This window comes from Leptodactylus fuscus, chromosome 6 (genome assembly GCF_031893055.1).
Source record: "Leptodactylus fuscus isolate aLepFus1 chromosome 6, aLepFus1.hap2, whole genome shotgun sequence".
NCBI lineage: Eukaryota > Metazoa > Chordata > Amphibia > Anura > Leptodactylidae > Leptodactylus > Leptodactylus fuscus.
Window position 1 is genome coordinate 183,545,487 of NC_134270.1, and position 144,179 is coordinate 183,689,665.

At 47.2% G+C, this 144,179-nt stretch overlaps 3 protein-coding genes and 1 long non-coding RNA gene across 5 annotated transcripts in view; all 4 read right to left on the minus strand.

Moving 5' to 3' along the window:
* Positions 1-41,118, minus strand: part of LOC142209053 (guanylate-binding protein 3-like) — a 174,968-nt gene extending 133,850 nt beyond the window's left edge. Inside the window, exons 1-9 of one of the 2 annotated variants that reach the window (XM_075277996.1) lie at positions 41,078-41,118; positions 37,765-37,963; positions 37,366-37,493; positions 30,884-30,993; positions 30,136-30,323; positions 28,586-28,822; positions 27,676-27,959; positions 26,789-27,001; positions 25,824-25,926 (exon numbers count right to left, since the gene is read on the minus strand). In XM_075277996.1, the coding sequence (XP_075134097.1) occupies positions 25,824-25,926; positions 26,789-27,001; positions 27,676-27,959; positions 28,586-28,822; positions 30,136-30,323; positions 30,884-30,993; positions 37,366-37,493; positions 37,765-37,963; positions 41,078-41,104 (1,489 nt within the window). In that variant the 5' untranslated portion in view covers positions 41,105-41,118. Of the gene's footprint in view, positions 1-25,823; positions 25,927-26,788; positions 27,002-27,675; positions 27,960-28,585; positions 28,823-30,135; positions 30,324-30,883; positions 30,994-37,365; positions 37,494-37,764; positions 37,964-41,077 lie in introns of those variants that run through there. The other variant, XM_075277997.1, reaches the window with a different exon arrangement.
* Positions 41,119-50,691: 9,573 nt separating this feature from the next.
* LOC142209060 (uncharacterized) lies at positions 50,692-63,382 on the minus strand. Its single transcript, XR_012716929.1, has 4 exons — positions 63,313-63,382; positions 59,835-59,881; positions 51,585-51,709; positions 50,692-51,010 (listed from the first exon to the last, which is right to left on the minus strand). It is a non-coding gene; the product is annotated as an uncharacterized LOC142209060 (long non-coding RNA).
* Positions 63,383-63,595: 213 nt separating this feature from the next.
* LOC142209058 (guanylate-binding protein 2-like) lies at positions 63,596-86,297 on the minus strand. Its single transcript, XM_075278001.1, has 11 exons — positions 85,812-86,297; positions 80,839-81,043; positions 76,984-77,111; positions 69,022-69,131; positions 67,574-67,764; positions 67,080-67,322; positions 66,086-66,369; positions 65,528-65,740; positions 64,914-65,016; positions 64,052-64,245; positions 63,596-63,712 (listed from the first exon to the last, which is right to left on the minus strand). The coding sequence occupies exons 2-11, from the start codon at positions 81,023-81,025 to the stop codon at positions 63,596-63,598; spliced, it is 1,770 nt and encodes a 589-aa protein (XP_075134102.1). The 5' UTR covers positions 81,026-81,043; positions 85,812-86,297.
* Positions 86,298-93,853: 7,556 nt separating this feature from the next.
* Positions 93,854-115,371, minus strand: LOC142209055 (guanylate-binding protein 3-like). Its single transcript, XM_075277999.1, has 11 exons — positions 115,323-115,371; positions 113,074-113,259; positions 112,673-112,800; positions 111,414-111,523; positions 110,477-110,676; positions 109,614-109,856; positions 108,196-108,479; positions 106,637-106,849; positions 105,747-105,849; positions 104,394-104,587; positions 93,854-94,061 (listed from the first exon to the last, which is right to left on the minus strand). The coding sequence occupies exons 2-11, from the start codon at positions 113,246-113,248 to the stop codon at positions 93,891-93,893; spliced, it is 1,821 nt and encodes a 606-aa protein (XP_075134100.1). The 5' UTR covers positions 113,249-113,259; positions 115,323-115,371; the 3' UTR covers positions 93,854-93,890.
* Positions 115,372-144,179: the final 28,808 nt, after the last annotated feature.

The following is a 144,179-nucleotide window of genomic DNA, read 5'->3' on the forward strand; positions in this document are numbered from 1 at the left end:
TGCAGCACACAAGACAGTATACAGCAGTAAGGAGCAGCACACAGGACGATATACAGCAGTAAGGAGCAGCACACAGGACATTATACAGCAGTAATGAGTAGCACATAGGACAGTATATAGTAGTAGGGAGCAGCACACAAGACAGTATACAGCAGTAAGGAGCAGCACACAGGACGATATACAGCAGTAAGGAGCAGCACACAGAACAGTATACAGCAGTAATGAGCAGCACACAGGACATTATACAGCAGTAATGAGCTGCACACAGGACATTATACGGCAGTAATGAGAAGCACACAGGACAGTATATTGTAGAAGGGAGCAGCACACAAGACAGTATACAGCAGTAAGGAGCAGCACACAGGACGATATACAGCAGTAATGAGCAGCACAAAGGACATTATACAGCAGTAATGAGTAGCACACGGGACAGTATATAGTAGTAGGGAGCAGCACACAAGATAGTATACAGCAGTAAGGAGCAGCACACAGGACGATATACAGCAGTAAGGAGCAGCACACAGAACAGTATACAGCATTAATGAGCAGAACACAGGACAGTATACAGCAGTAATGAGCAGCACACAGGACATTATACAGCAGTAATGAGCAGCACACAGGACATTATACAGCAGTAATGAGCAGCACACAGGACAGTATACAGCAGTAATGAGCAGTATACAGGACATTATACAGCAGTAATGAGCAGCACACAGGACAGTATACAGCAGTAATGAGCAGCACATAGGACATTATACAGCAGTAATGAGCAGCACACAGGACATTATACAGCAGTATTGAGCAGCACACAGGACAGTATACAGCAGTAATGAGCAGCACACAGGACAGTATACAACAGCAATGAGCAGCACACAGGACAGTATACAGCAGTAATGAGCAGCACACAGGATGGTATATAGTAGTAGGGAGCAGCACACAGGGCAGTATACAGCAGTAGGGAGCAGCACACAGGACAGTATACAGTAGTAATGAGCAGCACACAGAACATTGTAAAGCAGTAATGAGCAGCACACAGAACAATATACAGTACTATTTAGCAGCACACAGGACAGTATACAGCAGTAATGAGCAGTATACAGGACAATATACAGCAGTAATGAGCAGCACACAGGACAGTATACAGCAGTAATGAGCAGCACACAGGACAGTATACAGCAGTAAGGAGCAGCACACAGGACAGCATACAGCAGTAAGGAGCAGCACACAGGACAGTATACAGCAGTAAGGAGCAGTATATAGGACATTATACAGCAGTAATGAGCAGCACATAGGACATTATACAGCAGTAATGAGCAGCACACAAAACAGTATATAGCAGTAGGGAGCAGCACACAACGCATTATACAGCAGTAAGGAGCAGCACACAGGACAATATACAACAGTAAGGAGCAGCACACAGGGCAGTATATAGCAGTAATGAGCAGTATACAGGACAGTATACAGCAGTAATGAGCAGCACACAGGACATTATACAGCAGTAATGAGCAGCACACAGGACAGTATACAGCAGTAATGAGCAGCACATAGGACATTATACAGCAGTAATGAGCAGCACACAGGACATTATACAGCAGTATTGAGCAGCACACAGGACAGTATACAGCAGTAATGAGCAGCACACAGGACAGTATATAGTAGTAGGGAGCAGCACACAGGATAGTATACAGCAGTAATGAGCAGCACACAGGACATTATACAGCAGCAATGAGCAGCACACAGGACAGTATACAGCAGTAATGAGCAGCACACAGGACAGTATACAACAGCAATGAGCAGCACACAGGACAGTATACAGCAGTAATGAGCAGCACATAGGACATTATACAGCAGTAATGAGCAGCACACAGGACATTATACAGCAGTATTGAGCAGCACACAGGACAGTATACAGCAGTAATGAGCAGCACACAGGACAGTATATAGTAGTAGGGAGCAGCACACAGGATAGTATACAGCAGTAATGAGCAGCACACTGGACATTATACAGCAGCAATGAGCAGCACACAGGACAGTATACAGCAGTAATGAGCAGCACACAGGACAGTATACAACAGCAATGAGCAGCACACAGGGCAGTATACAGCAGTAGGGAGCAGCACACAGGACAGTATACAGTAGTAATGAGCAGCACACAGAACATTGTAAAGCAGTAATGAGCAGCACACAGAACAATATACAGTACTATTGAGCAGCACACAGGACAGTATACAGCAGTAATGAGCAGTATACAGGACAATATACAGCAGTAATGAGCAGCACACAGGACAGTATACAGCAGTAATGAGCAGCACACAGGACAGTATACAGCAGTAATGAGCAACACAGAAGATATTATACAGCAGTAATTAGCAGCACACAGGACAGTATACATCAAAAATTAGCAGTATATAGGACATTATACAGCAGTAATGAGCAGCACACAGGACAGTATACAGCAGTAATGAGCAGCACATAGGACATTATACAGCAGTAATGAGCAGCACACAAAACAGTATATAGCAGTAGGGAGCAGCACACAATGCATTATACAGCAGTAAGGAGCAGCACACAGGACAATATAAAACAGTAAGGAGCAGCACACAGGGCAGTATACAGCAGTAATGAGCAGAACACAGGACATTATACAGCAGTAATGAGCAGCACACAGGACAGTATACAGCAGTAATGAGCAGAACACAGGACGATATACAGCAGTAAGGAGCAGCACACAGGACATTATACAGCAGTAATGAGTAGCACATAGGACAGTATATAGTAGTAGGGAGCAGCACACAAGACAGTATACAGCAGTAAGGAGCAGCACACAGGACGATATACAGCAGTAAGGAGCAGCACACAGAACAGTATACAGCAGTAATGAGCAGCACACAGGACATTATACAGCAGTAATGAGCTGCACACAGGACATTATACGGCAGTAATGAGAAGCACACAGGACAGTATATAGTAGAAGGGAGCAGCACACAAGACAGTATACAGCAGTAAGGAGCAGCACACAGGACGATATACAGCAGTAATGAGCAGCACAAAGGACATTATACAGCAGTAATGAGTAGCACACAGGACAGTATATAGTAGTAGGGAGCAGCACACAAGATAGTATACAGCAGTAAGGAGCAGCACACAGGACGATATACAGCAGTAAGGAGCAGCACACAGAACAGTATACAGCATTAATGAGCAGCACACAGGACAGTATACAGCAGTAATGAGCAGCACACAGGACATTATACAGCAGTAATGAGCAGCACACAGGACATTATACAGCAGTAATGAGCAGCACACAGGACAGTATACAGCAGTAATGAGCAGTATACAGGACATTATACAGCAGAAATGAGCAGCAAACAGGACAGTATACAGCAGTAATGAGCAGCACATAGGACATTATACAGCAGTAATGAGCAGCACACAAAACAGTATATAGCAGTAGGGAGCAGCACACAATGCATTATACAGCAGTAAGGAGCAGCAGACAGGACAATATACAACAGTAAGGAGCAGCACACAGGGCAGTATACAGCAGTAATGAGCAGAACACAGGACATTATACAGCAGTAATGAGCAGCACACAGGACAGTATATAGTAGTAGGGAGCAGCATACAAGACAGTATACCGCAGTAAGGAGCAGCACACAGGACGATATACAGCAGTAAGGAGCAGCACACAGGACATTATACAGCAGTAATGAGTAGCACATAGGACAGTATATAGTAGTAGGGAGCAGCACACAAGACAGTATACAGCAGTAAGGAGCAGCACACAGGACGATATACAGCAGTAAGGAGCAGCACACAGAACAGTATACAGCAGTAATGAGCAGCACACAGGACATTATACAGCAGTAATGAGCTGCACACAGGACATTATACGGCAGTAATGAGCAGCACACAGGGCAGTATATAGTAGAAGGGAGCAGCACACAAGACAGTATACAGCAGTAAGGAGCAGCACACAGGACAGTATACAGCAGTAATGAGCAGCACACAGGACATTATACAGCAGTAATGAGCAGCACACAGGACAGTTTACAGCAGTAATGAGCAGCACACAGGACATTATACAGCAGTAATGAGCAGCAGACAGGACAGTATATAATAGTAGGGAGCAGCACACAAGACAGTATACAGCAGTAAGCAGCAGCACACAGGACGATATACAGCAGAAAGGAGCAGCACACAGAATAGTATACAGCAGTAATGAGCAGTATACAGGACATTATACAGCAGTAATGAGCAGCACACAGGACAGTATATAGTAGTAGGGAGCAGCACACAAGACAGTATACAGCAGTAAGCAGCAGCACACAGGACATTATACATCAGTATTGAGCAGCACACAGGACAGTATACAGCAGTAATGAGCAGCACACAGGACATTATACAGCAGTATTGAGCAGCACACAGGACAGTATACAGCAGTAATGAGCAGTATACAGGACACTATACAGCAGTAATGAGCAGCACACAGGAAAGTATACAGCAGTAATGAGCAGCACATACGACATTATACAGCAGTAATGAGCAGCACACAAAACAGTATATAGCAGTAGGGAGCAGCACACAATACATTATACTGCAGTAAGGAGCAGCACACAGGACAATATACAGCAGTAATGAGCAGAACACAGGACATTATACAGCAGTAATGAGCAGCACACAGGACAGTATATAGTAGTAGGGATCAGCACACAAGACAGTATACAGCGGTAAGGAGCAGCACACAGGACATTATACAGCAGTAATGAGTAGCACACAGGACAGTATATAGTAGTAGGGAGCAGCACACAAGACAGTATACAGCAGTAAGGAGCAGCACACAGGACAATATACAGCAGTAAGGAGCAGCACACAGAACAGTATACAGCAGTAATGAGCAGCACACAGGACATTATACAGCAGTAATGAGCAGCACACAGGACAGTATATAGTAGAAGGGAGCAGCACACAAGACAGCATACAGCAGTAAGGAGCAGCACACAGGACATTATACAACAGTAAGGAGCAGCACACAGGACGATATACAGCAGTAAGGAGCAGCACACAGAACAGTATACAGCAGTAATGAGCAGCACACAGGACATTATACAGCAGTAATGAGCTGCACACAGGACGTTATACGGCAGTAATGAGCAGCACACAGGACAGTATATAGTAGAAGGGAGCAGCACATAAGACAGTATACAGCAGTAAGGAGCAGCACACAGGACGATATACAGCAGTAAGGAGCAGCACACAGGACATTATACAGCAGTAATGAGTAGCACAAAGGACAGTATATAGTAGTAGGGAGCAGCACACAAGATAGTATACAGCAGTAAGGAGCAGCACACAGGACGATATACAGCAGTAAGGAGCAGCACACAGAACAGTATACAGCAGTAATGAGCAGCACACAGGACATTATACAGCAGTAATGAGCTGCACACAGGACATTATACGGCAGTAATGAGCAGCACACAGGACAGTATATAGTAGAAGGGAGCAGCACACAAGACAGTATACAGCAGTAAGGAGCAGCACACAGGACGATATACAGCAGTAATGAGCAGCACAAAGGACATTATACAGCAGTAATGAGTAGCACACAGGACAGTATATAGTAGTAGGGAGCAGCACACAAGATAGTATACAGCAGTAAGGAGCAGCACACAGGACGATATACAGCAGTAAGGAGTAGCACACAGAACAGTATACAGCATTAATGAGCAGCACACAGGACAGTATACAGCAGTAATGAGCAGCACACAGGACAGTATACAGCAGTAATGAGCAGCACACAGGACAGTATACAGCAGTAATGAGCAGCACACAGGACAGTTTACAGCAGTAATGAGCAGCACACAGGACATTATACAGTAGTAATGAGCAGCAGACAGGACAGTATATAATAGTAGGGAGCAGCACACAAGACAGTATACAGCAGTAAGGAGCAGCACACAGGACGATATACAGCAGTAATGAGCAGCACACAGGACAGTATATAGTAGTAGGGAGCAGCACACAAGACAGTATACAGCAGTAAGGAGCAGCACACAGGACATTATACAGCAGTAATGAGCAGCACACAGGACAGTATATAGTAGTAGGGAGCAGCACACAAGACAGTATACAGCAGTAAGCAGCACACAGGAAGCAGCAGTAAGCAGCAGTAAGGAGCAGTATATAGTAGGGACAGTATATAGTAGTATACAGTATATAGTACACAGTATATAGTAGTATACAGACAGTATACAGCAGTAAGCAGCAGCACACAGGAAGCAGCAGTAAGCAGCAATAAGGAGCAGTATATAGTAAGGACAGTATATAGTAGAAGGGAGCAGCACACAAGACAGTATACAGCAGTAAGGAGCAGCACACAGGACGATATACAGCAGTAAGTAGCAGCACACAGGACATTATACAGCAGTAATGAGTAGCACACAGGACAGTATATAGTAGTAGGGAGCAGCACACAAGATAGTATACAGCAGTAATGAGTAGCACACAAGACAGTATACAGCAGTAAGGAGCAGCACACAGGACGATATACAGCAGTAAGGAGCAGCACACAGAACAGTATACAGCAGTAATGAGCATCACACAGGACAGTATACAGCAGTAATGAGCAGCACACAGGACAGTTTACAGCAGTAATGAGCAGCAGACAGGACAGTATACAGCAGTAATGAGCAGCACACAGGACAGTATATAGTAGTAGGGAGCAGCACACAAGACAGTATACAGCAGTAAGGAGCAGCACACAGGACGATATACAGCAGTAATGAGCAGCACACAGGACATTATACAGCAGTAATGAGCAGCACACAGGACAGTATATAGTAGTAGGGAGCAGCACACAAGACAGTATACAGCAGTAAGCAGCAGCACACAGGACGATATACAGCAGAATGGAGCAGCACACAGAATAGTATACAGCAGTAATGAGCAGCACACAGGACAGTATACAGCAGTAATGAGCAGGACACAGGATAGTGTCCCGCTCCTATAGGGTTATATCCAGGTAACATTATAGCGCTGCTCACTTATTGGGGTTTTCAGTGTAACAGTTTTCAGGTGTGAGATGAGACATAAATGTGCAGGTCACGGCCTTATCTGCAGAGGTGATGGGGGGCCCCGGGGTATTTGGGGTCCAATAATTTAGCTGTTCCTTATCTTAGACCTTCTTATTCTGTCTCTGTCCATAACTCTCAATAACAACACTTAGCAATGAAAGTGAAGGTAGAGAATGGGATTTCCCGCACCGGCTCAGATATCAGGATTTCCTAAGAAATACTCGGGCGACGGCCAAGCCTTGTTACACCATAAGGGATTATATACCTGAAGCCACAAGCCTATGTGTCATGGACGCTGCTGACTGTTTTCTCTCCTTCTTTGTTCTTCCCATCAAACCCCCTTCATTTGTGTCCCGGGGATGTAGGATTGTAACCTCGTTCATTTATGTAGTAACATTCCTGTAAATCTTACTAAAAATAACAAAAACAAGTGATAACTATACTAAATAGAGATGTCAGTCACCAGACCTTGTGTGCCTTTATTCAGTGGGCAAAGCATCTGTAGGACCTGACCTTCCAATCTCAGCTGTAACCCTTTATGTAACTTATCTCTGGGGGAAGTCGCCTTCTTATTGCCCCTACATTACGGATCGTCACTCGCTGTAATGAGAACGTTGCATCTCCTTGTGCGTTATTAGTTTAATACAATTGTGTTTGTCTATAATTATGACCGATCACCAACTGACCATATCACAGGTCTCAGCAGTCCGGGCAGGGGGACAGAAGAGGTCTGAAGTGGATGTGCCGGAGCCCAGGGGAGATGAGTATGACTGCTTGCTATGTTTTCTCACTACCCCTGGCCCTCCACTTATTATACTTTGGGGTCTGAGGAGACCAAACCCAAAATGTTTGGAAACTTTGTATTGGGAACCAGTTTGGTCAACCCTATGTATGTGCCACTATGAAAAAATATACCATGTAGTGGCCACTATGGGACATAATACTGTGTGCAGGGGACACTATGGGACATAATACTGTGTGCAGGGACCACTATGGGACATAATACTGTGTGCAGGGGACATTATGGGGCATAATACTGTGTGCAGGAGCCACTATGGGACATAATACTGTGTGCAGGGGCCACTATGGGGTATAATACTGTGTGCAGGAGCCACTATGGGACATAATACTGTGTGCAGGGGCCACTATGGGGTATAATACTGTGTGCAGGAGCCACTATGGGACATAATACTGTGTGCAGGGGCCACTATGGGACATAATACTGTGTGCAGGGGACACTATGGGACATAATACTGTGTGCAGGGGACACTATGGGACATAATACTGTGTGCAGGGGACACTATGGGACATAATACTGTGTGCAGGGACCACTATGGGGGATAATACTGTGTGCAGGGGCCACTATGAAAAAATATACCATGTAGTGGCCGCTATGGGACATAATACTGTGTGCAGGGGACACTATGGGACATAATACTGTGTGCAGGGGACACTATGGGACATAATACTGTGTGCAGGAGCCACTATGGGACATAATACTGTGTGCAGGAGCCACTATGGGACATAATACTGTGTGCAGGGGACACTATGGGACATAATACTGTGTGCAGGAGCCACTATGGGACATAATACTGTGTGCAGGAGCCACTATGGGGTATAATACTGTGTGCAGGGGACACTATGGGACATAATACTGTGTGCAGGGGCCACTATGGGACATAATACTGTGTGCAGGAGCCACTATGGGGTATAATACTGTGTGCAGGGGACACTATGGGACATAATACTGTGTGCAGGGGACACTATGGGACATAATACTGTGTGCAGGGGCCACTATGGGACATAATACTGTGTGTAGGGGCCACTATGGGACATAATACTGTGTGCAGGGGCCACTATGGGGTATAATACTGTGTGCAGGAGCCACTATAGGACATAATACTGTGTGTAGGGGCCACTATGGGACATAATACTGTGTGCAGGGGCCACTATGGGACATAATACTGTGTGCAGGAGCCACTATGGGACATAATACTGTGTGCAGGGGCCACTATGGGACATAATACTGTGTGCAGGGGCCACTATGGGGGATAATACTGTGTGCAGGGGCCACTATGGGACATAATACTGTGTGCAGGGGCCACTATGGGACATAATACTGTGTACAGGGGCCACTATGTGACATAATACTGTGTGCAGGGGCCATTATGTGACATAATACTGTGTGCATGGGCCACTATGGGGGATAATACTGCGTGCAGGGGCCACTATGTGACATAATACTGTGTGCAGGGGCCACTATGGGACATAATACTGTGTGCAGGGACCACTATGGGACATAATACTGTGTGCAGGGGCCACTATGGGACATAATACTGTGTACAGGGGCCACTATGGGGGATAATACTGTGTGCAGGGGCCACTATGGGACATAATACTGTGTGCAGGGGCCACTATGGGGGATAATACTGTGTGCAGGGGCCACTATGGGGGATAATACTGTGTGCAGGGGCCACTATGGGACACAATACTGTGTGCGGGGACACTATGGGGGATGATACTGTGTGCAGGGGCCACTATGGGACATAATACTGTGTGCAGGGGCCACTATGGGGCATAATACTGTGTGCAGGGGTCACTATGGGACATAATACTGTGTGCAGGGGCCACTATGGGGGATAATACTGTGTGCAGGGGCCACTATGGGACATAATACTGTGTGCAGGGGCCACTATGGGGTATAATACTGTGTGCAGGGGCCACTATGGGACATAATACTGTGTGCAGGGGCCACTATGGGACATAATACTGTGTGCAGGGGCCACTATGGGGCATAATACTGTGTGCAGGGGTCACTATGGGACATAATACTGTGTGCAGGGGCCACTATGGGGCATAATACTGTGTGCAGGGGTCACTATGGGACATAATACTGTGTGCAGGGGCCACTATGGGGGATAATACTGTGTGCAGGGGCCACTATGGGACACAATACTGTGTGCGGGGCCACTATGGGGGATGATACTGTGTGGAGCAGACCCTAGTGGACAATCTGTTGAACACAATGGGTCATAAGGCCCCAAAGTAGTGGCTCAAAAAGAAGCCCATTCCGGTGATGGAGTGGCCTATTGAGTCTCCAGACCTTAATCTCAGACCTTGAACCTTATGGAGGAGCTGAAGCTCTGAGATACCGAGCGATGGCCTCAACATCCTAATGATGGTATTTTTATCCCTAACAACACAACCCTGATGGAAGCAGCACAAGAGCACGGGAAGGTCTCACATCATTATCTGAAGAACTTCCAGAAATCTCTGACAAGCGTTTCTGTGGCTGTCGTAGCAGCAATACTTGTTACTAGAGATGAGCGAACAGTGTTCTATCGAACTCATGTTCGATCGGATATTAGGCTGTTCGGCATGTTCGAATCGAATCGAACACCGCGTGGTAAAGTGCGCCATTACTCGATTCCCCTCCCACCTTCCCTGGCGCCTTTTTTGCTCCAATAACAGCGCAGGGTAGGTGGGACAGGAACTACGACACCGGTGACGTTGAAAAAAGTAGGCAAAACCCATTGGCTGCCGAAAACATGTGACCTCTAATTTAAAAGAACAGCGCCGCCCAGGTTCGCGTCATTCTGAGCTTGCAATTCACCGAGGACGGAGGTTTCCGTCCAGCTAGCTAGGGCTTAGATTCTGGGTAGGCAGGGACAGGCTAGGATAGGAAGGAGAAGACAACCAACAGCTCTTGTAAGAGCTAAATTCCAGGGAGAAGCTTGTCAGTGTAACGTGGCACTGACGGGCTCAATCGCCGCAACCCAGCTTTCCCAGGATCCTGAATGGAATACACTGTCAGTGTATTCCCGTATACCCGATATATACCCCGATACCCGTTCCAACGGTGTGCCCCCCCACCTTCACCCCAGAAATACCCTGCAAGTCCCCTAGCAATAGAATTGGGGCTATATACACCCACAATTTTTACTACTGGTATACAGTGCCATTGTCTGACTGGGAATTCAAAGAGTATATTGGGAATACAAATACCCTCATTTCTTGCTACTGCCATATAGTGCCAGTTTCTGACTGGTAATTCAAAGAATATATTGGGGTTACGTGCACCCACAATTTTTACTACTGGTATACAGTGCCATTGTCTGACTGGGAATTCAAAGAGTATATTGGGAATACAAATACCCTCATTTCTTGCTACTGCCATATAGTGCCAGTGTCTGACTGGGAATTCAAAGAATATATTGGGGTTACGTGCACCCACAATTTTTACTACTGGTATACAGTGCCAATTTCTAACTAGGAATTCAAAATGCGCAAGGCTCCCGGAAAGGGACGTGGACGAGGCCGTGGGCGAGGTCGGGGGAATGGTTCTGGGGAGCAAGGTAGCAGTGAAGCCACAGGGCGTCCCGTGCCTACTCCTGTGGGGCAGCAAGCATTGCGCCACTCCACAGTGCCAGGGTTGCTTGCCACATTAACTAAACTGCAGGGTACAAACCTTAGTAGGCCCGAGAACCAGGAACAGGTCTTGCAATGGCTGTCAGAGAACGCTTACAGCACATTGTCCAGCAGCCAGTCAGACTCTGCCTCCTCTCCTCCTATTACCCAACAGTCTTGTCTTCCTTCCTCCCAAAATTCCGAAGCTTTACAGAACAATAACCCAAACTGTCCCTGCTCCCCAGAGCTGTTCTCCGCTCCTTTCATTGTCCCTCAACCTGCCTCTCCACGTCACGATTCCACGAACCTAACAGAGGAGCATCTGTGTCCAGATGCTCAAACACTAGAGTCTCCTCCATCTCCGTTCGATTTGGTGGTGGATGACCAGCAACCCACCCTCATCGACGATGATGTGACGCAGTTGCCGTCAGGGCATCCAGTTGACCGGCGCATTGTGCGGGAGGAGGAGATGAGACAGGAGTTGGAAGAGGAAGTGGTGGATGATGAGGACACTGACCCGACCTGGACAGGGGGGATGTCAAGCGGGGAAAGTAGTGTGGATGTTGAGGCAGGTGCAGCACCAAAAAGGGTAGCTAGAGGCAGAGGCAGAGGTCAGCAGCTTAGGCGAAGCCAGGCCACACCCGGAATCTCCCAAGATGTTCCAGTTCGTACCCAGCCCCGAAAAACTCCCACCTCGAGGGCACGTTTCTCGAAGGTGTGGAGTTTTTTCAAGGAATGCGCCGAGGACAGATATAGTGTTGTCTGCACAATTTGCCTCTCGAAATTGATTAGGGGCTCTGAGAAGAGCAACCTGTCCACCACTTCAATGCGCCGTCATTTGGAATCCAAGCACTGGAATCAGTGGCAGGCAGCAACGGCAGGACAAAGGCCGCCTGCCGTTCACGCCACTGCCTCTGCCTCTGCCTCTGCCACTGCCACTGCTGACTGTGCTGGCGATGCACTCCAGAGGACGAGCCAGGACACCACTTCATCTGCCTCCGCCACTTTGTTGACTTCTACCTCATCCTCCCCTGGTCCTGTCTTATCTCCTTCTCCTGCACCATCAAAGGCACCATCAGGCGTTTCTTTACAACAACCCACCATCTCTCAGACATTGGAGCGGCGGCAGAAATACACTGCTAACCACCCACACGCGCAAGCCTTGAACGCCAACATCGCTAAACTGCTGGCCCAGGAGATGTTGGCGTTCCGGCTTGTTGAAACTCCCGCCTTCCTGGACCTGATGGCAACTGCGGCACCTCGCTATGCCGTCCCTAGCCGTCACTACTTCTCCCGGTGTGCCGTCCCCGCCTTGCACCAGCACGTGTCACTCAACATCAGGCGGGCCCTTAGTTCCGCGCTTTGCACAAAGGTCCACTTGACCACCGACGCGTGGACAAGTGCATGCGGACAGGGACGCTACATTTCACTGACGGCACACTGGGTGAATGTAGTTGAGGCTGGGACTGCTTCCCAAACTGGCCCGGTGTACCTCGTCTCCCCGCCTAACATTCCTGGCAGGGACACGAGAAGAACACCCCCCTCCTCCTCCTCCTCTACCGCCTCCTCCTCCGCCACCGCCTCCTCCTCCGCCACCGCCTCCTCCTCCGCTGTTAGATTGACCCCAGCTACGAGTTGGAAACGTTGCAGCACTGGCGTTGGTAGACGTCAGCAGGCTGTGCTGAAGCTGATCAGCTTGGGGGACAGACAGCACACTGCCTCCGAGGTGAGGGATGCCCTCCTCGATGAGACGGCAATATGGTTTGAGCCGCTGCACCTGGGCCCAGGCATGGTCGTTTGTGATAACGGCCGGAACCTGGTAGCAGCTCTGGAGCTTGCCGGACTCCAACATGTTCCATGCCTGGCCCACGTCTTCAACCTAGTGGTGCAACGTTTCCTAAAGAGCTACCCCAATGTTCCAGAGCTACTGGTGAAAGTGCGGCGCATGTGCGCCCACTTTCGCAAGTCGACAGTAGCCGCTGCTAGCTTAAAATCTCTCCAGCAACGCCTGCATGTGCCACAACACCGGCTTTTGTGCGACGTCCCCACACGCTGGAACTCAACGTTTCAGATGTTGAATAGAGTGGTTGAGCAGCAGAGACCTTTGAAGGAATACCAGCTACAAAACCCTAGGGTGCCACAAAGTCAGCTGCCTCAGTTTCACATCCATGAGTGGCCATGGATGAGAGACCTTTGTGACATCCTACGGGTCTTTGAGGAGTCCACAAGGAGGGTGAGCTCTGAGGATGCGATGGTGAGCCTTACAATCCCGCTCTTGTGTGTTCTGAGAGAATCCCTGATTGACATCAGGGATAACTCAGATCACACAGAGGAGTTAGGGATAGCATCCGATCCGTCACAGCTGGAGAGTAGGTCCACACATCTGTCCGCTTCACTGCGTTTAATGGAGGAGGAGGAGGAGGAGGAGGAGGAAGAAGAGTTGTCCGATGATGTGATGGTGATACAGGAGGCTTCCGGGCAACTTCGAATCGTCCCATTGTTGCAGCGCGGATGGGTAGACATGGAGGATGAGGAGGAAATGGAGATTGAACTTTCCGGTGGGGCCAGAGGAGTCATGCCAACTAACACTGTGGCAGACATGGCTGAGTTCATGTTGGGGTGCTTTACAACCGACAAGCGTATTGTCAAAATCATGGAGGACAACCAGTACTGGATCTTTGCTATCCTTGACCCCCGGTATAAAAACAACATCTCGTCTTTTATTCCGGTAGAGGGGAGGGCCAATCGCATCAATGCTTGCCACAGGCAATTGGTGCAGAATATGATGGAGATGTTTCCAGCATGTGACGTTGGCGGCAGGGAGGGCAGTTCCTCCAGTAGGCAACCAAGTTCTCACCGGTCCACACAAACGAGGGGCACACTGTCTAAGGTCTGGGACACCTTGATGGCACCCCCTCGCCAAAGTGCCGCCACGGAGGGTCCTAGTGTCACCAGGCGTGAGAAGTATAGGCGCATGTTGCGGGAATACCTTTCCGACCACAGCCCTGTCCTCTCCGACCCCTCTGCGCCCTACACGTATTGGGTGTCGAAGTTGGACCTGTGGCTTGAACTTGCCCTATATGCCTTGGAGGTGCTGTCCTGTCCTGCCGCCAGCGTCCTATCTGAGAGGGTGTTCAGTGCAGCCGGTGGCATCATCACTGACAAGCGCACCCGTCTGTCAGCTGAGAGTGCCGACCGGCTCAATTTGATAAAAATGAACCACCACTGGATAGAGCCTTCATTTTTGTGCCCACCTGTGTAAAGCACCCCAACATGAAACTCCATGTCTGTACTCAACCTCTCCAATTCCTCCGCATCCTCATACTCATCCACCATAAGCGTTGCACAATTCTGCTAATACTAGGCTCCCTCCACCCTGATTTCCCCCAACTCTGCTGGTTAGAGGCTCCCTCCACCCTGATTTCCACCAACTCTGCTGGTTAGAGGCTCCCTCCACCATGAATTTGCCCAAACTGGGCTGGTTAGAGGCTCCCTCCACCATGAATTTGCCCAAACTGGGCTGTTTAGAGGCTCCCTCCACCATGAATTGGTCCAAACTGGGCTGGTTAGAGGCTCCCTCCACCATTAATTGGTCCAAACTGGGCTGGTTAGAGGCTCCCTCCACCATGAATTTGCCCAAACTGGGCTGTTTAGAGGCTCCCTCCACCATGAATTTGCCCAAACTGGGCTGTTTAGAGGCTCCCTCCACCATGAATTGGTCCAAACTGGGCTGGTTAGAGGCTCCCTCCACCATGAATTTGCCCAAACTGGGCTGTTTAGAGGCTCCCTCCACCATTAATTGGTCCAAACTGGGCTGGTTAGAGGCTTCCTCCACCATGAATTTGCCCAAACTGGGCTGTTTAGAGGCTCCCTCCACCATGAATTGGTCCAAACTGGGTTTTTTAGAGGCTCCCTCCACCATGAATTGGTCCAAACTGGGTTTTTTAGAGGCTCCCTCCACCATGAATTGGTCCAAACTGGGCTGGTTAGAGGCTCCCTCCACCATGAATTTCCCAAAACTTGGCTGTTTAGAGGCTCCCTCCACCATGAATTGGTCCAAACTGGGCTGGTTAGAGGCTCCCTCCACCATGAATTTGCCCAAACTGGGCTGTTTAGAGGCTCCCTCCACCATGAATTGGTCCAAACTGGGCTGGTTAGAGGCTCCCTCCACCATGAATTTGCCCAAACTGGGCTGGTTAGAGGCTCCCTCCACCATGAATTGGTCCAAACTGGGTTTTTTAGAGGCTCCCTCCACCATTAATTGGTCCAAACTGGGCTGGTTAGAGGCTCCCTCCACCATGAATTGGTCCAAACTGGGCTGGTTAGAGGCTCCCTCCACCATGAATTTGCCCAAACTGGGCTGTTTAGAGGCTCCCTCCACCATTAATTGGTCCAAACTGGGCTGGTTAGAGGCTCCCTCCACCATGAATTGGTCCAAACTGGGTTTTTTAGAGGCTCCCTCCACCATGAATTTGCCCAAACTGGGCTGTTTAGAGGCTCCCTCCACCATGAATTGGTCCAAACTGGGCTGGTTAGAGGCTCCCTCCACCATTAATTGGTCCAAACTGGGCTGGTTAGAGGCTCCCTCCACCATGAATTGGTCCAAACTGGGCTGGTTAGAGGCTCCCTCCACCATGAATTTGCCCAAACTGGGCTGTTTAGAGGCTCCCTCCACCATGAATTGGTCCAAACTGGGCTGGTTAGAGGCTCCCTCCACCATGAATTTGCCCAAACTGGGCTGGTTAGAGGCTCCCTCCACCATGAATTGGTCCAAACTGGGTTTTTTAGAGGCTCCCTCCACCATTAATTGGTCCAAACTGGGCTGGTTAGAGGCTCCCTCCACCATGAATTGGTCCAAACTGGGCTGGTTAGAGGCTCCCTCCACCATGAATTTGCCCAAACTGGGCTGTTTAGAGGCTCCCTCCACCATGAATTGGTCCAAACTGGGCTGGTTAGAGGCTCCCTCCACCATGAATTTGCCCAAACTGGGCTGTTTAGAGGCTCCCTCCACCATGAATTGGTCCAAACTGGGTTTTTTAGAGGCTCCCTCCACCATGAATTGGTCCAAACTGGGCTGGTTAGAGGCTCCCTCCACCATGAATTTCCCAAAACTTGGCTGTTTAGAGGCTCCCTCCACCATGAATTGGTCCAAACTGGGCTGGTTAGAGGCTCCCTCCACCATGAATTTCCCAAAACTTGGCTGTTTAGAGGCTCCCTCCACCATGAATTGGTCCAAACTGGGCTGGTTAGAGGCTCCCTCCACCATTAATTGGTCCAAACTGGGCTGGTTAGAGGCTCCCTCCACCATGAATTGGTCCAAACTGGGTTTTTTAGAGGCTCCCTCCACCATGAATTTGCCCAAACTGGGCTGTTTAGAGGCTCCCTCCACCATGAATTGGTCCAAACTGGGCTGGTTAGAGGCTCCCTCCACCATTAATTGGTCCAAACTGGGGTTTTTAGAGGCTCCCTCCACCATGAATTGGTCCAAACTTGGCTGTTTAGAGGCTCCCTCCACCATGAATTTGCCCAAACTGGGCTGGTTAGAGGCTCCCTCCACCATGAATTGGTCCAAACTGGGTTTTTTAGAGGCTCCCTCCACCATGAATTTGCCCAAACTGGGCTGGTTAGAGGCTCCCTCCACCATGAATTGGTCCAAACTGGGGTTTTTAGAGGCTCCCTCCACCATGAATTTGCCCAAACTGGGGTGTTTAGAGGCTCCCTCCACCATGAATTTGCCCAAACTGGGGTTTTTAGAGGGTCCCTCCACCATGAATTTGCCCAAACTCTGCTGGTTAGAGGCTCAATCCACCCTGATTTTCAAAACAAATGTTGGTGCCAACCTCAACTTACTACAAGGGCCAAATTCACTGCTGGTGACAAGCTCTCCTCACTGCAAGTGCCAAATACACATGTTTCAAGGTGTTTTCCTACTGTCAGAGAGGTGGTATTGAGTGTGTAAAGTGTGTAGTTGTTAGGCTGTGATGTTGGGGTAATAGAGGGTCTTTGGTGTGTTAGATGCCCCCAGACATGCTTCCCCTGCTGTCCCAGTGTCATTCCAGGGTGTTGGTATCATTTCCTGGGGTGTCATAGTGGACTTGGTGACCCTCCAGACACGGATTTGGGTTTCCCCCTTAACGAGTATCTGTTCCCCATAGACTATAATGGGGTTCGAAACCCGTTCGAACACACGAACATTGAGCGGCTGTTCGAATCGAATTTCGAACCTCGAACATTTTAGTGTTCGCTCATCTCTACTTGTTACCTGTGGATGCGGCTGTATCTCTTTTATCCGAGGACTCCTCCAAAGATTGACACAAATATTAATAAAACTGTGTAACCCTACAATGATAAGTATTGTGAAATGCTGTAATCGAGAAGAAGATAAAATCCTCCCCATACTAATTATTATATATATAGAATCTCACGTGTGTGTGTATATATATAATGTCACATGTGTATGTGTGTGTGTGTGTGTATATATATATATATATATATATATATATATATACATATATATATTCCAGCTATACTTCTGCTCTTAGGATTGTGTCTGCTGATCTTGCCTTGTCATGATGACCTGCACTTACTTGCTAAATCCATCTCTGTAACACTAACTAACAAATAAATAAAAAGCCACCAAATAATCAAGAGAATGTCCCGGAACATCAGTCATTACTAGGACTTTGATTTGCCATGTAATAGATGTCTCTAGCTGTCCTGTGATGGGAAATTTACCTGATTAATACGTGTAAATTGAAAATGCTTATCAAACGTTTGTCCAGATCCAGCGCCCTGTGACAGTTTTCACCCCCTTGAACTTTTCCATCTTTTGCCACATTTCAGGCTTCAAACATAAAGATATCAAATTTTAATTTTTGGGGAAGAATCAACAACAAGCGGGAGACAATTGTGAAGTGGAAGGAAATGTATTGGATATTTTATATATAAACTGAGAAGTGGGGCGTGCAAAATTATTCGCCCCTTTCCTTTTCATCCGTTCCGTTCCGATCTCTGACTGATCCAATGTTCTCCTTAATGTTGATGATAAATAGAATCCCCAGATGTAACCAAGTCTCCGTATAATGCACCTGCTCTGTGATAGGTCAGGGTCTGTATAAAGTGCAGAGAGCATCATGAAGACCAAGGAACACACCAGGCCGCTCCCAGATACTGTTGTGGAGAAGGATAAAGCCATATCTGGATACAAAAAGATTTCCCAAACTTTAAGCATCCCAAGGAGCCTGTGCAAGCAATCCTATTGTAATGGAAGGAGGATCAGACCACTGCAAGTCTACCAAGACCCAGCCGTTCCTCTAAACAAGGAGAAGACTGATCAGAGATGGAGTCAAGAGGTCCAGGATCACTCTGGAGGACCTGCAGAGATCTACAGCTGAGGTGCAGGGAGAGTCTGTCCATAGGACAACAATCAGTCCCTGTACACTACACAAAGAGCGGCAAGAAGCCATTACTTACAGATATCCATAAAGAGTCTGGTGTAAAGTGTGCTACATGCCCCGTGGAGACCCCAAACATGTGGGAGAAGGGGCTCTGCTCAGAGGGAACCAAAACCCAACTGTATGGCCACAATGCAAAATGATATGTTTGGTGTAAAAGCTGCTCATCCCCCTGATCCCCACTGTCACACATGGTGGGGGCGGCCTCAGGGTTTGGGGCAGGGACAGGGAAGATGGGAAGATGGCTGGAGCCGAATCCAGGAGCATTCTGGAAGAAAACCTGCTGGAGTCTGCAAAAGACCTGAGACTGGGACGCAGATTTATCTTCCAACAAGACAATGATGCAAAACATAAAGCAAAATCTACAATGGAACGGTTCCCAAATAAACGTCTCCGGGTGTGAGAACGGCCAAGTCACAGTGCAGACCTGAATCCCATCGAGAATCTGTGGAGAGAGCTGAAAACTGCTGCACAAACGTCTCCATCCAACCTCACTGAGCGCCAGCTGTTCTGCAAGGAAGAAGGGGCGAGACTGATAGAGACAAAGCCCGAGCGCCTTGTCATCGCAGCAACAGGGGGCGCTACAAAGTATTAACACAAGCGGGACAAATAATTTTGCACGCCCCACTTTTCAGTTTTTTATTTGCTTAAAAAGTCTAAAATATCCAATAAATTTCCTTCCACTTCACAATTGTCTCCCACGTGTTGTTGATTCTCCCACCACCAAAATTAAAATTTGCTATCTTTATGTTTGAATCCTGAAATGTGGCAAAAGGTTGAAAAGTTCAAGCGGGTGAATACTTTTGCAAGGCACTGTATGTTCTGAGGGCAAACCAGTTCCCCTTGAAACTTTAAGAACCTCCCCCCCTCTCCCTTCTGTATTGACCCCCAGCTTTGTGATGATGGAAACTGATTGTATTTGAGTCTCTTTCAGCAGGATCTGACTCTCCTCTTCCCCATGGCACCCTGGAGCTCCTTAATCTCCAGGACTGGTAATCATACAGCAGACTATGGACCCTTCTCTATACTTCGAGCCAGGACTTACGTCACATGATATTTCTTCAGAATCCTTCTGGGGAATTCTCACCAATTTATATTGCTATCTTGATGTTGTTTTATTATAAAAACAGTTATGTCTTTCATCGCTTTGCAAATGTTTAACTTGTAAAATGTTGTAAAAACTCAAATAAAATAATAATAATAATAATAATAATAATAATAATGATAATAATAATTACGTGTAGGCGAAGGGCTAATATAAAAGATATTGTCATGGATAGGACTGAATACATCTCCATGTGCAATCGTATTCTAGAGGACGAAGACAACTACTTGGTCCTTCCCTCAGACCCCACCCCAGATTTTGCCAGAGATTTGATCCAGTTGTTGGACCAGGGTAGAAGCTTGGGTTTAATCTCACATCAGGAATATACCGTATTTTTCGGACTATAAGACGCACTTTTTTCCCCCAAAATTTCGGAGGAAAATGAGGGTGCGTCTTATAGTCTGAATGTGGGTTTGCAGTATGGCCGCGCTACTGCCACCGCTGGTTTTCTTCAGCGGCAGTAGCGCGGCAATCTGCAGGCCCCGGCAGCTAAAACAGTCCCCGGCATCTGCTGTAATAGACCGGCGGATGCCGGGGAGTGTCTTAGCTGCCGGGGCCTGCAGATTGCCGCGCTACTGCCACCTCTGGTTTTCTTCAGCGGCAGAAGTGTGACAATACTGCAGGCCCCGGCAGCTAAGACACTCCCCGGCATCCGCCGGTCTATTACAGCAGATGCCGGGGACTGTCTTAGCTGCCGGGGCCTGCAGATTGCCGCGCTACTGCCGCTGAAGAAACCAGCGGTGGCAGTAGCACGGCCATACTGCAAACCCACTGCTCCTCCGCAGGTCCCGACAGTCAGTTAGCCGCCGCCGCCCCCCCCCCCCCCCCCATACCTTTAGTGATGAAGTCTAAATTGTGTCCTGTTTAGAGAGAAGCGAACAGTAAAATATTCGATGTTCGTTATTCGTTCCGAATATCATCTCAATATGTGACTATTGGAAGGAATATCGAACCCCATTATAGTCTATGGGAGAAAATGCTTCGTGTCAGGGGATCCCACCATTCCCACCAAGTCCACTATGACACCCCAGGAAATGATGCCAACACCTCTGCAATGTAACTGGGACAGCAGGGGGCGCATGTCTGGGGGCATCTAACACCCCAAAGCCCCTCTATTACCCCAACATCACAGCCTAACAACTACACACTATACACACTCACTACAACCTCTATCCCAGTGGGGGGAAATACCTGGAAACCTTCTTTACTCCCCAAATGGAGGGACACAAACCCCAATGTAAGCTCCACAAACATTAACAAGCCCCCCTTTATATCACGTTCCCCATGACACCCACAGATGGAATAGACAATGGGAAATCCAACAGTTCCCCCCCCCTGACCTGTCCTGGTGGATGTGTGTGATGTGGTGAGACCTTCCAAAATTCACTTTTATGGCCCTTAACATGAGCCCGTACAAATGAAGTTCCAGGCCCTTAAGCTGAGCTCCAGCAGAGATTGGGGCCCTTCAGGTGACTTCAGCCTCTACCTGCAGAGATTTAGGCCCTTTCACTTAGTTCAACCTTGTACCGGCAGAGATATCTTGGTTCTTTGGGTGAGTTGAGCCTTTAAAAAGCAGTCGCCCTTGGGATGACTAGAGCCTTGTAGCAGCAGCTTTTCATTTTTTGGACCTTGGGGTGACCTCTAAAAAATTTGATTTCAGGCCCTTGGGGGGAGCTATAAAACATTAATTTTCAGGCCCTTGGGGGAGCCCTAAAAAATTGTTTTCTACACCCCTGTGGGGGGTATGCATGAAAAATGTTTTTTTTGTTTTTTTTTTAATGAAAACAAAAAACATTTTTTTCAAACATTCAGAAGTAGGGGCTGGGGTTGTAGGAAGAGAAGGAGGAGGAGAAGGGTGATGTGGAGTAAATTAGTTGCTGACTGAATCTCTCCAGTACCTGGGCCATGGAGTGGATACCCAGCTGTATATCCACGTCCTCACCCATGTCCCCTACTGCTGGCAGCCTCTCTCCAGTACCTGGACTGTGGAGTGGATACACAGCTGGATATCCACTTCCACATCCTCGCCCATGTCCCCTGCTCATACTGTTGAGGGGCACTGCTGGCAGCCTCTCTCCAGCACCTGGACTGTGGAGTGGACAGTAATGGCTGCCATATATGGGCCGCACCGGCTGTTGTAGGGGCAGTAATGGCTGCCATATATGGGCCGCACCAGCTGTTGTAATGGCTGCCATATATGGGCCGCTCCAGCTGTTGTAGGGGCAGTAATGGCTGCCATATATGGGCCATACCGGCTGTTGTAGGGGCAGTAATGGCTGCCATATATGGGCTATACCGGCTGTTGTAGGGGCAGTAATGGCTGCCATATATGGGCCGCACCGGCTGTTGTAGGGGCAGTAATGGCTGCCATATATGGGCCGCACCAATTGTTGCAGGGGCAGTAATGGCTGCCATATATGGGCCGCACCAATTGTTGTAGGGGCAGTAATGGCTGCCATATATGGGCCATACCGGCTGTTGTAGGGGCAGTAATGGCTGCCATATATGGGCCATACCAGCTGTTGTAGGGACAGTAATGGCTGCCATATATGGGCCGCACCGGCTGTTGTAGGGGCAGTAATGGCTGCCATATATGGGCCGCACCGGCTGTTGTAGGGGCAGTAATGGCTGCCATATATGGGCCGCACCAATTGTTGCAGGGGCAGTAATGGCTGCCATATATGGGCCGCACCAATTGTTGTAGGGGCAGTAATGGCTGCCATATATGGGCCATACCGGCTGTTGTAGGGGCAGTAATGGCTGCCATATATGGGCCATACCGGCTGTTGTAGGGGCAGTAATGGCTGCCATATATGGGCCCCAGCCGCTGTTATCCCTCACAACCAGAAGGAATTGCCGCTATAAGTAATCTTAGTAATGACACAGGAGACGCCAACCTTATTTCTGTAGCTAAAAATAATCCAAAAAAAACACTTCATATAGATAAAACAGACACATTTTACTGTAAGTTATGGCCCCCGTGATCAGTGTCAGGCACAGAGACTGTAACAGCAGCGGTTACCCCATAACAGTGCCAGTCCCCTCTTATTACCGGCTACAATATCTCTATAGGTATCTGTGACCCTATAACTGTAAGACATTATATAACCTGATGGTGTATATGGGGAGGTCACATGACGGCTATAGACGGGGGACAGGGTCGGCTTTGATCTGCTTTCTGATACAGTCAGAGCATTAGCCTGTGGCCACCACTAGGGAGCGCTCACCACGCCACCATAATACTAAATGGACAGGACATCGGAGCACCCCCTAGTTGTAGCTGCTGGAATTAATTATTATGACTGTGCAGGAACGCGTAGCAGTCACTATTACATGATGGTGGACATTACTATGACATTTGTTGGATGTCCTCAGTGTGGGCTTCTGAGCTTTACTCCAGGCCCAGTGATTTCTGTTTGCACCAAACTCTTCCCTCTCTGAGGATTGTCCAACGTTCATTGAAGTACATGATCCAGACGTAGCGTCGGCCTCAGCACAGAATACACCCCCCTCCTCCACCGCTCGAGGATCTCTGATGGTTGTTTCTTTCCAGCTCCTCGATGGTCCTCAGCAGATCATTCACCGTTTGTTGATGCGACGAGCTCAGTTGGGATTGATGAGCCTGAAAACAGGAACTGCAAAGATGAAGCATCGGAAGATGTCTGCAGATACCAAACAAATCCTTCTACACTGCACCGAAAACCTCTGCGGACTTATCTCATGTCCAGTCTGGGATCCTACTTAGAGGTCTGGACTCCTGATCTGGGGTCTGGATTTATTGTGGGGTCTGAAAATATTTCGTCCGGTCTGACATTTGTTGCTGCTATGGAGGATGGAAATGGGAGGCAGAAGTGAGGGCGTGAAGACGCCGAGGAAGAAAACCTTACAGTTGTCAGGAGAAGTCGTAATGGTCTGCTCTAGATGGAGAAGAAAAGGATAGAGAACATCTCTGACCAGAGAATACATCACTGCCTAGCCTCCTGACGTATAGGAAAGTTGTCGGAAGTGACAGTCTGAAGATGCCTGAGGAGCAAACCCTACAGTCAGGAGTAAGAAGTCCTAGTGGTCTGGGCTGGACGGAGAAGGAAAGGATAGAGAACATCTCCAACCAGAGAAGACGTCACTGCTGAGCCTCCTGACATATAGGAAAGTTGCTGCACATTGAAAGTTGTCGGAAGTGACGGGCTGAAGATGTTTGAGCAGCAAACCCTACAGTCAGAAGTAAGAAGTCCTAGTGGTCTGGGCTGGACGGAGGAGGAGAGATTAGATACAAGTTACAGTAAAGTTGCAGAACATTTCATTACATTGTAACAGTTTCCAGGAGTTCTGATTCTCACAGGGTGACCCACAGATTGCCAATGGGGCACGGTTTCTGCTAGATTATGTTGAGGTCTTCTTCTACGGAATGAGGAAGGGTTTAGAATACTTTGCAATAATTAAGCTGAAGATATTGAACCAACCCATGACCGGTGTCCTGACAGGCCAGGTCTGAGGCTTGTACCTGAAGTCTCTGGTTGATCTGAGACTCGTCCTGCATGATCGTCCTCCTGTTCTGCTCCATCACGTCGGTGAGGTCGTGGAGATGCTGCTGATGGCTGGCACCTTGCTGGTCCAAGACCTTCTGCAGAGCCCTGTTCTGCTGCTCCGCAAACTGCCTCTGACTGTCTGCCTGCGTGGCCCGGTCTTGGCTTTCTACATGATGTAATGAAACAAACGTCCCCCCCAAAAAAAGTGTAAGTGATGATAATCCTGCAGCACCGTGACCCGTTATCAGAAAGCAGTAATTTTTGAAAATTTTTTGCAGTAAATTGGCAATTTATACTGGTGTAGGCAAATAATAAATCTTTCAGGAGTCCAGTGGGCGGTCCTATGCCGTCACTGACAGCTATCACTCACAGTCATACAGACGAGCCGTCAGTCACTGACTAGGACCGGCCACTGGAGTCATAAGCTCAGAGAACTCGGCTCAAAATGAGGTTCATTACAAAATTTCCTAAAATTTTGGGTTCTGCTGAACCTGAAATTTTTGAGATTTGCCACTTACAAAATAGTTATTACACTCTGCGGTCTCTTGAGGTTGGCCTACCCCATGTGACCACTGAGTCCCAATCACAGGCCTCAGAAGTATCTATTGGGCACATCAGACCGTAGACCAGAAGAGGACCCATTGGGAGCACTGGACATCAGACGAGGTGTAGATGGAGTGTAAATTTTTTAAGCCTCCCCTGGGCCTCCACCAAAAGGTACCACAGAGTATAATAATTCAACCAATTCCCAGGTGACAAACTCCCATAGTCTTGGATTCGGGTCAAACCTAAAACTTTTGTAAAATTCAGGTTGAATCTTATTTGATCCAAACCGGTTCTCTCATGTCTGGTGATGGACCTCTAGGGATGGACTCCTGGTGATGGACCTCTGATGAGGGACTTCTAGGGATGGACCCCTAGTGATGGACTTCTAGGGATGGCCCCTAGTGATGGACCTCTGATGAGGGACCTCTAGGGATGGACTCCTAGTGATGGACTTCTAGGGATGGACCCCTAGTGATGGACCTCTGGTGAGGGACCTTTAGGGATGGACCCCTACTGACTGACCTCTAGAGAAGGTCCCCTAGGGATGGACCTCTAGTGAGCAACCTCTGGTGAGGGACCTTTAGGGATGGGCCTCTAGGGATGGACCTTCTTCTCTTCTATTACATTACTTGCCCGCAGGCACAGACTGTATGCAATGCCTTTCTAATGGTTCTGCTGTACATCTGGTTACGCTTTGTTCACACTGTACCTGCTTTCTGCTCCTCCACTTGAGCCATCCTCTCTGCAGTATGGAGAATGGCGGCTTCAATGCTCTCATTGTCACATATGAAGTTTTGCAGCATCTCCAGAGCCTGCAGATGGATAAAAGTCAGACATAAATAGCTGGAGGTGGTGAATCTCTTACCAGAGGGAGAAATACAGAAAGTCAGTTTTCCCTCCTTAATTCTCCGCAAATTTGGTTCAATTTCTTACAATACAAGTCATAGACATTTCCACCGATTAGGCCAATCCAAGGCCGGCTGTAATACCCATCACAACCACTGGGCGGCCACAGATACATATAGGATACACAGCTAGCAACAAAATGTTGCAAAATCATGTGTCCTGAAAAGCTGATCATCTTGTGACACCTCGAGGAAAGAAAGGAGCATAAGGGGGAACCTCAACCCTGGACATGTCATGAGTTTAATGATCCTACAAATAATGGGGATGGAGGAGCCATAAATTAAGGTGATTAAAGGGGTTGTGCCATTAAGGACACTTATTCCTTGCAGATTCTAACCCTAACCTTCACAATTCTGGTGAAGAACAATAAACTAATCGAACGAGGTCAACGTAGCAGTAAAGAGACAAGTCACTAAGATGGTGGAGAGACTGGGAGACTGGAAACATAGGGTGGGTAAGAGCTGATGGTTCCTTTGGTGGCACCTCAGACTTTCTGTAAGGTCCTCAGCCACTCAGAATTGGTCTTGACACTTTACTAAACCAACTCAACCTCAATGGTCTGACCAATCTATGGCAAAGCCAACCCATTTTGGAGCTGGAAGGGACCAGTCATGGTATCTCACTCCATTGCCATATGGCTTTATATACGGAAATCCCTGGACCTTCACTAGTCACAATCTGACATCTCAAAGTTCTCAGGAACAAAGTTGACCACAAAACACTAAAATCTGACCCTCTTGTCTGAGATCTGGACATTGTCGGAGTTACCTTCACTCCCTTTCCTGGCGTTCTGTCATACATCTCCAGGAATTGTTGTTTGTCCCTCAAGTAAAGCCTGTGTCCCCTGGGTCTGGTGTAACGTCCCTGGACGAGCCCCTCCTGCATGGACAAGCTCAGGTTCTTCAGGAGATTGGCACAGACGTCTCTTGATAGATCTTCATTCATTTTCATGAAGTCGGCCTTTTTCTTCTCAATCTGAGTCTGTGGATAAAACAAGGAATGAGTGACAGCCGGGTCAGGACCGTCGGAGACACTTCTATATCGGAGATTGACCATGGCAGCGGATAATTCTGTATCTGACGGAAGTGATGGTTGTGAAAATTAAAGTCCTCCTCACACATGATCGTCCATCTTCCTTGGCGTCCAGGTCCCTGCGGTCACATGGGGGGGTTTGGTATTACACTATGACGCTGTAGGGTGACATGACATGACCTGGAGGCCGAAGAAGATGGACGGCCTGAGGAGACAAAGGATACAGTCCAAGAGAGATGAGAACATTGTTGGATACATTGTAGCAACCAAATTTATCCTCCACTACAAATTATCTTGGTGAACCTCGTAAATATTTGTAAAGCAAATCTGGTGAGGGTCGACCATCGCTAGTGAAGGTAAGAGGTCACAAGACACCCCTGATCATCTCTTGGAGGAACCATAGCATTGCCTGCACCCCTCCATGACAGCGGCCTGTGGGTAGAGGTCTACTAGCCTACAGATTCTCAGTAGCTTAAATCGATGGGGCGCACATGCTCAACCAGCGACCCATCCAAGGTCCTCCTTATCACTACTGTGGACACTGGGTGGGCAGAGGACCACGTGCTTTATTATGGTGCTCAGATGTTGGGTGATAAAGGCCACAACAAGGCTGGATATCTGACCTTCAGCTCATGTAGATATCTCAGATCCGTATCAAGGAGTGAGCGTTCCAAGAAGACATCGGTGGCTTGTCTCTCACATGCCATGTGCATGCACACGAACTCCTCCTCCACCTCCGTAGGGAACAGATGGACAAACCCGCCCATATCACATTCATATCTGCTCAGGGCATCTTCCAAGGCTCTGATGTTCTCAGTCTCTGCTAGAGCCAGAACCGCATTCTCCATGCAGGGAACCGCTCCGCTCTGAATGATGTCCACATACAAGGACGTCAGATGGCCCAACACTGACGAGAGGAGACAAAGGGTTAATGTGGGAGACGAGGAGAAGACCCTCAGGTGAGACATCGCTCCGGCCAGCTAAGCCTTGATATAAGATCTGCATCAGGACCCCACTGGCCATTTCCACTGGTTATACTGGGGATACTGGGAATACTGGTTATACTGGGAATACTGATTATACTGGTAACACTGGTTATATTGGTAATACTGGTTATACCGGTAATACTGGTTATACTGGTTACACTGGTTATACTGATTATATTGGTAATACTGGTTACACTGGTTATACTGGGAATACTGATTGTACTGGTTATACTGGGGATACTGATTATACTGGGAATACTGGTTATACTAGTTATACCGGTAATACTGGTTATACTGGGAATACTGATTATACTGGTAACGCTGGTTATATTGGTTATACCTGTAATACTGATTATACTGGGAATACTGATTATACTGGTAACACTGGTTATACTGGGAATACTGGTGTATTCTTATCTGTATTTCACCTTGTAGGTTTCAAAACTATTTTTATACAGATACAATATACTGGTGTATAGAGCCCAGATCACACAGATTACAGTCATTACACATCATGTTGCTGCTTTTCTTATAGGGGGGCACTTACTTTTTCCAGTGACTTTAATCCCACCCGTCAGTGTTTTGGTGCGGCTGTTCTCCATGATATGGCGGTAGAATCTCGCCGCCTGTCCCACAAAGTCCTCGTCTAGTTCACTCTCCAGTATTTCGTCCAGACAATGCAGGTTCCTCTTTGAGGTTGGACGGTCAAATACGAAACATTTGTGAGACTGGAAGAAGTTCTGGAGGCAGCGACGAGGGAGATTGTAGTTCTCCATATTGTGTCCTGGGGTGTAAGATGGGAAGGTCATCGGTGAGAGCGGAAGAGCTTATTATAACACAACATTGTAAGCCTGGATGTCCCAGGATTCACATTTAAAGGGGCTGTCCTGGCTTATACCTGATCGGTAGGGGTCCGACACCTGGCCCCCAGACCAATCATCTGTCTGGAGCTTCTAGCACCCATCCTGTACCCGATATAGGGCCACAAGCGAAAAGCTCCATACACTGAAGAACTACACCTGAAGAACTACTACCACCACCAGCCAGGATACCACCACCAGCCAGGAGACCACCACCAGAGGAACTACTACCACCACCAGCCAGGAGACCCCACCAGAGGAACTACTATCACCACCAGCCAGGAGACCACCACCAGAGGCAGGAGACCACCACCAGCCAGGAGATCCCCTACAGAGAAACTACTACCACCACCAGCCAGGAAACCACCACCAGCGGAACTACTACCACCACCAGCCAGGAGACCACCACCAGCCAGGAGATCCCCACCAGAGAAACTACTACCACCACCAGCCAGGAGACCACCACCAACCAGGAGATCCCCACCAGAGGAACTACTACCACCACCAGCCAGGAGACCACCACAAGAGGAACTACTACCACCACCAGCCAGGAGACCACCACCAGCCAGGAGACCACCACAAGAGGAACTACTACCACCACCAGCCAGGAGACCACCAGAGGAACTACTACCACCACCAGCCAGGAGACCACCACCAGCCAGGAGACCACCACAAGAGGAACTACTACCACCACCAGCCAGGAGACCACCAGAGGAACTACTACCACCACCAGCCAGGAGACCACCACCAGCCAGGACACCACAAGAGGAACTACTACCACCACCAGAGGAACTACTACCATCACCAGCCAGGAGACCACCACCAGCCAGGACACCACAAGAGGAACTACTACCACCACCAGAGGAACTACTACCATCACCAGCCAGGAGACCACCACCAGCCAGGACACCACAAGAGGAACTACTACCACCACCAGAGGAACTACTACCATCACCAGCCAGGAGACCACCACCAGCCAGGACACCACCAGAGGAACTACTACCACCACCAGAGGAACTACTACCATCACCAGCCAGGAGACCCCCACCAGAGGAACTACTACCACCACCAGCCAGGAGACCCCCACCAGAGGAACTACTACCACCACCAGCCAGGAGACCCCCACCAGAGGAACTACTACCACTACCAGCCAGGAGACCACCACCAGCCAGGAGACCCCCACCAGGGTAACTACGACCACCACCATCTGCACATCCCCTTGTACCATAGCGATCACCTTCTTTCAGTTCCAGACCCATCATTAGATATTCATCTTCCGTTATCTCCTTCCCGTCTCTCTCCAGGATTAGGGTGAAGTCTCGGACACACCAGGTAAATGATGGTAAGAAGGTCTCGTTCTCCGCAGTCTCACCTTTGGCGTCTGAGGACTTCCCCTTTATCATTTTAGTTAGTTCAGTTACGTAGCTGTAAGATGATGTAGATAAGGATATGGGATGTCTCGTTCATATTGAGCAGACACTTAAAGGGCTCGTCTAGTTTCACACCCCAGTGGTAAAGTCTAGTTATTAGGGGTTCGGGGTTCTTGGCCAGAGCGGTTACCTAGATGGTCTCTCCCTGGAGGACCCGGCCTGTCCTACATTACACAGACAGATCATTGATGGGAATGGACATTGTGTAATGCTTCTTGTCTCCTGTGGTGGCGCTGCAGGTAACCTGATCCCTTACAGTAAGGTTTCTCCTTAGAGAAGAGCCGATCACTGGTGACCCCGATGGGAAGATTCTTTGTAATCTTCTTATTATCAAGAGATTATTCTAACACGTCGGGATTACCCGAGGCAAGACAGTATGGCCCCATCTCACCCACTATGTGTTATCTAATGTGCACTATATGGCAGTCCTCGTGTAGAAACGGACAAGTCAGGGGTCCCATTGTCCCCATCTATACAAAACCCCATCTTATGAAGTACTGGGGACCCCCCAGAAGTCTCCGGACCCCCATTCATCAGACCATTGGTAAAGGATACTGGAGCTGCTCCATGGCCTGTTGGTCGATGGTCCCCATACTGTTATAGACCAGAGCGCTGCTCAGTAGGACGGACAAGGAGAAGATCCAGCCGTCATTTTTGCTGTCTCCCTGCAGGACAGAAAGGATTGCAAGTGTCTATATAGAGAATATGGAATAGCATCCAGAGAGAGGAGACTCATGGGAAATGTGGAGAAGCATGGCGGCCATTCATTACACGACAATGGCCCACCAGGGCGAGATCCTCTAGGACCTGCTATTCTCTTACTATGTCCCAACACTTCCAGCAATTTCTCTGGAGAAAAGAGTCCTCGCCACCAAGGTGCAATAAAATTGGGACCCTCGGGGGCAGTCCATCCCCCAGCCAAGTCACCTCTATTATATGGAAGCCATATTGTTAGGTAAAGAAAGTCTACAGTGACCCCCAGTGTTCCCTCTAGGTATCAGGCAGTAGTGGGACAGATACAGCACTTCTACAGAGCGCAGACCTCAGCACTCAGCCCCCATATCTCAGCAAACAGACCCCGTATTTCAGCAAACAGCCTCCGTGTCTCAGCAAACAGCCTCCGTGTCTCAGCAAACAGCCCCCATATCTCAGCAAACAGACCCCGTATCTCAGCAAACAGCCTCCGTGTCTCAGCAAACAGCCCCCATATCTCAGCAAACAGACCCCGTATCTCAGCAAACAGCCTCCGTGTCTCAGCAAACAGCCTCTGTGTCTCAGCAAACAGCCTCCGTGTCTCAGCAAACAGCCTCCGTGTCTCAGCAAACAGCCTCCGTGTCTCAGCAAACAGCCTCCGTGTCTCAGCAAACAGCCTCCGTGTCTCAGCAAACAGCCCCCATATCTCAGCAAACAGACCCCGTATCTCAGCAAACAGCCCCCATATCTCAGCAAGCAGACCCCGTATCTCAGCAAACAGACCCCGTATCTCAGCAAACAGCCTCCGTGTCTCAGCAAACAGCCTCCGTATCTCAGCAAACAGCCTCCGTATCTCAGCAAACAGCCTCCGTATCTCAGCAAACAGCCTCCGTATCTCAGCAAACAGCCTCCGTATCTCAGCAAACAGCCTCCGTATCTCAGCAAACAGCCTCCGTATCTCAGCAAACAGCCTCCGTGTCTCAGCAAACAGCCTCCGTGTCTCAGCAAACAGCCTCCGTGTCTCAGCAAACAGCCTCCGTGTCTCAGAAAACAGACCCCGTATCTCAGCAAACAGCCTCCGTATCTCAGCAAACAGCCTCTGTATCTCAGCAAACAGCCTCCGTATCTCAGCAAACAGACCCATATCTCAGCAAACAGACTCCACATCTCAGCAAACAGACTCCACATTTTCAGCAAACAGACCCCATATCTCAGCAAACAGCCTCCGTGTCTCAGCAAACAGACCCCGTATCTCAGCAAACAGCCTCCGTATCTCAGCAAACAGCCTCCGTATCTCAGCAAACAGCCTCCGTATCTCAGCAAACAGCCTCCGTATCTCAGCAAACAGCCTCCGTGTCTCAGCAAACAGCCTCCGTATCTCAGCAAACAGCCTCCGTATCTCAGCAAACAGCCTCCGTATCTCAGCAAACAGCCTCCGTATCTCAGCAAACAGCCTCCGTATCTCAGCAAACAGACCCATATCTCAGCAAACAGACCCCATATCTCAGCAAAAAGACCCCATATCTCAGCAAACAGACCCCGTATCTCAGCAAACAGCCTCCGTATCTCAGCAAACAGCCTCTGTATCTCAGCAAACAGCCTCCGTATCTCAGCAAACAGACTCCATATCTCAGCAAACAGCCTCCGTATCTCAGCAAACAGACCCCGTATCTCAGCAAACAGACCCCATATCTCAGCAAACAGACCCCATATCTCAGCAAAAAGACCCCGTATCTCAGCAAACAGCCTCCGTATCTCAGCAAACAGACCCCGTATCTCAGCAAACAGACCCCATATCTCAGCAAACAGACCCCGTATCTCAGCAAACAGCCTCCGTATCTCAGCAAACAGCCTCCGTATCTCAGCAAACAGACCCCATATCTCAGCAAACAGACCCCATATCTCAGCAAACAGACCCCGTATCTCAGCAAACAGACCCCATATCTCAGCAAACAGACCCCATATCTCAGCAAACAGACTCCACATCTCAGCAAACAGACCCCATATCTCAGCAAACAGACCCCGTATCTCAGCAAACAGACCCCGTATCTCAGCAAACAGACCCCATATCTCAGCAAACAGACCCCATATCTCAGCAAAAAGACCCCATATCTCAGCAAACAGACTCCATATCTCAGCACTCAGCCCCCGTATCTCAGCAAACAGACCCCATATCTCAGCAAACAGACCCCATATCTCAGCAAACAGACCCCATATCTCAGCAAACAGACCCCATATCTCAGCAAACAGACCCCATATCTCAGCAAACAGACTCCATATCTCAGCAAACAGACTCCATATCTCAGCAAACAGACTCCATATCTCAGCAAACAGCCTCCATATCTCAGCAAACAGCCTCCGTATCTCAGCAAACAGACTCCATATCTCAGCAAACAGCCCCCATATTTCAGCAAACAGACCCCATATCTCAGCAAACAGCCTCCATATCTCAGCAAACAGACTCCATATTTCAGCAAACAGACCCCATATCTCAGCAAACAGACTCCACATCTCAGCAAACAGACCCCATATCTCAGCAAACAGACCCCGTATCTCAGCAAACAGACCCCGTATCTCAGCAAACAGACCCCATATCTCAGCAAACAGACCCCATATCTCAGCAAAAAGACCCCATATCTCAGCAAACAGACTCCATATCTCAGCACTCAGCCCCCGTATCTCAGCAAACAGACCCCATATCTCAGCAAACAGACCCCATATCTCAGCAAACAGACCCCATATCTCAGCAAACAGACCCCATATCTCAGCAAACAGACCCCATATCTCAGCAAACAGACTCCATATCTCAGCAAACAGACTCCATATCTCAGCAAACAGACTCCATATCTCAGCAAACAGCCTCCATATCTCAGCAAACAGCCTCCGTATCTCAGCAAACAGACTCCATATCTCAGCAAACAGCCCCCATATTTCAGCAAACAGACCCCATATCTCAGCAAACAGCCTCCGTATCTCAGCAAACAGACCCCATATCTCAGCAAACAGACCCCGTATCTCAGCAAACAGCCTCCGTATCTCAGCAAACAGCCTCCGTATCTCAGCAAACAGACCCCATATCTCAGCAAACAGACCCCGTATCTCAGCAAACAGACCCATATCTCAGCAAACAGACCCCATATCTCAGCAAACAGACCCCGTATCTCAGCAAACAGCCTCCGTATCTCAGCAAACAGCCTCCGTATCTCAGCAAACAGACCCCGTATCTCAGCAAACAGACCCATATCTCAGCAAACAGACCCCATATCTCAGCAAACAGCCTCCGTGTCTCAGCAAACAGACCCCGTATCTCAGCAAACAGCCTCCGTATCTCAGCAAACAGCCTCCGTATCTCAGCAAACAGCCTCCGTATCTCAGCAAACAGCCTCCGTATCTCAGCAAACAGCCTCCGTGTCTCAGCAAACAGCCTCCGTATCTCAGCAAACAGCCTCCGTATCTCAGCAAACAGCCTCCGTATCTCAGCAAACAGCCTCCGTATCTCAGCAAACAGCCTCCGTATCTCAGCAAACAGCCTCCGTATCTCAGCAAACAGACCCATATCTCAGCAAACAGACCCCATATCTCAGCAAAAAGACCCCATATCTCAGCAAACAGACCCCGTATCTCAGCAAACAGCCTCCGTATCTCAGCAAACAGCCTCTGTATCTCAGCAAACAGACCCCGTATCGCAGCAAACAGCCTCCGTATCTCAGCAAACAGACCCCGTATCTCAGCAAACAGCCTCCGTATCTCAGCAAACAGACCCATATCTCAGCAAACAGACCCCATATCTCAGCAAAAAGACCCCATATCTCAGCAAACAGACCCCGTATCTCAGCAAACAGCCTCCGTATCTCAGCAAACAGCCTCTGTATCTCAGCAAACAGACCCCGTATCGCAGCAAACAGCCTCTGTATCTCAGCAAACAGACCCCGTATCTCAGCAAACAGCCTCCGTATCTCAGCAAACAGCCTCCGTATCTCAGCAAACAGCCTCCGTGTCTCAGCAAACAGCCTCCGTATCTCAGCAAACAGACCCATATCTCAGCAAACAGACCCCGTATCTCAGCAAACAGACTCCATATCTCAGCAAACAGACCCCGTATCTCAGCAAACAGACTCCATATCTCAGCAAACAGCCTCCGTATCTCAGCAAACAGACCCCGTATCTCAGCAAACAGACCCCGTATCTCAGCAAACAGACTCCATATCTCAGCAAACAGCCTCTGTATCTCAGCAAACAGACCCCATATCTCAGCAAACAGACTCCATATCTCAGCAAACAGTCCCCGTATCTCAGCAAACAGACCCCGTATCTCAGCAAACAGACCCCATATCTCAGCAAACAGACCCCATATCTCAGCAAAAAGACCCCGTATCTCAGCAAACAGCCTCCGTATCTCAGCAAACAGACCCCGTATCTCAGCAAACAGACCCCATATCTCAGCAAACAGACCCCGTATCTCAGCAAACAGCCTCCGTATCTCAGCAAACAGCCTCCGTATCTCAGCAAACAGACCCCATATCTCAGCAAACAGACCCCATATCTCAGCAAACAGACCCCGTATCTCAGCAAACAGACCCCGTATCTCAGCAAACAGACCCCATATCTCAGCAAACAGACCCCATATCTCAGCAAACAGACTCCACATCTCAGCAAACAGACCCCATATCTCAGCAAACAGACCCCGTATCTCAGCAAACAGACCCCGTATCTCAGCAAACAGACCCCATATCTCAGCAAACAGACTCCATATCTCAGCAAACAGACTCCATATCTCAGCAAACAGCCTCCATATCTCAGCAAACAGCCTCCGTATCTCAGCAAACAGACTCCATATCTCAGCAAACAGCCCCCATATTTCAGCAAACAGACCCCATATCTCAGCAAACAGCCTCCATATCTCAGCAAACAGCCTCCGTATCTCAGCAAACAGACTCCATATTTCAGCAAACAGACCCCGTATCGCAGCAAACAGACCCCATATCTCAGCAAACAGCCTCCGTATCTCAGCAAACAGACCCCATATCTCAGCAAACAGACCCCGTATCTCAGCAAACAGCCTCCGTATCTCAGCAAACAGCCTCCGTATCTCAGCAAACAGACCCCATATCTCAGCAAACAGACCCCGTATCTCAGCAAACAGACCCCATATCTCAGCAAACAGACCCCGTATCTCAGCAAACAGCCTCCGTATCTCAGCAAACAGCCTCCGTATCTCAGCAAACAGACCCCGTTTCTCAGCAAACAGACCCCATATCTCAGCAAACATCCACTATACTTTGTGTACAGTGATCTGATACTTTGTATATAGTGATCTGATACATTGCATACAGTGATCTGATACGTTGCGCACAGTGATCCGATACGTTGTGTACAGTGATCTGATACGTTGCGCACAGTGATCTGATACGTTGCGCACAGTGATCTGATACGTTGCGCACAGTGATCTGATACTTTGTATATAGTGATCTGAAACATTGCATACAGTGATCTGATATGTTGCGTACAGTGATCTGATACATTGCATACAGTGATCTGATATGTTGCGTACAGTGATCCGATACATTGTGTACAGTGATCTGATACGTTGTGTACAGTGATCTGATACGTTGTGTACAGTGATCTGATACGTTGCGCACAGTGATGTGATACGTTGCGCCCAGTGAGCTGATACGTTGCGTACAGTGATCTGATACGTTGCGCACAGTGATCTGATATGTTGCGCACAGTGATCTGATACGTTGCGTACAGTGATCTGATACGTTGCGCACAGTGATCTGATATGTTGCGCACAGTGATCCGATACATTGCGTACAGTGATCCGATACATTGCGTACAGTGATCTGATACGTTGCGCACAGTGATCTGATACGTTGTGTACGGTGATCTGATACATTGCGTACAGTGATCTGATACGTTGCGTACAGTGATCCGATACGTTGCGCACAGTGATCCGATACATTGCGTACGGTGATCTGATACGTTGCGTACAGTGATCTGATACGTTGCGCACAGTGATCTGATACATTGCGTACAGTGATCTGATACGTTGCGTACAGTGATCCGATACGTTGCGCACAGTTATCTGATACGTTGCGCACAGTGATCTGATACATTGCGTACAGTGATCTGATACGTTGCGTACAGTGATCCGATACGTTGCGCACAGTGATCTGATACATTGCGTACAGTGATCTGATACATTGCGCACAGTGATCTGATACGTTGCGTACAGTGATCCGATACGTTGCGCACAGTTATCTGATACGTTGCGTACAGTGATCCGATACATTGCGCACAGTGATCTGATACGTTGCGTACAGTGAGCAGATTCTGGATCTCACCTTCTCCACATCTCCGAGTCCCTCCGTGTCCAGCAGAACCAGAACATGTCCAGGCCTCTGGGGGTGAGGAACGCACCACATCCAGATCCCTTTGGTCTTGGATTGGATACTGGATCCCAGAGGAAAACCTGAAGAGATTTAGAATTATTGTAATGTGTTCAGTGATTGTCTCCCACAATGCAGCTGGGCTCGGGGTTGCCTTTATGTCTATAGATCTGGTTGTCCTACGTCCTCCCCCTCCTGCAGGGGTCCAGTAATGTCTACAGGACAATCCTTGACCACACAGGACATACGAAGATTAAGAAGGAAAGCAAGGTGAGACTGACCTGACCAGCGCCACTCTTGTCCATAGGCCGTGTGTGGTACTGCAGCTCAGCCCCACTCCAGGGGGTTACTCACCGCTATTACATCCGGCCAACCGGTTCATCAGAAAGGATTTTCCTGTCCTATATTTTCCTACAATGGCCACGACAGTCACCGGCTCACAGATTTTGGAGAGGATTTTCTTGGCTTCTGTGTTGACCACCAGATTATTGCCCTCATTTTCTATTAGACACACCGGTCGCAGCATTGACAGCGCTGACGCCATTGTGAGGAGCTGAAAAAGAGAAAAAGTGGAGGCGCCATCCATCAGTAACTATAACCGCCATCAGTCACCAACAATAAACTACACCGTACACAGCGGACCCTGCAGATACAACCCCAGAGCGGCCGCAATCAGTCACCGACAATAAACTACACCGTACACAGCGGACTCTGCAGATACAACCCCAGAGTGACCGCCATCAGTCACCGACAACAATAAACTACATTGTACACAGCTGACACAACCCCAGAGCGGCCGCCATCAGTCACTGACAACCATAAACTACACCGTACACAGCGGACTCTGCAGATACAACCCCAGAGCAGCCGCCATCAGTCACCGACAACCATAAACTACACCGTACACAGCAGACTCTGCAGACACAACCCCAGAGCGGCCGCCATCAGTCACTGACAACCATAAACTACACCGTACACAGCGGACTCTGCAGATACAACCCCAGAGCGGCTGCATCAGTCACCGACAACCATAAACTACACCGTACACAGCAGACTCTGCAGACACAACCCCAGAGCGGCTGCATCAGTCACCGACAACCATAAACTACACCGTACACAGCAGACTCTGCAGACACAACCCCAGAGCGGCTGCATCAGTCACCGACAACCATAAACTACACCGTACACAGCGGACTCTGCAGATACAACCCCAGAGCGGCCGCCATCAGTCACTGACAACCATAAACTACACCGTACACAGCAGACTCCACAGAGACAACCCCAGACCGGCCGCCATCAGTCACTGACAACCATAAACTACACCGTACACAGCGGACTCTGCAGATACAACCCCAGAGCGGCCGCCATCAGTCACTGACAACCATAAACTACACCGTACACAGCGGACTCTGCAGATACAACCCCAGAGCGGCCGCAATCAGTCACCGACAATAAACTACACCGTACACAGCGGACTCTGCAGATACAACCCCAGAGTGACCGCCATCAGTCACCGACAACAATAAACTACATTGTACACAGCTGACACAACCCCAGAGCGGCCGCCATCAGTCACTGACAACCATAAACTACACCGTACACAGCGGACTCTGCAGATACAACCCCAGAGCAGCCGCCATCAGTCACTGACAACCATAAACTACACCGTACACAGCGGACTCTGCAGATACAACCCCGGAGTGACCGCCATCAGTCACCGAGAACCATAAACTACACCGTACACAGCGGACTCTGCAGAGACAACCCCAGAGCGGCCGCCATCAGTCACCGACAACCATAAACTACACCGTACACAGCAGACTCTGCAGACACAACCCCAGAGCGGCCGCCATCAATCACCGACAACCATAAACTACACCGTACACAGCAGACTCTGCAGATACAACCCCAGAGTGACCGCCATCAGTCACTGACAACCATAAACTACACCGTATACAGCGGACTCTGCAGATACAACCCCAGAGCGGCTGCATCAGTCACTGACAACCATAAACTACACCGTACACAGCAGACCCTGCAGATACAACGCCAGAGCGGCCGCAATCAGTCACCGACAATAAACTACACCATACACAGCGGACTCTGCAGATACAACCCCAGAGTGACCGCCATCAGTCACCGACAACCATAAACTACACCGTACACAGCGGACTCTGCAGATACAACCCCAGAGTGACCGCCATCAGTCACCGACAACCATAAACTACACCGTACACAGCGGACTCTGCAGATACAACCCCAGAGTGACCGCCATCAGTCACCGACAACTATAAACTACACTGTACACAGCGGACTCTGCAGATACAACCCCAGAGTGACCGCCATCAGTCACTGACAACCATAAACTACACCGTACACAGCGGACTCTGCAGATACAACCCCAGAGTGACCGCCATCAGTCACCGACAACTATAAACTACACCGTACACAGCGGACTCTGCAGATACAACCCCAGAGTGACCGCCATCAGTCACCGACAACAATAAACTACATTGTACACAGCTGACTCTGCAGATACAACCCCAGAGCGGCCGCCATCAGTCACTGACAACCATAAACTACACCGTACACAGCGGACTCCACAGATACAACCCCAGAGCAGCCGCCATCAGTCACTGACAACCATAAACTACACCGTACACAGCGGACTCTGCAGATACAACCCCAGAGCGGCCGCCATCAGTCACTGACAACCATAAACTACACCGTACACAGCGGACTCTGCAGATACAACCCCAGAGCAGCCACCATCAGTCACTGACAACCATAAACTACACCGTACACAGCGGACTCTGCAGATACAACCCCAGAGCGGCCGGCATCAGTCACTGACAACCATAAACTACACCGTACACAGCGGACTCTACAGATACAACCCCAGAGCAGCTGCCATCAGTCACCGACAACCATAAACTACACCGTACACAGCGGACTCTACAGATACAACCCCAGAGCGCCCGCCATCAGTCACTGACAACCATAAACTACACCGTACACAGCGGACTCTGCAGATACAACCCCAGAGTGACCGCCATCAGTCACTGACAACCATAAACTACACCGTACACAGCGGACTCTGCAGATACAACCCCAGAGCGGCCGCCATCAGTCACTGACAACCATAAACTACACCGTACACAGCGGACTCTGCAGATACAACCCCAGAGTGACCGCCATCAGTCACTGACAACCATAAACTACACCGTACACAGCGGACTCTACAGATACAACCCCAGAGCGGCCGCCATCAGTCACTGACAACCATAAACTACACCGTACACAGCGGACTCTGCAGAGACAACCCCAGAGCGGCCGCCATCAGTCACCGACAACTATAAACTACACCGTACACAGCGGACTCTGCAGAGACAACCCCAGAGCGGCCGCCATCAGTCACCGACAACTATAAACTACACCGTACACAGCGGACTCTACAGATACAACCCCAGAGTGACCGCCATCAGTCACTGACAACCATAAACTACACCGTACACAGCGGACTCTGCAGATACAACCCCAGAGCGGCCGCCATCAGTCACTCAATTCAGTACATACAAAAGTTTCAGGCTCACACCAAACCCCAAACTTTTGCAGTTCATCACAACTGAACCACTACTATGGGGTCTCTTCTGGCCTGACACCTCACCCCGGGGTCACTGCTGAGGCCGCACATGACGTGATGTCACCAGACCCGAGTGACCATCACATGACCAGGACAGACGGACATCCCCTGGAGTAATCCAAGCAAATATTCACTGTGCATGGAAACGGAAACTGAGAACTCGGCCTCACCCACTCAGTGCACCATCCCCTCCCCCACAGATACCTGTACTCCTCCCCCTCCTCATACCCCATCAGCCTAATATTAGACCCCGGTCAGTCGCTGACCTACCTGCTGCTGCTGCTTCTCTCTCGTCTCTCACGCTATAGTTTCCGCCCGGGGCTAATATTATTACTGAAAGTGAAAGTGAAAGGAGATTTCCAAAAAATGTAAAATCCACAATCGTCACCCAGAGCTATTAACTAGTTCCTGGCTGGTCAGTCTCTCTATAGAGACGTAGCAGAGCCGAGTGAGCCCAGACCGTGCAGCAGAGCTGATCTTGTCATATCACATCATTCACATTATGTATGTAGGATACAGAGACTTCTGTGAAACTTTCTTACGGGCTTCGGTTTTACGGCGTTCATGCTGCAGCTGCAATGACCTGTCCCCTGTATTCTGTTTCGGTACGATTCCGGGGATACCTAATTTATATGGTTTACATTTTAACCCCTTAACAAAATCTAAAAATTTGCAAAAAATTATTTGTTCTAAAAGTCGCCATCTTCTGAGACCTGTAAGTTTTTTATATTTCCGCTACATTGTGACTACGCAGCGGCTTACCTGGACGATGTGGTCACTCATAACCCAGACTGTGGACATCACCTCTGTAAGGTGCAGGCAGTACTGGGCTCCATAAGTGAGGCAGCCAAGTAACCGGGCTATGTCACTGGCAAAGGGGTAATAAAGTCCCAAATCAATAAGGTGGAGGCCAATACAGAACTGGCCAAGACCGCTGACCAAGAAGCAAGTCCGGGCATTGCGGGCTACTACCGGAGGTTTGTGCCACACTTTGCCTCTATTGCAGCTCCTCTCACTGAGCTGATGAAAGGCGGGAAGTCAGTGCTAATCCCCCAGACACCAGAGGCAGAGGAGGCGCTCCAGAGGTTACAGCAAGCTCTATGCCAGCAGCTAGTGCTGATAGCCCCGGACTTTAGGAAGGAGTTCCTGGTGCAGACAGAGGCAGAGGAGGCCGGTCTAGGAGCATTGCTGTCCCAGGTGGCCAATGGTGAGGAGCAGCCAGTGATGGACCTGGATTTTTAGGGAATGGCCGGTAGGTTAGTAGTAGGACTTGTCATTCCCATCTCCTCCAGTCCTCACCTTGAGGACGCTCCTGCAGGAACCCAGCTGTGTCATGTTGTCCTTGATAGTGAGGTATAAGAAGTCTGCACTTCTAGCAGACTGGGCCCGAGCTTGGCTGGAGCCACCCAGGAGGTTGTGGCTACCTGAGATGTTCCTGACTATGTGAACTGAGCTTGAAAAGTGCCAAACAGCTGTCGCTCTTCCTCTGAGTGTGCCTCCTCCCGTGTATGTATTTTTACTTGGACTTCAACAATAAAGTTTGGATTTTATGCACTGGGTGAGTGCGAAGTATTTTTTCTACTTTTTTATATGAACTGGTTACTATTCTAGGTGAGGTAACCAACTTATGTTTAGTTAGTGCCCGGACGGGCAGGGGTTTATTTTGTGTTTTTCTTTGATGCTGCCTGTACCGCTGTCTGTGGAGTGAAAAAAACTCTACGTTTTGTACTGAAATCTTTGTATAAAGTAATAAGGGCTGCGTCTTACCACATCCTAAGGCTGCATTGGAGGTGCATGACCTTACCTCCGGACTCTGATGCTATGAGTAAGGGGGACACCCCGAAACGCGTAAGCGTCTTTTTTAACGCACTATGTGTGGTTTCTGACGGACACTCTTTGTCAATTATCATTTTAATCGCTATGGAATAAAGTATTGGAAATTTTAAGGCTCGGGAGTGTTTGCAGACCATCTCTTCACTTCATCCTCTTCAACTGAAATCTTTGAGTCTGTGTCTGTGCCAATCACGTAGCAACCCCAGATCCTGACTGACTATCTATCTATCTATCTATCTATCTATCTATCTATCTATCTATCTATCTATCTACACAAAGTATATGTGTGTATGTGTGTTTGCATCACAAAGCAAGCCTGGCTCAAGTGACATCTCTTCCATCATTGAAGATGGCCGACCTCAGCCGGGAGTGCATCGGAGCCCAGGAGAGGTAAGTAATTATTCCAGAGTTCCCCCCAATTTTTTTCCCCCAATTTAAGCACTGTATATACAGTATGTGTGCGATGTAGATATATATTGTGGGGAGGGGGCTTGGTAGAAGCAGTGGTGCGGACCCAAACAGTCAGGGACAGGGACACAAAATGTGGAGCAAACTGGTTTATTTAGGAAAAACAGGAAAATAAATAAACCTTCACTTCAGGCACAAAATAAGCAAAATAAAATCCTGCTCGTCTGAGCAACTAACTAAACAGAACTGATTAACTACACATGTGGCTTACTACCCACAAGAATGGTAATGTCTGACCGGACTCAGGGTTACAGGACAGACCCGGCCGCCTCCTTGCACTCCCTGGATCTGCCCTGAAGTGCAGGATCTGCAGCCTTATTCTGACTCAGTAATGAGCCCAGGACTCGCACCTGGGACTGAGACCTACTCAAGGCCCGTATAGGAAAAAAAAACAAAAACAAAGGAATTTTCTGGGAAGGCATTTCCTTTAAAAGGGAGTCTGTCAATGCCAAAGTGCCTCCCATAGTAGTGACCTGTGGGGTCTGTAATAGGAGCAGAAACATCTGTATAGTCACAACCCGATGATACTATGAAGAAATAATCATATTGTGATGGATAGTGCACCGGGGGCGGATCTTAGTACACCTGGGGCAGTTCTTGGTGCACCGGGGGCTGATCTTAGAGCACTGGGTCAGATCTTAGTGCACTGGGGGAGGATCTTACTGCCCCAGGGTCAGATCTTGGTGCACCCGGGGTCAGATCTTAGTGCACTAGGGGCAGATCTTAGCGTCACCTATTGGAATGATCTCCCTGACAGCCCCTGGGATCTCCTCCAGTAGGTGGTTCTGGTGATAGAGTTCTCCTAGGACGGAGCTAGTTGCACACTTCTATACCTCATATGGATGAATTACATGGACCCTTAGACTGAGGCCCCACGTAGTGAGCTACAGCTAAAAAGTGCTACGGGAAAAACCGTGTCAGAAACGCATTGTGATTAATCCCCATCACTTTTCACAGGGGGACTAAAACACTACAGCAGAGGCAGCTGGATCCCAGGGGCCCCGGGGTTATATTCCTAGGTCCCCATGTACCCCGGGGTTATATTCCTAGGTCCCCATGTACCCCGGGGTTATATTCCTAGGTCCCCATGTACCCCGGGGTTATATTCCTAGGTCCCCATGTACCCCGGGGTTATATTCCTAGGTCCCCATGTACCCCGGGGTTATATTCCTAGGTCCCCATGTACCCCGGGGTTATATTCCTAGGTCCCCATGTACCCCAGGGTTGTATTCCTAGGTCCCCATGTACCCCAGGGTTGTATTCCTAGGTCCCCATGTACCCCGGGGTTATATTCCTAGGTCCCCATGTACCCCGGGGTTATATTCTTAGGTCCCCATGTACCCCAGGGTTATATTCCTAGGTCCCCATGTACCCCGGGTTTATATTCCTAGGTCCCCATGTACCCCGGGGTTATATTCCTAGGTCCCCATGTACCCCGGGGTTATATTCTTAGGTCCCCATGTACCCCAGGGTTATATTCCTAGGTCCCCATGTACCCCGGGTTTATATTCCTAGGTCCCCATGTACCCCGGGGTTATATTCCTAGGTCCCCATGTACCCCGGGGTTATATTCCTAGGTCCCCATGTACCCCGGGTTTATATTCCTAGGTCCCCATGTACCCCGGGGTTATATTCCTAGGTCCCCATGTACCCCGGGGTTATATTCCTAGGTCCCCATGTACCCCGGGGTTATATTCCTAGGTCCCCATGTACCCCGGGGTTATATTCCTAGGTCCCCATGTACCCCGGGGTTATATTCCTAGGTCCCCATGTACCCCGGGGTTATATTCTTAGGTCCCCATGTACCCCGGGGTTATATTCCTAGGTCCCCATGTACCCCGGGGTTATATTCTTAGGTCCCCATGTACCCCGGGGTTATATTCCTAGGTCCCCATGTACCCCGGGGTTGTATCCATAGGTCCCCTTGTACCCCGGGGTTATATTCCTAGGTCCCCATGTACCCCGGGGTTATATTCTTAGGTCCCCATGTACTCCAGGGTTGTATTCCTAGGTCCCCATGTACCCCGGGGTTATATTCCTAGGTCCCCATGTACCCCAGGGTTGTATTCCTAGGTCCCCATGTACCCCGGGGTTGTATTCCTAGGTCCCCATGTACCCCGGGGTTATATTCCTAGGTCCCCATGTACCCCGGGGTTATATTCTTAGGTCCCCATGTACCCCGGGGTTATATTCCTAGGTCCCCATGTACCCCGGGGTTATATTCCTAGGTCCCCATGTACCCCGGGTTTATATTCCTAGGTCCCCATGTACCCCGGGGTTGTATTCCTAGGTCCCCATGTACCCCGGGGTTATATTCCTAGGTCCCCATGTACCCCGGGGTTATATTCCTAGGTCCCCATGTACCCCGGGTTTATATTCCTAGGTCCCCATGTACCCCGGGGTTATATTCCTAGGTCCCCATGTACCCCGGGGTTGTATTCCTAGGTCCCCATGTACCCCGGGGTTGTATTCCTAGGTCCCCATGTACCCCGGGGTTATATTCCTAGGTCCCCATGTACCCCGGGGTTATATTCCTAGGTCCCCATGTACCCCGGGGTTATATTCCTAGGTCCCCTTGTACCCCGGGGTTATATTCCTAGGTCCCCTTGTACCCCGGGGTTATATTTCTAGGTCCCCATGTACCCCGGGGTTATATTCCTAGGTCCCCATGTACCCCGGGGTTATATTCTTAGGTCCCCATGTACCCCGGGGTTATATTTCTAGGTCCCCATGTACCCCGGGGTTATATTCCTAGGTCCCCATGTACCCCGGGGTTGTATTCATAGGTCCCCATGTACCCCGGGGTTGTATTCCTAGGTCCCCATGTACCCCGGGGTTATATTCCTAGGTCCCCATGTACCCCGAGATTATATTCCTAGGTCCCCATGTACCCCGGGGTTATATTCCTAGGTCCCCTTGTACCCCGGGGTTGTATTCCTAGGTCCCCATGTACCCCGGGGTTATATTCCTAGGTCCCCATGTACCCGGGGTTATACTCCTAGGTCCCCATGTACCCCGGGGTTATATTCCTAGGTCCCCATGTACCCCGGGGTTATATTCCTAGGTCCCCATGTACCCCGGGGTTATATTCCTAGGTCCCCATGTATCCCGGGGTTATACTCCTAGGTCCCCTTGTACCCCGGGGTTATATTCTTAGGTCCCCATGTACCCCGGGGTTATATTCCTAGGTCCCCATGTACCCGGGGTTATACTCCTAGGTCCCCATGTACCCCGGGGTTATATTCCTAGGTCCCCATGTACCCCGGGGTTATATTCCTAGGTCCCCATGTATCCCGGGGTTATACTCCTAGGTCCCCATGTACCCCGGGTTACTTCAGTGTTACTGCCCCTATAATGGACACTTTGTATAACCTCCTACAATAACCTTCTTCTTCTCTATTATGAGGTTCCTCTTGGTGACACAATGGAGGTCTCAGTTTGGCGGCGGCTTCTGCTGCGGTTATTTCCCGTAAATCCAGATTCCAGGAATCCATTTCCTACTTTCACTTTCCTTCTGACTCTTCTCCATCCTCAGACACACATCTTATTCAGCTGGAAATTCCTACAAGGATTAACCCCTGAATGACCGGAATACTTTTCCCTCCTCACATTCAAAGCTCTGGGAAGGCCGGGCATGATGTTACAGGGAGCGCCCTCTAGTGGGCTGCATGACTGAGGCACTGACTTCCTAATTACATCATGGAAGTCAGATTTGCATATTCTTCCCATGTCCCTTTGCACAAGTGGAGCGCAAAATGGCTTAATAAGACTCCACACACCTAAATGGTGGTCTCTCCTTAAGGACTGACGAGATCCCCCTAATCCTCACATTCAGTCAGTTATTAACAGAGCTATGTGACCATCATATAGGGGATGTATAGTGACTGGTCATATAGGGGATGTATAGTGACTGGTCATATAGGGGATGTATAGTGACTGGTCATATAGGGGATGTATAGTGACTGGTGATATAGGGGATGTATAGTGACTGGTCATATAGGGGATGTATAGTGACTGGTCATATAGGAGATGTATAGTGACTGGTCATATAGGGGATGTATAGTGACTGGTCATATAGGGGATGTATAGTGACTGGTCATATAGGGGATGTATAGTGACTGGTCATATAGGGGATGTGTAGTGACTGGTCATATAGGGGATGTATAGTGACTGGTCATATAGGGGATGTATAGTGACTGGTCATATAGGAGATGTATAGTGACTGGTCATATAGGGGATGTATAGTGACTGGTCATATAGGGGATGTATAGTGACTGGTGATATAGGGGATGTATAGTGACTGGTCATATAGGGGATGTATAGTGACTGATCGTATAGGGGATGTATAGTGACTGGTCATATAGGAGATGTATAGTGACTGGTCATATAGGGGATGTATAGTGACTGGTCATATAGGGGATGTATAGTGACTGGTCATATAGGAGATGTATAGTGACTGGTCATATAGGGGATGTATAGTGACTGGTCATATAGGAGATGTATAGTGACTGGTCATATAGGGGATGTATAGTGACTGGTCATATAGGGGATGTATAGTGACTGGTCATATAGGAGATGTATAGTGACTGGTCATATAGGGGATGTATAGTGACTGGTCATATTGGGGATGTATAGTGACTGGTCATATAGGGGATGTATAGTGACTGGTCATATTGGGGATGTATAGTGACTGGTCATATAGGGGATGTATAGTGACTGGTGATATAGGGGATGCATAGTGACTGGTCATATAGGGGATGTATAGTGACTGGTCATATAGGGGATGTATAGTGACTGGTCATATAGGGGATGTATAGTGACTGGTCATATAGGGGATGTATAGTGACTGGTCATATAGGGGATGTATAGTGACTGGTCATATAGGGGATGTATAGTGACTGGTCATATAGGGGATGTATAGTGACTGGTCATATAGGGGATGTATAGTGACTGGTCATATAGGGGATGTATAGTGACTGGTCATATAGGGGATGTATAGTGACTAGAGATGAGCGAACACTAAAATGTTCGAGGTTCGAAATTCGATTCGAACAGTTGCTCACTGTTCGAGTGTTCGAATGGGTTTCGAACCCCATTATAGTCTATGGGGAACATATACTCGTTAAGGGGGAAACCCAAATCCGTGTCTGGAGGGTCACCAAGTCCACTATGACGCCCCAGGAAATGATGCCAACACCTCTGGAATGACACTGGGACAGCAGGGGAAGCATGTCTGGGGGCATAAAAGTCACTTTATTTCATGGAAATCCCTGTCAGTTTGCGATTTTCGCAAGCTAACTTTTCCCCATAGAAATGCATTGGCCAGTGCTGATTGGCCAGAGTACGGAACTCGACCAATCAGCGCTGGCTCTGCTGGAGGAGGCGGAGTCTAAGATCGCTCCACACCAGTCTCCATTCAGGTCCGACCTTAGACTCCGCCTCCTCCGGCAGAGCCAGCGCTGATTGGCCGAAGGCTGGCCAATGCATTCCTATGCGAATGCAGAGACTTAGCAGTGCTGAGCCAGTTCTGCTCAACTACACATCTGATGCACACTCGGCACTGCTACATCAGATGTAGCAATCTGATGTAGCAGAGCCGAGGGTGCACTAGAACCCCTGTGCAAACTCAGTTCACGCTAATAGAATGCATTGGCCAGCACTGATTGGCCAGAGTACGGAACTCGACCAATCAGCGCTGGCTCTGCTGGAGGAGGCGGAGTCTAAGATCGCTCCACACTAGTCTCCATTCAGGTCCGACCTTAGACTCCGCCTCCTCCAGCAGAGCCAGTGCTGATTGGCCGAATTCCGTACTCTGGCCAATCAGTGCTGGCCAATGCATTCTATTGGCGTGATGAAGCAGTGCTGAATGTGTGTGCTTAGCTCAACTACACCGGTGGAGTAGTTGAGCTAAGCACACAAATTCAGCTCTGCTTCAATCAGCACTGGCCAATGCATTCTATTAGCTTGATGAAGCAGAGTGTGCACAAGGGTTCAAGCGCACCCTCGGCTCTGATGTAGAAGAGCCGAGGGTGCACAAGGGTTCAAGCGCACCCTCGGCTCTGATGTAGAAGAGCCGAGGGTGCACAAGGGTTCAAGCGCACCCTCGGCTCTGATGTAGCAGAGCCGAGGCTGCACAAGGGTTCAAGCGCACCCTCGGCTCTGATGTAGTAGAGCCGAGGGTGCGCTTGAACCCTTGTGCACCCTCGGCTCTGCTACATCAGAGCCGAGGGTGCGCTTGAACCCTTGTGCACCCTCGGCTCTTCTACATCAGAGCCGAGGGTGCGCTTGAACCCTTGTGCACACTCTGCTTCATCAAGCTAATAGAATGCATTGGCCTCTGCTACATCAGAGCCGAGGGTGCGCTTGAACCCTTGTGCACACTCTGCTTCATCAAGCTAATAGAATGCATTGGCCAGCGCTGATTGAAGCAGAGCTGAATCTGTGTGCTTAGCTCAACTACTCCACCGGTGTAGTTGAGCTAAACAAACACATTCAGCACTGCTTCATCACGCCAGTAGAATGCATTGGCCAGCACTGATTGGCCAGAGTACGGAATTCGGCCAATCAGCGCTGGCCAATGCATCCCTATGGGAAAAAGTTTATCTCACAAAAATCACAATTACACACCCGATAGAGCCCCAAAAAGTTATTTTTAATATCATTCCCCCCTAAATAAAGGTTATCCCTAGCTATCCCTGCCTGTACAGCTATCCCTGTCTCATAGTCACAAAGTTCACATTCTCATATGACCCGGATTTGAAATCCACTATTCGTCTAAAATGGAGGTCACCTGATTTCGGCAGCCAATGACTTTTTCCAATTTTTTTCAATGCCCCCGGTGTCGTAGTTCCTGTCCCACCTCCCCTGCGCTGTTATTGGTGCAAAAAAGGCGCCAGGGAAGGTGGGAGGGGAATCGAATTTTGGCGCACTTTACCACGCGGTGTTCGATTCGATTCGAACATGGCGAACACCCTGATATCCGATCGAACATGAGTTCCATAGAACACTGTTCGCTCATCTCTAATAGTGACTGCTCATATAGGAGATGTATAGTGACTGGTCATATAGGAGATGTATAGTGACTGGTCATATAGGGGATGTATAGTGACTGGTCATATAGGGGATGTATAGTGACCGGTCATACACTGTGTAAACTCAGCCTAAGCAAAGACAATACCCAGGGAACTTATGGGTTAAATCACTAGAGCACCTCAATAAATTAGAAAATCATCCAAAAGTTATTATTTTTGTTAGTAATTGCATTGATACAGTGACACCCCCCCCCCCCCCCTATTATATTCTATTCTATTATAAAGATACATTGGGCATTTCTGATTATAACTTTTATTATTTGCACATTTCTTATTTTTTGCATATCTTTGGATACTTCTGCAGATTGTTCGATGTTCACTATCCAGTGTCCTAAGTACAATAGGTCAGACTGAAGAAGACCGACATCGCTCGGCAAGGCAAGTCTCCAGCCGTGTCTGGGTGCGGAGATCCTCCAGCGTCTTCAGGACGGGCGGCCGATGTCAGGGCCGCTTAGGAGTCATCTGAGCCCTCACTTGCGTGGCTGGTTTCCTTGAGGAGAATAGCATGGAGGAGATACCACCTGACAGCCGGGTCTTGGATTCATTGAGGTATTTGGGGGTTGTTCTAAAAGCAAAAAGTTATACAAAATAATCATTAAAACAAAGAACAAGCGATGATAGTCTAGAGCTCAGCCCGGGCGGGACGTGTGCATGTGACTGACCCTGGGAAGGAACGGAGGAATTTGTGCCTAAATTCCTGAATTTGTCCAAAGTGTCATCTACAAGATATCCCCATTAATAATCCTTCTATCGGCCTCGTTCCTCTGGATTTGCTTATGGCGGCTCCAATACAAACAAATGCCACAACATCCGTATACCAAGGGGCTAGAATAAGGCCGAGACAACGAGGCTGTGGTAACCTGTCCTGTAAGAGTCAGAGATCAGGAGATCGGCCCCCGGGGGTAACTACTGGCCCTCTCATCAGGTGGTCCCAGTGGTTGGGGGTATAACCGTTACCCTCCCCGTACAGGCATAGAATAGCGGGATTATAGTCACTGTACAGGGTGTTATCACTGGGGCATTAAATAGTTAATATGTATCAATGATTCTTCCGTATACGGGATGTGTTGTCGCCTCATATACAGGTCGTGGGGTCGGGATTTCATTAGATTAGTAAGTTTTCGTGGTCTCGTACTCACGTGGGGGGGGACAGTTTGCACCCGCCCGGGCCGCTGCGTCAATGATGCTTGTTACTCCCTTAAAGATCTCTCCTAATATTTGGGGGGCGTTGTTGTCTTGTGAGGCCATCTTTCTTTCTTTGTTACTAAAGAAATACAATTGGATCAATGGTTAGAACTGGCAGAATATCCGAGTGCAGAACATTGTCGGGGCTCATTGTCTAGGTGTCTATCATTATATACAGTCCTATGAAAAAGTTTGGGCCCCCCTATTAATCTTAATCATTTTTAGTTCTAAATATTTTGGTGTTTGAAATGAGGTTTATTGTACTAACAGAAAATGTGCAATATGCATTAAACCAAAATTTGACCGGTGCAAAAGTCTGGGCACCTCAACAGAAAAGTGACATTAATATTTAGTAGATCCTCCTTTTGCAAAGATAACAGCCTCTAGTCGCTTCCTGTAGCCTTTAATCAGTTCCTGGATCCTGGATAAAGGTATTTTGGACAAACAATTCAAGTTCAGTTAAGTTAGATGGTCGCCGAGCATGGACAGCCCGCTTCCAATCATCCCACAGATGTTCAATGATATTCAGGTCTGGGGACTGGGATGGCCATTCCAGAACATTGTAATTGTTCCTCTGCATGAATGCCTGAGGATTTGGAGCGGTGTTTTGGATCATTGTCTTGCTGAAATATCCATCCCCGGCGTAACTTCAACTTCATCACTGATTCTTGAACATTATTCTCAAGAATCTGCTGATACTGAGTGGAATCCATGCGACCCTCAACTTTAACAAGATTCCCGGTGCCGGCATTGGCCACACAGCCCCAAAGCATGATGGAACCTCCACCAAATCTTACAGTGGGTAGCATGTGTTTTTCTTGGAATGCTGTTTCTTTTTGGACGCCATGCATAACGCCTTTTTTTATAACCAAACAACTCAATTTTTGTTTCCAAAATGAAGCTGCCTTGTCCAAATGTGCTTTTTCATACCTCAGGCAACTCTATTTGTGGCGTACGTGCAGAAACGGCTTCTTTCTCATCACTCTCCCATACAGCTTCTATTTGTGCAAAATGCGCTGTATAGTTGACCGATGCACAGTGACACCATCTGCAGCAAGATGATGCTGCAGCTCTTTGGAGGTGTCTGTGGATTGTCCTTGACTCTTCTCACCATTCTTCTTCTCTGCCTTTCTGATATTTTTCTTGGCCTGCCACTTCTGGGCTTAACAAGAACTGTCCCTGTGGTCTTCCATTTCCTTACTATGTTCCTCACAGTGGAAACTGACAGGTTAAATCTCTGAGACAGCTTTTTGTATCCTTCCCCTGAACAACTATGTTGAACAATCTTTGTTTTCAGATCATTTGAGAGCGGGCTGTCCATGCTCGGCGACCATCAAACTTAACTGAACTTGAATTGTTTTGTAGAAAGAAATGGTCCAAAATACCTTCATCCAGGATCCAGGAACTGATTAAAGGCTACAGGAAGCGACTAGAGGCTGTTATCTCTGCAAAAGGAGGATGTACTAAATATTAATGTCACTTTTCTGTTGAGGTGCCCATACTTTTGCACCGGTCAAATTTTGGTTTAATGCATATTGCACATTTTCTGTTAGTACAATAAACCTCATTTCAATCCTGAAATATTACTGTGTCCATCAGTTATTAGATATATCAAACTGAAATGGCTGTTGCAAACACCAAAATATTTAGAACTAAAAATGATTAAGATTAATAGGGGTGCCCAAACTTTTTCATAGGACTGTATTATTGTATATGGTCATTGCTGTTATATTTTGGTCTATATAACTTGCTCCGTGCTCTGATAAGTAATTGGGGCCGTATTAGACAGAGGGGCCCGATGCTTGTTTACCCCCCTCCCCCCCCTTCAATATCCTCGAGCCAACTTCTCGCCCCCTGGTTTGTTAACAATACGGTTTCTGCACAATTTTTCCTGGGAAGTAAAAGGGAGATGTGACCAACTAGGACTGGCCCCGTCTGAACAAGGGTCGTCTCTGGTCAGTAGGACAGTCTAGTGCAGGCGTGTCAAACTCATTTCATCAAATGCCACATTGGCCTTATGGTCGTCTACAAAGGGCCGATGTCATATAAGAAGCTCTGCCGGTTAGTAGTCACATTTATAGCCCAGTGACGGCAACTATAAGGCTGATGAGAACATATTGTTAGTATATATAGATAATAGTGTCCTAATTCTCTCCCCCCATAGGTTACAGCGTCCTATTTGTACCCCCAGATAGATAAGATAATGATGTGTCTTTAGAGGCCCCAACACATAATATCACCCCAGTATATAATTTCCACACAGTATATGACCCCAACATGCAGAGACGCAACCTACTGCAATAACACAATAAGGAGCAACCAACTAAAAAACACTGCAGCCCCAGTTCATGCCACACGACATCTCAGCTGGTCACAGGCCCTATACCAGTTTTTGAGCTGTGTGCACTATCCTGTATTATACTCCAGAGCTGCGCTCACTATTCTGCTGGTACAGTCACTGTGTACATACATTACATTACTTATCCTGTATTATACTCCAGAGCTGCGCTCACTATTCTGCTGGTACAGTCACTGTGTACATACATTACATTACTTATCCTGTATTATACTCCAGAGCTGCGCTCACTATTCTGCTGGTGCAGTCACTGTGTACATACATTACATTACTTATCCTGTATTATACTCCAGAGCTGCGCTCACTATTCTGCTGGTACAGTCACTGTGTACATACATTACATTACTTATCCTGTATTATACTCCAGAGCTGCGCTCACTATTCTGCTGGTGCAGTCACTGTGTACATACATTACATCACTTATCCTGTATTATACCCCAGAGCAGCGCTCACTATTCTGCTGGTGCAGTCACTGTGTACATACATTACATTACTTATCCTGTATTATACTCCAGAGCTGCGCTCACTATTCTGCTGGTACAGTCACTGTGTACATACATTACATTACTTATCCTGTATTATACTCCAGAGCTGCGCTCACTATTCTACTGGTGCAGTCACTGTGTACATACATTACATTACTTATCCTGTATTATACTCCAGAGCTGCGCTCACTATTCTGCTGGTGCAGTCACTGTGTACATACATTACTTATCCTGTATTATACCCCGGAGCTGCGCTCACTATTCTGCTGGTACAGTCACTGTGTACATACATTACATTACTTATCCTGTATTATACTCCAGAGCTGCGCTCACTATTCTGCTGGTGCAGTCACTGTGTACATACATTACATCACTTATCCTGTATTATACCCCAGAGCAGCGCTCACTATTCTGCTGGTGCAGTCACTGTGTACATACATTACATTACTTATCCTGTATTATACTCCAGAGCTGCGCTCACTATTCTGCTGGTACAGTCACTGTGTACATACATTACATTACTTATCCTGTATTATACTCCAGAGCTGCGCTCACTATTCTACTGGTGCAGTCACTGTGTACATACATTACATTACTTATCCTGTATTATACTCCAGAGCTGCGCTCACTATTCTGCTGGTGCAGTCACTGTGTACATACATTACTTATCCTGTATTATACCCCGGAGCTGCGCTCACTATTCTGCTGGTACAGTCACTGTGTACATACATTACATTACTTATCCTGTATTATACTCCAGAGCAGCGCTCACTATTCTGCTGGTGTAGTCACTGTGTACATACATTACATTACTTATCCTGTATTATACTCCAGAGCTGCGCTCACTATTCTGCTGGTACAGTCACTGTGTACATACATTACATTACTTATCCTGTATTATACTCCAGAGCTGCGCTCACTATTCTGCTGGTACAGTCACTGTGTACATACATTACATTACTTATCCTGTATTATACTCCAGAGCTCCGCTCACTATTCTGCTGGTGCAGTCACTGTGTACATACATTACATTACTTATCCTGTATTATCCTCCAGAGCTGCGCTCACTATTCTGCTGGTACAGTCACTGTGTACATACATTACATTACTTATCCTGTATTATACTCCAGAGCTGCGCTCACTATTCTGCTGGTGCAGTCACTGTGTACATACATTACATTACTTATCCTGTATTATACTCCAGAGCTGCGCTCACTATTCTGCTGGTACAGTCACTGTGTACATACATTACATTACTTATCCTGTATTATACTCCAGAGCTGCGCTCACTATTCTGCTGGTGCAGTCACTGTGTACATACATTACATTACTTATCCTGTATTATACTCCAGAGCTGCTCTCACTATTCTGCTGGTGCAGTCACTGTGTACATACATTACATTACTTATCCTGTATTATACTCCAGAGCTGCGCTCACTATTCTGCTGGTGCAGTCACTGTGTACATACATTACATTACTTATCCTGTATTATACTCCAGAGCAGCGCTCACTATTCTGCTGGTACAGTCACTGTGTACATACATTACATTACTTATCCTGTATTATACTCCAGAGCTGCGCTCACTATTCTGCTGGTGTAGTCACTGTGTACATACATTACATTACTTATCCTGTATTATACTCCAGAGCTGCGCTCACTATTCTGCTGGTGCAGTCACTGTGTACATACATTACATTACTTATCCTGTACTATACTCCAGAGCAGCGCTCACTATTCTGCTGGTGCAGTCACTGTGTACATACATTACATTACTTATCCTGTATTATACTCCAGAGCTGCGCTCACTATTCTGCTGGTGCAGTCACTGTGTACATACATTACATTACTTATCCTGTATTATACTCCAGAGCTGCGCTCACTATTCTGCTGGTGCAGTCACTGTGTACATACATTACATTACTTATCCTGTATTATACTCCAGAGCTGCGCTCACTATTCTGCTGGTGCAGTCACTGTGTACATACATTACATTACTTATCCTGTATTATACTCCAGAGCAGCGCTCACTATTCTGCTGGTGCAGTCACTGTGTACATACATTACATTACTTATCCTGTATTATCCTCCAGAGCTGCGCTCACTATTCTGCTGGTGTAGTCACTGTGTACATACATTACATTACTTATCCTGTATTATACTCCAGAGCTGCGCTCACTATTCTGCTGGTGCAGCCACTGTGTACATACATTACATTACTTATCCTGTATTATACTCCAGAGCTGCGCTCACTATTCTGCTGGTACAGTCACTGTGTACATACATTACATTACTTATCCTGTATTATACTCCAGAGCTGCGCTCACTATTCTGCTGGTACAGTCACTGTGTACATACATTACATTACTTATCCTGTATTATACTCCAGAGCTGCGCTCACTATTCTGCTGGTGCAGTCACTGTGTACATACATTACATTACTTATCCTGTATTATACTCCAGAGCTGCGCTCACTATTCTGCTGGTGCAGTCACTGTGTACATACACTACATTACTTATCCTGTATTATACTCCAGAGCTGCGCTCACTATTCTGCTGGTACAGTCACTGTGTACATACATTACATTACTTATCCTGTATTATACTCCAGAGCAGCGCTCACTATTCTGCTGGTGTAGTCACTGTGTACATACATTACATTACTTATCCTGTATTATATTCCAGAGCTGCGCTCACTATTCTGCTGGTACAGTCACTGTGTACATACATTACATTACTTATCCTGTATTATACTCCAGAGCAGCGCTCACTATTCTGCTGGTGTAGTCACTGTGTACATAAATTACATTACTTATCCTGTATTATATTCCAGAGCTGCGCTCACTATTCTGCTGGTACAGTCACTGTGTACATACATTACATTACTTATCCTGTATTATACTCCAGAGCTGCGCTCACTATTCTGCTGGTGCAGTCACTGTGTACATACATTACATTACTTATCCTGTATTATCCTCCAGAGCTGCGCTCACTATTCTGCTGGTACAGTCACTGTGTACATACATTACATTACTTATCCTGTATTATACTCCAGAGCTGCGCTCACTATTCTGCTGGTACAGTCACTGTGTACATACATTACATTACTTACCCTGTATTATACTCCAGAGCTGCGCTCACTATTCTGCTGGTACAGTCACTGTGTACATACATTACATTACTTATCCTGTATTATACTCCAGAGCTGCGCTCACTATTCTGCTGGTACAGTCACTGTGTACATACATTACATTACTTATCCGGTATTATACCCCAGAGCTGCGCTCACTATTCTGCTGGTGCAGTCACTGTGTACATACAATATATTACTTATCCTGTATTATACTCCAGAGCTGCGCTCACTATTCTGCTGGTGTAGTCACTGTGTACATACATTACATTACTTATCCTGTATTATACTCCAGAGCTGCGCTCACTATTCTGCTGGTGCAGTCACTGTGTACATACATTACATTACTTATCCTGTATTATACTCTAGAGCTGCGCTCACTATTCTGCTGGTGCAGTCACTGTGTACATACATTACATTACTTATCCTGTATTATACTCCAGAGCTGCGCTCACTATTCTGCTGGTACAGTCACTGTGTACATACATTACATTACTTATCCTGTATTATACTCCAGAGCTGCGCTCACTATTCTGCTGGTACAGTCACTGTGTACATACATTACATTACTTATCCTGTATTATACTCTAGAGCTGCGCTCACTATTCTGCTGGTGCAGTCACTGTGTACATACATTACATTACTTATCCTGTATTATACTCCAGAGCTGCGCTCACTATTCTGCTGGTACAGTCACTGTGTACATACATTACATTACTTATCCTGTATTATACCCCAGAGCTGCGCTCACTATTCTGCTGGTGCAGTCACTATGTACATACATTACATTACTTATCCTGTATTATACTCCAGAGCTGCGCTCACTATTCTGCTGGTGCAGTCACTGTGTACATACATTACATTACTTATCCTGTATTATACTCCAGAGCTGCACTCACTATTCTGCTGGTGCAGTCACTGTATACATACATTACATTACTTATCCGGTATTATACTCCAGAGCTGCGCTCACTATTCTGCTGGTGCAGTCACTATGTACATACATTACATTACTTATCCTGTATTATACTCCAGAGCTGCGCTCACTATTCTGCTGGTACAGTCACTGTGTACATACATTACATTACTTATCCTGTATTATACTCCAGAGCTGCGCTCACTATTCTGCTGGTGCAGTCACTGTGTACATACATTACATTACTTATCCTGTATTATACTCCAGAGCTGCGCTCACTATTCTGCTGGTGCAGTCACTGTGTACATACATTACATTACTTATCCTGTATTATACTCCAGAGCTGCGCTCACTATTCTGCTGGTACAGTCACTGTGTACATACATTACATTACTTATCCTGTATTATACTCCAGAGCTGCGCTCACTATTCTGCTGGTACAGTCACTGTGTACATACATTACATTACTTATCCGGTATTATACCCCAGAGCTGCGCTCACTATTCTGCTGGTGCAGTCACTATGTACATACATTACATTACTTATCCTGTATTATACTCCAGAGCTGCGCTCACTATTCTGCTGGTGCAGTCACTGTGTACATACATTACATTACTTATCCTGTATTATACTCCAGAGCTGCACTCACTATTCTGCTGGTGCAGTCACTGTATACATACATTACATTACTTATCCGGTATTATACTCCAGAGCTGCGCTCACTATTCTGCTGGTGCAGTCACTATGTACATACATTACATTACTTATCCTGTATTATACTCCAGAGCTGCGCTCACTATTCTGCTGGTACAGTCACTGTGTACATACATTACATTACTTATCCTGTATTATACTCCAGAGCTGCGCTCACTATTCTGCTGGTGCAGTCACTGTGTACATACATTACATTACTTATCCTGTATTATACTCCAGAGCTGCGCTCACTATTCTGCTGGTACAGTCACTGTGTACATACATTACATTACTTATCCTGTATTATACTCCAGAGCTGCACTCACTATTCTGCTGGTGCAGTCACTGTGTACATACATTACATTACCTATCCTGTATTATACCCCAGAGCTGCGCTCACTATTCTGCTGGTGCAGTCACTGTGTACATACATTACATTACTTATCCTGTATTATACTCCAGAGCTGCGCTCACTATTCTGCTGGTGCAGTCACTGTGTACATACATTACATTACTTATCCTGTATTATACCCCAGAGCTGCGCTCACTATTCTGCTGGTACTGTGGTTTCCTGATATTCCCATACTACAAACCAATGACAGAATGCAGTAAAATTGGTCTTTACCTGTCAGCTCTTCTCTGCTCTGTGTCCGGGATCTTGTGATTTCACATCTAGAGATTATTTATACGGTGATAAGTGAAAGTGAATCCATTGAAGAGACTTGACCTCTGTGACCTCTATCAGGTGATGTCTGGCTGTATGTGAGTAATACGTCTAATTCTGACCTCTGCATCATTTACAGTAATTCGCTAGTTTTCTGCCAGCTCCATCTCTTATTGTCATCTGTCACTGATCTGATAGTTAATTATACAGCAGTAATAAAGCACACACAGGACAGTATACAGCAGTAATGAGCAGCACTCAGGACATTATACAGCAGTAATGAGCAGCACACAGGACAATATACAGCAGTAATGAGCAGCACACAGGACAGTATACAGCAGTAATGAGCAGCACACAGGACAATATACAGCAGTAATGAGCAGCACACAGGACAATATACAGCAGTAATGAGCAGCACACAGGACAATATACAGCAGTAATGAGCAGCACACAGGACAATATACAGCAGTAATGAGCAGCACATAGGACAGTATACAGCAGTAATGAGCAGCACACAGGACAGTATACAGCAGTAATGAGCAGCACACAGGACAATATACAGCAGTAATGAGCAGCACACAGGACAATATACAGCAGTAATGAGCAGCACACTGGACAGTATACAGCAGTAATGAGCAGCACACAGGACAATATACAGCAGTAATGAGCAGCACACAGGACAATATACAGCAGTAATGAGCAGCACATAGGACAGTATACAGCAGTAATGAGCAGCACACAGGACATTATACAGCAGTACTGAGCAGCACACAGGACAGTATACAGCAGTAATGAGCAGCACACAGAACATTATACAGCAGTACTGAGCAGCACACAGGACATTATACAGCAGTAATGAGCAGCACACAGGACAGTATACAGCAGTAATGAGCAGCACACAGGACAATATACAGCAGTAATGAGCAGCACATAGGACAATATACAGCAGTAATGAGCAGCACATAGGACAGTATACAGCAGTAATGAGCAGCACACAGGACAGTATACAGCAGTAATGAGCAGCACACAGGACAATATACAGCAGTAATGAGCAGCACACAGGACAATATACAGCAGTAATGAGCAGCACACTGGACAGTATACAGCAGTAATGAGCAGCACACAGGACAATATACAGCAGTAATGAGCAGCACATAGGACAGTATACAGCAGTAATGAGCAGCACACAGGACATTATACAGCAGTAATGAGCAGCACACAGGACATTATACAGCAGTAATGAGCAGCACACAGGACATTATACAGCAGTACTGAGCAGCACACAGGACAATATACAGCAGTAATGAGCAGCACACAGGACAGTATACAGCAGTAATGAGCAGCACACAGGACAATATACAGCAGTAATGAGCAGCACACAGGACAATATACAGCAGTAATGAGCAGCACATAGGACAGTATACAGCAGTAATGAGCAGCACACTGGACAGTATACAGCAGTAATGAGCAGCACACAGGACAATATACAGCAGTAATGAGCAGCACATAGGACAGTATACAGCAGTAATGAGCAGCACACTGGACAGTATACAGCAGTAATGAGCAGCACACAGGACAGTATACAGCAGTAATGAGCAGCACACAGGACAGTATACAGCAGTAGGGAGCAGCACACAGGACAATATACAGCAGTAATGAGCAGCACACAGGACAGTATACAGCAGTAATGAGCAGCACACAGGACAGTATACAGCAGTAATGAGCAGCACACAGGACAGTATACAGCAGTAGTGAGCAGCACACAGGACAGTATACAGCAGTAATGAGCAGCACACAGGACAGTATACAGCAGTAATGAGCAGCACACAGGACAGTATACAGCAGTAATGAGCAGCACATAGGACAGTATACAGCAGTAATGAGCAGCACATAGGACAGTATACAGCAGTAATGAGCAGCACATAGGACAGTATACAGCAGTAATGAGCAGCACACAGGACAGTATACAGCAGTAATGAGCAGCACACAGGACAGTATACAGCAGTAATGAGCAGCACATAGGACAGTATACAGCAGTAATGAGCAGCACATAGGACAGTATACAGCAGTAATGAGCAGCACATAGGACAGTATACAGCAGTAATGAGCAGCACACAGGACAGTATACAGCAGTAATGAGCAGCACACAGGACAGTATACAGCAGTAATGAGCAGCACATAGGACAGTATACAGCAGTAATGAGCAGCACATAGGACAGTATACAGCAGTAATGAGCAGCACATAGGACAGTATACAGCAGTAATGAGCAGCACACAGGACAGTATACAGCAGTAATGAGCAGCACATAGGACAGTATACAGGATGATGAGCAGTTTTTCTTGCTGGCTCGGGCTCTGCTCTTGGGCACTATCACGGTTGGTGTCCGCTTATAGCGCGGTGCAGGAAGTTTCTCCGTAATGTTCCTTAAATGTTGAAGGTGCTGTGGAAATGGTTAAAGTCTTCGGACTGTTCTTGTTGTCAGCGCTTCATTGTCAGGTGGTTGCTATAGAACAGAGAGTGTGGTCCATGTCACCCTATGGAGGGTTTATGTGTGTACTATAAGTATTATACACAGTATACAGTATATCTCAGCAGCACTCTATGGCACTACCTTTAGTCATTGTAGGGCAGAAGACTCGGACCTGGGAATGTTCTTCAGCAGAGAATTTTGTATATTGTGAGTTGTATTCGTGGCAAACACAGGCGAGGCCATTACTGGTAAATATATTCAGACCCCATATAGTCACGCTGGACCCCATACAGTCACCCCATAGAACCCGGAGCCTCCCGGTACAGCTGGGTGACTGGTCCTGTCTGTTACTCTATCACCCGGTGATGTTTGCAGATTGTCATTCTCTATAGTGTCCCGCTCCTATAGGGTTGTATCCAGGTGACATTATAGCGCTGCTCACTTATTGGGGTTTTCCGTGTAACATTCAGGTGTGAGATGAGACATAAATGTGCAGGTCACGGCCTTATCTGCAGAGGTGATGGGGGGCCCCGGGGTATTTGGGGCCCAATAATTTAGCTGTTCCTTATCTTAGACCTTCTTATTCTGTCTCTGTCCATAACTCTCAATAACAAAACTTAGCAATGAAAGTGAAAGTAGGAAAAAGGATTTCTCGCACCCGACGCAGATATCGGGGTCAGCCAAGGAATTCCCGGGCGACTGCCGAGCCTTGTCACCTGCTAAGGGATTCTATTCCTGCAGCCACGAGGTTATGTGTCAGCTGTTGTACAATGTGTCATGGACGCTGCTGACTGTTTCCTTCCCATAAACTCCCCTTTGTGTGTCCCGGGGATGTAGGATTGTGACCTCGGTCATTTATGTAGTAACTTTCCTGTGACACTTACTAAATATAATAGAAACAAATGTGATAAATCCACTAAATAGAAGTGTCAGTAAGCAGAGCTTGTGCCTCTATTCAGTGACCTCACCTTCCAATCTCAGCTGTCACCTCTTATCTCTGTGGAAGTCGCCTTCTTACCCCCCTACATTATGGATAGTCACTCGCTGTGATCACAGGTCTCGCAGTCCCTGACATCATTCAGGGGTCAGGAGAGGAGCCCAGTTTTCGGTATAGGAGCAGTCACCTCACCCCCCTGATTCCCCCCCCAGCTAGTCTTCTCCAATACTAAATAACCAGGAACTCCAGACCATCAGACTCCAGATTAGCAGAACTTTACTGTATGGATCTTCCTCAATAAGGACAAGGTGACATTACAGTATAATACACCCCCCACTCGGCTGGGAATTCTCTTGTCGTAAACTATTAATTTGCTGCTGCAGGGCGTCGACTTTGTCTTTATAGCCGGCGTTCATCATCGTTTCCTGCTCCTAAAATAGACACAAAGCAAAGAATAATACACAATGGAGACAATGTATCCAGCTAAGTGTAAGCAGATGTACAGCCGTCTCTGCCGCTGATTGACAGAATTCTCATCATACACAGTATAGGGATAAATCTGTCAATCTGCAGCAGGTCAGGGGGAGGCGGCAGTGAGTCTATGGGAACTAATGGGGACATAACACACGGGGACACCGGTCACTACTGGGCTCAGGACAGAATACACCAGGTGACAGATTCTCCTACGTATTCTATATTCATGGGGTTCATATGAATCCCCCCCTCCATGGGCAGTGTAACCCCCAAGTCAGACCTGAGCCCTACATTACCTTAAGCTTCCGCGCTATCACCAGCTCGTTTTGCTCGATCATCATCTTCCTCTCTTGTTCCATCTTCTCCATCAGCATTTGTTTATGTTGCTCGAAGCTTCTCTCCTGATCTTCCATTCGTTGTTGGAGGTTTTTATTATTTTCTTCCATTATTTTCTTCTCTCTTTCGGCGTTTTCCACTTGAGCTCGTTCCTCTAAAGAACAAAGTGTCAATAGTGAATATGTATCAAGTGCAAAGAGTCAGCGCCGGCATTAAAAGGGGGGGGGGGGGGGTTTCCAGCACTAAACTGAGGTTTACTATAGACGACCTATGTCCAGGATAGGTCATCATTATCTATCCAACCCGTGGACCCCGCACAGATCAGCTGTTGCATTAGTTGTATGTTACCCCTGTGGTGTGAGACGTATTTGGGCGTCTGTATCACAAGAACACGGTAAAGTAAAGTTACTAATCTCGATCTTCCTTCCTATTCTTCTATAATTGTATCTCATTGTGTCCACGCTTTATATGAGTAGGGTTGAGCGATCGGGATTGGAAAAGATTGAATTCCAACTGGTGATCGAGTAAATTTCACGATCACGATTGGAATTCCGATCTGATCTCTTCCAGCGGGATCGAGGTCGGAGGTTATTTCAAGATTGGCTCAACCCTAAAAGTGACTTTTCCCATAGAGAAGCATTGACTAGGGTTGAGCGATCGGAAAAGATCGGATTCTGATCATCGATCGAGAAAATGATCGGAAATCGGATTTTAAAATCGATCCTGAAATCTTAAGATCGTCTCAACCCCATATATGATGTCTTCTCTTTATCATTGGCCAGGACATTGGTGTAAGTTATTTCGGTATGACCCATCCCTCACCGGCCAGCTGCCTCTCTCTCTCCGTCAGGGTCTCATCTGCTTGAATGATGGCGGCTTCGATGTCCTTCTTCTCACAGACATATTGCTGCATCACTTCTAGAGCCTGGGGTGGTAAAAAGAGGAAACTGGTGACACATTTTTGGTTACTCCTAGAAAGAACCTAAATGTGAGAATTAGTCCAGAGAGACAATCACACGTTCGTCATGTGGCCAATGATGGGATCACCTGTATGAAGGATCCATCAACACTGACAACTAAACCGGCCGATCAGGGGGACATTCAGTTCCTAAAAACAGTCCAGCGAGTCTGTGCAAGTCGGCTGATGATGGTCCAAAAAGGGATGACCATGACAAACAGCGGAACGGTTTGGGAACAATGTCCAGCATGGCCAATCTCTGCTTGGGAAACTGAAGTCTGATGTTGGTGGGATGAATGTTTGTGGCATCTACATGGCAGTCAATTGGCCAACATCAGACCATTTTGGCCCATGAAAATCCAATGTGTATGGTCAGCCCACCCATGCTAGACAGTCATCTACAAGACCAGATGAATGACCGTCAGTTTTCGGCCATGTGGTCGGTCACCCCTGTAATGTCCATCTTCCTGAGCCTCACCTTTATACCTTTCCCGGGTCTTCTGTTATAACCTTCCATAACATTCAGTTTCTCCATTAGATACAGCTTGTGTCCTCCAGGTACGGAATATTTGCCCTCCAATATGTTACTCTCCATAGTCGCACTCAGCTCTCGGAGAAGTTTCCTGCAGAAATCTCTTGAAGCCATTTCATTCTTTGTAGAATATTCGTTCATTGTATTATCTAATAATTCCTGAAAAATAAGTGATTCTGGAAACCATCAGTATGATGGGCCGGGCTGCAGAGGATTGGTGTACAGACGTAGGGTACTTAGGACAAGGGGTGTTACTAGGAAAGACTGGACCCCATAGCAAGCATTAGACTAGGCCCCCGGGCCTACACAGTATAACAATCCCATTACTGACAATATAATGGCCCCATGATATAATATACCATTACTAACACCCCACATGGTATATTGCCCCTTAATGGCCCCCCATATAATATATTGCACCCATTGTAGGCCCATAAGCAGTGAGGGCTCCGGATACAGGAGGGGACATATAACTAGTGGTGAGATGTTTCTCCAGTGACTGACCTTCAGCTTCTTCTGATATTTCTGATCCTTGTCGTTGAGTGACCGTCCCATGAAGACCTGAATGGCGTCTTTCTCACAATCCTGGTGCACGGTCAGGAATTCCTGTTGTGTCTCCGTGGGGAACTTCACGACGTGTTTGTCCATCTCACATCGATACTTGGTCAGGGCGTCCTGCAAAGCTCCAGTGTTTTCGATCTCTGCCATAGCCAGAACCGCATTCTCCATGCAGGGAACCGATCCGCTCTGGATGGCTTGTACATACGAGGTGGTGAGAACGGCCAACACTGAGACATAGAAAGACAATTCCATTATATCACACTGTATGGCTATGGCGTGAAAACAATAAGAAAAGTTCCTCCAGAGCCAAACATTGGGCGCTAAGCTAGGTTACCCTAGGGTGAGGTCATATGATTAGTCCCCATGGACATGACTGTAGTTTGTTGCCACAATGACGGGTCATTTCTATGGCTCTATACACAGATGTATGTCCAGGCCGTGGGAAGAGCCTACAAATATTGGGCAGGTCCATTCATTCAAGTATATGGGTGAGTGTAAGTCTGGGACGGTGCGCGGACACTAATCCATTTGCCATCTGTTCCATTTTCATTGAAAGAAGCCAAACCAAGAGCAAGATGGAAAACCAGAAAACACAAAACAGGGGCGATTCGCCCCCTGGTATCTTATCTTTGTGTGGTCTCGAACTAGGGTTGAGCCAATCTTGAGATTTCAGGATCATTTTTAAAATCCGTTTTTTTGATCATTTTCCAGCCGATCCCGATCGTGAAATTTGCTCAATCGCCAATCGGGATCCGATTTTTGCCGATCCAGATCGCTCAACCCTAATCTTAAGGAAATGGTGAAGGTGCAAGATAGTAAGTCCCATCCGCCATGACTCTACTTGTTCTATTAGTTTCACATCTAGATACCAAAATTCCAGAAACTAAATAATAATGGCGGGTGTGAATACTTATTCATCCCACCCCCTGTTACTCACTTCTCCCAGTGACTTCGATTCCCCCATCGAGTGTTTTCACCGGACTCTTCCTGATCATGTATCGATAGAATTTTGCCACCTGTTCCACAAATTCCTCTTCCAGTTCACTCTCTTCTAGTTTTTCCAGAATCTGAAGGTTTTTCTTTGACGCCGGCCGGTCAAAGACAAAACATTTGTGGGAGTGGAAATAATGTAGAATACACTCCCGGGGGAGATTGTAATCCTGGGTTTTCTTGCCAGTACCTTGAAGATATAAATGACCTGTGTCAGGAGACCATCAGCAGGACTGGGAAACTTTTTGAATGTGACTTTCTAGTGGTTGGACGGCCATTGACACTGCCAGGGGCGTAGCTATTGGGGTGGCAATTATCAGGTTCAAGAGGGCCCAAAGTCCTCTACAACATAGGGAGACGTCAGTATTATAGACAGTGCATGAGACATGGGGCCAATACTGACCAATAAGTAGCTAACACTACACGATGGAGAGATCTCACCTTTCTTCAGCTCCAGCGAGGACATCAGATACTCGTCTTCTGTTATAGGTTTACCGTCCTTCTCAAGTATCAGACAGAAGTCTCGGACACACCAGGTGAAGGACGGGAAGATCCTCTTATATTCCGCGGCCTCGTCTTTCTGCTCAGAAGATGATTTCAGCTTTATGAGCTTTGTCAGTTCAGATACATAACTGGGAGATGGTTCAGGAAAAGGTGACTGACCTGTACGACACTGGTCCTGAGAAACCCTAGAGGATACACTGACTGTCCTAGGAGAAACAAACGTATCCTCCACCCTATACTGAGGTCTACACCCGATTATATCTGGTGTCGATTGGGGATGGTCGGTCTGATCCAGACAATGATAGAGAAGGAAGGGGTGGACAGCTGACGTCTACGACCACCTACTGTATACTGAGAAGACCACAAGACACAATGAAACATAAAGTGTTACTTCTAAGAACCCGGGAACCAAACATAACCTAATATAGTTCTGAGGAAATTGGAGGATTCTTGGAAGTTCTTTGGGTCCCGTATATCTTGTATTGGATTCACAGCACGTGACATGGTCTAAGGGAATGATTGGATTGGAGAACAAAGATGGGACATTACATTTGAGATTGGTCAGTTTAGAGATAGACATCTTAAGGGTGACCTGGTCTGTTGTCTTGATGAATTCCAATGGATACAACTATGAATGCAAGAACTTTCCATGATTGAAACTTGTCAGAAACCCATCCTTGTTGTTATCCTTCATGTTCTCATACATACAGAAGGACATCATGGCTGGGTTTGAGACAAGTTTCTTCATTCATGGTCATATCCATTGACAACTGATCAAAGACAACCGACGGTCACCACTGAGATGGTGAGAGAAAATACTTAAAACTCTGCAACGTTTTTGATGTTTTATATTTTACCAAAGCTAGCTAAGAACCAGATCAGTGATGTCATCATTAAGGTTGAGCGATCGGGATCGGCTGGAAAATCATTGGAAATCGGATTTTAAAATCGATCCTGAAATCTCAAGTCGGTTCAACCCTAATATCAGACACAATACTGCCGGAGATATTGGTATGACCTGGATATTTGGGGGCCCCGTCCTCGCTCTTATGATTATTTTCTCTCCGTGCCTGCTGAGTAGGGCTCATCCTGAAGGTCATTACAGTTTCTTCTCCTCGCCCTCCCCTCTTACAAGCAGGGACAGATATTACCGCTCCTTCCCTTTCTTGTCTTCCCATTTACTGTTTCATAATGAAGTTTCTGAAACCTTACAAAGATCCTACAAGCAGGAAAGAGGAACTACGAGCCCTGACACGGCCGCCGCAATGGAAAAAGTTTAAGCTTCAAAATGTGGGAAGAAAAAAAATAATTATAGCCCTGAAGATGACAATACATAAGGAATTAAAGGAAATCAAATCTGTCCCTACAATGTACATGAAGGATACTGGAGCTGCTCCATAGACTGCTGGTCAATGGTCCCCAGGCTATTAAACACAAAGGCGCTGCTCAGCAGGACGGCCAAGGAGAAGATCCAGGCGTCATTCTTACAGTCTCCCTGCAGAGCAAGAAAAGAAAATCATTTTACACTTTTACTGAGTAAATAGCATAGGAGGTGAGCAGAAGACAGGAGAGGAAGGTAAGAAGGTGAGCAGAAGACAGGAGAGGAAGGTAAGAAGGTGAGCAGAAGACAGGAGAGGAAGGGAAGAAGGTGAGCAGAAGACAGGAGAGGAAGGTAAGAAGGTGAGCAGAAGACAGGAGAGGAAGGAAGGAAGGTGAGCAGAAGACAGGAGAGGAAGGGAAGAAGGTGAGCAGAAGACAGGAGAGGAAGAGAAGAAGTTGAGCAGAAGACAGGAGAGGAAGGTAAGAAGGTGAGCAGAAGACAGGAGAGGAAGAGAAGAAGTTGAGCAGAAGACAGGAGAGGAAGGTAAGAAGGTGAGCAGAAGACATGAGAGGAAGGTAAGAAGGTGAGCAGAAGACAGGAGAGGAAGGTAAGAAGGTGAGCAGAAGACAGGAGAGGAAGGTAAGAAGGTGAGCAGAAGACAGGAGAGGAAGGGAAGAAGGTGAGCAGAAGACAGGAGAGGAAGGAAGGTAAGAAGGTGAGCAGAAGACAGGAGAGGAAGAGAAGAAGTTGAGCAGAAGACAGGAGAGGAAGGTAAGAAGGTGAGCAGAAGACAGGAGAGGAAGGAAGGAAGGAAGGTGAGCAGAAGACGGGAGGAAGGGAAGAAGGTGAGCAGAAGACAGGAGAGGAAGGTAAGAAGGTGAGCAGAAGACGGGAGGAAGGGAAGAAGGTGAGCAGAAGACAGGAGAGGAAGGTAAGAAGGTGAGCAGAAGACAGGAGAGGAAGGTAAGAAGGTGAGCAGAAGACATGAGAGGAAGGTAAGAAGGTAAGCAGAAGACAGGAGAGGAAGCGAAGACGGTGAGCAGAAGACAGGAGAGGAAGGGAAGAAGGTGAGCAGAAGACATGAGAGGAAGGTAAGAAGGTGAGCAGAAGACATGAGAGGAAGGTAAGAAGGTGAGCAGAAGACAGGAGAGGAAGCGAAGAAGGTGAGAAGAAGAGAGGAGAGGAAGAAAGGAAGGTGAGTAGAAGACAGGAGAGGAAGGAAGAAAGGTGAGCAGAAGACAGGAGAGGAAGGTAAGAAGGTGAACAGAAGACAGGAGAGGAAGGGAAGAAGGTGAGCAGAAGACAGGAGAGGAAGGAAGGAAGGTGAGCAGAAGACAGGAGAGGAAGGGAAGAAGGTGAGCAGAAGACAGGAGAGGAAGGTGAGCAAAAGACAGGAGAGGAAGGAAGGTGAGAAGAAGACAGGAGAGGAAGGAAGGAAGGTGTGCAGAAGAGAGGAGAAGAAGGTAAGGTGAGCAGAAGACAGGAGAGGAAGGTAAGAAGGCGAGCAGAAGACAGGAGAGGAAGGTAAGAAGGTGAGCAGAAGACAGGAGAGGAAGATAAGAAGGTGAGCAGAAGACAGGAGAGGAAGGAAGGAAGGTGAGCAGAAGACAGGAGAGGAAGGGAAGAAGGTGAGCAGAAGACAGGAGAGGAAGGTAAGAAGGTGAGCAGAAGACAGGAGAGGAAGGTAAGAAGGTGAGCAGAAGACAGGAGAGAAAGGTAAGAAGGTGAGCAGAAGACAGGAGAGGAAGGAAGGAAGGTGAGCAGAAGACAGGAGAGGAAGGGAAGAAGGTGAGCAGAAGACAGGGGGGAAGGAAGGTGAGCAGAAGACAGGTGAGGAAGGAAGGAAGGTGAGCAGAAGACAGGAGAGGAAGGGAAGAAGGTGAGCAGAAGACAGGAGAGGAAGGTAAGAAGGTGAGCAGAAGACAGGAGAGGAAGGAAGGAAGGTGAGCAGAAGACAGGAGAGGAAGGGAAGAAGGTGAGCAGAAGACAGGAGAGGAAGGTAGGAAGGTGAGCAGAAGACAGGAGAGGAAGGTAAGAAGGTGAGCAGAAGACAGGAGAGGAAGGTAAGAAGGTGAGCAGAAGACAGGAGAGAAAGGTAAGAAGGTGAGCAGAAGACAGGAGAGGAAGGTAAGAAGGTGAGCAGAAGACAGGAGAGGAAGGAAGGAAGGTGAGCAGAAGACAGGAGAGGAAGGGAAGAAGGTGAGCAGAAGACAGGGGGGGAAGGAAGGAAGGTGAGCAGAAGACAGGTGAGGAAGGAAGGTGAGCAGAAGACAGGAGAGGAAGGAAGGAAGGTGAGCAGAAGACAGGAGAGGAAGGGAAGAAGGTGAGCAGAAGACAGGAGAGGAAGGAAGGAAGGTGAGCAGAAGACATGAGAGGAAGTTAAGAAGGTGAGCAGAAGACAGGAGAGGAAGCGAAGAAGGTGAGAAGAAGAGAGGAGAGGAAGAAAGGAAGGTGAGTAGAAGACAGGAGAGGAAGGAAGAAAGGTGAGCAGAAGACAGGAGAGGAAGGGAAGAAGGTGAGCAGAAGACAGGAGAGGAAGGAAGGAAGGTTAGCAGAAGACAGGAGAGGAAGGGAAGAAGGTGAGCAGAAGACAGGAGAGGAAGGTGAGCAAAAGACAGGAGAGGAAGGAAGGTGAGAAGAAGACAGGAGAGGAAGGAAGAAAGGTGTGCAGAAGAGAGGAGAAGAAGGTAAGGTGAGCAGAAGACAGGAGAGGAAGGTAAGAAGGCGAGCAGAAGACAGGAGAGGAAGGTAAGAAGGTGAGCAGAAGACAGGAGAGGAAGATAAGAAGGTGAGCAGAAGACAGGAGAGGAAGGAAGGAAGGTGAGCAGAAGACAGGAGAGGAAGGGAAGAAGGTGAGCAGAAGACAGGAGAGGAAGGTAAGAAGGTGAGCAGAAGACAGGAGAGGAAGGGAAGAAGGTGAGCAGAAGACAGGGGAGGAAGAAAGGAAGGTGAGCATAAAACAGGAGAGGAAGGTAAGAAGGTGAGCAGAAGACAGGAGAGAAAGGTAAGAAGGTGAGCAGAAGACAGGAGAGGAAGGAAGGAAGGTGAGCAGAAGACAGGAGAGGAAGGGAAGAAGGTGAGCAGAAGACAGGAGAGGAAGAGAAGAAGTTGAGCAGAAGACAGGAGAGGAAGGTAAGAAGGTGAGCAGAAGACAGGAGAGGAAGAGAAGAAGTTGAGCAGAAGACAGGAGAGGAAGGTAAGAAGGTGAGCAGAAGACATGAGAGGAAGGTAAGAAGGTGAGCAGAAGACAGGAGAGGAAGGTAAGAAGGTGAGCAGAAGACAGGAGAGGAAGGTAAGAAGGTGAGCAGAAGACAGGAGAGGAAGGGAAGAAGGTGAGCAGAAGACAGGAGAGGAAGGAAGGTAAGAAGGTGAGCAGAAGACAGGAGAGGAAGAGAAGAAGTTGAGCAGAAGACAGGAGAGGAAGGTAAGAAGGTGAGCAGAAGACAGGAGAGGAAGGAAGGAAGGAAGGTGAGCAGAAGACGGGAGGAAGGGAAGAAGGTGAGCAGAAGACAGGAGAGGAAGGTAAGAAGGTGAGCAGAAGACGGGAGGAAGGGAAGAAGGTGAGCAGAAGACAGGAGAGGAAGGTAAGAAGGTGAGCAGAAGACAGGAGAGGAAGGTAAGAAGGTGAGCAGAAGACATGAGAGGAAGGTAAGAAGGTAAGCAGAAGACAGGAGAGGAAGGGAAGAAGGTGAGCAGAAGACATGAGAGGAAGGTAAGAAGGTGAGCAGAAGACATGAGAGGAAGGTAAGAAGGTGAGCAGAAGACAGGAGAGGAAGCGAAGAAGGTGAGAAGAAGAGAGGAGAGGAAGAAAGGAAGGTGAGTAGAAGACAGGAGAGGAAGGAAGAAAGGTGAGCAGAAGACAGGAGAGGAAGGTAAGAAGGTGAACAGAAGACAGGAGAGGAAGGGAAGAAGGTGAGCAGAAGACAGGAGAGGAAGGAAGGAAGGTGAGCAGAAGACAGGAGAGGAAGGGAAGAAGGTGAGCAGAAGACAGGAGAGGAAGGTGAGCAAAAGACAGGAGAGGAAGGAAGGTGAGAAGAAGACAGGAGAGGAAGGAAGGAAGGTGTGCAGAAGAGAGGAGAAGAAGGTAAGGTGAGCAGAAGACAGGAGAGGAAGGTAAGAAGGCGAGCAGAAGACAGGAGAGGAAGGTAAGAAGGTGAGCAGAAGACAGGAGAGGAAGATAAGAAGGTGAGCAGAAGACAGGAGAGGAAGGAAGGAAGGTGAGCAGAAGACAGGAGAGGAAGGGAAGAAGGTGAGCAGAAGACAGGAGAGGAAGGTAAGAAGGTGAGCAGAAGACAGGAGAGGAAGGTAAGAAGGTGAGCAGAAGACAGGAGAGAAAGGTAAGAAGGTGAGCAGAAGACAGGAGAGGAAGGAAGGAAGGTGAGCAGAAGACAGGAGAGGAAGGGAAGAAGGTGAGCAGAAGACAGGGGGGAAGGAAGGTGAGCAGAAGACAGGTGAGGAAGGAAGGAAGGTGAGCAGAAGACAGGAGAGGAAGGGAAGAAGGTGAGCAGAAGACAGGAGAGGAAGGTAAGAAGGTGAGCAGAAGACAGGAGAGGAAGGAAGGAAGGTGAGCAGAAGACAGGAGAGGAAGGGAAGAAGGTGAGCAGAAGACAGGAGAGGAAGGTAGGAAGGTGAGCAGAAGACAGGAGAGGAAGGTAAGAAGGTGAGCAGAAGACAGGAGAGGAAGGTAAGAAGGTGAGCAGAAGACAGGAGAGAAAGGTAAGAAGGTGAGCAGAAGACAGGAGAGGAAGGTAAGAAGGTGAGCAGAAGACAGGAGAGGAAGGAAGGAAGGTGAGCAGAAGACAGGAGAGGAAGGGAAGAAGGTGAGCAGAAGACAGGGGGGGAAGGAAGGAAGGTGAGCAGAAGACAGGTGAGGAAGGAAGGTGAGCAGAAGACAGGAGAGGAAGGAAGGAAGGTGAGCAGAAGACAGGAGAGGAAGGGAAGAAGGTGAGCAGAAGACAGGAGAGGAAGGAAGGAAGGTGAGCAGAAGACATGAGAGGAAGTTAAGAAGGTGAGCAGAAGACAGGAGAGGAAGGTAAGAAGGTGAGCAGAAGACAGGAGAGGAAGATAAGAAGGTGAGCAGAAGACAGGAGAGGAAGGAAGGAAGGTGAGCAGAAGACAGGAGAGGAAGGGAAGAAGGTGAGCAGAAGACAGGAGAGGAAGGTAAGAAGGTGAGCAGAAGACAGGAGAGGAAGGGAAGAAGGTGAGCAGAAGACAGGGGAGGAAGAAAGGAAGGTGAGCATAAAACAGGAGAGGAAGGTAAGAAGGTGAGCAGAAGACAGGAGAGAAAGGTAAGAAGGTGAGCAGAAGACAGGAGAGGAAGGAAGGAAGGTGAGCAGAAGACAGGAGAGGAAGGGAAGAAGGTGAGCAGAAGACGGGGGGAAGGAAGGTGAGCAGAAGACAGGTGAGGAAGGAAGGAAGGTGAGCAGAAGACAGGAGAGGAAGGGAAGAAGGTGAGCAGAAGACAGGAGAGGAAGGTAAGAAGGTGAGCAGAAGACAGGAGAGGAAGGAAGGAAGGTGAGCAGAAGACAGGAGAGGAAGGGAAGAAGGTGAGCAGAAGACAGGAGAGGAAGGTAGGAAGGTGAGCAGAAGACAGGAGAGGAAGGTAAGAAGGTGAGCAGAAGACAGGAGAGGAAGGTAAGAAGGTGAGCAGAAGACAGGAGAGAAAGGTAAGAAGGTGAGCAGAAGACAGGAGAGGAAGGTAAGAAGGTGAGCAGAAGACAGGAGAGGAAGGAAGGAAGGTGAACAGAAGACAGGAGAGGAAGGGAAGAAGGTGAGCAGAAGACAGGGGGGGAAGGAAGGAAGGTGAGCAGAAGACAGGTGAGGAAGGAAGGTGAGCAGAAGACAGGAGAGGAAGGAAGGAAGGTGAGCAGAAGACAGGAGAGGAAGGGAAGAAGGTGAGCAGAAGACAGGAGAGGAAGGAAGGAAGGTGAGCAGAAGACAGGAGAGGAAGGGAAGAAGGTGAGCAGAAGACAGGAGAGGAAGGTAGGAAGGTGAGCAGAAGACAGGAGAGGAAGGTAAGAAGGTGAGCAGAAGACAGGAGAGGAAGGTAAGAAGGTGAGCAGAAGACAGGAGAGAAAGGTAAGAAGGTGAGCAGAAGACAGGAGGGGAAGGTAAGAAGGTGAGCAGAAGACAGGAGAGGAAGGAAGGAAGGTGAGCAGAAGACAGGAGAGGAAGGGAAGAAGGTGAGCAGAAGACAGGGGGGGAAGGAAGGAAGGTGAGCAGAAGACAGGTGAGGAAGGAAGGAAGGTGAGCAGAAGACAGGAGAGGAAGGGAAGAAGGTGAGCAGAAGACAGGAGAGGAAGGTAGGAAGGTGAGCAGAAGACAGGAGAGGAAGGTAAGAAGGTGATCAGAAGACAGGAGAGGAAGGAAGGAAGGTGAGCAGAAGACAGGAGAGGAAGGTAAGAAGGTGAGCAGAAGACAGGAGAGGAAGGAAGGTGAGCAGAAGACAGGAGAGGAAGGGAAGAAGGTGAGCAGAAGACAGGAGAGGAAGGAAGGAAGGTGATCAGAAGACAGGAGAGGAAGGAAGGAAGGTGAGCAGAAGACAGGAGAGGAAGGTAAGAAGGTGAGCAAAAGACAGGAGAGGAAGGTGATCAGAAGAGAGGAGAGGAAGGAAGGAAGGTGAGCAGAAAACAGGAGAGGAAGGTAAGAAGGTGAGCAGAAGACGGGAGGAAGGGAAGAAGGTGAGCAGAAGACAGGACAGGTGATGGAGGAGTTAAGCAGAAGACAGGAGGGGTGGGGAAGGAGGTGAGCAGAAGACAGGAGGGGGGGTCATGATCTAAAGGTTCTTTTTTATTTTATAAAAATAGATGTTATTAACTAAATTAAACTAGTTGCTATAGACTACATGTATACAAAGTATACGCAGCCCCTCTTAGTTAATGTCATGATATTCCAGTCACACCTCAATCAAATGCAGAAAATGAAGCCCACAGCCATGTATCATAGTCAGACATTGGTAGTGGTGTGGGTCTTACGGAGGAGCTCAGTCACATGGTATAGCACCTGACCTGCCAGATCTGCCCCAGGACCACGACCTGATGTATATCCGGCCAATACTGATGTTACAGGTTTATAGGATTTCCGGCTGCTTTGTACTTTGTTATTATTGAATACTAAGAATATTAGATGTCATTTTGCTTTGCACTACAGTACAGTCTATATGTGGGCGTGGTATTACATGGTATGTTCCAGAAAAGAGGAGGAGCTTAATAAATGACTAGCTAGGCCCAGCCCCTTAGTTTAGTCCTAGTAGTTTTGTGCAGAGTCTTAGGCGCACGAGCCTTTCCATTCCTTGTGTCTGATCTTATTCTCAGTTTTGCTTCCATTTTGCAGCTGTTTATTGCAAATTCTCTAAAAACATTTCAATTCCGTCTCTTGAGGACGATCAGTGATCAGCACTTGGCCGTCTGTTGTTTTCACTGTCCATAGACTTCAATGAGCAGCTGGCGTCTGTGAAAATGCAATCATATTGCAAAGGAACGGACACAGCGATCCATAGAAGAACATGAATATGTCCAAGAGCCCATTGGAAATACAATATTACTGCCATGTGAGCGGTGTCCAGTAAATAATAGTGTATATGGAGCCTTAGAGCTGGAGCTATAACCGGCCTGTGACAGAGAATCCTGATAGGAGTCTAGAACATCATCGGACCAAAGCGACGCTCACACCTAACACAAAGAGCAACGTCCATCAGGTAGGAGTCATCTACTAGGCAGTGTCCTGGGGGAAAGACGACTGCCCCATCTTACACCAGGCAACTCCATCAACTCTGCATGTGTACCCCCGGCCATCTTCCACTTACTGGCAGCCTGATGAATTAGATGTTACCTCCCACCACAATGTAAAGTGACTACTTGGAGGAGCTCAAGTGACTGCCCAGACCTGGGACTCAACCCCCAATAACCACTGCGAGACAGATCTCCTGAAACCAAAGTGTCTGATCTCACAAGTGACGCTCTAAGCTCTCGTGGAAAGTCTCCCCGGACACTGCAGGGATTGTAGTCGTACAGTCGCTTTCACCCACCTTTTCCACATCTCCCAGCCCCTCTGTATCCAGAAGAATCAGTGTCTGTTCTGGATTCTTAGGGTGAGGAACGCACCACATCCAGATCCCTTTGGTCTTTGACTGAATGCTGGATCCCAAAGCAAAACCTGGAAAGATTCATAAGAAAATACCAAATAAGAGAAATCTGGAGCCTCGAGATACATTGGGATCATAAAAAGTCATCAGGACAATCTCATGTTATAGAAACACATCACAGTCCACATGATGTCACTAAGTAATCTCAAGAATACATTTCTCACCTCTGCATTCAGTTTTATAGTTCTGTTTATGACCTGAGTCCATATAAGCTTATCAGCTATATTACTATGTTACCAAATGTTATCTCACTATTCTGCTGGTACAGTCACTGTGTACATACATTACATTACTTATCCTGTATTATACTCCAGAGCAGCGCTCACTATTCTGCTGGTACAGTCACTGTGTACATACATTACATTACTTATCCTGTATTATACTCCAGAGCAGCGCTCACTATTCTGCTGGTGCAGTCACTGTGTACATACATTACATTACTTATCCTGTATTATACTCCAGAGCTGCGCTCACTATTCTGCTGGTGCAGTCACTGTGTACATACATTACATTATTTATCCTGTATTATTCCCCAGAGCTGCGCTCACTATTCTGCTGGTGCAGTCACTGTGTACATACATTACATTACTTATCCTGTATTATACTCCAGAGCTGCGCTCACTATTCTGCTGGTACAGTCACTGTGTACATACATTACATTACTTATCCTGTATTATTCCCCAGAGCTGCGCTCACTATTCTGCTGGTACAGTCACTGTGTACATACATTACATTACTTATCCTGTATTATACTCCAGAGCTGCGCTCACTATTCTGCTGGTACAGTCACTGTGTACATACATTACGTTACTTATCCTGTATTATACCCCAGAGCTGCGCTCACTATTCTGCTGGTGCAGTCACTGTGTACATACATTACGTTACTTATCCTGTATTATACTCCAGAGCTGCGCTCACTATTCTGCTGGTGCAGTCACTGTGTACATACATTACGTTACTTATCCTGTATTATACCCCAGAGCTGCGCTCACTATTCTGCTGCTGCAGTCACTGTGTACATACATTACATTACTTATCCTGTATTATACTCCAGAGCTGCGCTCACTATTCTGCTGGTGCAGTCACTGTGTACATACATTACATTACTTATCCTGTATTATACTCCAGAGCTGCGCTCACTATTCTGCTGGTGCAGTCACTGTGTACATACATTACATTACTTATCCTGTATTATACCCCAGAGCTGCGCTCTCTATTCTGCTGGTACAGTCACTGTGTACATACATTACATTACTTATCCTGTATTATACTCCAGAGCTGCGCTCACTATTCTGCTGGTACAGTCACTGTGTACATACATTACATTACTTATCCTGTATTATACTCCAGAGCTGCGCTCACTATTCTGCTGGTACAGTCACTGTGTACATACATTACATTACTTATCCTGTATTATACCCCAGAGCTGCGCTCACTATTCTGCTGGTGCAGTCACTGTGTACATACATTACGTTACTTATCCTGTATTATACTCCAGAGCTGCGCTCACTATTCTGCTGGTGCAGTCACTGTGTACATACATTACATTACTTATCCTGTATTATACTCCAGAGCTGCGCTCACTATTCTGCTGGTGCAGTCACTGTGTACATACATTACGTTACTTATCCTGTATTATACCCCAGAGCTGCGCTCACTATTCTGCTGCTGCAGTCACTGTGTACATACATTACATTACTTATCCTGTATTATACTCCAGAGCTGCGCTCACTATTCTGCTGGTGCAGTCACTGTGTACATACATTACATTACTTATCCTGTATTATACTCCAGAGCTGCGCTCACTATTCTGCTGGTGCAGTCACTGTGTACATACATTACATTACTTATCCTGTATTATACCCCAGAGCTGCGCTCACTATTCTGCTGGTACAGTCACTGTGTACATACATTACATTACTTATCCTGTATTATACTCCAGAGCTGCGCTCACTATTCTGCTGGTACAGTCACTGTGTACATACATTACATTACTTATCCTGTATTATTCCCCAGAGCTGCGCTCACTATTCTGCTGGTGCAGTCACTGTGTACATACATTACATTACTTATCCTGTATTATACTCCAGAGCTGCGCTCACTATTCTGCTGGTGCAGTCACTGTGTACATACATTACATTACTTATCCTGTATTATACTCCAGAGCTGCGCTTACTATTCTGCTGGTGCAGTCACTGTGTGTATACATTACATTACTTATACTGTATTATTCCCCAGAGCTGCGCTCACTATTCTGCTGGTACAGTCACTGTGTACATACATTACATTACTTATCCTGTATTATACTCCAGAGCTGCGCTCACTATTCTGCTGGTGCAGTCACTGTGTACATAGATTACATTACTTATCCTGTATTATTCCCCAGAGCTGCGCTCACTATTCTGCTGGTACAGTCACTGTGTACATACATTACATTACTTATCCTGTATTATACCCCAGAGCTGCGCTCACTATTCTGCTGGTGCAGTCACTGTGTACATACATTACATTACTTATCCTGTATTATACTCCAGAGCTGCGCTCACTATTCTGCTGGTGCAGTCACTGTGTACATACATTACATTACTTATCCTGTATTAAACTCCAGAGCTGCGCTCACTATTCTGCTGGTACAGTCACTGTGTACATACATTACATTACTTATCCTGTATTATACTCCAGAGCTGCACTCACTATTCTGCTGGTGCAGTCACTGTGTACATAGATTACATTACTTATCCTGTATTATACCCCAGAGCTGCGCTCACTATTCTGCTGGTGCAGTCACTGTGTACATACATTACATTACTTATCCTGTATTATACTCCAGAGCTGCGCTCACTATTCTGCTGGTACAGTCACTGTGTACATACATTACATTACTTATCCTGTATTATTCCCCAGAGCTGCGCTCACTATTCTGCTGGTGCAGTCACTGTGTACATACATTACATTACTTATCCTGTATTATACTCCAGAGCTGCGCTCACTATTCTGCTGGTGCAGTCACTGTGTACATACATTACATTACTTATCCTGTATTATACTCCAGAGCTGCGCTTACTATTCTGCTGGTGCAGTCACTGTGTGTATACATTACATTACTTATACTGTATTATACTCCAGAGCTGCACTCACTATTCTGCTGGTACAGTCACTGTGTACATACATTACATTACTTATCCTGTATTATACTCCAGAGCTGCGCTCACTATTCTGCAGGTGCAGTCACTGTGTACATAGATTACATTACTTATCCTGTATTATACCCCAGAGCTGCGCTCACTATTCTGCTGGTGCAGTCACTGTGTACATACATTACATTACTTATCCTGTATTATACTCCAGAGCTGCGCTCACTATTCTGCTGGTACAGTCACTGTGTACATACATTACATTACTTATCCTGTATTATACTCCAGAGCTGCGCTCACTATTCTGCTGGTACAGTCACTGTGTACATACATCACATTACTTATCCTGTATTATACTCCAGAGCTGCGCTCACTATTCTGCTGGTGCAGTCACTGTGTACATACATTACATTACTTATCCTGTATTATACTCCAGAGCTGCGCTCACTATTCTGCTGGTGCAGTCACTGTGTACATACATTACATTACTTATCCTGTATTATACTCCAGAGCTGCGCTCACTATTCTGCCGGTATTATCCTTCTTACATACATGTATCCGCACACACGTGTACAGGTGACATGCTCTATTATATGTCACTCACCTGATCTTCTCCCGGCCAGTTTGTTCATCAGATAAGATTTTCCTGTCCGGTATTTTCCTACCACTGCAATAACCACGACCGGTTGGGAGATTTCCAGGAGGATTTTCTCGGCCTCCTTATTCACCACCAGGGTGTTCCCGTCCACATTCTCTATCAGACAGACGGGCTCCGGCATAGACATTGTCATGGTCACGGTCTGTAAGGGCTGCATAAGAATATGTATTAAGGGCCTTGCAGAAGTCTTCACACCCCTTGGACTTTTTCACATTTTGTCACAAGCACAAACTTAATGTACTTTAATGAGATTTCCGTTGACAACAACACAAAGTATCAGATAATTGTGAAGTGGAAAGAAAGTGATACAAAATGTAATCAACTAAAGATCTGAAAAGCGAACAAACAGCATCATTAAGACCAAGGAACTCACCAGACAGCTCTGAGATAAAGTTGTGGAAAACTGTACTGCAGTATACTCCTCCAGCCTAGCTGGTCTCATGTGTCTGCAGTATACTCCTCCAGTCTAGCTGGTCTCATGTGTCTGCAGTATATTCCTCCAGTCTAGCTGGTCTCATGTGTCTGCAGTATACTCCTGCAGTCTAGCTGGTCTCATGTGTCTGCTGTATACTCCTCCAGTCTAGCTGGTCTCATGTGTCTGCAGTATATTCCTCCAGTCTAGCTGGTCTCATGTGTCTGCAGTATACTCCTCCAGTCTAGCTGGTCTCATGTGTCTGCAGTATATTCCTCCAGTCTAGCTGGTCTCATGTGTCTGCAGTATACTCCTCCAGTCTAGCTGGTCTCATGTGTCTGCAGTATATTCCTCCAGTCTAGCTGGTCTCATGTGTCTGCAGTATACTCCTCCAGCCTAGCTGGTCTCATGTGTCTGCAGTATACTCCTCCAGTCTAGCTGGTCTCATGTGTCTGCTGTATACTCCTCCAGTCTAGCTGGTCTCATGTGTCTGCAGTATATTCCTCCAGTCTAGCTGGTCTCATGTGTCTGCAGTATACTCCTCCAGCCTAGCTGGTCTCATGTGTCTGCAGTATATTCCTCCAGTCTAGCTGGTCTCATGTGTCTGCAGTATACTCCTCCAGTCTAGCTGGTCTCATGTGTCTGCAGTATACACCTCCAGTCTAGCTGGTCTCATGTGTCTGCAGTATACACCTCCAGTCTAGCTGGTCTCATGTGTCTGCTGTATACTCCTCCAGTCTAGCTGGTCTCATGTGTCTGCAGTATACTCCTCCAGTCTAGCTGGTCTCATGTGTCTGCAGTATACACCTCCAGTCTAGCTGGTCTCATGTGTCTGCTGTATACTCCTCCAGTCTAGCTGGTCTCATGTGTCTGCAGTATACTCCTCCAGTCTAGCTGACTGCAGTATACTCCTCCAGTCTAGCTGGTCTCATGTGTCTGCAGTATACTCCTCCAGTCTAGCTGGTCTCATGTGTCTGCAGTATACACCTCCAGTCTAGCTGGTCTCATGTGTCTGCAGTATACTCCTCCAGTCTAGCTGGTCTCATGTGTCTGCAGTATACACCTCCAGCCTAGCTGGTCTCATGTGTCTGCAGTATACTCCTCCAGCCTAGCTGGTCTCATGTGTCTGCAGTATACACCTCCAGTCTAGCTGGTCTCATGTGTCTGCTGTATACTCCTCCAGTCTAGCTGGTCTCATGTGTCTGCTGTATACTCCTCCAGTCTAGCTGGTCTCATGTGTCTGCAGTATACTCCTCCAGTCTAGCTGGTCTCATGTGTCTGCAGTATACACCTCCAGTCTAGCTGGTCTCATGTGTCTGCTGTATACTCCTCCAGTCTAGCTGGTCTCATGTGTCTGCAGTATACTCCTCCAGTCTAGCTGACTGCAGTATACTCCTCCAGTCTAGCTGGTCTCATGTGTCTGCAGTATACTCCTCCAGTCTAGCTGGTCTCATGTGTCTGCTGTATACTCCTCCAGTCTAGCTGGTCTCATGTGTCTGCAGTATACTCCTCCAGTCTAGCTGGTCTCATGTGTCTGCTGTATACTCCTCCAGTCTAGCTGGTCTCATGTGTCTGCAGTATATTCCTCCAGTCTAGCTGGTCTCATGTGTCTGCAGTATACTCCTCCAGCCTAGCTGGTCTCATGTGTCTGCAGTATACTCCTCCAGTCTAGCTGGTCTCATGTGTCTGCAGTATACACCTCCAGTCTAGCTGGTCTCATGTGTCTGCTGTATACTCCTCCAGCCTAGCTGGTCTCATGTGTCTGCAGTATACTCCTCCAGTCTAGCTGGTCTCATGTGTCTGCAGTATACACCTCCAGTCTAGCTGGTCTCATGTGTCTGCTGTATACTCCTCCAGCCTAGCTGGTCTCATGTGTCTGCTGTATACTCCTCCAGCCTAGCTGGTCTCATGTGTCTGCAGTATACTCCTCCAGCCTAGCTGGTCTCATGTGTCTGCAGTATACTCCTCCAGCCTAGCTGGTCTCATGTGTCTGCAGTATATTCCTCCAGTCTAGCTGGTCTCATGTGTCTGCAGTATATTCCTCCAGTCTAGCTGGTCTCATGTGTCTGCAGTATATTCCTCCAGTCTAGCTGGTCTCATGTGTCTGCAGTATACTCCTCCAGTCTAGCTGGTCTCATGTGTCTGCAGTATACTCCTCCAGTCTAGCTGGTCTCATGTGTCTGCTGTATACTCCTCCAGTCTAGCTGGTCTCATGTGTCTGCAGTATACTCCTCCAGTCTAGCTGGTCTCATGTGTCTGCAGTATACACCTCCAGTCTAGCTGGTCTCATGTGTCTGCTGTATACTCCTCCAGTCTAGCTGGTCTCATGTGTCTGCTGTATACTCCTCCAGTCTAGCTGGTCTCATGTGTCTGCAGTATACTCCTCCAGTCTAGCTGGTCTCATGTGTCTGCAGTATACACCTCCAGTCTAGCTGGTCTCATGTGTCTGCTGTATACTCCTCCAGTCTAGCTGGTCTCATGTGTCTGCAGTATACTCCTCCAGTCTAGCTGGTCTCATGTGTCTGCAGTATACTCCTCCAGTCTAGCTGGTCTCATGTGTCTGCAGTATACTCCTCCAGCCTAGCTGGTCTCATGTGTCTGCAGTATACTCCTCCAGTCTAGCTGGTCTCATGTGTCTGCTGTATACTCCTCCAGTCTAGCTGGTCTCATGTGTCTGCAGTATATTCCTCCAGTCTAGCTGGTCTCATGTGTCTGCAGTATACTCCTCCAGCCTAGCTGGTCTCATGTGTCTGCAGTATACTCCTCCAGTCTAGCTGGTCTCATGTGTCTGCAGTATACACCTCCAGTCTAGCTGGTCTCATGTGTCTGCTGTATACTCCTCCAGCCTAGCTGGTCTCATGTGTCTGCAGTATACTCCTCCAGTCTAGCTGGTCTCATGTGTCTGCAGTATACACCTCCAGTCTAGCTGGTCTCATGTGTCTGCTGTATACTCCTCCAGCCTAGCTGGTCTCATGTGTCTGCTGTATACTCCTCCAGCCTAGCTGGTCTCATGTGTCTGCTGTATACTCCTCCAGTCTAGCTGGTCTCATGTGTCTGCAGTATATTCCTCCAGTCTAGCTGGTCTCATGTGTCTGCAGTATACTCCTCCAGTCTAGCTGGTCTCATGTGTCAGCAGTATACTCCTCCAGCCTAGCTGGTCTCATGTGTCTGCAGTATACTCCTCCAGTCTAGCTGGTCTCATGTGTCTGCAGTATATTCCTCCAGTCTAGCTGGTCTCATGTGTCTGCTGTATACTCCTCCAGTCTAGCTGGTCTCATGTGTCTGCAGTATACTCCTCCAGTCTAGCTGGTCTCATGTGTCTGCAGTATATTCCTCCAGTCTAGCTGGTCTCATGTGTCTGCAGTATACTCCTCCAGTCTAGCTGGTCTCATGTGTCTGCAGTATACTCCTCCAGTCTAGCTGGTCTCATGTGTCTGCAGTATATTCCTCCAGTCTAGCTGGTCTCATGTGTCTGCAGTATATTCCTCCAGTCTAGCTGGTCTCATGTGTCTGCAGTATACTCCTCCAGTCTAGCTGGTCTCATGTGTCTGCAGTATACTCCTCCAGTCTAGCTGGTCTCATGTGTCTGCTGTATACTCCTCCAGTCTAGCTGGTCTCATGTGTCTGCAGTATATTCCTCCAGTCTAGCTGGTCTCATGTGTCTGCAGTATATTCCTCCAGTCTAGCTGGTCTCATGTGTCTGCAGTATACTCCTCCAGTCTAGCTGGTCTCATGTGTCTGCAGTATATTCCTCCAGTCTAGCTGGACTCATGTGTCTGCAGTATATTCCTCCAGTCTAGCTGGTCTCATGTGTCTGCAGTATATTCCTCCAGTCTAGCTGGTCTCATGTGTCTGCAGTATACTCCTCCAGCCTAGCTGGTCTCATGTGTCTGCAGTATATTCCTCCAGTCTAGCTGGTCTCATGTGTCTGCAGTATACTCCTCCAGTCTAGCTGGTCTCATGTGTCTGCAGTATACTCCTCCAGTCTAGCTGGTCTCATGTGTCTGCTGTATATTCCTCCAGTCTAGCTGGTCTCATGTGTCTGCTGTATACTCCTCCAGTCTAGCTGATACCCCTAGATATAGGTCTGTGGTATATACTGTATGTCCCAGCTCAGCTCTACATCCATCACCTGCAGTACATAGAAGTCTATAGTGGACAGGACGTCATTTTCTCATTGGTCCTCATCACCTGACAGTAAGGTAGAGGGAATGATTACACTGTTCATGTTCCTGAGGATGATGGGAGTGATCGTCTCCTACCACAAGACACATAAACTGATACTAAGTAACCCCTGTGTTTTTAATAAAACTTGTGTCAGCACACATTGTTATACAGAGAATAGAATGAACACCAAACACACAGAGCGGGCGACGTCTTTACCGCCTGGCACTCGCCTAATAATTAGTTACCCGGGATTGTTGGTCACTTAGTCATAAACGCGACTCTGAGCTAATCAGCAACAGAAATATCCCATCCCCAGCCAGCAGTGTGAAGAGTCTCTTACCGTACAGCACAGATCTCTCTCTCCTGTCCTCGGCTGTCTCTCTCTGTCTCTCTCCTGTCCTCGGCTGTCTCTCTCTGTCTCTCCTGTCCTCGGCTGTCTCTCTCTGTCTCTCTCCTGTCCTCGGCTGTCTCTCTGTCTCTCTCCTGTCCTCGGCTGTCTCTCTCTCTCTCTCCTGTCCTCGGCTGTCTCTCTCTGTCTCTCCTGTCCTCGGCTGTCTCTCTCTGTCTCTCTGTCTCTCGTGTCCTCGGCTGTCTCTCTTTGTCTCTCTCCTGTCCTCAGCTGTCTCTCTCTGTCTCTCCTGTCCTCAGCTGTCTCTCTCTTGCTCTCGTGTCCTTGGCTGTCTCTCTCTGGCTCTCTCCTGTCCTCAGCTGTCTCTCGTGTCCTCGGCTGTCTCTCTCTGTCTCTCCTGTCCTCAGCTGTCTCTGTCTGGCTCTCCTGTCCTCGGCTGTCTCTCCTGTCCTCAGCTGTCTCTCTCTGTCTCTCCTGTCCTCAGCTGTCTCTCGCTGGCTCTCTCCTGTCCTCAGCTGTCTCTCTCTGTCTCTCTATCTCTCTCTTCTCCTATTTGCTTTTTATAAGAACTTGTCAATGTGAAAATGAAACCAGGACGTGACATGATCTGAGCTGAGGCCGGGCCGTCCTTGTCTGGAGGAAGCGACTGACAGTAACTGCAGGATTTCACCACACTGGAGATTCTGCCCAGTATAGTTGCAGATCACAAGGCTCCTTGTAGTTCCCTATAAGACACTGCCCACCCAGCTTTCCAGACTCCTGAATGACTCCTGCACAAACACAAAATAAAACTAAAATCTAGCTTGTAAAGGTTGGAGCCAACAATGACATTTAGTGCCGGGCGCCCGGTAGTCACAATAATAGTCACCCGGCTTCTCCTTTCCCCAGTAGTCAGTGACCTCTTCTCCTTTCCCCAGTAGTCACAGTGACCTCTTCTCCTTTCCCCAGTAGTCACAGTGACCTCTTCTCCTTTCCACAGTAGTCACAGTGGCCACCTCTCCTTTCCCTCTAAAGATGGCGCCGCACTGAGTGGCTGCCTCGATACAGAGCTCTAAGCTGAGAGCAACCTTTATCTTTCCTTTTCACTCTTTTTGTCTGTATCTTCTAGAATCCTCTAACCAAGCAAACTAGCACTATGAATTAGCAGCTATAAATCAGATGGAAGACCCTGTGGAGTATTTTTTTCCTTTTGTTTCTATTGTTAAGCATGTACAAGACTCAAGACCTGATGAGCTGGAGTCTTCCTGTGTGGACATGTGCCTGTTACCATTCCCCCAGGAGCTAAGGACAGCACGGACACCATGCGGCATGGAGGAGAAACCTGCATGGAAGTGTGGACTTCTTCTCTCAAGGAGATGATTTCTGGAGTCTATTGCTGATGTGTGAAGATGCTACAGCTGACTGGTATTTCTTTCTATTACTGTGGACACGTGGGACTCTGTTACAGCCTGGGAACCATCACCCACCTACCCATGTGTTTATGGAAGCTCGGCAAGAGAGCAGCACCATGTCTACCTGGATGGCTTCAGACTTCTTGGGCAGTAGAACACAGTGGTAAGAAGAGAGGAGGAGGAGGAGGAGGAGGAGGAGGAGGAGGAAGAGGAAGAGGAGGAAGAGGAGGAAGAGGAGGAAGAGGAAGAGGAGGAAGAGGAGGAGGAGGAAGAGGAGGAGGAGGAGGGCTTGTGATGAAGGACATTTGGGGCATTTTTTGTGGTTAATGGACAATAGTGCTGATACAAGATACCGAACTATCAGCTGTGAGCAGGAGATCTCACCACCTACCAAAGGAACTGCCACATGTTATCATGATAGCTGACTATGTCCCCACCTCTGCCTGTTATATCTACATGCTGTGCCCCCTCCTTGTGTCCTCCAACCACATTCGGCTGTATTATTGACATCACTCCGCACAGAGAACTAAATGATCCTGCAGTGTGTCTGTGTTTCTTTCTTTTTAGTTGCTGATTCCTAGGATTTCTCTATCTGCCATGAGCTTCTATGTGTCTCTCTCTTGTTATATACTACTGTACCATCTATGAAACTGTATCACTGAATATACCCATTGTGGGACTATTAAAGGATTATCTTATCTTATCTTCCGCAGTAGTCACAGCAGCCCCCTATCCTTTCCCCAGTAGTCACAACAGCCCCCTCTCCTTTCCCCAGTAGTCACAGCAGCCCCTTCTCCATTCCCAGTAGTCACAGTAACCTCTTCTCCTTTCCCCAGTAGTCACAGTAGCCCCCTATTCTTTCCCCAGTAGTCACAGCAGCCCCCTCTCCTTTCCCCAGTAGTCACAGCGGCCTCTTCTCCATTCCCAGTAGTCACAGTACATCTTCTCCTTTTCCCAGTAGTCACAGTAGCCCACTATTCTTTCCCCAGTAGTCACAGCAGCCCCCTCTCCTATCCCCAGTAGTCACAGCAGCCCCCTATCCTTTCCCAGTAGTCACAGTGACCTCTTCTCCTTTCCCCAGTAGTCACAGTAGCCCACTATTCTTTCCCCAGTAGTCACAGCAGCCCCTTCTCCATTCCCAGTAGTCACAGTGACCTCTTCTCCTTTTCCCGGTAGTCACAGTAGCCCACTATTCTTTCCCCAGTAGTCACAGCAGCCCCCTCTACTATCCCCAGTAGCCACAGCAGCCCCCTATCCTTTCCCAGTAGTCACAGTGACCTCTTCTCCTTTCCCCAGTAGTCACAGTAGCCCACTATTCTTTCCCCAGTAGTCACAACAGCCCCCTCTCCTTTCCCCAGTAGTCACAGCAGCCCCTTCTCCATTCCCAGTAGTCACAGTGACCTCTTCTCCTTTCCCCAGTAGTCACAGTAGCCCTCTATTCTTTCCCCAGTAGTCACAGTGACCTCTTCTCCTTTCCCCAGTAGTCACAGTAGCCCCCTATTCTTTCCCCAGTAGTCACAGCATCCCCCTCTCCTTTCTCCAGTAGTCACAGCAGCCCCCTATCTTTTCCCCAGTAGTCACAGTGACCTCTTCTCCTTTCCCCAGTAGTCACAGTGACCTCTTCTCCTTTTCCCAGTAGTCACAGTAGTCCCCTCTACTTTCCCCAGTAGTCACAGCAGCCCCCTCTACTTTCCCCAGTAGTCACAGCAGACCCCTCTCCTTTCCCCAGTAGTCACAGCAGCCCCTTCTCCATTCCCAGTAATCACAGTGACCTCTTCTCCTTTCCCCAGTAGTCACAGCAGCCCCTTCTCCATTCCCAGTAGTCACAGTGACCTCTTCTCCTTTCCCCAGTAGTCACAGCAGCCCCTTCTCCATTCCCAGTAGTCACAGTGACCTCTTCTCCTTTCCCCAGTAGTCACAGCGGCCCCGTCTCCATTCCCAGTAGTCACAGTGACCTCTTCTCCTTTCCCCAGTAGTCACAGCAGCCCCCTTTCCTTTCCCCAGTAGTCACAGTGACCTCCTTTCCTTCCCCTTTCGCCAGTAGTCACAGGGACCTTGATAGAATGATGAGGTTATTCCACTACATGTACTTATCCTTGTACTACCAGAGATCTGGAGAACAAGGAAGAGACCGCTGTGACTACTGGGGAAGTGAGAAGGTTGTAATGACCACTGTGGAGAAGTGGCTACTGTGACTACTGAGGGCAGCTGTGACTACTGTACAGTATATTACACCTACAGGTCTGTGCTCCTATGTAAGAGCGGTATATTACATCTACAGGTCTGTGCTCCTATGTAAGAGCGGTATATTACATCTACAGGTCTGTACTCCTATGTAAGAGCGGTATATTACATCTACAGGTGTGTGCTCCTATGTAAGAGCGGCATATTACACCTACAGGTCTGTGCTCCTATGTAAGAGCGGCATATTACATCTACAGGTGTGTGCTCCTATGTAAGAGCGGTATATTACATCTACAGGTCTGTACTCCTATGTAAGAGCGGCATATTACACCTACAGGTCTGTGCTCCTATGTAAGAGCGGCATATTACATCTACAGGTGTGTGCTCCTATGTAAGAGCGGTATATTACATCTACAGGTCTGTGCTCCTATGTAAGAGCGGTATATTACATCTACAGGTCTGTACTCCTATGTAAGAGCGGTATATTACATCTACAGGTGTGTGCTCCTATGTAAGAGCGGTATATTACATCTACAGGTGTGTGCTCCTATGTAAGAGCGGTATATTACATCTACAGGTCTGTGCTCCTATGTAAGAGCGGTATATTATATCTACAGGTGTGTGCTCCTATGTAAGAGCGGTATATTACATCTACAGGTGTGTGCTCCTATGTAAGAGCGGTATATTACATCTACAGGTCAGTGCTCCTATGTAAGAGCGGCATATTACACCTACAGGTCTGTGCTCCTATGTAAGAGCGGCATATTACATCTACAGGTGTGTGCTCCTATGTAAGAGCGGTATATTACATCTACAGGTCTGTACTCCTATGTAAGAGCGGTATATTACATCTACAGGTCTGTGCTCCTATGTATTAGCAGTATATTACATCTACAGGTGTGTGCTCCTATGTATGAGCGGCATATTACATCTACAGGTCTGTGCTCCTATGTAAGAGCGGTATATTACATCTACAGGTCAGTGCTCCTATGTAAGAGCGGTATATTACATCTACAGGTGTGTGCTCCTATGTAAGAGCGGTATATTACATCTACAGGTGTGTGCTCCTATGTAAGAGCGGTATATTACATCTACAGGTGTGTACTCCTATGTAAGAGCGGTATATTACATCTACAGGTCTGTGCTCCTATGTAAGAGCGGTATATTACATCTACAGGTCTGTGCTCCTATGTAAGAGCGGTACATTACATCTACAGGTCTGTACTCCTATGTAAGAGCGGTATATTACATCTACAGGTGTGTGCTCCTATGTAAGAGCGGCATATTACATCTACAGGTGTGTACTCCTATGTAAGAGCGGTATATTATATCTACAGGTGTGTACTCCTGTGTAAGAGCGGTATATTACATCTACAGGTGTGTACTCCTATGTAAGAGCGGTATATTACATCTACAGGTCTGTGCTCCTATGTAAGAGCGGTATATTACATCTACAGGTCTGTGCTCCTATGTAAGAGCGGTATATTACATCTACAGGTGTGTACTCCTATGTAAGAGCGGTATATTACAGCTACAGGTGTGTGCTCCTATGTAAGAGCGGTATATTACATCTACAGGTCTGTGCTCCTATGTAAGAGCGGTATATTACATCTACAGGTGTGTGCTCCTATGTAAGAGCGGTATATTACATCTACAGGTGTGTGCTCCTATGTAAGAGCGGCATATTACATCTACAGGTCTGTACTCCTATGTAAGAGCGGTATATTACATCTACAGGTGTGTGCTCCTATGTAAGAGCGGTATATTACATCTACAGGTGTGTGCTCCTATGTAAGAGCGGTATATTACATCTACAGGTCTGTACTCCTATGTAAGAGCGGTATATTACATCTACAGGTCTGTACTCCTATGTAAGAGCGGTATATTATATCTACAGGTGTGTGCTCCTATGAAAGAGCGGTATATTACATCTACAGGTGTGAAACTCCTATGTAAGAGCGGTATATTACATCTACAGGTCTGTACTGCTATGTAACAGCGGTATATTACATCTACAGGTCTGTACTCCTATGTAAGAGCGGTATATTATATCTACAGGTGTGTACTCCTATGTAAGAGCGGTATATTACATCTACAGGTCAGTGTTCCTATGTAAGAGCGGTATATTACATCTACAGGTCTGTACTCCTATGTAAGAGCGGTATATTACATCTACAGGTCAGTGCTCCTATGTAAGAGCGGTATATTACATCTACAGGTCAGTGCTCCTATGTAAGAGCGGTATATTACATCTACAGGTGTGTACTCCTATGTAAGAGCGGTATATTACATCTACAGGTCTGTACTCCTATGTAAGAGCGGTATATTACATCTACAGGTCTGTGCTCCTATGTAAGAGCGGTATATTACATCTACAGGTGTGTACTCCTATGTAAGAGCGGTATATTACATCTACAGGTGTGTGCTCCTATGTAAGAGCGGTATATTACATCTACAGGTGTGTGCTCCTATGTAAGAGCGGTATATTACATCTACAGGTGTGTACTCCTATGTAAGAGCGGTATATTACATCTACAGGTCTGTGCTCCTATGTAAGAGCGGTATATTACATCTACAGGTGTGTGCTCCTATGTAAGAGCGGTATATTACATCTACAGGTGTGTGCTCCTATGTAAGAGCGGTATATTACATCTACAGGTGTGTACTCCTATGTAAGAGCGGTATATTACATCTACAGGTCTGTGCTCCTATGTAAGAGCGGTATATTACATCTACAGGTGTGTGCTCCTATGTAAGAGCGGTATATTACATCTACAGGTGTGTACTCCTATGTAAGAGCGGTATATTACATCTACAGGTGTGTACTCCTATGTAAGAGCGGTATATTGGGTTTTATGTTCGGACCATAGTTCCGTTTTCTCAACCTCCACCCCTCCCCCATCTGATGTCATCATCTCCTCCAAGTCATCACTGACCACAATCCCATCATCTTCATGAAGGTCTCCATTATCTGCGCCAGTTTATCACCAGGTCAGTGGATAGTAACTGCCTACAGGCTGCGCCATAATAGATCTGTTCCTATTACATGAATAGGAGGGGCGACTTGCTCCCCCATCCAGTATTGCATCAGCTTCCGGTGTCTGGAGGCTGCCGGTACAGCTGATCTGCGCGGGGGCTGGGTGTCTGATGGATTAACTATAGGAAGGATTAATAAACATAGAAAATGTAATAAAATAAACATAAAACAATCACATTTTCAATAAACTTTATTGAACACGCATCACAACATATTCGAGTACTGTTTATGGCATCAGTAACGTATACGGCGAAAACAAAGAGTTACCATGGCTATATCTAATAATAAGAACCTTCTACTCCTGCCGAGTCCGGCGCTTCACATTATTTAATAGGCGATGCCCAATTGATTCACAGTTGGAATGTTTTCTGTCGTCTGACCCGTTCCTGAGGAATCGGTGCAGGTAGTTTTGGTGCCTGACGTGTTATCCAGACTCTGTACCCGGCCTGTGGTTGGAGCTCTGGATCACATCCATTATCCTGATAATGTCTGACAGTAAAGAACATAAGTAACATCAGGCACCAAAACTACCCGCACTTATTACTCAGGAATGGTGGGTTGGATTTTTGTATTTATTGTAGATCTGCAACGAAAATGTAAAATTGTACAATTTTTGCCCCAAAAAACTTTGCAAATGGTGACAAAAATATCAATAGCGCCTTTATTGGTGCGAGGTCTAATACTGGTCAAAAAGTGTAAGACGTGAGCCCAGTGTGAACATCTCCTAAAGCTGGTCATACATGTAAGAGTCATTGTGATGCCGCCAATCCATAGGGGTCTCCCCTACCGACCATCATACCAGCCACACAACGAAGCAAACCCCGGCAGCCCCCAGAGGTGGCTACTGCGGAACCATGAACTCTCAGCGAGACATGCTTTACAGCCACCTACTGGCATTAGACACCAAGCAGAATAGCCACGTAAAGGTCTCGGGGAAGATGTGTGGGGCTGGCGGTGGGGCTGGCGGTGATATAGATTTTTTAGGCACACATGACTATATATGGCACTGTGCACATTAATACTATATTATAATACTGTAGCGGTGACCTATAAATGAGTATTTCAGGTTAGTCCTCAACATTTACAGAACGGTTAATAGAATATTCTAGGAAAAACCTACTGTTTTATAGTGCAGGGTCTGGGAGGGTCTGGGAGGGTCTGGGAGGGCTTTTTATATTCCTGTCTCATAACCCGCCCATGTCTCATACCTCGTCCCTCTCATTCCCCACCCCATGTCTCATACCCCACCCCTCTCATTCCCCGCCCCATGTCTCATACCCCACCCCTCTCATTCCCCGCCCCTCTCATTCCCCGCCCCATGTCTCATACTCTGTCCCCCGTCTCATACCCCCGCCTAATTCCCCGCCCAATGTCTCATACCCCGCCCCCCGTCTCATACCCCACCCCCCAGGCCGTGCACACAGCCTATCCATTATGAAGGCCTTGCATACATTGCTCCTATAGAAGGACTTTTTTCAGAAATTTCCCGAAAGCCCCACCGGGTAATATATCTAAGATTTCTCCCAATAGTGACGGGGACTTCTTGTTCTGCTCGCGCAGATGCTTAATCTCCTCCTCCAGCATGTCACATTGCTTCTTAAACCCTGCAGATAACATTTCTTGTTGTTCCTGTAAAGACAAAATCAGATGGATGACTGGAGGAGACTCCGAGGCGACAAATCTGTTATAGCGTAGAGGAGGAGTTGCCCTATAATATTGCCCTCTTTAGTTCAGGCTTTACAGTGACCCCCGTTACAGTGGTGCGTGCCGGCACATTAAGGCCCCCCCCGACAGAAGGGCTCTAGGTTTCCCCGTCTCTTTCCATGACCCTTGGGCCAGTTGACCACCATTGATTTGCTAACTAGAGATGAGCGAACACTAAAATGTTCGAGGTTCGAAATTCGATTCGAACAGCCGCTCAATGTTCGTGTGTTCGAACGGGTTTCGAACCCCATTATAGTCTATGGGGAACAGATACTCGTTAAGGGGGAAACCCAAATCCGTGTCTGGAGGGTCACCAAGTCCACTATGACACCCCAGGAAATGATGCCAACACCCTGGAATGACACTGGGACAGCAGGGGAAGCATGTCTGGGGGCATCTAACACACCAAAGACCCTCTATTACCCCAACATCACAGCCTAACAACTACACACTTTCCACATTCAAAAAAACCTCTATCAAAGTGGGAAAATACCTGGAAACCTTCTTTACTCCCCAAATGGATGGACACAAACCCCAATTTAAGCTCAACAAACAGTAACAACCACCCCTTTAAATCACGTTCCCCATGACAACCACAAATGGAATAGGCAATGGGAATTCCAAAAGCCCTCACCCTTAACTGTCATTTTGAGTGTGTGTGTGTGTGTGTGTGTGTGTGTGTGTGATGTGGTAAGACCTTCCAAAATTCACTTTTCTAGCCCTTAACATGAGCCCTTCCAAACAAAGTTACATGACCTTAAGCTGAGCTACCAGCAGAGATTGAGGCCCTTGGCATGAGTAGAGCCTTGCACCAGCAGTGTTTTTGGCACTTAGGGTGAGTTGAGCCTTGTACCAGCGTGTGTCCCTTAACATCAGGCGGGCCCTAAGTTCTGCGCTTTGCACAAAAGTTCCACATTAACTAGGCTGAATGGTACAAAGATTAGTAGGCCCGAGAACCAGGAACAGGTCTTGCAATGGCTGTCGGATAACGCTTAAAGCACATTGTCCACCAGCCAGTCAGCCTCTACCTCCTCTTACCCAACAGTCTTGTCCTCCTTCCACCCAAAATTCCCAATCTTCTCAGAACAATAACCCCAACTGTCCCTGCTCCCCAGAGCTGTTCTCCCTTCCTTTGACTGTACCGCAACCTGCCCCTCCATTTCGCGATTCCACGGACCTAACAGACGAGTATCTGTGTCCAGATGCTCAAACACTAGAGTCTCCTCCATTCCATCTCCGGTCGATTTGGTGGCGGATGACCAGCAACCCACCCTCATCGACGACGATGAGACGCAGTTGCTGTCAGGGCAGCCAGTTGACATGCGCATTGTGCAGGAGGAGGAGGCGAGACAGGAGTTGGAAGAGGAGGTGGTGGACGACGAGGACACCGACCCCACCTGGACAAGGCAGATGTCAAGCTGGGAAAGTAGTGTGGATGTTGAGGCAGGTGCAGCACCAAAAAGGGTAGCTAGAGGCAGAGACATGTCCAGAGGCAGAGGTCAGCTGCTTTGCCGAAGCCAGGCCAGACCCGGAATGTCCGAAGATGTTCCCTTTTGTACCCAGCCCAGAAAAACTCCCCCATCGAGGGCACGTTTCTTGAAGGTGTAGAGTTTTTTCAAGGAATGCGCCGAGGACAGATATAGTGTCGTCTACACAATTTGCCTCTCGAAATCGAGTAGGGGCCCTGAGAAGAGCAACCTGTCCACCACTTCAATGCACCGTCATTTGGAATCCAAGCAATGGAATCAGTGGCAGGCAGCAACGGCAGGACAAACGTCGCCCGCCGTTCATGCCACTGCCTCTGCTCACAGTGCTGGCGATGCACTCCAGAGGACGAGCCAGGACATCACTTCATCTGCCTCCGCCACTTTGTTGACTTCTCCCTCATCCTCCCCTGTTTCTGTCTTATCTCCTTCTCCTGCACCATCAAAGGCACCATCAGGCGCTTCTTTACAACAACCCACCATCTCTCAGACATTGGAGCGCCGGCAGAAATACACCGCTAACCACCCACCCACGCAAGCCTAGAACGCCAACATCGCTAAACTGCTGGCCCAGGAGAGGTTGGCGTTCCGGCTTGTTGAAACTCCCGCCTTCCCGGACCTGATGGCAACTGTGGCACCTCACTATGCCGTCCCTAGCCGTCTCAACTTCTCCCGGTGTGGCGTCCCCGCCTTGCACCAGCACGTGTCACTCAACATCAGGTGGGCCCTTAGTTCCGCGCTTTGCTGCAAGGTCCACTTGACCACCGACACTTGGACAAGCGCCTGTGGTCAGGGATGCTGCAGTGCTTATCTTTAATGACAGGCAGGGTGAATGTGGTGGAGTCTGTTCCCCGGGTGCAAACTGGGGTGGCCTATCTCCTCTCCCAGGCCAAAATTCATGGCAGGAGTAGACTGAAACCCTACGACGCTGCAACCTCCACCACAGCTACTAGCGGCAAACGCTAAAACACTGGTGTGGGGAGACGTCAGCAGGCGGTGCTGAAGCTCATCAGCTTGGGGGACAGACAGCACAGTGCCTCCGAGGTCAGGGATGCCATCCTGGCTGAGATGGCATTTTTTTTCCCTGCTACACCTGGGGCCTGGCATTTTTACGCCTGTGATAATGGCTGGAACCTGGTAGCGGCTCTGGAGCTTGCCAGCCTCCAACACGTTCCATGTTTGGCCCACGTCTAACCTAGTGGTGCAAAGTTTTTTAAAAACATACCCAAATGTACCGAAGCTACTGTTGAAAATACGGCGCTTGTGCGCCCACTTTTGCAAGTGCACAGGAGTCGCTGCTAGCCTAAAAACACTCTAGCAAGGCCTACATCTGTCCAAACACAGGCTGTTGTCCGTCATTCACACACGCTGAAACCCTACAATACCATATCTTGAGCAGGGTGTGTGAGCTGCACAGACCTTTGATGGAGTTCCATCTACAAAACCCAAGGGTTCCTCAAAGTCAGCAACCAAAGTTTCTGCACCATGAGTTTCCAGGGGTGGCAGAGTTATGGCTAGGGGAAGAGGCATGGATAGGGATGATGTCTAGGGGCAAAAGCAGTGTGGATGTGGAGGCAAGCTAAGCAGGAAAAACTGGGGGTACAAGCTAAGGCATGGACTGGGGTGATGTCTAGGGGCAAAAGCAGTGTGGATGTGGAGGCAAGCTAAGCAGGAAAAACTGGGGGTACAAGCTAAGGCATGGACTGGGGTGATGTCTAGGGGCAAAAGCAGTGTGGATGTGGAGGCAAGCTAAGCAGGAAAAACTGGGGGTACAAGCTAAGGCATGGACTGGGGTGATGTCTAGGGGCAAAAGCAGTGTGGATGTGGAGGCAAGCTAAGCAGGAAAAACTGGGGGTACAAGCTAAGGCATGGACTGGGGTGATGTCTAGGGGCAAAAGCAGTGTGGATGTGGAGGCAAGCTAAGCAGGAAAAACTGGGGGTACAAGCTAAGGCATGGACTGGGGTGATGTCTAGGGGCAAAAGCAGTGTGGATGTGGAGGCAAGCTAAGCAGGAAAAACTGGGGGTACAAGCTAAGGCATGGACTGGGGTGATGTCTAGGGGCAAAAGCAGTGTGGATGTGGAGGCAAGCTAAGCAGGAAAAACTGGGGGTACAAGCTAAGGCATGGACTGGGGTGATGTCTAGGGGCAAAAGCAGTGTGGATGTGGAGGCAAGCAAAGCAGGGAAAATGGTGGCTAGAGGCAAAGGGATGTCCATAGGCAGCAAGGGCAAAGATGCAAAACTCTCCCGTTTCAAGAATTTTCCTGACTTGTTTCCCCACAAAACATTCCTGGGAGGAGGGCTGAAACACCACCCTCCTCCTCCTCCGCTGTTAGATTTACCCCAGCTACGAGCTGAAAACGCTGCAACACTGGTGTGGGGAGACGTCAGCAGGCTGGGCTGAAGCTCATCAGCTTGGGAGACGGACAGCACACTGCCTCTGAGGTCAGGGATGCCATCCTGGATGAGATGGCAATTTGTTTATCCCCGCTGCCCCTGGGGCCAGGCTTTTTTGTCTTGTTGGAGGGCTCTGGAGCTTGCCAGCCTCCAACACGTTCCATGCCTGGCCCACATGTTCAATGTAGTGGTGCAATGATTTTTAAAAACATACCCCAAATTAGCTGAGCTAAGGGTGAAAGTGCGGCACTTGGACACCCACTTTCCCAAGTCTACAGTACCTGGAGCTAGCCGCAATACACTCCAGCAAGGCCTACATCTGCCTGAAGCACCTACTGTTGTGCGAGGTCACCACACGCTCTAACCCTAGATACCGTATGTTCAGCAGGGTGTGTGAGCAGCAGAGACCTTTGATGGAGTACCAGCTACAAAACCCAAGGGTTCCTCAGAGTCAGCTCCCTCACTTTCTGCACCATGAGTTTCCATGGGTGGCAGACTTATGGCTAGAGGCACAGGCATGGATAGGGGTGACGTGTAGGGGCAAAAGCAGTGTGGATGTGGAGGCAAGCTAAGCAGCAAAAACTGGGGGTACAAGCAGCCGGTGACATCATCACTGACAAGCACAGCTGTCTGTCAGCTGACAGGCTGACTTTCACCAAAATGAACAGACAATGGATAGACTCATCATATACATGTCAGTTACATGACAAATTTAGTGCAATTTGCAAGTCCAAGATGGTTTGGAGATCTGCGGAGAGGAATCTCACCACCTCTTGCGGGTGCCATCATTTGGAAGGCAAGCCCTGGGCTCAGTGGGTGAGAGCAAGCGCAGGATAATCGTCGTTTGGCCTGGCGGCCACTGCCTCTTCCACTGTTGACAGGGCTGGCGCTGCAGTCCAGACCAGGAGCCAGGACACCTCCACATCTGCCTCTGACACTTTGGGGAGTTCACCCTTATCCTCACCTTTTCCTGCCATTTCTCCTTTTGCCCGCGCCATCATGCGCCTCTTCCCAGCAACTCCCCATCTCCCAAGCCTTTCATTTCATGCTAAAGTACAGCGCAACCCACCCACATGCCCAAGGCTTCAACGGCCTCATCTCAAGAAATCTGGCCCAGGAGATGTTGGAATCCCGGCTGGGGGACACTCTGCCCTTTTTGGGCAGAGTGTCTACTGTGCCACCGCACTGTGCCGTCCACACCAGCACTTTCCCCCAAACATGAGGCGGTCCCTAAATTCAGCGCTTAGCCCTAAAGTTCCATGTGACCAGTTACGAATGGACAAGTGCATGCGGACAGGGACGCTACCTTTCAATTTGGGCACAGTGGTTGAATGTAGTTGAGGCGTGGACCGGGTCGCAAAATGTGGTGGCCTGACTTGTCTCCCCACACAACATTCCTGGGAGGAGGGCTGAAACACCACCCTCCTCCTCCGTTAAATCTACCCCAGCTACGAGCTGGAAACGCTGCAACACTGGTGTGGGGAGACGTCAGCGGGCCGTGCTGAAGCTCATCAGCTTGGGGGCCAGACAGCACACTGCCTACAAAGTGAGTCATGCCATCCTCGATGAGACGGCAATGTGGTTTTTGCCACTGCACCTGGGCCCAGGCATGTTGTCATGTGTGATAATGGCCGTAACCTGGGATCGGCTCTGTAGCTTGGCAGCCTGCAACATATTCCATGCCTGGGCCACGTTTTTAACTCATTGCTGCTAATCTTTTGAAAAAGGTACCCCAATGTTCCTGAGCTACTGGTGAAAGTGTGGCGCTTGTGCGGATAGTTTTTAAAGTGTATAGTTGCCGCTGCTAGCCTCTATGCACTCCTACAACGCCTGTACCTGCTGGAACAACGGCTGTTGTGCGACGTCTCCACACTGCTGGCACTAAACATATCATGTGTTGAGCAGAGTGTGTGAGCAGCACAGACCTTTGATGTAGTTCCAACTCCAAAACCCTCGGGTTCGTCAAAGTCAACTCCCTCAGTTGCTCAACCATGAGTGGCCATGGGTGGCAGACTTATGTGAAATCCCATCCCATCCATTGCACTGGACACGAAACATTAGCATGCGCTCAGCACAACTTCGGATATGGCAGATGCGTTAAGCAGGGTGCAGGGTACAACACAGACCAGGCCCGAGCACCAGGAACAGGTGTTAGAAATACTGCAGCATCTGCCATTTCCTTCCAATTTTGGGGTTTTGGACCCGCCACCGACTTGTCTGGACCTAAGTGGGGATCATGAGACACAGTTGCCATCAAGGCAAGCTGTGGTCATGTGCGGTTTGCAGTAAGGGGGCAGTGCGCAATTGGAAGAGGAGTTGGTGGATGACGAGGCCACCGACCCCACATGGACAGGGGTGATGTCTAGGGGCTAAAGCAGTGTAGATGTAGAGGGAAGCTAAATCAACAAAAAACCTGGGTAGAAGCAAAGGCATAAACTGGGGTGATGTTTAGGGGTGAAAGCAGAGTAGATGTGGAGGGAAGCTAAGCAGCAAAAACAGTGGGTAGAAGCAAAGGCATGCAAAACTCTACCCTGTTGGAAGACTTATTCCTAGGTCTGGAACACGTTAATGGCCCCCCCTGGACAAATTACTGCCACTCAGGGGCCTAGTGTCACCAGGAGGGACAAGTATAGGCGCATGTTGTGGGAATACCTGGCCGACACCTGCTCTGTCCTCTCCGATCCCTCTGTGCTCTACAGCCTAAACTTATTTTCTCATCTTTTTTTCTGAACTGCACATCTCTTGCCTGCTTCCTTTGGGATCTTAGAAATGGTGGTCCACTTCCAAAGGTGGTAACTTCAATAGACAGTGTAACGGGAGTAGCTGAGGGATCGCTGTCTTAACCACTTTTTGGCACAAAATTAACTTCCAAAGCCAAATATGGTGCAAGTATATGATGCAAGGACACCTACACACCTATCTCTGACACATTGGGGAGTTCACCCTCATGCGCCCTTTTGGCCTGCACCATCATGCGCCTCTTCCCAGCCACTCCACATTTCCCAAGCTTTTCATTGCAGGCAGAAGTACAATACAACCCACCCCCATGCCCAAGCCTGTAACAGCCTCATCGATAAACTGCTGGCCCTGGAGATGTTGGTGTTTGTTTATGCTTCTGGAGACCCAGGCCTTCCGTCAGCAGATGGCAGCTGGGGCACCTCCCTATGCTGGGCCTAGCCGTTACTACTTCTCTTGGTGTGCTGTCCCTGCCTTGCACCTGCATGTGTCCCATAACATCAGTCGGGCCCAGAGCTCTGCGCTTTGCTGCAAGGTCCACTTGACCACCGACACATGGACAAGCGCCTGTGGTCAGGGATGCTGCAGTGCTTATCTTTAATGACAGGCAGGGTGAATGTGGTGGAGTCTGTTCCCCGGGTGCAAACTGGGGTGGCCTATCTCCTCTCCCAGGCCAAAATTCATGGCAGGAGTAGACTGAAACCCTACGAAGCTGCAACCTCCACCCCAGCTACTAGCGGAAAACACTGTAACACTGGCATGGGGAGATGTCAGTAGGCCGTGCTGAAACTGATCAGCTTGGGGGACAGACAGCACAGTGCCTCCGAGGTCAGGGATGCCATCCTGGCTGAGATGGCATTTTTTTTTCCCTGCTACACCTGGGGCCTGGCATTTTTGCGCCTGTGATAATGGCTGGAACCTGGTAGCAGATCTGGAGCTTGCCAGACTCAAACACGGTCCACGCATGGCCCACGTTTTCCAACTTGTTGGTGCCATGTTTCTTTGAAACCTACACCATTGTGCCTGATATACAGGTCAAAGTGGGGCCATTTTCGTAAGTGAGAACTAGCCTCTGCTAGGCAGAAAACATTCAGAGCACACTCCTCTCATCTTCGCACCGTTGGCTGGCGGAGGAAGACGAGGGGGTTGGAGTGGCATCTGATGTCCCTATCCCACACGAGGCTAGAGGGTGCACTTCAGTGCATCCCATTGCTTCACCACAAATGGTGTGAAGGGGAGTGGAAAATGGAGGAAATGGAGAGTGACCCTTACAGTTGGGGCCAGCAAAGGCATGCCAAGTAACACACTGGCACACATGGCTGACTTCATCTTGGGTTGCTTTTCAACACATATTTCACATCATGAAGAACAAATAATACTGGATTTTTTCAAGCCTCGAACCCCGGTCTAGGTCTAATGTCTGTTCCTTTCTTATATTAGGGGAGAGGGAAAAAAAATGACTTCAGTGATACGTTTAGCGTACATAGACTGACTATTAATGTGTATCCCACTTAGTGTTGTTAGGGTTACACACCGTCACAACCTGGCTAAAGCTTCTATAGCTGTTAATAAAGTCAACATAACTTTACGGTATCCAAAAAGACAGCTGGTACCGACAGAGAGCAAGACAAATGTCACCCAAAGCTGTGAGCTCTGAACACCCACAGTGACTTTGGCGTCATCATCATTATAAGGGAGCGGGTGGTAATAAATAACTTGGCAGTGCCTAAAACCCAAAAAGCTTATACAACTATATTTACATTAAGATACACAAATGAAACTTTTCAGTAGCATGTCATGAGACAAGCTGATAAGCTCTTCCTTTGTGCAGTGCTATTTGAAAGTTAAACGCTGCCTTTATTTTAATTCTGGAGAAGGTGCAGACATTAGATTTAGAACATGTTGTCTTCATTGTCCAAATCCTCTATATAGGTAACGCGTTTTTCGGGCCGAGCTGTCTGGGAACGAGCTGGTGCAGCACTGACAACCTGGGTGAATATGGCAAGAGCCTGAGATGTAGGGTGAATGAATCCCCAAATTATTTGTGGAATTCCCAGTGAGACAATGGCACTGTATACCAGTATTAAAAATTGTGGGTGCACATAACCCCCATATATTCTTTGAATTCCCAGTCAGACAATGGCACTGTATAGCAGTATTAAAAATTGTGGGTGCACGTAACCCCCATATATTCTTTGAATTCCCAGTGAGACAATGGAACTGTATACCAGTATTAAAAATTGTGGGTGCACATAACCCCCATATATTCTTTGAATTCCCAGTGAGACAATGGAACTGTATACCAGTATTAAAAATTGTGGGTGCACATAACCCCCATATATTCTTTGAATTCCCAGTGAGACAATGGCACTGTATAGCAGTAGCAAAAATTGTGGGTGCACATAACCCCAATATATTCTTTGAATTCCCAGTGAGACAATGGCACTGTATACCAGTATTAAAAATTGTGGGTGCACATAACCCCCATATATTCTTTGAATTCCCAGTCAGACAATGGCACTGTATACCAGTATTAAAAATTGTGGGTGCACGTAACCCCCATATATTCTTTGAATTCCCAGTCAGACAATGGCACTATATACCAGTAGCAAAAATTGTGGGTGTATATAGCCCCAATTCTATTGCTAGGGGACTTGCAGGGTATTTCTGAGGTGAAGGTGGGGGGGCACACCGTTGGAACGGGGATTTGGGGTGTATATATGGGGTATACGGGAATACACTGACAGTGTGTTCCATTCAGGATCCTGGGAAAGCTGGGTTGCGGCGATTGAGCCCGTCAGTGCCACGTTACACTGACAAGCTTCTCCCTGGAATTGAAGTTATATGTAAGCCCAATATATTCTTTGAATTCCCAGTCAGACAATGGCACTATATGGCAGTAGCAAAAATAGTGGGTGTATATAGCCCCAATCCTATTGCTAGGGGACTTGCAGGGTATTTCTGGGGTGAAGGTGGGGGGGCACACCGTTGGAACGGGTATCGGGGTATATATCGGGTATACGGGAATACACTGACAGTGTATTCCATTCAGGATCCTGGGAAAGCTGGGTTGCGGCGATTGAGCCCGTCAGTGCCACGTTACACTGACAAGCTTCTCCCTGGAATTTAGCTCTTACAAGAGCTGTTGGTTGTCTTCTCCTTCCTATCCTAGCCTGTCCCTGCCTACCCAGAATCTAAGCCCTAGCTAGCTGGACGGAAACCTCCGTCCTCGGTGAATTGCAAGCTCAGAATGACGCGAACCTGGGCGGCGCTGTTCTTTTAAATTAGAGGTCACATGTTTTCGGCAGCCAATGGGTTTTGCCTACTTTTTTCAACGTCACCGGTGTCGTAGTTCCTGTCCCACCTACCCTGCGCTGTTATTGGAGCAAAAAAGGCGCCAGGGAAGGTGGGAGGGGAATCGAGTAATGGCGCACTTTACCACGCGGTGTTCGATTCGATTCGAACATGCCGAACAGCCTAATATCCGATCGAACATGAGTTCGATAGAACACTGTTCGCTCATCTCTATTGCTAACCCTTCAGTTCAGGGCTGATCCCGTCCTCGTACACTATGGTCTGATGGTTGTGTGTGTATACAGACAGACATTACAGTGTATGCTCAGTGCCATGGCCTCCATTACCTGCAGCTTCTCTTGTATCAGCCATTCATTTTCCTTCTTCATTTTCTCGCTTTCCTCGCTCATCTTCTTCTGCAGCATCTCCACATGCATCTTATAACTTTCCTGCTCATTCTCCAGGTTCTTCTGAAGTTCCACATTGGCCTTTTCCAGGATCTCCTTGTCTCGTGCGGCCGCTTCGGCCTGTGATCGCTGCTCTGGAGAAGTGAATGGACATTATAGCGATTGTTACATCGGAGTCTTATTAAGTATCATAGAGAGGACCCAGCCTTAACCAATAAGAAGGGAGGAGGTGGCACAGAAGACACCAGAAAACTGACGGAGATGTGCAGACTCCCTCCATTGTTCTCTGCATAGAGTGTGGCTGCTCCATGTCTATCTGCATTGTACGTGGCCTGCGGGGATAATTTGGGACAGGGTCACATCTATTTGGTTTCTTTCCATTGGACTGCTGTGTTATGGGGCAGAACAATGGGAATTGTTGATGTGACCGATCCCTTGTATAGGGCACTTTATGCAGTGTGTATTGTACAAAGCATTGATTGTTAGAACTCCAGTGATTCAGTGGCTTAAGGGTTGATTCAATTGATAGTTCAATGGTTGGTTCAGTGGTTTAGAGGTTAATCTGGTGGTTTAGTGGTTGGTTCAGAGGTCAGATTGGTGGGTTAGTGGTTGGTTCTGTGGTTTAGAGGTTAGTCTGGTGGGTTAGTGGCTGGTTCAGTGGTTATTTGGTGGATTAGTGGTTGACTCAGTAGATTATTGGTTGGTTCAGAGGTCAGTTTGTGCAGGGTTAGTGGTTGGTTCAGAGGTTAGTCTGGTTGGTTACTCCGGTGGGTTAGCGGTTGGTTCTGTTGTTTATAGGTTAATCTCATGGGTTAGTGGTTGGTTCAGTGGTTTATAGGTCAGGTTGGTGGGTTAGTGGCTGATTCAGTGGTTGGTTCTGTGGTTTAGAGGTTAGTCTGGTAGGTTAGTGGTTGGTTCAGTGGTGTATTGGATGGTTCAGAGATTAGTTTGGTGAGTTTGTGATTGGTTCAGTGTTTAATCTGGTGGATTAGTGGTTGTCTCAGTGGTTTAGAGGTTATTTGGTGGGTTAGTGGTTGACTCGGTAGATTAGTGGTTGGTTCAGTGGTTTATAGGTCAGTTTTGTTGCAGGGTTAGTGGTTGGTTCAGAGGTTAGTCTGCTGGGTTAGTGGTTGGTTCAGTGGTTTATAGGTCAGGTTGGTGGGTTAGTGGTTGGCTCAGTGATACATTGTATCATTGGGTCAACAAGTTCCACCAGAGCATTACATAGTTTGTCTTTGCTTCCATGGCTTGGAGACGTCTCCTCCATTTTCTGCAGCCGCACTAAGATCTTACCGGCCAATTTCTTTTCCTTTTCTTCCAGACTTTTATCCGCTATCAGGATGGTGGACTCCACATTTTCCTTTTCTTTGAGAAACTCTTGCAAGACTTCCAGAGACTGTGGAGAGATCAGATATTCATACAGGTGTTATAGGATATAGTAAAGCAGAAGGACTGGTCTACAGAATGTTCCAGAAGCCACTATTAAGGATGGAATAAATAAACAAAGGTTTGGTGCTTGTTGTGTCTTATCTGACCCCGGCCAGGTGGAGGAACCATTCATCTCATTACTATTCAGCCGCGCCCCTGGCCTTTCTGATCCATGCACTTCTTGAATACACTCTGGTGAGTAGAGTTTACTTACTCCAGCTCCCTCTGCTAAACTGACTCTAACTCTGAAAACCCTGCTATATCCATTTAGACACAGACTGCAGTTCACATGTCTCACATTACATATGCTTATAAATATCTACAGATAGAGGATGAAGGGGGTGGAGATGCAGCAGATACACAGGCTTATTCTGATGCTGAATGGAAGCTTTCTATCACAACCAAAGTATTTTACTCCTAGTACCATCAGTACTTCTCTACATATGTCCTGCACAAGCCTGGGGCAGAGCAGATTCTCCTCTTCCTACTGTGAGCAGTGTATAGCAGCTACTAGCCTCCATCCCCCAGCTCAGCGAGAACCTGCAGAAGGGATAACTGCTAATATTGCTGACCCTAGGTCATAGAATGGTCAGATGTAGTGTTACTTCTCATGTACACACATGAGCTCATCCTAAGACAAATGAAACAACAGGTAAGTTTCAGTGGTGGTCGCTAGGAGGGAGGTGTAGGGATTTGTGATGTGTTCTTCTTATTCATGTGATTGTGCCCCCTATCACAGGATCACTTCTCCTTACCTTCACCCCTTTCCCTTTGGCCTTCAGATAATCGGCCTCCAGTGATTTCTTCTCTGCAAGGAACATCTTATACCCCCCGGGCACAGAGAACTTTCCTTCCTTTATTCGGTTCTCCAGCCCCGCACTCAGCTCCTGCAGTAAGACTCTGCACCTTCTCTCTGAGGTCTCTTCGTTTTTCTGCTGATACGCGGCCTTTTTATGCTGTAACTGTTCCTACAAGAGAGAAGTATTTCCCAGAGAATATTTTGGTGTATTTCCCGTCTGTAGGCTCATGCTAGTCACCTAGTATAAGTATATACCGCGTTATGTTACAGGATACAGATCACTACTAGGTCCGGGATATTAAATCAGTTGTAGAGAATTAACCTTGTTTACAGGGCAATGAACCCAAGTGCCTTTGTGTAGGGTCACACTAAACACCCCAACTGCAGGATGGTTATGCCTGGATACCTGCAAAAGGCACACATGTCATAATTCATGTTTCATAACCATCTGCGTACAGGAATATGGCTGGGGAACTCTATGTGGAGGGAATAGGATTCTCCTGCCAGCTACTTCATTGTAGCCTGAAATAAATCAATTACCCAATCTCAGAAGATACAGGGCTATGCGGGATCCTAGCAGGTCCACAATGCAAGATATTATAGAAAAAAAATACAGGTGCAATATGCTAATGATACATCCACTCTCACACCCATAGTCTATGGGGGGCAGATACCAGCACTTCAAATGCACACCAGTGAGACTTATACAGGGTGCTGTCACATGACAATGTGAGGCACAACCAGACCTTATGGTTATTTCATCTTTTTTTGCAGGATGTAGCCAGGCCCTTTATTTTTGCAGGGTGCTGCTATTGTTGAGGTGCTGGGCAGCCCGCCTGATCTAATAGTGTGAGGTGTGACCAATAGGCTGTTCTCTGGGGCTGTACGCCTCACAATATCATGTGACACTGCCTTATATAAATTTAATTTGTGTGCATTTGAAGTGTGAGCGGATGTTTCATTAGCATTTGAATCTGTGTCATATTTTGCAATGGGGACCAGTTTGCATCCTGTACAGCCTTGTATCATCTGGTATTGGGTTAGTGTGGCCATTTTTTGTGAAGTTTTCTGTATATCCTTTTCAGCTATATGTTTGTTGTTTTTTTTTGTAGCTTTATGGTCTCATTCTGGGCACTCACAGCCTCTTATCTACAACCTGGCAGTCTTATTCACTACTGTGAGAGTTTACAGGAGATACACATCAAGCCAGGCTATGGGAGGTCAGGAGCAGTGAAAGATAGTGGCATAGTGATCATGGCCCCTGGAAATGCTGTGGCTCACGTTTCGATCATGCTCCTGTAGCCCACCAGACATCTCCTAAAACTTTAGGGGGAGATGTCTGAAAGCAGTATAGGACAGACTGTGTAGCCTGCAGTTACCTTGGTGCAAACGCCTGTATAATTGAGATCCCGATTCTGGTGTAAGGATCTCCGTATGGTTCTGCCACATGTGCTCAATAAATATTGTGAACTGCAACACGTGTGTTCTAATCGGAGTCTCCTTCACTCTACTTACTCCTAGCTTGAACTGGTATTCTTGGTTTTCATCCTTGAAGGAAAGCTTCATGAAGACTTTCAGTGCCTCAGCATAACATTCCTTGTCCAGGCTTAGAAACTCTTCATGTGTCTCAGTTGGAAATTTACTTCCATATTGAGTCATCATCTCCTCGTACTTAGATACAGCGTCTTCTACGGCTCGAGAATTCTCAATTTTGGCCAAAGCAACAACAGCATTTTCCATAGAAGGAATGGACCCGCTACGAATGGACTCCACGTAGGAGACTGCGACATCTCCAAGACCTAATGATATAGAAGTGAGAATAAGAGCGATGGATGATGTAGAGAAATGCTAAGTTGTACCCCAGAGTGAGGACTCGCCTCTCCCAGTCACGCCCCAGAGCGAGGGCTCGCCTCTCCCGGTCACGCCCCAGAGCGAGGGCTCGCCTCTCCCGGTCACGCCCCAGAGCGAGGGCTCGCCTCTCCCGGTCACGCCCCAGAGCGAGGGCTCGCCTCTCCCGGTCACGCCCCAGAGCGAGGGCTCGCCTCTCCCGGTCACGCCCCAGAGCGAGGGCTCGCCTCTCCCGGTCACGCCCCAGAGCGAGGGCTCGCCTCTCCCGGTCACGCCCCAGAGCGAGGGCTCGCCTCTCCCGGTCACGCCCCAGAGCGAGGGCTCGCCTCTCCCGGTCACGCCCCAGAGCGAGGGCTCGCCTCTCCCGGTCACGCCCCAGAGCGAGGGCTCGCCTCTCCCGGTCACGCCCCAGAGCGAGGGCTCGCCTCTCCCGGTCACGCCCCAGAGCGAGGGCTCGCCTCTCCCGGTCACGCCCCAGAGCGAGGGCTCGCCTCTCCCGGTCACGCCCCAGAGCGAGGGCTCGCCTCTCCCGGTCACGCCCCAGAGCGAGGGCTCGCCTCTCCCGGTCACGCCCCAGAGCGAGGGCTCGCCTCTCCCGGTCACGCCCCAGAGCGAGGGCTCGCCTCTCCCGGTCACGCCCCAGAGCGAGGGCTCGCCTCTCCCGGTCACGCCCCAGAGCGAGGGCTCGCCTCTCCCGGTCACGCCCCAGAGCGAGGGCTCGCCTCTCCCGGTCACGCCCCAGAGCGAGGGCTCGCCTCTCCCGGTCACGCCCCAGAGCGAGGGCTCGCCTCTCCCGGTCACGCCCCAGAGCGAGGGCTCGCCTCTCCCGGTCACGCCCCAGAGCGAGGGCTCGCCTCTCCCGGTCACGCCCCAGAGCGAGGGCTCGCCTCTCCCGGTCACGCCCCAGAGCGAGGGCTCGCCTCTCCCGGTCACGCCCCAGAGCGAGGGATCGCCTCTCCCGGTCACGCCCCAGAGCGAGGGCTCGCCTCTCCCGGTCACGCCCCAGAGCGAGGGCTCGCCTCTCCCGGTCACGCCCCAGAGCGAGGGCTCGTCTCTCCCGGTCACCCCCCAGAGTGAGGACTCACCTCTCCCGGTCATCGTGTACCCGCCTGATAGGGTTTTAACTGGACTGTTCTCAAATACGTATTTACAGAATTTCCTTGTCTGTTGTACAAAGGCAGGGTCCAGCTGAGACTCCACCACATTGTCCAGGTTCTGGAGATCTGTCTTAGATGCCGGCCGGTCAAACACAAAACACTTGTGGGAATGGAAGTAATGGAGGAGACACTCCCGGGGGAGGTTGTAATTTCGTACTTGTGGACTCAGGCCTGGAAATAGATTATAGAGGTGGAGAATTATCTTACATAAATGAGCCCTTAAGGTTTACACCAACTTCAGCATCAGGTTTTTTGGCTGGATTCCATACTTTGGTAAAACACAAGACAATGACCATGGGATGACTCCTACCTAGGTCTTAAGACCCTTGAGAAAACACCCTTAGAAAAGTTGGGGAAAATTATCAAGAGTGATATTATACTCTACAGGTTGATCCTCTGGCTGGTGGACTGAAGATTCACCCAATTAATTAAAGGGGTTGTTCAGGAATTTTAGTAACCTCCAAGAGACCAGGTGAACGCAAAACAGAAAAAAGTCAAACTCACCGATCCTGGCACTGAGCGAGGCTCACATGTCCACTGAAACCCATCAATGGGCCCGGAGGTCACTGGTAAGGAACCGGTGACGTATGTGAGTGATGTCCCGGCCCCTCTCCGGTGACCGCTGAGGCTACGGATTAGTCTCCATGGTCATGTGACCCTCACGGCTTCCAGCCCCGGGAGTCCCTGCACTGAGGAGTAGGAGTTTATTTTTGTTTTACACCCACCCATCTGCCCCCTGAGATTTTCATTATTTCTGGGTCAGGGTCAGTACCTCAGAGTCACATGCATACCTGGCCTCAGCTTCAGGGCGTTTCTTAGATATTCGTCTTGGGTGATTTCCTTCCCGTTCAGTTGCAGCTGAAGAGTGAAATCTCGGACGCACCAGATGAAGGACGGGAAAAATCTCTTAAACTCGGAGGAATCGTCGCTAAAATCTCCGTCCTGCTCGGAAGATTTCACTTTTATTTTCTCGGTAAGTTCTGTGACATAACTCGGAGGAATTAAGGAGTAAAATATCTAGAAGGAGGGTTCACACTTGTGCCCCGTCCGCCCTGGGATTTCTATGCAGGACATATATAGAGAAGTACTGACCTGCACGGATATAAATAAAGCACGTTGCTTGTCATACACAACCTCTAGTCTCTCTCTACTCATTCCTCCCTCTATAGACGTGTAATCTAAGTTGTGTGACCTGTATCGTGAGGAAAATACAGCAGAGATCTCCAGAGTATAAGTCAGTGTAACAAAGAGGATGTTTGTAGAAATAATCTTGTCTATATAAGAAATATTGAGAACACTTGTGTCAGTAACTGCGGATAAAACATCCAGGAGATCTCAGCGTAGTCGGCCCTATACATGGCCCTATAGTCTACTCGATCCCCCATATCAGACTGCTCGTTGTGTTAAAGTGATCAGGTCTCTTTAGACTGTTTCTAAGAAGGGGCCGGAGCCGGGCTGAGCTCATACTCACACTCACTCCTGTAATAACATGTGAGTGCAAGTCATCTCCAAGGCTTATATAGACTATAAGAAATGTGTCGCCCTCTATAGGGCTGGCTATATGGGAATCTACTTCTTCTGGGGCCACAATGGCCCTTCTGTACCGGCTCTGCAGTGAAGATGAGGCCACAGTCAGGTCTTCTTACAGCCACCATCACATATAGAGGGTGTCAGTGACTATATACATGTAATATAATATCAGCCCCACAGAGGAGGTATAAAGGATACTGGAGCTGCTCCATGGCCTGCTGGTCAATGGTCCCCATACTATTATATACCAGGGTGCTGCTGAGGAGAACCGCCAGGGCGAAGATCCAGGAGTCATTCTGACTGTTCCCCTGAAATACAATAAAGGAATTTATGAATTGATCATAATCTACAACAAAATAGAAGCTGTACATTATAATATTAATCCCATGGTGCTCTGTACATTATTATATTAATCCCATGGTGCTCTGTACATTATTATATTAATCCCATGGTGCTCTGTACATTATAATATTAATCCCATGGTGCTCTGTACATTATTATATTAATCCCATGGTGCTCTACATTATTACATTAATCCCATGGTGCTCTGTACATTATTATATTAATCCCATGGTGCTCTGTACATTATAATATTAATCCCATGGTGCTCTGTACATTATTATATTAATCCCATGGTGCTCTACATTATTACATTAATCCCATGGTGCTCTGTACATTATTATATTAATCCCATGGTGCTCTACATTATTATATTAATCCCATGGTGCTCTGTACATTGTTATATTAATTCCATGGTGCTCTGTACATTATTATATTAATCCCATGGTGCTCTGTACATTAATATATTAATCCCATGGTGCTCTGTACATTATTATATTAATCCCATGGTGCTCTGTATATTATTATATTAATCCCATGGTGCTCTGTACATTATTATATTAATCCCATGGTGCTCTGTACATTATTATATTAATCCCATGGTGCTCTGTACATTATTATATTAATCCCATGGAGCGCTGTACATTATTATATTAATCCCATGGTGCTCTGTACATTATTATATTAATCCCATGGTGCTCTGTACATTATTATATTAATCCCATGGTGCTGTGTACATTATTATATTAATCCCATGGTGCTGTACATTATTATATTAAGAGGGCGCTATTACTATACAGGAAAACAAAGGGACTAGGTGGGAGTGACAGGCACATGGCAAGAACCGGCCTCAAGTTTTGACCCTCCTTTTGTTGTCTTAAGATCGGAGGTCAGTTTAGGAAATAAAACGGCCCATACAAATCCCAGCCCTAGAAGTGAGTCCGCTCCATAGTAACCAGCATAGACATTACTACTCAGGTCTACAGGAATCTGGGCAATGTCAGGAGCTTCACTTGGCCAGAAGCTCAGAAATCCCTGCCCACAATACAACAGATGTGAGGTTCTATACAAGTATATTCTGTATAAGGCAGTGACGGCTCCGGGAGGTTTGCACTGACCTTCTCCACATCGCCCAGTCCTTCTGTATCCAGCAGTACGAGGGTGTGATCAGGTGTCACAGGGTGGGGAACGCACCACATCCAGATACCTTTAGTCATAGACTGGACTGTCGATCCCAACGAGAACCCTGTATGGACAGACAGATAGAAGATACAGATAAATCCTCTCAATAGCCATCGGAGCGCTCCAATAGACAGGTTCTCAGAAGTACAAATGTCAAAGGGAATGGGAACTAGAATTTTTGGGATAGGATTGGCCAATCGTCAGAAATAGGAAGGAATTTTTTCTCCTTTTGGGCCATTTGGCGCCACCTCATGAGGTTTCTGCCTTCTGGTAGGGTTATAGGTTGGACCTGATGGACTTGTGTCTCTCTCCAGTCTTATCTGATGTTACTTCTCACCATTCTTCTGTCCGGCCAGTTTGTTCATTAGATAAGACTTCCCAGTCCGATATTTCCCGACTATGGCCACAACAACCACCTTCTTAGTAAATCCAGATAAGATCTTCAGAGCCGCCTGATTCACTTGGATTGTCCCATCTTCATGGTTCTCTATTAAACACACCGGACGCTCCATTACTGGGGAGACTGTAATGGAAGAACATACGAGATAAAAACCTCCAACATGGCCGCTCCTCCTGACAGTCTCCCTCTACGAGAATTTGCTGCTTATTCACAGTTATTAGGGAAAATCTCTATTTATAAAAAAAAAGAAGACCTAAAAAGAAAACAGGAAATAGAAGGGTAGGTGAAGGTCACAGGAAGTGAAGGGGGAGGGGCAGAACTCTCTACAGGAAGTGAACGGGGAGGGGCAGGACTCTCTACAGGAAGTGAACAGGGAGGGGCAGGACTCTACAGGAAGTGAATAGGGAGGGGCAGGACTCTCTTTACAGGAAGTGAAGGGGGAGGGGCAGTACTCTTTACAGGAAGTGAAGGGGGAGGGGCAGGACTCTCTACAGGAAGTGAACGGGGAGGGGCAGGACTCTTCACAGGAAGTGAATGGGGAGGGGCAGGACTCTCTACAGGAAGTGAATGGGGAGGGGCAGGACTTTCTATACTACAGGAAGTGAATAGGGAGGGGCAGGTTTCTCTTTACAGGAAGTGAATGGGGAGGGGCAGGACTCTCTTCACAGGAAGTGAACGGGGAGGGGCAGGACTCTTCACAGGAAGTGAATGGGGAGGGGCAGGACTCTCTACAGGAAGTGAACGGGGAGGGGCAGGACTCTTCACAGGAAGTGAATGGGGAGTGGCAGGACTCTCTACAGGAAGTGAATGGGGAGGGGCAGGACTTTCTATACTACAGGAAGTGAATAGGGAGGGGCAGGTTTCTCTTTACAGGAAGTGAATGGGGAGGGGCAGGACTCTACAGGAAGTGAACGGGGAGGGGCAGGACTCTTCACAGGAAGTGAATGGGGAGGGGCAGGACTTTCTATACTACAGGAAGTGAATAGGGAGGGGCAGGTTTCTCTTTACAGGAAGTGAATGGGGAGGGGCAGGACTCTCTTCACAGGAAGTGAACGGGGAGGGGCAGGACTCTACAGGAAGTGAAGGGGAGGGGCAGGACTCTTCACAGGAAGTGAATGGGGAGGGGCAGGACTCTCTACAGGAAGTGAAGGGGGAGAGGCAGGACTTTCTATACTACAGGAAGTGAACGGGGAGGGGCAGGTTTCTCTTTACAGGAAGTGAATGGGGAGGGGCAGGACTCTCCACAGGAAGTGTACGGGGAGGGGCAGGACTCTCTACAGGAAGTGAAGGGGAGGGGCAGGACTCTACAGGAAGTGAATGGGGGGGGCAGGACTCTTCACAGGAAGTGAATGGGGAGGGGCAGGACTCTCTACAGGAAGTGAAGGGGGAGAGGCAGGACTTTCTATACTACAGGAAGTGAATAGGGAGGGGCAGGTTTCTCTTTACAGGAAGTGAATGGGGAGGGGCAGGACTCTTCACAGGAAGTGAACGGGGAGGGGCAGGACTCTCTACAGGAAGTGAATGGGGAGGGGCAGGACTTTCTATACTACAGGAAGTGAATAGGGAGGGGCAGGTTTCTCTTTACAGGAAGTGAATGGGGAGGGGCAGGACTCTCTTCACAGGCTGACTCCCCTCTACATGACTGTATTTCCTGCCTATAATCTGTTCAGAGAGGAGTCTGCAGCCGATCACAGCTCACAGTGAGGACAAGGAGAGGCTATTGACTTCAATGTCTGAAGAAGAGAATGACAGGACGTGCGGAGCAGGAATCTACAGGGAGACTTCTATGTATTGTACACATCACCTGCCACAGACAGAAATACATAATGCGTTCCTGCCAAAACTGGACTATTAGCAAAAACACTGATCGGAAGAAACTAATGAAGGATCATAACAGAGAAGAGACTGTCCAGCAAGAGCAGCAGAGACGTCAGCTTTTCAATTACCCATAACATGCGCAACAGTCACTCTATTAGACACCCCACATCTGGTAACACCTGGGATCTCCTTTGGCCTTCACATCTTAGTATATCCAATGGTCACAGAGGACCCAGAGTGCACCAAAGAAACCTCCACCCACCTGACCAGCTGATACACGATGGGTTAATTGATTCATGTTTATTGCACAAAATTATGCTCCTCCCATCATAATGGTGCAACAAAATGCAAATAGAATCCCTCTTTACCTTGCAGATCTTCCTCCTGTTATGTAGCGCTGTCTCTCCGCTCTGTGCTCGGCTCGCTCTGACCTTCCTGCAGCAGTGTCACTTTTTGTATAATCTAAACTGAAAGTGAAAGGATCTGTACGATGATTTCCCTCCCATCACATATGTATGACATGGAGGGAACGTGGCAGTAATTAACCCCTTGTAGAGACTCTCCAGGATTATTAATACACAGCTGCTGGTTTTGGAACAAGGCGAGAATGTTTTATTTACACTTTAGTCAGTATTTGATACATAACAATTGTATTTATCCCGTATTACTTGTAAGTGGAGCTCACACAAATAAAAAGAATCATATGATGGATCTGTCCCTGTCGGCATTATCTGATAGATTACCTGCACATTGGAGATGTGACCTCATCCTATAACCTGCGGAGATGTTCAGGGACAACCGGCGCCCCATGTATGATGAATAATAGGAGTAATATAAGGGATCATAACAGGGCAAGGCTGAAACATGGCGCCATCAGCTGGATAGGACACTATATACAATCTGCCCCTCTATAACCTGTAGATAGGACACTATATACAATCTGCTCTATAACCTGTAGATAGGACACTATATACAATCTGCTCCTCTATAACCTGTAGATAGGACACTATATACAATCTGCTGCTCTATAACCTGTAGATAGGACACTATATACAATCTGCTCTATAACCTGTAGATAGAGCAGATTGTATATAGTGTCCTATCTACAGGTTATAGAGCAGATTGTATATAGTGTCCTATCTACAGGTTATAGAGCAGCAGATTGTATATAGTGTCCTATCTACAGGTTATAGAGGAGCAGATTGTATATAGTGTCCTACCTACAGGTTATAGAGCAGATTGTATATAGTGTCCTATAACCTGTAGGTAGGACACTATATACAATCTGCTCCTCTATAACCTGTAGATAGGACACTATATACAATCTGCTCCTCTATAACCTGTAGATAGGACACTATATACAATCTGCTCTATAACCTGTAGATAGGACACTATATACAATCTGCTGCTCTATAACCTGTAGATAGGACACTATATACAATCTGCTGCTCTATAACCTGTAGATAGGACACTATATACAATCTGCTGCTCTATAACCTGTAGATAGGACACTATATACAATCTGCCCCTCTATAACCTGTAGATAGGACACTATATACAATCTGCTCCTCTATAACCTGTAAATAGGACACTATATACAATCTGCTGCTCTATAACCTGTAGATAGGACACTATATACAATCTGCTCCCCTATCTACAGGTTATAGAGGAGCAGATTATATATAGTGTCCTATCTACAGGTTATAGAGGAGCAGATTGTATATAGTGTCCTATCTACAGGTTATAGAGGAGCAGATTATATATAGTGTCCTATCTACAGGTTATAGAGGAGCAGATTGTATATAGTGTCCTATCTACAGGTTATAGAGGAGCAGATTATATATAGTGTCCTATCTACAGGTTATAGAGGAGCAGATTGTATATAGTGTCCTATCTACAGGTTATAGAGGAGCAGATTGTATATAGTGTCCTATCTACAGGTTATAGAGGAGCAGATTGTATATAGTGTCCTATCTACAGGTTATAGAGGAGCAGATTGTATATAGTGTCCTATCTACAGGTTATAGAGGAGCAGATTGTATATAGTGTCCTATCTACAGGTTATAGAGGAGCAGATTGTATATAGTGTCCTATCTACAGGTTATAGAGGAGCAGATTGTATATAGTGTCCTATCTACAGGTTATAGAGGAGCAGATTGTATATAGTGTCCTATCTACAGGTTATAGAGGAGCAGATTGTATATAGTGTCCTATCTACAGGTTATAGAGGAGCAGATTGTATATAGTGTCCTATCTACAGGTTATAGAGGAGCAGATTGTATATAGTGTCCTATCTACAGGTTATAGAGGAGCAGATTGTATATAGTGTCCTATCTACAGGTTATAGAGGAGCAGATTGTATATAGTGTCCTATCTACAGGTTATAGAGCAGATTGTATATAGTGTCCTATCTACAGGTTATAGAGCAGCAGATTGTATATAGTGTCCTATCTACAGGTTATAGAGGAGCAGATTATATATAGTGTCCTATCTACAGGTTATAGAGGAGCAGATTATATATAGTGTCCTATCTACAGGTTATAGAGGAGCAGATTGTATATAGTGTCCTAGTTATAGAGGAGCAGATTGTATATAGTGTCCTATCTACAGGTTATAGAGGAGCAGATTGTATATAGTGTCCTATCTACAGGCTATAGAGGAGCAGATTGTATATAGTGTCCTATCTACAGGTTATAGAGGAGCAGATTGTATATAGTGTCCTATCTACAGGTTATAGAGGAGCAGATTGTATATAGTGTCCTATCTACAGGTTATAGAGGGGCAGATTGTATATAGTGTCCTATCTACAGGTTATAGAGGAGCAGATTGTATATAGTGTCCTATCTACAGGATATAGAGCAGATTATATATATATATATATATATATATATATATATATATATATATATATATATACACACACAATCTGCTCCTCTATAACCTGTAGATAGGACACTATATACAATCTGCTCCTCTATAACCTGTAGATAGGACACTATATACAATCTGCTCCTCTATAACCTGTAGATAGGACACTATATACAATCTGCTCCTCTATAACCTGTAGATAGGACACTATATACAATCTGCTCCTCTATAACCTGTAGATAGGACACTATATACAATCTGCTCCTCTATAACCTGTAGATAGGACACTATATACAATCTGCTCCTCTATAACCTGTAGATAGGACACTATATACAATCTCCTCTATAACCTGTAGATAGGACACTATATACAATCTGCTGCTCTATATCCTGTAGATAGGACACATACCTCCCAACCGTCCCGATTTCCGCGGGACAGTCACGATTTGGGTGACATGTCCCGCGGTCCCGCTTGGAGGGAGGTATGTCCCGATTTCAACTCAGATCTGCGTCCAGAGGACGCAGATCTGAGTTGAACACATATGCGGCTGAAGGAAGGAGCTGACACAGGTCAGCTCCTCGCTTCGCCGCTGCCCGCCTCTCTCCCTGACACATGCGTCTGAAGCGAGGAGCTGACCTGTGTCAGCTCCTTGCTTTGCCGCTGCCGCCGGCTCCTGGCTTGTAGACGTGATGTACAAGCCAGGAGCCGGCGGCAGCGGCGAAGCGAGGAGCTGACACAGGTCAGCTCCTCGCTTCAGCCGCATGTGTCAGCGAGAGAGAGACGCAGCGGCGAAGCGAGCACGCGAGCAGCTTCAGCAGCATGTGTCAGGGAGAGAGGCGGGCAGCGGCGAAGCGAGGAGCTGACCTGTGTCAGCTCCTTCCTTCAGCCGCATGTGTCAGCGAGAGAGGCGGGCAGAGAGCGGCGAGGGAGCGGAGGAGAAGGTAAGTTTAATGTGGAGGTGGAACGTGAATCTGGGGGCAGATGAAGGAGAGGACGGCATGACACTGGGGGCAGAGATGGAGAGGATGGCATGACACTGGGGGCAGAGATGGAGAGGACATGAATCTGGGGGCAGAGATGGGGGACATGAATCTGGGGGCAGAGATGGGGGGACAGGAATCTGGGGGCAGAGATGTGGGGACATGAATCTGGGGGCAGAGATGGAGAGGACATGAATCTGGGGGCAGAGATGGAGGGACAGGAATCTGGGGGCAGAGATGTGGGGACATGAATCTGGGGGCAGAGATGTGGGGACATGAATCTGGGGGCAGAGATGTGGGGACATGAATCTGGGGGCAGAGATGGAGTGGATATGAAACTGGGGCAGAGATGTGGGGACATGAATCTGGGGAAAGAGATGGGGGACATGAATCTGGGGGCAGAGATGGAGAGGACATGAATCTGGGGGCAGAGATGGAGGGACAGGAATCTGGGGGCAGAGATGGAGGGACAGGAATCTGGGGGCAGATATGGAGGGACATGAATCTGGGGGCAGAGATGGAGTGGACATGAAACTGGGGGCAGAGATGTGGGGACATGAATCTGGGGGCAGAGATGGAAGGACATGAATCTGGGGGCAGAGATGGAGTGGACATGAAACTGGGGGCAGAGATGGAGAGGACATGAATCTGGGGGCAGAGATGGAGAGGACATGAAACTGGGGACAGAGATGTGGGGACATGAATCTGAGGGCAGAGATGGGGGACATGAATCTGGGGGCAGAGATGGGGGACATGAATCTGGGGGAAGAGATGGGGGGACATGAATCTGGGGGCAGAGATGGAGGGGACATGAATCTGGGGGCAGAGATGGAAGAGGGACATGAAACTGGGGGCAGATGAAGGGTGTATATGAAACTGGGGGAGAGATAGAGGGGGGACATAATTTACGGGTAACTGTAGGAGGATTACACTGTGTGCGGGCACATGAAAAATTAACGAGTGGGTGGAGTCAACACAAAAGTGGGTGGGGCTAAATTTGCCGCGGCGCGCTAAGCGCGCCGCACATTTTGTCCCTCTTTCAGTTCTTCAAAAGTTGGGAGGTATGAGGACACTATATACAATCTGCTCCTCTATAACTAGGACACTATATACAATCTGCTCCTCTATAACCTGTAGATAGGACATTATATACAATCTGCTGCTCTATAACCTGTAGATAGGACACTATATACAATCTGCTCCTCTATAACCTGTAGATAGGACATTATATACAATCTGCTGCTCTATAACCTGTAGATAGGACACTATATACAATCTGCTGCTCTATAACCAGTAGATAGGACACTATATACAATCTGCTCCTCTATAACCAGTAGATAGGACACTATATACAATCTGCTCCTCTATAACCTGTAGATAGGACACTATATACAATCTGCTCTATAACCTGTAGATAGGACACTATATGGTACTATTCCGTTATCGGGCCAGCAGCAGCGCAGTTCAGCAGCAGCTTTCGGGACAGCAGTTCAGCAGCGGGAATTACAATGACATCCGAGGACTGCTGGCCCGATGCTTGTGCCCAGTAACCAGTACATCGATGACCCCCCTCCCCCATCCTTCTCCTCCTGCCAGTGCTGCCCCCCAGCTCTCCTTACATCTTCCCCGTACCCTCTCCCCGCCACACGACTAGGCCTCACCTCAGCGCTAGTACCGAGACCGAAAGGAAAGACACCGGGGCTCAATCCAGGCCCTGACAAGAAACACGCCGACTATAGGAACGGTGAGCTACAGCGAGCCGGAGGGACAAACTTTCTGCAGCGTCCGGCGGCTATCTAGTAGCATTCATTGCTCAAGATTTACGGTGAGGCCTATTACAGGGAGAGGGTACGAGGCAGATGTAAGAAGAGCTGGGGGGCAGCACTGGAAGGAAGAGGAGGATGAGGGCATCGATCGATGTACTGCCTACTACACACAAGCACGGCCTCTATCATCGGGCCAGCATCGGCTTAGTCATGTGGCGGGGAGAGGGTACGGGGTAGATGTAAGGAGAGCTGGGGGGCAGCACTGGAAGGAGGAGGAGATGGAGGGGGGGTCATTGATGTACTGGCTACTGGGCACAAGCATCGGGCCAGCAGTCCTCGGATGTCATTGTAATTCCCGCTGCTGAACTGAACTGCTGTCCCGAAAGCTGGTGCTGAAATGCGCTGCTGCTGGCCCGATAACGGAATAGTACCCACTATATATACAATCTGCGCCTCTATAACCTGTAGATAGGACAATATATACAATCTGCTCCTCTATAGCCTGTAGATAGGACACTATATACAATCTGCCCCTCTATAACCTGTAGATAGGACACTATATATACAATCTGCGCCTCTATAACCTGTAGATAGGACACTATATACAATCTGCTCTATAACCTGTAGATAGGACACTATATACAATCTGCCCCTCTATAACCTGTAGATAAGACACTATATACAATCTGCCCCTCTATAACCTGTAGATAGGACACTATATACAATCTGCCCCTCTATAACCTGTAGATAGGACACTATATACAATCTGCTGCTCTATAACCTGTAGATAGGACACTATATACAATCTGCTCCTCTATAACCTGTAGATAGGACACTATATACAATCTGCCCCTCTATAACCTGTAGATAGGACACTATATACAATCTGCTGCTCTATAACCTGTAGATAGGACACTATATACAATCTGCTCCTCTATAACCTATAGATAGGACACTATATACAATCTGCTCCTCTATAACCTGTAGATAGGACACTATATACAATCGTCCCCTCTATAACCTGTAGATAGGACACTATATACAATCTGCTCCTCTATAACCTGTAGATAGGACACTATATACAATCTGCCCCTCTATAACCTGTAGATAGGACACTATATACAATCTGCTCCTCTATAACCTGTAGATAGGACACTATATACAATCTGCTCCTCTATAACCTGTAGATAGGACAATATATACAATCTGCTCCTCTATAACCTGTAGATAGGACACTATATACAATCTGCTCTATAACATTATTCCTTGTAATACATTTCTATAGTTACTGGACCCCTTTATGCCTTACGTAGTGTTCTCTCCTTGCGCCTTGTTTCTTGCTGCTGTTTCTATAGGCTGTTTCCTGTTTGGGCTTTTTCAGCTCTGCAGATTATTCCTCCTTTCCTCACCTGTTGCTCAGTAAATCTTTGGCTTTGTCCTCTGTTACTTCTATAGCTCCTGCTCCTCCCCACATCTTACCCACCTGTGACTGAACCTGCACAGAGGAGAAGCCGCAGCCAAACAAGGAAGAGTTTTATTCCCCTAAAATTACATTTATTACATGTATAAGAATTGTATACGGCTTTATTTTATTAAAGTATAAATCATTGCTTATGTAGAGTATATGATATAATGTATGAGTATATGTGTATATAGGATGTATGACAAGGTGTATATAGGATGTATGATATATGGGGTATATAGGATTTATTACATAAGGTGTATATAGGATGTATGACAAGGTGTATATAGGGTGTATGATATAAGGTGTATATAGGATGTATGATATATAGGGTATATTATGTGGTCACATAGCTCTGATAATAACTGACTGAATGTGAGGAGGAAAAAGTATTCCGGTCATTCAGGGGTTAATCCTTAGAGGAATTTCCAGCTGAATAAGATGTGTCTGCTCAGGAGGATGGAGAAGAGTCAGAAGGAAAGTGAAAGTAGGAAATGGTTTCCTGGAATCTGGATTTACGGGAAATAACCGCCAGACTGAGACCTGCATTGTGTCACCAAGAGGAACCTCATATCAGAGGAGAAGAAGAAGAAGGTTATTGTAGGAGGTTATTATAGTACAAAGTGTCCATTATAGGGGCAGTAACACTGAAGTAACCTGGGATTATACATGGGGACCTAGGACTAACAACCCTGGGATCCAACTATGCAAGGTATATAGTACAAGGTGCAATACAAGATATGTAATACAAGGTATATAGTACAAGGTATATAGTACAAGGTTTATAGTACAAGGTTTATAGTACAAGGTGCAATACAAGGTATGTAATACAAGGTATATAGTACAAGGTATATAGTACAAGGTGCAATACAAGGTATATAGTACAAGGTTTATAGTACAAGGTGCAATACAAGGTATGTAATACAAGGTATATAGTGCAAGGTGCAATACAAGGTATATAGTACAAGGTTTATAGTACAAGGTGCAATACAAGGTATGTAATACAAGGTATATAGTACAAGGTGCAATACAAGGTATATAGTACAAGGTGCAATACAAGATATGTAATACAAGGTATATAGTGCAAGGTGCAATACAAGGTATATAGTACAAGGTGTATAGTACAAGGTGCAATACAAGATATGTAATACAAGGTATATAGTGCAAGGTGCAATACAAGATATGTAATACAAGGTATATAGTGCAAGGTGCAATACAAGGTATATAGTACAAGGTTTATAGTACAAGGTGCAATACAAGGTATATAGTACAAGGTTTATAGTACAAGGTGCAATACAAGGTATGTAATACAAGGTATATAGTGCAAGGTGCAATACAAGGTATATAGTACAAGGTTTATAGTACAAGGTGCAATACAAGGTATGTAATACAAGGTATATAGTACAAGGTGCAATACAAGGTATATAGTACAAGGTGCAATACAAGATATGTAATACAAGGTATATAGTGCAAGGTGCAATACAAGGTATATAGTACAAGGTGTATAGTACAAGGTGCAATACAAGATATGTAATACAAGGTATATAGTGCAAGGTGCAATACAAGATATGTAATACAAGGTATATAGTGCAAGGTGCAATACAAGGTATATAGTACAAGGTTTATAGTACAAGGTGCAATACAAGGTATATAATACAAGGTTTATAGCACAAGGTACAATACAAGGTGTAATACAAGGTACATAGTACAAGGTGTAATACAAGGTACATAGTACAAGGTATATAGTACAAGGTGTAATACAAGGTATATAATACAAGGTATATAATACAAGGTATATAGCACAAGGTACAATACAAGGTATATAATACAAGGTATATAGCACAAGGTACAATACAAGGTGTAATACAAGGTATATAGTACAAGGTTTATAGTACAAGGTGCAATACAAGGTATATAATACAAGGTATATAGCACAAGGTACAATACAAGGTATATAATACAAGGTATATAGCACAAGGTACAATACAAGGTGTAATACAAGGTATATAGTACAAGGTGTAATAGATCTGTCCCACTAGTCTCACCCTTGGGGTGATCCAGCACTGATGAGGTCAGCAACATGTCCATCCATTCTAACTCAAAATTTTGGGGACAATGTGTTCCTTACAAACCATTCAGTCATCTCTGTACATGTTCAATCAACATCCATTCTCTAGAGCAGAGATAGACACCTCCAAAAAATGTAGCCCTAGAGAAGAGGCAGAAGAGATAGATCTCCAACAATCCGATAGTGATGTCACATCCCGGTAATCCGAGCAATGACATCAGAGTCTATCCTGAGAGAAGCTTTATAAGACCAAGGCCATGTGTGTGTATATATATATATATATATATATAATCTGCCGTGTAACACCAGACACAAGCCATGGACAAGTATGGAAGTCATTTATCAGATTTTTCTTATTCTAGACAATCCCTTTAACCCCTTCCCGACATGCGCCGTAATAGTACGGCGCTTGTCGGGTCTGTAATTATGGCGACCGTCATAGCCGCCGGGTGTCTACTGCTTTAAGCAGTAGACACCCGGCTCTAATGCCTCCGATCGGTCCCCGGACCGATCGGAGGCATTAACCCCTCCGGCGCTGCTGTCAAAGGCGCCGGAGGCGCCATTTTCCCGGCGGCGCATGGGCGCCGCCATTTTGGCAGGGATCGCCGGCTCCTGGAGCATGCTCCAGGGCCGACCCCCCCGTTGCCATGACAGCCGGGAGCCTTGTTAAAGGCTCCCAGCCGGTCTGCAAATTCTCTCTTTTGCAGGCTGGTGTATACAGCCTGCAAAAGAGATGATGATTTTTTGCAATGCATTGCAATGCATTAGCATTGTAATGCATTGCAGTAGTGATCAGACCCCCTGGGGTTCAACACCCCTAGGGGGTCTAATAAATGGAAAAAAAAAAAAAAATATATAAAAAAATATAAAAAGTATTAAAAGTTCAAATCACCCCCCTTTCCCTAGAACAAATATAAAAGTAGTTAAAAACTGTGACACACATACATGTTAGGTCTCCCCGCGTCCGAAATCGCCCGCTCTACAAATCTATAAAAGTATTTTTCCTGATCAGTAAACGCCGTAGCAGGAAAAATAGTCAAAAGTGCCAAACCGCCATTTTTTCACTGTTTTAATTCTGATAAAAATTTGAATAAAAAGTGATCAAAGCAATAACATTTCCCGAAAATGGTAGAACTAAAAAGTGCACCCGGCCCCGCAAAAAAAGACGCCCTATACATCCCCGTACACGCACGTATAAAAAAGTTACGGCCGTCGGAATATGGCGACTTTTAGAAAAAAATTTTTTAACACTGTTTTGGAATTTTTTTTAGGGGTCAAAATGTAAATAAAACCATATAAATTTGGTATCCCTGGAACCGTACCGAAACACACAATATAGGAGACATGTTATTTTGGCTGCACAGTGAACGCCGTAAAACCAAAGCCCGTAAGAAAGTCACAGAAATGCATTTTTTCTTCAAATCCACCCCATTCTGAATTTTTTTCCAGCTTCCCAGTACATTATATAGAATAATTAATGGTGGCATCATGAAGAAAAAATTGTCCCGCAAAAATTAAGACCTCATATGACTCTGGGAGCGGAGAAATAAAAAAGTTATGGAGTTTAGAAGGAGGGGAGTCAAAAACGAAAAACGAAAATCAAAAAATGCCATCGGCGGGAAGGGGTTAAGGGTCTCTTTGCATCGTCCTTATGGGGAATCTAAGTGTGCAAATAGCTCTGTCCTAGGGAAAGGAGACCTCTACCACCAGCGCCACCTACTGGAGGAGCCCCGAGGGCCTACTAAACAGTTAGACATTGACTTTCAGGGAGATAATGCCACTAGGTGGCGCTAGGGAGATAGCAATGAAGATATTTGCCCACAATACCCCAAACAAGCTTTATACTGGCCCTGTATCCCCCGCGCAGGCGCACGTCTGCGCTCATCTGTAGGTCAGTATAAAGGGTTATGTCTGTAAATGTGGGCACAGATGGATCAGAGCGATCTGGAACACCCCGGTCTATAAGGATTTGTGGGGGGTTCAGTCTCACAAATCGACCTGACGGGATTCCTTTACGATATTTGTCTATACTCGATCACATAGATTAACCCTTTCCCACCCGCCTTTTTTTTTTTTCACTTTTTACCCCCCTGCCTGACTAGAGCCGGGACATTATTATATTTCCAAGGGCTTTGTTTTTGCAGGACACCTTGTATGTCATAGAGAAGTCTGAGCGATGTGCTGGAGAGCTGGAAAGACTCAGAATGAGGTGGAATTAGAGAAAAACGGCCAAATAATGGCTGCCGGCTAATTTCCTTTCCTTTTTTCTCCTTACAGTATTCAACTTATGGGAAAACGATTTTTGTAAGTTTGTAGATTGGGCATGTCTGGATCCAGCGACACCTATTATATATATATATATATATATATATATATATATATATATATATATATATCTGATCTAGAGAAAGATGGGGGATTAGACTTGGGGGGTTTGTTGTTCATTTGTGAGGTCTGATCACTAATATAATGCATTGCAATGCATGGTACAATCACTATATTTCTATAACAGGCTGCCTAGACCGTCCAGTGGTAGAAGTGCAATGATGACAAGTCTGGGGCCTTTGATAGGGCTAAAGGGTTACTGATCGCAACCTTGGATCTCATTCTATGGAGTAGTAGTATTAGCAGTGGTAGTAGTAGTAGTAGCAGCATACCCCCAAGGACTACATGTTGCAGCCACAGATATGACTATGGGTAAACAGATGGTGGTGGGAGATAACAGGTTAATAACTGTGACTTGGAGGAGAGTTAGCTGGACGATGGGCGCCCCCTGGTGGTGTCCACAGGAAAATGCCCTGATGCTGTATCACAAAGCGTAAGAAGCAGCTCAATGTCAGCTCCTTCTTCCATAGATTCTACAGCAGCTGTATTCTATACACTGTGTCCTCTATATAAATAATACTATACACTGTGTATTCTATATAAATAATACTATACACAGTGTTCTCTATATAAATAATACTATACACAGTGTTCTCTATATAAATAATACTATACACTGTGTATTCTATATAAATACTATACACTGCGTTGTCTATATAAATAATACTATACACTGTGTATTCTATATAAATAATACTATACACTGTGTTGTCTATATAAATAATACTATACACTGCGTCATCTATATAAATAATACTATACACTGCGTCGTCTATATAAATAATACTATACACTGTGTATTCTATATAAATAATACTATACACTGCGTCGTCTATATAAATAATACTATACACTGTGTATTCTATATAAATAATACTATACACTGTGTCCTCTATGTAAATAATACTATACACTGTGTTCTCTATATAAATAATACTATACACTGTGTATTCTATATAAATAATACTATACAATGTATCTTCTATATAAATAATACTATACACTGTGTTCTCTACATAAATAATACTATACACTGTGTTCTCTATATAAATAATAATATACACTGTGTTCTCTATATAAATAATACTATACACTGTGTATTCTATATAAATAATACTAGACAATGTGTCTTCTATATAAATAATACTATACACTGTGTATTCTATACAAATAATACTATACACTGTGTTCTCTATATAAAAAATACTATACAATGTATCTTCTATATAAATAATACTATACACTGCATCGTCTATATAAATAATACTATACACTGTGTCCTCTATATAAGTAATACTATGCACTGTGTTCTCTATATAAATAATACTATACACTGTGTACTCTATATAAGTAATACTATGCACTGTGTTCTCTATATAAATAATACTATACACTGCGTTCTCCATATAAATAATACTATACACCGCGTCCTCTATATAAATAATACTATACACTGTGTATTCTATATAAATAATACTATACACTGTGAATTCTATATAAATAATACTATACACTGTGTCCTCTATATAAATAATTCTATACCATGTGTCCTCTATATAAATAATACTATACACTGTGTTCTCTATATAAATAATACTATACACTGTGTCGTCTATATAAATAATACTATACACCGCGTCCTCTATATAAATAATACTATACACTGTGTATTCTATATAAATAATACTATACACTGTGAATTCTATATAAATAATACTATACACTGCGTCACCTATATAAATAATACTATACACTGCGTATTCTATATAAATAATACTATACACTGCGTCGTCTATATAAATAATACTATACACTGCGTCATCTATATAAATAATACTATACACTGTGTCCTCTATATAAATAATACTATACACTGTGTCCTCTATATAAGTAATACTATGCACTGTGTTCTCTATATAAATAATACTATACACTGTGTACTCTATATAAGTAATACTATGCACTGTGTTCTCTATATAAATAATACTATACACTGCGTTCTCCATATAAATAATACTATACACCGCGTCCTCTATATAAATAATACTATACACTGTGTATTCTATATAAATAATACTATACACTGTGAATTCTATATAAATAATACTATACACTGTGTCCTCTATATAAATAATTCTATACCATGTGTCCTCTATATAAATAATACTATACACTGTGTTCTCTATATAAATAATACTATACACTGTGTCGTCTATATAAATAATACTATACACTGTGTCCCCTATACAAATAATACTATACACTGTGTCATCTATATAAATAATACTCTACACTGTGTCATCTATATAAATAATACTATACACTGTGTCCTCTATATAAATAATACTATACACTGTGTATTCTATATAAATAATACTATATACTGTGTCATCTATATAAATAATACTATACACTGTGTCCTCTATATAAATAATAATATACACTGTGTATTGTATATAAATAATACTATACACTGTGTATTCTATATAAATAATACTATACACTGTGTCCTCTATATAAATAATACTATACACTGTGTCCTCTATATAAATAATACTATACACTACGTCTTCTATATAAATAATACTATACACTGTGTAATCTATATAAATAATACTATACACTGTGTCATCTATATAAATAATACTATACACTGTGTCCTCTATATAAATAATACTATACACTGTGTATTCTATATAAATAATACTATACACTGTGTCCTCTATATAAATAATACTATACACTGTGTCCTCTATATAAATAATACTATACACTGTGTCCCCTATATAAATAATACTATACACTGTGTATTCTATATAAATAATACTATACACTGTGTCATCTATATAAATAATACTATACACTGTGTCCTCTATATAAATAATACTATACACTGTGTATTCTATATAAATAATACTATACACTGTGTATTCTATATAAATAATACTATACACTGCGTTGTCTATATAAATAATACTATACACTGCGTATTCTATATAAATAATACTATACACTGCGTCGTCTATATAAATAATACTATACACTGTGTCCTTTATATAAATAATTCTATACACTGTGTATTCTATATAAATAATACTATACACTGTGTATTCTATATACAGTCCTATGAAAAAGTTTGGGCACCCCTATTAATCTTAATCATTTTTAGTTCTAAATATTTTGGTATTTGCAACAGCCATTTCAGTTTGATATATCTAATAACTGATGGACACAGTAATATTTCAGGATTGAAATGAGGTTTATTGTACTAACAGAAAATGTGCAATATGCATTAAACCAAAATTTGACCGGTGCAAAAGTATGGGCACCTCAACAGAAAAGTGACATTAATATTTAGTAGATCCTCCTTTTGCAAAGATAACAGCCTCTAGTCGCTTCCTGTAGCTTTTAATCAGTTCCTGGATCCTGGATAAAGGTATTTTGGACAAACAATTCAAGTTCAGTTAAGTTAGATGGTGGCCGAGCATGGACAGCCCGCTTCAAATCATCCCACAGATGTTCAATGATATTCAGGTCTGGGGACTGGGATGGCCATTCCAGAACATTGTAATTGTTCCTCTGCATGAATGCCTGAGGATTTGGAGCGGTGTTTTGGATCATTGTCTTGCTGAAATATCCATCCCCGGCGTAACTTCAACTTCGTCACTGATTCTTGAACATTATTCTCAAGAATCTGCTGATACTGAGTGGAATCCATGCGACCCTCAACTTTAACAAGATTCCCGATGCCGGCATTGACCACACAGCCCCAAAGCATGATGGAACCTCCACCAAATTTTACAGTGGGTAGCATGTGTTTTTCTTGGAATGCTGTTTCTTTTTGGACGTCATGCATAACGCCTTTTTTTATAACCAAACAACTCAATTTTTGTTTCCAAAATGAAGCTGCCTTGTCCAAATGTGCTTTTTCATACCTCAGGCAACTCTATTTGTGGCGTACGTGCAGAAACGGCTTCTTTCTCATCACTCTCCCATACAGCTTCTCCTTGTGCAAAGTGCGCTGTATTGCTGACTGATGCACAGTGACACCATCTGCAGCAAGATGATGCTGCAGCTCTTTGGAGGTGGTCTGTGGATTGTCCTTGACTGTTCTCACCATTCTTCTTCTCTGCCTTTCTGATATTTTTCTTGGCCTGCCACTTCTGGGCTTAACAAGAACTGTCCCTGTGGTCTTCCATTTCCTTACTATGTTCCTCACAGTGGAAACTGACAGGTTAAATCTCTGAGACAACGTTTTGTATCCTTCCCCTGAACAACTATGTTGAACAATCTTTGTTTTCAGATCATTTGAGAGCGGGCTGTCCATGTTCGGCGACCATCAAACTTAACTGAACTTGAATTGTTTTGTAGAAAGAAATGGTCCAAAATACCTTCATCCAGGATCCAGGAACTGATTAAAAGCTACAGGAAGCGACTAGAGGCTGTTATCTTTGCAAAAGGAGGATGTACTAAATATTAATGTCACTTTTCTGTTGAGGTGCCCATATTTTTGCACCGGTCAAATTTTGGTTTAATGCATATTGCGCATTTTCTGTTAGTACAATAAACCTCATTTCAATCCTGAAATATTACTGTGTCCATCAGTTATTAGATATATCAAACTGAAATGGCTGCTGCAAATACCAAAATATTTAGAACTAAAAATGATTAAGATTAATAGGGGTGCCCAAACTTTTTCATAGGACTGTAAATAATACTATACACTGTGTCATCTATATAAATAATACTATACACTGTGTCCTCTATATAAATAATACTATACACTGTGTTCTCTATATAAATAATACTATACAATGTGTCCTCTATATAAATAATACTATACTCTGTGTCCTCTATATAAATAATACTATACTCTGTGTTCTCTATATAAATAATACTATACACTGTGTCCTCTATATAAATAATATTATACACTGTGTTCTCTATATAAATAATACTATACACTGTCTCCTCTATATAAATAATACTATACACTGTGTCCTCTATATAAATACAACTATACTCTGTGTTCTCTATACAAATAATACTATACACTGTGTTCTCTATATAAATAATACTATACACTGTGTTCTTTATTAGACATGAGCGAACAGTGTTCTATCGAACTCATGTTCGATCGGATATTAGGCTGTTCGGCATGTTCGAATCGAATCGAACACCGCGTGGTAAAGTGCGCCATTACTCGATTCCCCTCCCACCTTCCCTGGCGCCTTTTTTGCTCCAATAACAGCGCAGGGTAGGTGGGACAGGAACTACGACACCGGTGACGTTGAAAAAAGTAGGCAAAACCCATTGGCTGCCGAAAACATGTGACCTCTAATTTAAAAGAACAGCGCCGCCCAGGTTCGCGTCATTCTGAGCTTGCAATTCACCGAGGACGGAGGTTTCCGTCCAGTTAGCTAGGGCTTAGATTCTGGGTAGGCAGGGACAGGCTAGGATAGGAAGGAGAAGACAACCAACAGCTCTTGTAAGAGCTAAATTCCAGGGAGAAGCTTGTCAGTGTAACGTGGCACTGACGGGCTCAATCGCCGCAACCCAGCTTTCCCAGGATCCTGAATGGAATACACTGTCAGTGTATTCCCGTATACCCGATATATACCCCGATACCCGTTCCAACGGTGTGCCCCCCCACCTTCACCCCAGAAATACCCTGCAAGTCCCCTAGCAATAGAATTGGGGCTATATACACCCACAATTTTTACTACTGGTATACAGTGCCATTGTCTGACTGGTAATTCAAAGAATATATTGGGAATACAAATACCCTCATTTCTTGCTACTGCCATATAGTGCCAGTGTCTGACTGGTAATTCAAAGAATATATTGGGGTTACGTGCACCCACAATTTTTACTACTGGTATACAGTGCCATTGTCTGACTGGGAATTCAAAGAATATATTGGGGTTATAAATACCCTCATTTCTTGCTACTGCCATATAGTGCCAGTTTCTGACTGGGAATTCAAAGAATATATTGGGGTTACGTGCACCCACAATTTTTACTACTGGTATACAGTGCCAATTTCTAACTAGGAATTCAAAATGCGCAAGGCTCCCGGAAAGGGACGTGGACGAGGCCGTGGGCGAGGTCGGGGGAATGGTTCTGGGGAGCAAGGTAGCAGTGAAGCCACAGGGCGTCCCGTGCCTACTCCTGTGGGGCAGCAAGCATTGCGCCACTCCACAGTGCCAGGGTTGCTTGCCACATTAACTAAACTGCAGGGTACAAACCTTAGTAGGCCCGAGAACCAGGAACAGGTCTTGCAATGGCTGTCAGAGAACGCTTACAGCACATTGTCCAGCAGCCAGTCAGACTCTGCCTCCTCTCCTCCTATTACCCAACAGTCTTGTCTTCCTTCCTCCCAAAATTCCCAAGCTTTACAGAACAATAACCCAAACTGTCCCTGCTCCCCAGAGCTGTTCTCCGCTCCTTTCATTGTCCCTCAACCTGCCTCTCCACGTCACGATTCCACGAACCTAACAGAGGAGCATCTGTGTCCAGATGCTCAAACACTAGAGTCTCCTCCATCTCCGTTCGATTTGGTGGTGGATGACCAGCAACCCACCCTCATCGACGATGATGTGACGCAGTTGCCGTCAGGGCATCCAGTTGACCGGCGCATTGTGCGGGAGGAGGAGATGAGACAGGAGTTGGAAGAGGAAGTGGTGGATGATGAGGACACTGACCCGACCTGGACAGGGGGGATGTCAAGCGGGGAAAGTAGTGTGGATGTTGAGGCAGGTGCAGCACCAAAAAGGGTAGCTAGAGGCAGAGGCAGAGGTCAGCAGCTTAGGCGAAGCCAGGCCACACCCGGAATCTCCCAAGATGTTCCAGTTCGTACCCAGCCCCGAAAAACTCCCACCTCGAGGGCACGTTTCTCGAAGGTGTGGAGTTTTTTCAAGGAATGCGCCGAGGACAGATATAGTGTTGTCTGCACAATTTGCCTCTCGAAATTGATTAGGGGCTCTGAGAAGAGCAACCTGTCCACCACTTCAATGCGCCGTCATTTGGAATCCAAGCACTGGAATCAGTGGCAGGCAGCAACGGCAGGACAAAGGCCGCCTGCCGTTCACGCCACTGCCACTGCCTCTGCCTCTGCCACTGCCACTGCTGACTGTGCTGGCGATGCACTCCAGAGGACGAGCCAGGACACCACTTCATCTGCCTCCGCCACTTTGTTGACTTCTACCTCATCCTCCCCTGGTCCTGTCTTATCTCCTTCTCCTGCACCATCAAAGGCACCATCAGGCGTTTCTTTACAACAACCCACCATCTCTCAGACATTGGAGCGGCGGCAGAAATACACTGCTAACCACCCACACGCGCAAGCCTTGAACGCCAACATCGCTAAACTGCTGGCCCAGGAGATGTTGGCGTTCCGGCTTGTTGAAACTCCCGCCTTCCTGGACCTGATGGCAACTGCGGCACCTCGCTATGCCGTCCCTAGCCGTCACTACTTCTCCCGGTGTGCCGTCCCCGCCTTGCACCAGCACGTGTCACTCAACATCAGGCGGGCCCTTAGTTCCGCGCTTTGCACAAAGGTCCACTTGACCACCGACGCGTGGACAAGTGCATGCGGACAGGGACGCTACATTTCACTGACGGCACACTGGGTGAATGTAGTTGAGGCTGGGACTGCTTCCCAAACTGGCCCGGTGTACCTCGTCTCCCCGCCTAACATTCCTGGCAGGGACACGAGAAGAACACCCCCCTCCTCCTCCTCCTCTACCGCCTCCTCCTCCGCCACCGCCTCCTCCTCCGCCACCGCCTCCTCCTCCGCTGTTAGATTGACCCCAGCTACGAGTTGGAAACGTTGCAGCACTGGCGTTGGTAGACGTCAGCAGGCTGTGCTGAAGCTGATCAGCTTGGGGGACAGACAGCACACTGCCTCCGAGGTGAGGGATGCCCTCCTCGATGAGACGGCAATATGGTTTGAGCCGCTGCACCTGGGCCCAGGCATGGTCGTTTGTGATAACGGCCGGAACCTGGTAGCAGCTCTGGAGCTTGCCGGACTCCAACATGTTCCATGCCTGGCCCACGTCTTCAACCTAGTGGTGCAACGTTTCCTAAAGAGCTACCCCAATGTTCCAGAGCTACTGGTGAAAGTGCGGCGCATGTGCGCCCACTTTCGCAAGTCGACAGTAGCCGCTGCTAGCTTAAAATCTCTCCAGCAACGCCTGCATGTGCCACAACACCGGCTTTTGTGCGACGTCCCCACACGCTGGAACTCAACGTTTCAGATGTTGAATAGAGTGGTTGAGCAGCAGAGACCTTTGATGGAATACCAGCTACAAAACCCTAGGGTGCCACAAAGTCAGCTGCCTCAGTTTCACATCCATGAGTGGCCATGGATGAGAGACCTTTGTGACATCCTACGGGTCTTTGAGGAGTCCACAAGGAGGGTGAGCTCTGAGGATGCGATGGTGAGCCTTACAATCCCGCTCTTGTGTGTTCTGAGAGAATCCCTGATTGACATCAGGGATAACTCAGATCACACAGAGGAGTTAGGGATAGCATCCGATCCGTCACAGCTGGAGAGTAGGTCCACACATCTGTCCGCTTCACTGCGTTTAATGGAGGAGGAGGAGGAGGAGGAGGAGGAAGAAGAGTTGTCCGATGATGTGATGGTGATACAGGAGGCTTCCGGGCAACTTCGAATCGTCCCATTGTTGCAGCGCGGATGGGTAGTGTAACGGAGCAAAAGTATACGTCTTCCTCCGGATGGTCTTTTGAATCAACACGGACGCAAGAGGTCGGGAGACAACAGCAATTTATTGTAATCCACAAAGTTAGTAGCCGGCGGCGGTCACATCAACCGTAATAACAATAAGTCCACAGAAGTCACAATCCAATGATAACTTTGGGTTCTTGGTCCTGTAACTAAGTCCTGGCTCTCTGCAGAGCTGTGCACAGGCCGGCTAACACATACTAACTGCTAGCTATATCTATATACTAAACTGTTACTTCCTATATCTGGGGGTGGGAAGGGCTGAGTCACAGATCCTTCCCCCCTCACCTATACCAAGGAGAGCAGACTCCCTGTCTCTTTTGAACAATGCACAGTCCAACATCTTCTTGGAGACACTGATCAGATTATCTCCACCCATTGTCCTCACTGGTCCTCACTAGTTAGAGGGATTTGCATACAATGTGCTAACACACTAGACCCGAATCAGCCAACTACACACTGATGTTTACAACAGGTTAGAGAATACATTCCACATGAAATATATATTACACATTGCCTATTGCCGGACTCTAACCATCCCGTGACAACCCCTCCCCCTCTCAAAACATGTGCATGACACAATTGGCCTACACAGGTAAATTGGGGAATGCACATCAGTCTCTATAGCTCATATGTCCTCCTGCCAGGATAACCCATCTGTGTTCTGGTGTTGGTTCCCTCGGCGGTGCTGAATGGTAAAGTTGTAGGGTTGAAGGGCTGGCATCTGTCAGAAAATCCGGTGGATCCATGTTGGCTTCTCCCTGAGCTTGGCTTCGGGTCACTGCTCCCACAAAGTGGCACTGTAGATTTCCAACATCGTTGCCTAACAGAACATCGGCCGGCAGCCCGCTCATCACACCAATTGTGCATCATTTTGGTCCATAACCATAGTCGAGTTCCACGGTAGCTTTAGGAATACGTCTCCGAGTACCTCCTGCCAACTCGATAGAAATGCCAGGGCCCTCCTCTAGGGCCTCGGGTCGAACCACTCGGGGGTCCGCTACCGTTAGGAAAGCTCCCGAGTCCCGGAATCCAACAACTGTTCGGCCATCCAGTAGGACCTCCTGCAAGTGCTTCCGCTGAGGGTTTGCGGGATGTGTGGCAGAAGGCTGAATCCCATAGACCCCTGGAGGTGGAACAGATGGGTCATTCATGGAGTCATCTGGAAATGGGGCCAAACTTTCTGTCCTAGGGGTGGTTCCCAGGTAGTGAATAGGCCGGGATGCCACGGTGGCCCGTGCCCCCATGTTAACAGGGCAACTAGCTTGCAAATGTCCAGGCCGCCCGCACCCAAAACATCTGCGCTCTAGCATTCTTCCAGTAGGTCGTTGTCTAGGGACAGGGTTGTTCATAGCTGGAGGCCGATGGGCTGGGGCAGGGGTAGAGGGGGAATTGTAATCCTGAGGCCGGGCACGAAAGGTGGTTGGCTGGCTGAAGGGTGTCTGGCGGACTGTGGTAGTTTTCCGCTCCTCTGCAAACAACCTCTTCCACTGCGGCTTGATGGTCAGGCCCTCATCTGCAAGGGAAGCAGCTTGCTCCACTGTGGCTGGGTTCCGTTCCAGCACCCACTCACGGATCTCAGCGGGGCACTGGGAAAAGAACTGTTCCTTAAGTATGACTTGGAGGATCTTATCGACTGTGACAGCCTCCTCTCCTTCTAGCCAGCGCTTGCATGCTTGCTTCAACTTGTGGGCGAACATGTGGAAGGAGCTTCCCCCATTGTAAGACAAAGAGCGGAATTGAACTCGGTAGGTCTCTGGAGTGACTGCATAATACTTCTGCACCGCTCTTTTAATGGCCTCATAGTCCCGCTGATCACTAGGGTCCATGGCTCTGAGAGCTTCCGCAGCCCCATCTCGTAGGTGCCCCACCAGATACCGGACCCAATCCTTCTCTGGGACTTCCATCAGGTGGCACTGGTGTTCGAAGTCCTGAAAATATCCATCAACATCCCCAGCCGCTTCATCAAAGGTCTTGAAGTGTTTATGGGAGACATATGGTGGTTCTCTCACTGTTGGGCTGGGGGTCGGCGTTTGATTATAATTCCGCGTAGTTATCTCAGCCATTCGCATTTCATGCGCCATTCTTTCCTTTTCATGCGCCATTCTCTGTTCCTCCTTCTCCGTTTCCTGAGCCCTCTGTAATGCTCTACTCCTTTGCTCCGCAGTTGCTCCTAGCCCCAGCACTGCCAATTCCTCCTCATACAAAACAACCCATCTGCTCTTTTGGGTCTGTACCTGCCACTCCCGTATCTCTACTGTCTCCTGGGGGCAGCCCTCCTCATGGTCGCTTTGCAGGGTCATCTCCTCCAGTGCCTCGATCAGTTGATCTTTCGTTCTTCCCTGGTAACTCAGGTTTAGTTCCCGGGCCCTTACTTGTAGACGTGCCATAGTCCAGTTCCTGTATTCTGAGGTTGTGGCTCCATTAATCGCTGAGCTGCTGTAGTCCATCTCGTTGTCCGCTGTTGATCCCACCGCTGCCAACCAGTTGTAACGGAGCAAAAGTATACGTCTTCCTCCGGATGGTCTTTTGAATCAACACGGACGCAAGAGGTCGGGAGACAACAGCAATTTATTGTAATCCACAAAGTTAGTAGCCGGCGGCGGTCACATCAACCGTAATAACAATAAGTCCACAGAAGTCACAATCCAATGATAACTTTGGGTTCTTGGTCCTGTAACTAAGTCCTGGCTCTCTGCAGAGCTGTGCACAGGCCGGCTAACACATACTAACTGCTAGCTATATCTATATACTAAACTGTTACTTCCTCTATCTGTGGGTGGGAAGGGCTGAGTCACAGATCCTTCCCCCCTCACCTATACCAAGGAGAGCAGACTCCCTGTCTCTTTTGAACAATGCACAGTCCAACATCTTCTTGGAGACACTGATCAGATTATCTCCACCCATTGTCCTCACTGGTCCTCACTAGTTAGAGGGATTTGCATACAATGTGCTAACACACTAGACCCCAATCAGCCAACTACACATTGATGTATATAACAGGTTAGAGAATACATTCCACATGAAATATATATTACACATTGCCTATAGTATAGACTCTAACCATCCCGTGACAGGTAGACATGGAGGATGAGGAGGAAATGGAGATTGAACTTTCCGGTGGGGCCAGAGGAGTCATGCCAACTAACACTGTGGCAGACATGGCTGAGTTCATGTTGGGGTGCTTTACAACCGACAAGCGTATTGTCAAAATCATGGAGGACAACCAGTACTGGATCTTTGCTATCCTTGACCCCCGGTATAAAAACAACATCTCGTCTTTTATTCCGGTAGAGGGGAGGGCCAATCGCATCAATGCTTGCCACAGGCAATTGGTGCAGAATATGATGGAGATGTTTCCAGCATGTGACGTTGGCGGCAGGGAGGGCAGTTCCTCCAGTAGGCAACCAAGTTCTCACCGGTCCACACAAACGAGGGGCACACTGTCTAAGGTCTGGGACACCTTGATGGCACCCCCTCGCCAAAGTGCCGCCACGGAGGGTCCTAGTGTCACCAGGCGTGAGAAGTATAGGCGCATGTTGCGGGAATACCTTTCCGACCACAGCCCTGTCCTCTCCGACCCCTCTGCGCCCTACACGTATTGGGTGTCGAAGTTGGACCTGTGGCTTGAACTTGCCCTATATGCCTTGGAGGTGCTGTCCTGTCCTGCCGCCAGCGTCCTATCTGAGAGGGTGTTCAGTGCAGCCGGTGGCATCATCACTGACAAGCGCACCCGTCTGTCAGCTGAGAGTGCCGACCGGCTCACTTTGATAAAAATGAACCACCACTGGGTAGAGCCGTCATTTTTGTGCCCACCTGTGTAAAGCACCCCAACATGAAACTCCATGTCTGTACTCAACCTCTCCAATTCCTCGGCATCCTCATACTCATCCACCATAAGCGTTGCACAATTCTGCTAATACTAGGCTCCCTCCACCCTGATTTCCCCCAACTCTGCTGGTTAGAGGCTCCCTCCACCCTGATTTCCACCAACTCTGCTGGTTAGAGGCTCCCTCCACCATGAATTTGCCCAAACTGGGCTGTTTAGAGGCTCCCTCCACCATGAATTTGCCCAAACTGGGCTGTTTAGAGGCTCCCTCCACCATGAATTGGTCCAAACTGGGTTTTTTAGAGGCTCCCTCCACCATGAATTGGTCCAAACTGGGCTGGTTAGAGGCTCCCTCCACCATGAATTTGCCCAAACTGGGCTGGTTAGAGGCTCCCTCCACCATTAATTGGTCCAAACTGGGCTGGTTAGAGGCTCCCTCCACCATGAATTGGTCCAAACTGGGTTTTTTAGAGGCTCCCTCCACCATGAATTGGTCCAAACTTGGCTGTTTAGAGGCTCCCTCCACCATGAATTGGTCCAAACTGGGCTGGTTAGAAGCTCCCTCCACCATTAATTGGTCCAAACTGGGCTGGTTAGAGGCTCCCTCCACCATGAATTTGCCCAAACTGGGCTGTTTAGAGGCTCCCTCCACCATGAATTTGCCCAAACTGGGCTGTTTAGAGGCTCCCTCCACCATGAATTGGTCCAAACTGGGTTTTTTAGAGGCTCCCTCCACCATGAATTGGTCCAAACTGGGCTGGTTAGAGGCTCCCTCCACCATTAATTGGTCCAAACTGGGCTGGTTAGAGGCTCCCTCCACCATTAATTGGTCCAAACTGGGCTGGTTAGAGGCTCCCTCCACCATTAATTGGTCCAAACTGGGCTGGTTAGAGGCTCCCTCCACCATTAATTGGTCCAAACTGGGCTGTTTAGAGGCTCCCTCCACCATTAATTGGTCCAAACTGGGCTGGTTAGAGGCTCCCTCCACCATGAATTTGCCCAAACTGGGCTGTTTAGAGGCTCCCTCCACCATGAATTGGTCCAAACTGGGTTTTTTAGAGGCTCCCTCCACCATGAATTTGCCCAAACTGGGCTGGTTAGAGGCTCCCTCCACCATGAATTGGTCCAAGCTGGGTTTTTTAGAGGCTCCCTCCACCATGAATTTGCCCAAACTGGGCTGGTTAGAGGCTCCCTCCACCATGAATTGGTCCAAACTGGGCTGGTTAGAGGCTCCCTCCACCATGAATTTGCCCAAACTGGGCTGTTTAGAGGCTCCCTCCACCATTAATTGGTCCAAACTGGGCTGGTTAGAGGCTTCCTCCACCATGAATTTGCCCAAACTGGGCTGTTTAGAGGCTCCCTCCACCATGAATTGGTCCAAACTGGGTTTTTTAGAGGCTCCCTCCACCATGAATTGGTCCAAACTGGGTTTTTTAGAGGCTCCCTCCACCATGAATTGGTCCAAACTGGGCTGGTTAGAGGCTCCCTCCACCATGAATTTCCCAAAACTTGGCTGTTTAGAGGCTCCCTCCACCATGAATTGGTCCAAACTGGGCTGGTTAGAGGCTCCCTCCACCATGAATTTCCCAAAACTTGGCTGTTTAGAGGCTCCCTCCACCATGAATTGGTCCAAACTGGGCTGGTTAGAGGCTCCCTCCACCATTAATTGGTCCAAACTGGGCTGGTTAGAGGCTCCCTCCACCATGAATTGGTCCAAACTGGGTTTTTTAGAGGCTCCCTCCACCATGAATTTGCCCAAACTGGGCTGTTTAGAGGCTCCCTCCACCATGAATTGGTCCAAACTGGGCTGGTTAGAGGCTCCCTCCACCATTAATTGGTCCAAACTGGGCTGGTTAGAGGCTCCCTCCACCATTAATTGGTCCAAACTGGGCTGGTTAGAGGCTCCCTCCACCATTAATTGGTCCAAACTGGGCTGGTTAGAGGCTCCCTCCACCATTAATTGGTCCAAACTGGGCTGTTTAGAGGCTCCCTCCACCATTAATTGGTCCAAACTGGGCTGGTTAGAGGCTCCCTCCACCATGAATTTGCCCAAACTGGGCTGTTTAGAGGCTCCCTCCACCATGAATTGGTCCAAACTGGGTTTTTTAGAGGCTCCCTCCACCATGAATTTGCCCAAACTGGGCTGGTTAGAGGCTCCCTCCACCATGAATTGGTCCAAGCTGGGTTTTTTAGAGGCTCCCTCCACCATGAATTTGCCCAAACTGGGCTGGTTAGAGGCTCCCTCCACCATGAATTGGTCCAAACTGGGCTGGTTAGAGGCTCCCTCCACCATGAATTTGCCCAAACTGGGCTGTTTAGAGGCTCCCTCCACCATTAATTGGTCCAAACTGGGCTGGTTAGAGGCTTCCTCCACCATGAATTTGCCCAAACTGGGCTGTTTAGAGGCTCCCTCCACCATGAATTGGTCCAAACTGGGTTTTTTAGAGGCTCCCTCCACCATGAATTGGTCCAAACTGGGTTTTTTAGAGGCTCCCTCCACCATGAATTTGTCCAAACTGGGCTGTTTAGAGGCTCCCTCCACCATGAATTGGTCCAAACTGGGCTGGTTAGAGGCTCCCTCCACCATTAATTGGTCCAAACTGGGCTGGTTAGAGGCTCCCTCCACCATGAATTGGTCCAAACTGGGTTTTTTAGAGGCTCCCTCCACCATGAATTTGCCCAAACTGGGCTGTTTAGAGGCTCCCTCCACCATGAATTGGTCCAAACTGGGCTGGTTAGAGGCTCCCTCCACCATGAATTGGTCCAAACTGGGCTGGTTAGAGGCTCCCTCCACCATTAATTGGTCCAAACTGGGCTGGTTAGAGGCTCCCTCCACCATGAATTTGCCCAAACTGGGCTGTTTAGAGGCTCCCTCCACCATTAATTGGTCCAAACTGGGCTGGTTAGAGGCTCCCTCCACCATGAATTTGCCCAAACTGGGATGTTTAGAGGCTCCCTCCACCATCAATTGGTCCAAACTGGGCTGGTTAGAGGCTCCCTCCACCATGAATTTGCCCAAACTGGGCTGTTTAGAGGCTCCCTCCACCATGAATTGGTCCAAACTGGGCTGGTTAGAGGCTCCCTCCACCATGAATTTGCCCAAACTGGGTTTTTTAGAGGCTCCCTCCACCATGAATTGGTCCAAACTGGGCTGGTTAGAGGCTCCCTCCACCATGAATTTCCCAAAACTTGGCTGTTTAGAGGCTCCCTCCACCATGAATTGGTCCAAACTGGGCTGGTTAGAGGCTCCCTCCACCATGAATTTCCCAAAACTTGGCTGTTTAGAGGCTCCCTCCACCATGAATTGGTCCAAACTGGGCTGGTTAGAGGCTCCCTCCACCATTAATTGGTCCAAACTGGGCTGGTTAGAGGCTCCCTCCACCATGAATTTGCCCAAACTGGGCTATTTAGAGGCTCCCTCCACCATTAATTGGTCCAAACTGGGCTGGTTAGAGGCTCCCTCCACCATGAATTTGCCCAAACTGGGCTGTTTAGAGGCTCCCTCCACCATTAATTGGTCCAAACTGGGCTGGTTAGAGGCTCCCTCCACCATGAATTTGCCCAAACTGGGCTGTTTAGAGGCTCCCTCCACCATGAATTGGTCCAAACTGGGTTTTTTAGAGGCTCCCTCCACCATGAATTGGTCCAAACTGGGCTGGTTAGAGGCTCCCTCCACCATGAATTTCCCAAAACTTGGCTGTTTAGAGGCTCCCTCCACCATGAATTGGTCCAAACTGGGCTGGTTAGAGGCTCCCTCCACCATGAATTTCCCAAAACTTGGCTGTTTAGAGGCTCCCTCCACCATGAATTGGTCCAAACTGGGCTGGTTAGAGGCTCCCTCCACCATTAATTGGTCCAAACTGGGCTGGTTAGAGGCTCCCTCCACCATGAATTGGTCCAAACTGGGTTTTTTAGAGGCTCCCTCCACCATGAATTGGTCCAAACTGGGCTGGTTAGAGGCTCCCTCCACCATGAATTTCCCAAAACTTGGCTGTTTAGAGGCTCCCTCCACCATGAATTGGTCCAAACTGGGCTGGTTAGAGGCTCCCTCCACCATGAATTTCCCAAAACTTGGCTGTTTAGAGGCTCCCTCCACCATGAATTGGTCCAAACTGGGCTGGTTAGAGGCTCCCTCCACCATTAATTGGTCCAAACTGGGCTGGTTAGAGGCTCCCTCCACCATGAATTGGTCCAAACTGGGTTTTTTAGAGGCTCCCTCCACCATGAATTTGCCCAAACTGGGCTGGTTAGAGGCTCCCTCCACCATGAATTGGTCCAAACTGGGGTTTTTAGAGGCTCCCTCCACCATGAATTTGCCCAAACTGGGGTGTTTAGAGGCTCCCTCCACCATGAATTTGCCCAAACTCTGCTGGTTAGAGGCTCAATCCACCCTGATTTTCAAAACAAATGTTGGTGCCAACCTCAACTTACTACAAGGGCCAAATTCACTGCTGGTGACAAGCTCTCCTCACTGCAAGTGCCAAATACACATGTTTCAAGGTGTTTTCCTACTGTCAGAGAGGTGGTATTGAGTGTGTAAAGTGTGTAGTTGTTAGGCTGTGATGTTGGGGTAATAGAGGGTCTTTGGTGTGTTAGATGCCCCCAGACATGCTTCCCCTGCTGTCCCAGTGTCATTCCAGAGGTGTTGGCATCATTTCCTGGGGTGTCATAGTGGACTTGGTGACCCTCCAGACACGGATTTGGGTTTCCCCCTTAACGAGTATCTGTTCCCCATAGACTATAATGGGGTTCGAAACCCGTTCGAACACACGAACATTGAGCGGCTGTTCGAATCGAATTTCGAACCTCGAACATTTTAGTGTTCGCTCATCTCTATTCTTTATATCAATAATACTATACACTGTGTTCTCTATATAAATAATACTATACACTGTGTTCTCTATATAAATAATACTATATACTGTATCATCTATATAAATAATACTATACACTGTGTTCTCTATATAAATAATACTATACACTGTTCTCTATATAAATAATACTATACACTGTGTTCTTTATATAAATAATACTATACACTGTGTTCTCTATATAAATATTACTATATACTGTATCATCTATATAAATAATACTATACACTGTGTTCTCTATATAAATAA

Excerpts from the sequence above, each read along its gene's own strand:
- LOC142209058 (XM_075278001.1), bottom strand. The coding sequence starts at position 81,025 with ATGACAATGTCTATGCCGGAGCCCGTCTGTCTGATAGAGAATGTGGAC. Across the intron at positions 67,765-69,021 it reads CAGTCTATGGAGCAGCTCCA|TTATGTATCTGAACTGACAA; the intron begins GTATCCTTCATG and ends ACCATCTCCCAG. Across the intron at positions 64,246-64,913 it reads GAGAGAGAGGCAGCTGGCCG|AGGAACGAGCTCAAGTGGAA; the intron begins GTGAGGGATGGG and ends TTTGTTCTTTAG.
- LOC142209055 (XM_075277999.1), bottom strand. The coding sequence starts at position 113,248 with ATGGAGCGTCCGGTGTGTTTAATAGAGAACCATGAAGATGGGACAATC. Across the intron at positions 108,480-109,613 it reads GTACACGATGACCGGGAGAG|GTCTTGGAGATGTCGCAGTC; the intron begins GTGAGTCCTCAC and ends CTATATCATTAG. Across the intron at positions 105,850-106,636 it reads CCAAAGGGAAAGGGGTGAAG|TCTCTGGAAGTCTTGCAAGA; the intron begins GTAAGGAGAAGT and ends ATCTCTCCACAG.